This window comes from Toxorhynchites rutilus, chromosome 2 (genome assembly GCF_029784135.1).
Source record: "Toxorhynchites rutilus septentrionalis strain SRP chromosome 2, ASM2978413v1, whole genome shotgun sequence".
Classification (NCBI taxonomy): Eukaryota; Metazoa; Arthropoda; class Insecta; order Diptera; family Culicidae; genus Toxorhynchites; species Toxorhynchites rutilus.
Window position 1 is genome coordinate 225,930,489 of NC_073745.1, and position 136,111 is coordinate 226,066,599.

The 136,111-nt window shown below is 37.7% G+C and overlaps 5 protein-coding genes across 12 annotated transcripts; 1 reads left to right on the top strand and 4 right to left on the bottom strand.

Moving 5' to 3' along the window:
- Positions 1-1,322: 1,322 nt before the first annotated feature.
- On the bottom strand, positions 1,323-97,894 carry LOC129766535 (PTB domain-containing adapter protein ced-6). 5 transcript variants are annotated; one of them, XM_055767107.1, is made up of 12 exons: positions 97,738-97,894; positions 96,779-97,134; positions 47,747-47,841; positions 14,379-14,660; positions 14,154-14,318; positions 13,828-14,090; positions 11,334-11,581; positions 11,169-11,269; positions 10,812-11,109; positions 10,614-10,741; positions 2,796-3,488; positions 1,323-2,480 (listed from the first exon to the last, which is right to left on the bottom strand). In XM_055767107.1, the coding sequence occupies exons 4-12, from the start codon at positions 14,517-14,519 to the stop codon at positions 2,409-2,411; spliced, it is 2,109 nt and encodes a 702-aa protein (XP_055623082.1). In that variant the 5' UTR covers positions 14,520-14,660; positions 47,747-47,841; positions 96,779-97,134; positions 97,738-97,894; the 3' UTR covers positions 1,323-2,408. The 5 variants fall into 5 exon arrangements, with proteins under 5 accessions (XP_055623082.1, XP_055623081.1, XP_055623078.1 ...); XM_055767106.1 differs by lacking the exon at positions 47,747-47,841 and adding an exon at positions 97,347-97,492 and having other exon boundaries at positions 97,738-97,753; XM_055767103.1 differs by lacking the exon at positions 47,747-47,841.
- Positions 24,527-25,435, bottom strand: LOC129766706 (uncharacterized). The gene has a single exon (XM_055767296.1). The coding sequence runs from the start codon at positions 25,433-25,435 to the stop codon at positions 24,527-24,529; it is 909 nt and encodes a 302-aa protein (XP_055623271.1).
- Positions 56,892-58,447, bottom strand: LOC129766536 (spore coat protein SP65-like). Its single transcript, XM_055767109.1, has 2 exons — positions 57,906-58,447; positions 56,892-57,848 (listed from the first exon to the last, which is right to left on the bottom strand). Exons 1-2 carry the CDS (start codon positions 58,397-58,399, stop codon positions 56,981-56,983), a joined length of 1,362 nt encoding a protein of 453 aa, XP_055623084.1. The 5' UTR covers positions 58,400-58,447; the 3' UTR covers positions 56,892-56,980.
- Positions 97,895-109,044: 11,150 nt separating the features above from the next.
- LOC129766055 (NADH dehydrogenase [ubiquinone] 1 alpha subcomplex subunit 8) lies at positions 109,045-110,137 on the top strand. The gene is made up of 4 exons (XM_055766507.1): positions 109,045-109,132; positions 109,206-109,374; positions 109,565-109,740; positions 109,805-110,137. The coding sequence occupies exons 2-4, from the start codon at positions 109,246-109,248 to the stop codon at positions 110,025-110,027; spliced, it is 528 nt and encodes a 175-aa protein (XP_055622482.1). The 5' UTR covers positions 109,045-109,132; positions 109,206-109,245; the 3' UTR covers positions 110,028-110,137.
- Positions 110,138-117,360: 7,223 nt separating this feature from the next.
- Positions 117,361-119,386, bottom strand: LOC129766056 (uncharacterized). 4 transcript variants are annotated; one of them, XM_055766510.1, is made up of 5 exons: positions 119,239-119,386; positions 118,961-119,098; positions 118,717-118,813; positions 118,478-118,653; positions 117,361-118,235 (listed from the first exon to the last, which is right to left on the bottom strand). In XM_055766510.1, exons 3-5 carry the CDS (start codon positions 118,760-118,762, stop codon positions 117,957-117,959), a joined length of 501 nt encoding a protein of 166 aa, XP_055622485.1. In that variant the 5' UTR covers positions 118,763-118,813; positions 118,961-119,098; positions 119,239-119,386; the 3' UTR covers positions 117,361-117,956. The 4 variants fall into 4 exon arrangements, with proteins under 4 accessions (XP_055622485.1, XP_055622487.1, XP_055622483.1 ...); XM_055766512.1 differs by lacking the exon at positions 118,961-119,098 and having other exon boundaries at positions 119,239-119,383; XM_055766508.1 differs by lacking the exon at positions 119,239-119,386 and having other exon boundaries at positions 118,961-119,231.
- Between the last annotated feature and the right edge of the window lie 16,725 nt (positions 119,387-136,111).

Here is a 136,111-nt window from a genome sequence, read left to right on the forward strand (position 1 = left end):
GGCGGGTCCCTAACAGAGACATCAGAACCAAGCTGAAAAAATCGGCACTGCAAATACATGAAAGTAGGGGGAACTTTTGTTCCTACCGAAATGTATTCCAAGCTGCCTGGGGGAATTGCAAATATATGCAAGTCGGGAGCATTTTTGTATTGAAAGTAAGGTGAGTGATACGATTTATTTTAGCAAATAAAATTTAAATTTGGAACTTTAATGTTGGTTGTTTTGTGAAATTTCATACCAATAACCGATCGTGTATTGTGAATATAGCACAAGTGTAAGTGTAAAATTGTATATGGTAGCAGTTGTGTTACAACTGAAATGTATGAAACGATTTATTTGTGGAGGCGATCTGGCGTAGTGGTAACATCCATACCTCTCACGCAGAGATCACGAGTTCAATTCTCACTCCCGACATTCTTCCAAAAATGGAAATAAAAGTGACGAACCAGCCGAAATTTGTTGAAAGTCACTATAATAGAGAAAAAAAATTCAATTTTCATAATTGAGAACCAAGTTTTTTACCGCTCAAGGACGGGTTGTTCGGTTTAAACTGTCTGTTTTGTTGTGTTCATTTTCACCCAAGAGAGTTTATACGGCGAGAAAAATTCGAAAAGTGAAGAAATATTAGAAAAAGTAATTTCCCATATGCTTTACATATATCGAGTTTACAGAATTCCTTGAATTGTGAATGTCCTTCGAGTTATTATAATAAACTGTTCACTAATTTGCTAATAATTGAATTCAAACTATGGGAATTATTGAAAAGTATACTCTGATCTTAATTGTAATGCAATTGAAGCCTCATAGTTGATGCACTGATTCTAGACCAGGGGTTCTCGAAAACTGTTTTTGTGGGTCAACGAGGTCCATATTAATAAACTATTAGTATACCCAATAAACACAAGTTCTAATCTGAAACTTTCTAGAAACTGTATGAGGTGTGTTACGTGAACCAACTTGTAATAAGAATAGCTAATGTTTTAGCAGAAAGTATTATTATTGTAATTTGTTGTAATCAAGTCATTCGAAATATTTCGAATCGATCGAAATAATATTGTAATATTGTTCTTTTAATACGGTGAACATGTCAGAAAAACGGAGTGGTATCGCTTCTGATTTGTCCTGTGTTTCTTTTTTATAACCCCCATGAGTTAGGTAGTGTACAGCCTTCTCAACTTGCGAAATTGGTTTAGGGTAGTCGCTCACCTACGCCAGGAATTTATTAGAAGGAATTCAGATGACGTTTACGAGCAAAATGAATTCGAATAAATATTGTAGAAACTATGCACCTACTATTCCAGAAACTGTAACTATAATTAGCATTTTGTTATTTGATATTTCTTTTTATTGATCATAGTATGCACACTAATTGTAATTAAAACTAGTTTAACAATGATCTACATATAATTATTGTTTGATACAATTTATGTCTGTTTATTGCGCATCTATTAATGTTCAATGTATGTAAATATATATAGTATCCTCTATTATTTGTATATTCCATATCTAATTCTTCGTTTTGATCGGTAGAAAATAATAAACTACAACTTCTTTCTCTCAGTGAACCTCCAATGCAACACTTGATGAATAGATAAAAGCAAAACTAAACAAAAAGACGTTAGCGAATTATGTTTCTCATTATATATCCATTTCTACGTATTACATAAGAATTTACACATTTCGTTGCTCCCAAAACAATTCAAATTTTAGCTCCAATTTTCCAATTCCATAAACACCGATAAGAGACAGTGAATGGTACCGAACGTTTCGAAGATGTTTCGCTATGCGTCGGTAGAGAGCGCTCCATGTGTGCGAGATTCAGCCCAGTATACACAAACTTTTGCATGCAAGTTATGTATTCCATATATACGAAACAGGCATCGAAACATGCACGCATTCGGAATGGAATGTTTTCGTTATATTCTGATGATAATTTTTCTTCTATCACAATAGCGAATGGGATAAAACGCAAGATAACACGTCTCTCCTTGCAATTTTATTTTTCATTATAATAATACTTCTGTTTTTATTTAGATTGTTCTGTAACTCGCACTATCGATTTTTGCAAACAGATTGTTTTTCTCTTAATTACAAATATATCCATTATTACGTTATAGACCATGATTTATTTCTGCTTCAATCGCACGATTCAATAGTTTTCCCTACCAAAACAATCTTAAGCATCTCTATCATCTCGAGAGTAAAAAATATGGGTTAAATATGCATCGTCGCAGAGATTCGGTTGAAACATAAAGAAAATTATTATTCCAAATCACAATAATTACAAAATCGAGAATGCTTATTGAACCAGGATCGAGAAATAGCATGCCAAAACAGGATAAAAAATAAAGACAGCAAGCACTGTACGGCCAAGAGTTTTTTTTTGTTTCTTCTGATGATCACTTAGGTTAACATTTCTTTAATGGGTCAAATGTATCCAGCAGATCGTCGGAGCTAAACAAACCGTTTTTAGAGGTTGTCTGGAAAGAGAAACGAGAGTTGAATTAGAACAATTGAATATTATATATTGTAGAACATGTAGAATAAATCGACAATTTGGATTGAACATATACTACTACGCACATATGCGAGGACGAAACACTTCATGAAACTAGAGATAGAACGTGGCCACAACATAGAATGTGAAATCCCCAGAATAAACGAAAACATGATTGATCCAGTTGAAATTGAACGAACACACAGGAACAATTTATCGTGTTAAACATAAAACATTGATTATCAGTTGCCCATGTGCACGTTTTAGATTCCCAATGAGCAGTTAATACTGGTACTACCTTGTCGCGGAATTGTGGCCCGTTGGCGGTTATCAAACGTGCACTATTCATATCGTGAGCTCCCAGAGTGTTAGCAATGCCCTTGTCAACCCCGAATTCTTTCGTGCCCATCATCAACGGTCGCTTCAGACTTGCCGCAACATTTGTATTGCGTCTTTGGTTCGAATTACTCAAATCTCTTTTGAACTCGTTAAAAGCCGATTGTGCAAAATCTTGAAACAAAGCCTCTGATTCGGACAGTTCTGTCGCACTCGTCGTCGCTGGTGGCTTTGCTGGCTGCTGCTGATGATGACTTGTCGTAACGGTGTTAGACGACATCGACGAAGAAATGCTATCGGTAAGCGTACCCGCAGAATCGGTTGCATTCTGGAATATGTCGTAAGTGACATTGTGTTTAACTGTGGCCACCAATGGATTGCTCAGTAGCATATTCTTCGTCGGAGCCGTGAGTGACGAGAATGGATTAAGCTTGGTCAGTGTCGGGACCGTATTCGTGGCTGTTGCTGTATGTGGAGTCGATGTCTTTTGAGGGGCGGTGTAGACACTGTTATTTAAAGATAATACTGTGTCGAGCTTCGACGAGTTAATGGTCAACACTTTAATTTTTTCCGCAAAGTTCTCGTTGGACAGAATTGTTGAGTTTGCGCTCACAGTGAATGTTGAGTCTGCGAATGAGCTGTCGAATACTGTGTCCTGGGGTGTGGTGAGATATTAAATCTTTAGTCACTATTTGGATGGGATGTATAGTTTGATGTGGTACGTTGCATGACGAACAGAATTAATAACATACATAACATACATATACAGTGATTAGCAAAATAAAGTGCCCACTCAATTTTGTTTTCATTTCTATTTTTTTTTTGGTTATAATAAAAATTAAACACGTCGTAATCATCCTTAAAGTCTCATTCATTATGTTCTTTTTTATTTTAATTCATGTTGCACTGAGAGAATTATTTTTTTCCTATAGAAAAAAAAGTATTCCAGAAAAAAAACAGTGACAAAAAAGTGCCCAGATCAGAAAAGCTTCAAATGAACTTAACTGAAGGCAAACAAGAACATTTCAATAATTGATATGACCTCCTTTAGGCTCCAAGAACTCCTGCAAGCGCTTCGACATGCTCTCCACAAGGTTCGTGCTCCAGAGCTTCAGAATATTTTTTTATTGGTGACTCCGGTTTTCTCGAGCCTAGCCTAGAGGATGGCCCACAGGTTTTCAATAGGGTTAAGATCCGGGATTTGTAGGGGCCATTCAAGGGGTTTGATGCGACAGAAGAATGAGTTTGTTACCTTGGTCGTGTGCTTCGGATCGTTATCCTGTTGAAAAACAAACCGCTCCACAAGGATGTTGCAGTATGACTCTGCCGTCATGATTTTGTCAATCTTCATCAAACTGTCCACTTCAATAGATGAAAAGCAACCCCACATCATCACGTTGCCTCCTTCGTGCTTGATCGTTCCTTGGATGTAGCTCTCTTGCCGTTCTTCACCCGACTTGCGCCACACACGAAGCCATCTCTTTCGATTGAAAAGCTCGAATTTGGATTCGTCTATCCAAAGCACCGTTTTCCAGTACTCCAGCGGCTTATCGATGTGCTTCTGGGCGAATCTGAGCCGTTTGGCCTTGTCCGCCGTGCTAATGAAGTGCCGATTCATAGCCATCCTGCTGCTGAACCCATGCGCTCCGATGCGATGACGGACAGACCGATGCGAAACCGAAAGCTGAAGCTCTTCCTGGATCTGCCGGATGGTAACTTTCGGAGATGATCTTTCCCAGATGATCTACTCGTTTGTTCTGGCATCTGTTGTGGGTTTTCATTCCTCTGCCTACGAGATCCACCACCTATCCGAACGTCTGCAGCTCCTTAGGATTTTTTCCAACCGTTGCCTAGTTCATATCGTACTACTCGGCGACCGCACCGGTATGATTCGTCGTCGATATCTCGAACGACCAATTTTCGAATGCACAAGAGAATCGTTTTTGAAATAACTGCGTACTCCATTTTTCTCGACTTCACCAAGTGCGAACAAGTGTACAGATGCTCCAGAGCCATGCCATTTGTTTTTAAATAACGATCATAAACAATCGAGGGGTCTCATGATGGAAAATTATCGAAAACATATCGGTTATCACAGTGGACACCTTTTTTTATAATTCGTTAATTTTTTACAGGCTTGGTTCCATAAGTTTCAAGGAGCCGAACTCTTATCAATATTTTTATAACTATATATAAATAATTTTCTCGATTCTATGGTATATAAGGTAGAAACCCGATTACTCGCGGTCGACTCTAGTTTAGAAGGGTGACATTTTTTTTTCAGGAAAAAGAAGGGATACAAGGAGATTGTAACAATGTTGATGATCAAACTCAATTCTTAAATCTATTCGTATGTCGATCGTGTATTTACATTTGAACTTATTCTACTGTTTATTGCAAGGGGACCAATCAATCGCAACGGAAGAAAGGAGGTCTAACCGAGCCAACTAGGATTGGGTGATCTTGGATCGATTTTCAGAAGATGGATCTATTTCATTTCGATTTAAGATTTTTTGGATCGATTCATTGCATCTGAAAAAATTATGAAGATCGATCTTATTCCTTCGGTTTTCTCGATCTTAGAATTGTTTTTTTTCAGTGTACATCGATTTTAATCTCACCACCTGACAATTTTCATAAACCTAATGTCGAAATATGGATTACTTTCGAGAATGACAAATTAGTGACAGTGAATAGGATTGAGCGATCTTGGGTCGATATTTAGAAGATCGATCTTTCCTCTCGGATTTCCGGTTCTTTCTATTCCGAAAAAATAGCAAAAATCGATCTTTTCGATCTTTTTGATCGTAGAAAAAAATGTAAATTTGTTTCTCAGTGAACATTGATTTTAATCTCATTGAAAACCACATGACAAATCTCATAAACATTAGGTCCTTTTCAAGGTTTTCAAATTAGTGGTCATGTTAATGCTGCAAATCAGGGATCTAATCGTCAGAACAAACACACCGTTCTTTTAGCAGTTCTATATTCAAATTATAAACGACGCTTTTAAGCTGAAATTACAATAGTTTGTTTGTTTTAATTCACTGCTAATAAATCCAACATTCTTTAATATCTACCCACAAATTCAGTGTTGAGCTTTACTTCAGAACTCTGATTATTCAATAGCAATTAACCTAGAATCTAACAAATTTCAGCATATTAATTTCTAGATAATATCTCTTGATATTTTTTCTACTCACATGTTATTGATATTAAATGCTCTAAAAACAATTGTATGAATTTCAACTAACAACGATCTATTGAATTCTATTTTCGGGATATTCATTTGCACGCCCACTGGTTTCTGCCACAAATTTTTCCTAACTAAAATGTTCCTACGCACCGACTATGACCATAGACTCCTGTTGCAATTTGAAAATGCTTGCGTTAACAGGTCGTAAACCTGGGAGAAGCAGTTTTGTAAGTTTGGTCATCACAAAACAAGTGGGTACAAGTTATATGTACACTATCACAGCTTGCTTTTCTAGAACTTGGACTATTACCAAGATTTCGACTAAATGTCAGACGTATGACACGATTGGATTCAGCGGAATTATTGTTAACGAAGTTCTGGATGAATATAAGTTGTTGAATTTACAACGCACAAACGACCAAGCTGTAAAAAATATTTTTTCGATTATTGGCGGTACAGAAACCCCAATCTTCAAGAATTATTTTTTTCCGTTCTTCCGTTTTTCGGAAAATTACAAAAAATCGAAAAATCGTCAAACAAAAACATTGGGCAAAACCTATAGTTTTGTTCCTGAGGAGGTTCAATTCAAAGTTTTTTTTCTTCCATCACAATGTGTGACCTTTTATCAAAGTAATACTGTAGAAAAGTTTACATTTTTTTGAATTTCATAAGGTTTTGTTTTTGGTTAGGTTATATGAGTTATGTACTTTCCGTAAATAGTTGCTTTAAACCGAATGTATTGCTCAAAAAAGTTATACAAAACTGAATGAAATAGAAAGTAAGCGATAGCTAATTAGACTAATCTATCATTTAAAAAATGACTTGTTTTAAGAAAAAATTTAACCTTTGAACTTTAAGGAGGAATTTAAGCAGCTATTATATGTACAGTGGGGTAAAAATCGTGATTTTTGAAGATTGTGCTTGAATTTTCACCAAGATTTGTTCATATCGATATTACAGCGAAATTAAGAAAGATGGAAGTTGGTTGTCAAAGAACAAATTGTAGAGTAGTTTGAGAGCTTCAATTAATTTTTGGGATAAAATTAATTATTACAAATTAAAAATCACTAACTTTGAAATTTTCCCTTAGAAAAAGTTATTTAACTCCACTAATTTAGATGTTCCACTACTACATCCTGTACTAAATTTTCTCATATTTCAAATGGAAGCAACAGAATTGGCTTACGCAGCGTACTTTTTAATGTAGAGCCAGTTTGAGACAACAGAGTCCGAAACAAAACAAAATTTCTATAACTCTGTCATTGTTGAAATTCGAACATTCGATTTTTTCATCAAATATGATCATATATCACCTCCTAAGAGATTCTGGAAAAAAAATTTGTTCATATGAGAAGAGTATTTTCTACATTTTAGAAGATGAATCGAAAATTGAATTCTTCTTTTATTTTCAATAAACGAAAAATATATGCATAAAAAACGAAGAAAAAAAAATTGACTCGATTATATACAGTGAAAATAAATCGGAGGCTGTATATAATCGAGTTCGCGCTGTATATGTTTGCTTTCGTAAAGCATAAAACGGATTAATAATAATTTTCAATTAATTTATTTAATCATTAATTCCATGACGGTTCAAGTTGAATGCCCTGGAAAATACATTTTTTCTTGGCCTTCAAGTTTTGTTGTGACCTTCATGTTGAGAATCATAAATGCCTTTGATGTTTTAATAGAAATGTGAAATGTTTATTCTATGTTTAACCCATTAGCATATTATTTAATACGTTACACATCAAGTGATTTCACTTCTCTGCTGAGCGTTCTACACCACGAGTGAGACTCGATGTTGTACGCGAAGGGGTTAGAGAAAAGACAACGCTTATATAGAACAAGTATATAAATTGAAAAAAAGGCATTCGATTTTTCAGAGATCGATTGTTTGGTACCGATTTAATCAGTGAATCGAATTTAGAATCGTCGTTTAGAATCGATCTTTTTCTAAAGATCGCTCAATCCTAGAGACAACACATTTCTCACCGGCACATTGGGTTGTTTTCTTCTGGCTCAAAGGGAGCTTTCTACATTCGAACAGGCGACCAGATACCCCTCGCTCGACCAAACAACGTGCTCGATGTCGTGATAGCCTTGACCACAAACGCAGAGATTGTTGTTGGCAAGATTGAAATGGAAGAGTAGTGCATCTAACGAACAGTGATTGGACATGAGTCGGAAAAAGGTGCAAATAAAATCCCGACTCAACTTCAGACTTTTAAGCCACGGTTTGAGGCTAACCTTAGTGATAATCTAGTGAAGCCACCGGCCCAATTCATCTTCGTTCCACTTGCGTTGCTAGTCAGCGAAGGTTTTGTTTTACGGACTAAAAAATTAAATTCATGAAAGGCGATTTGACGCTGATATATGTCGTCTTCAATCGCACCCATGTTTGCTAATGAGTCAGCCCACTCATTATTTTGAATTGAGCAATGTGAAGGGACCCAGACAAAGGTCTGAATAAAGTACTGAAAATTTCTCGTATTCTCTCAAGGAAGTACGGCGAGTGGTTTTCCGGCATCACAGAACGGATAACTTCGACCGAACTTAGACTATCCGTTACAATGTAATAGTGTTCAACAGGTCGTGAGGCGACGCTGTCCACAGCGTCTAGTGAATCGCTGCCAATTGAGCAATATACAAGGATACTGAAGACTGTGGGAAAAAAATTAGTTGACCGATCCCCGATCGATGATAATCGGAAATTCCATGGATATCCTGCTTCATGGACAGATCAAAATGCACAGTGCAACATGCATGGAGATGAATTCATATTATGAAGTCATGAATCCAGAGTTAAAAAAAAAGCTCGATCAGTTGCTCAAAATTTCCGATCTCTAATGGATTCATAACCTTACACCCGGTGAGGAACTTAAGAGATAATAAATTGAAGCGATTTTTTAGTGGGAGGACGCCTGCCAAAACCTCAAAACTCATGGAGCGCGTTGTGGCCAAACATCCCAACGCAATACGGCGATAAAGATATTGAATTCGCTCGAGTATAATGAGGTTTGGCAGCTGAATGAAAACAGAAACTGCCATACTCCATCACTGAGAGAATGATGATGATGTTGGATTAAAGAGGCTTTAAACTTTTCAGTTCATTCGCCTCTAACCACTGAGAGAATAGTGGTTCGATACAATATTAAAAGATCTCCTGGATGGGCTCCCCACCAGGTGCCGGTAATTGTGCGGAGAAAGTTTTAGTCAGTGGGCACTTTATTTTGTCGCTATTTTATAAGAAAAACTTTTATTTCAACATAAAAAAATTAGATTTCAAGAACGGTTACGATGTGTTTACTTATTTAAAACTGAAAAATGAATTGTTTAAACCTGAAAAATAAAAGATATGAAAAAATTGAGTAGGCACTTTATTTTTCCAATCACTGTACTATGATTTGATTAAAAAACATGGAATCTGTGAGTTGAAAATTATTCCTTTGTCCTTTGCTATTACATGATAAGAATACTCAAATTTTTTTTAAATCTTTTTATGTAATGAACAATGCGTAGAATGATTTAAGTGATTTGAATCCTTGATTTGTTGAAAACTAATGCTAACGTCTGTTATTATTTTTTTTCCGAATGGTTGCGCATCCGCTTACTAAGCGAATGATCGTTGTTCGCGCCCGATTCGACCCGGCATGACGTCATCGATGCACACATTGAGCATGCGCGGGGCAGTTTTTACACCTACACCACCTGGTGTCACCCGTTCCCATGCACATAAAAAAGGGTGCCATTCGCGGATTAGATTCATCAGGGACGAATAACTATCGGGTTAAAGTCCCTTAAAACCAAAAACTGAACCGGATTAGATTCATTCTGTTTTTACGCGTTATACATTAAACATCGTTCGAATAAACAACCAGTAGGAGAAAAAGTACATACTAGTGTTTTGACTTTCATTCTGCACTCTTGCCTTCCGAGCAAACCTTCGCACCATCGATATCTGGCTAGTAGACTGCTGTGGAAACCATTGTCTGCCTTTCTCAAGGCGAAAGAAAGAGTATATTTCCACACAGTTGAAACGATTTTCCGTGTTTACAGTCCACTGCCTTGGCGCTGAGGAAGGCGCCAACAATCGTGATTTCGAATCTAGGACCCTCTATTGATTGATCTCCTAGCTGTCTCTTTTCAAGCCAAGAAGTGAATTAACTTTGAAGTTTAAATCCTCTTTAATATCAAAAATCAATCATCCATTCAAGCGAACTGAGTGATTGATCAATAACATAACATTACCGATCAAATAAAATCAGTCAATACAATAATCCGCGTAGGCTCATCTCGATGTTTTTATTCTGCACTTTAGCGCACAGCATCTGGATCGTATTGAAAGCACCACATTCCACATTGCAAGCAAATGCAGCAAACACGCTGACGCTCACGAATCACTAGATTTAATAACATTTGTTATTTATCAAATTCTAACAGCATGTTAATAGAAAACGTGCCTTCTCAACTCGGGCAGCCATCAATAGATGACACCACCATATTTCGCTCTTCCGAAAAAGATCAATTTATCTTGAAACGCTGCTTACACGATGATTTTGATTATTTTTAACAAATACTTACATCACATGCCTGTGGGTTGAATGGAGCCGATCCGAATAAATCTTGATAGCCATTCCCGTTTGTAGCGTTGTTGTTCTGGTGCGTTGATGTTGTCCTTCGGGGAGCCGATTTTTGTGGTGGAGGAGCCACTAAAAGAGACAATGAAACATGCATGGTAATTTTTCCACACTTAACTGTAAATGGCAATGTAACAATTACAAATTGGAGGAGGGCTTATGGGAGCACCGAATCCATTCGTCGTTGTTCCAACAGATCCGTTCGTAAAGCTATTATGGCTGTTATTGGTATTGTTGCTAACAGTAAACAGTTGCTGGCTTGCACTTTGCTTCGGTGGTTCAAATCCGAATAGATCGTTGCTGATCTTGTTGCCTCCGATCGACGGACTGTCGTTATCCGGAGCACGGGGATCGAAATCACTGTCCGAGTCGGAGTTCAGCAGTAGACCTTCGCTCTTTGTGCCGGAGGACGGTTTGAAGGCCTCAATCGTACTGCTGATCTGTGGAAATAATGGAACGTTTAAATTGAGATCAATTATATACATGCTGTTCATCTGACCTGGTTCTGAATATTCCGAGGCGGCACCATCGGAGCAAAATGTTTGGGTGATGTCTCGATCAGCAGCTGATCATCGTTGTTCGGTAAAGAAACATCAATGCCTACAATAGTGTAACCAATAGACAGTTAAAATCAGATCTAAGTATGATTAATGATGAAACACACCCAAATCTGGCGTTTTACTACCATTGACAGTGGCAGTATGGTTTTCAATGGAGTTCTCAAGCACTGGCACTTCACAGATATCACGTAAACCTAGCCTCAGCAGCAGTTTGTCCAGATCTGACTTAGGTACCAGCTCCGATAGATCCTTCAAACGCTGGCGGTACACATTGACTGTGTTCTCGAGCTGTTTATTCTGGGTTTGCAATTTAGAAGCTTCAACAGTTTTGCCGCTGTCACTGACGTAGCGCCTAAAAGAGAATGAATTTATCATTCTAATAGGGTTTGAGGGTTTATGAAATTAATACGGCGATAAAGGAAATCCAATAACAAGTAACATTACCTTGAAATTTTAATAATATATTGAACAATTACACGTCAAATCAGCCGGCCTCTGCCTCGAAATTGTGGCGGTAGCTGCCACCATATGCGCAATGTTTAAAAGAATCGGAGAGGGTCGCGTCAAAATCGACTGTTTTTCAGCAGGTTTGGGGTGGAATTGCTCTATTTCTATAATAGCTTACCCTCATGATCAAAACGTGTCTGATAAAAATCTCCAAAATTTCATTCTGATTTCTGGAGACTTTTGGGTGTAATTTTTGACAGTTGCTTCACTAGCACTATGCCAATTCAGCAATTCAATTGGGACGATTGAGCTTTGGTTTCCACGTCATAACCACAGACTCGTGATTCGTCAACAGTTATGACCCTTGGGGACAATTTTGGATCGTCGGATAGAGTCCGCGATGCAATGTTAGTTGGATGCTGTTTATGGTCGAAACTTAATAATTTTGATAATTTTGAATTTTGATTTCGCGGCGATCCTTCTCATGCCCAAATCCTTGGTAAAAATAGAATGACACGAGTCACTCAATATGTTTTGATTCTCAGCAACATCTCCAACACCGATTCGCGGTGAATGCTACCTTCTTCTTCACTGTATGAATGTTTTCGTCTGTTGTTGACGTGCTCGGGCGTCCGATACGCTCTTTATCGTTCACATCTTCTCGGCCCTATGAGAAAATTTTGTACCACTGATAAACGTTGCCTCGATCCAAGGTAGCTTCATCATATGCCGCAATCTACATTCAGAATGCTTCCGCGCACTTAAATTTGTTATACCGTTCTGAATCATATTTCGGACACTTTGTTCTAATATCTTGAAGTGCTTCATGCACTGATGCTATAACTATAAATCTATTATCACAATTACACCTTTACAGTAATGCCTTAGTTTCACCATCATTTGAGAATTACATTTGAATTATCACATAGTAGGAAAAAATCCAACAGCACTACTCATTATCGTTTGTTTTTGACGTTTGTTTAGCGTGAGCACGTAGAATTTACCCCTTCATCAATATTTAAATTTCTCTCGTGTTTCATCAGTTCTCATCATCGTTATCAGGTTACTGTGACTGGTTGGTAAATGTTTCGCAGTTGACTATAAACTATAATAAAGTGTAATGTAATTTTCGTTCAAAAAATTACGAAGTGTCCGGAATTTGACTTTTTTTATAATTAGTGTCCGAAGTTTGATTGTTATTCGCTTGATTTCAAACGCATTTTATTCGATTTTTTTATGTTTTCAATCAAATTGGTAACAAAGTAGAAAGCTTAGAAGCATATTGAACTAATTTATTAAAAATATCAACCAAAGAAAACCTGTGCATAAAGTTGAGATCAGTTTTCTGCATCACATGACTCAAGCGACCGAAATATGATTCATAACGGTACACAAAATTTGATACAGATTATTTGTTTTTTTTTTTGAATAGGTGAAAATCGAAGACGAGCCAAAACCCACGCAAGCAAAGCAGCTGTCAAAAATTCAATGAACATTCAAAATGTTCGCGAATGACCTCTTCGATTGGATTGGTCCGGAGAAGGAAAAACAGTAGCGAAATATACTGTGGTCGGATGAGACGAAGGTAAACCTCATCGGTTCGGACGGAAAAACTTGGGTCCATCGATCAATAAGCTGCGCTTACATGCCACGATATACCACGAAGACATGGTACGGGGTTGGCCCCTTGTACTGAGTGGATAAGATCATGGATCAGTACCTCTACGCCCAAATCTAAAAGGATGTTATTCTGAAACACGCCGAGTGAGAGATGCCCCTGAAATGGCAGTTTATGCAGGATAACGATCCGGAGCACACCTATAGCTATAGATCCGGTGACTGCGCTAGCCGCTCCATGAAGTCGATTTGTTATCCTGGAACCATTTTTTGACGGTCTTGGCGGTGTGCTCCGGATCGTTATCCTGCATGAACTGTCATTTCGGGGGCATCTCCCACTCGGCGTGTAGATTACGAAAATCACCTTGTTTTTTGTTCTAACTTTATTTTTCCGCGATTTCTGAGGCACTGAAACTTATTTTTTGAGCGACCCTCGTATATTGATGACAAGCCCTAAACTCAACCCAAAGATTACTTCTACATTGACGGATGTGCTATTATGATATTACTGACAGTATTTTCAATAGAACCAACCTGTAGGCCAAATCGAACGCCTGTCCGATAGTGAGGGTGATATCCGACGCTAGTTTGTTCGAAATGAAAACAAAACATTCGTGCTGTCCATCCTGATCGGTTGAGTTGGACGAGTGGGTATCGTCACTGTTAGCACTCAGTGATGGTGTCGTCGTTCCAGTTTTGGCTATAAAACTGAAGAATTTTTTAACCCCCTTCTCATCGGCACAGTATGAGATTTTGTGCAGTGGAAACTGATGCAGAATAGTTTGAGTTCGGGGCTCCTACAATTGAAGAATTGTTAACATTGTTAACAAATAACTTTGAATTTTTACAATCTGAAATACCTGTATCGCCACGCCATCCACACTGACAGTGATCTCAACTTTTTTCGTCTTAACGTTACTGCCACCTTCCGCTTTTTTCATCTGCTGCGTGAACTGCAGCCTCCGTATTGCCTCCTTCACTACCTCTATTCCTTTCGCTTGTTCGACCGGTGTGCTTCCGAGGAACTGGCACAAAAGTAAAAAGTCTCACAATTCGAACACTCGCAAGCAGCAGTACCTACTTACTTTGACTAGATATGCAACATGACCGTTGACCAGCACATCGGGCGCATGCAACCAGTTACGTCCGTTCTTTGTGTTCTTGGCATCGCTCCCGTTCTGGTTATTGGAGTTCTGCTTGTTCCAGAACATCAGTGTGGACGCCATTGTCGTGTCTGAATGTTTCCGGATGGATTGATAACTCGAAATACGTTCACCTTAGCGGCAAGCTCGTTCTAAATTTATTTTGATTCCAGTAAGGTCCAGCTCCAACTCAGCTTTGGAATCAACACACAAACGGCTCGGTGTCTGAAAGTAGAATGAAAGTGGGATGAGTATATATGTGATGAAACTGCTGATTGTTAGAGAACTATTCTCAATTGACCCAGACTGTAGGCGCTACTGTTACTCTTGTTTGACGTCCTGAAGAGACATTTCCGGTTGCTGATAGTGAGTATATGGTGGTTTATCGTATATAAACCGTTCCATTTACGTACGTAAGAACGCAAGTATTATGTTACTGTTGGGTAGCAATGGCGCCAGCGATAACTTGAACTAGTTCAACTCATGAATGAATTCTTGTGGTTTACGTATATATCTCTCTATCGGTAGTGCATTTATTTGGTTCAGTTCAAAAACGCCTCTCTTTCTCGAAGAGAACCGGAATTTTCGGAATGATTAATTAGAATAATCTCGGGGTATTCCCATATTAACGTCATTTTTCTGTCAACAATAGAAACGAACATCGCACCAATCTTGCCGCATGATAAGGGATAAATTCATGAGCAGTATGATAAGCTTGTGAGAATGCAAATGAAAAAATAATAATACAGCCACAAACCCAGCATCAGCCAGTCGAGCGTATTTTATAGATGTGATCGCCACAACAGGAAAACGCAAAATTCCACAACACGAGATGCTTATGTGCGAAGCCTCTGTTCCTCCCATTATTCCACGTTATAGCAACTCACAACCTCGATGTCACGTTGGATACCCGAGCAGGATGATATGCTCGAATCAGTCACGAGCTGTATACTCAATGTAAAAACTAATGAGCTTTGATTCTCGCGTCTAGGGATTAGAATTAGGAATTGATGGTTCAATGGTGTCATTACTTATCGCACAAATCGTGGTTGTAGTTGGGTGTTGAATTCCCGGAATTATGCCGTAGGCTATTTTTGTCAAAGAGAGCGCACTGGCTCAAGGCACGCTATTTGCAATTGCTACCAATTAATTCAACTGAACACATTAACCTGATAAACTGCTGCAGAGTAAGAGGCCCCAAGCAGTTCGGTAATATCTGATATTGACTCCATAGAAATACTGCCCACGGACTATAATAGATGCATTATAGTCCGGTGCACCAGTAAGAAAAGCTACAACGATTCTGTCTTGTTTTTGAGTAATTTTCCATCCATACGGAGGATCATTAAAGACTTGCATGTATCTTCCAGAGCCCAAGTAAAGTGCCAATAGAAACGAAGCATCTAGCTTCGTTCGAAACCCAAGTCAAACATCTTAATGATGACTTGTTGACGTCTGCCATACTGCCATACCACCATATTGGAGATCTTATTGGTATTTTGAAGACCCAAGTGTTTCGTTGGGAAAAGACCAGCTTTTCTTCTTATTAACACGTTGTTCTACAGCAGGATGGGGGACCTTGTAATACCTCAAATCAGACTCAACATTGGCTGACGAACGGAGTTTTGATCGGAAAATTCATGGCAGCCCGAATCTCAACACTATGGAATTTTCTATTTGGGTATATCTTTAAGCACATGGCTGTGAAAATTTCACTCCATTGTCAACGTTGTCGGTCAACGTTGACAATATAGCATTCATAGCATAGACTATCACGTTCGCAAAGCATGTTTTTAGTTCAGAAATCATCTTCTTTGGAAATCACACTTCTTTAGAGAAATCCAATAAACATTATTTAACAGTAAAACAAGGATAAAAATTAAATAAGCAAAAGAAAATGACGTTTGAAAGAAGCAAAACAAAAATTCGCAGAATTTATTAACACAGTCTGTAAATAATTATTTTAACCTGTTCTTAAAATAATTCTTTAGACGAAAGAAACTTTTCATTCCATTTCCGTTTGGCCAACAGAACCGTATAAGTTTTTTGAGAATTTCAAAAAATAAGTTTTTGATATTTTTTTTAAATTTAAAACAAAATCTTTTTTTTTAAATATTTTTTTGAGTGTCATTTTTTATTGTTTTTTTTTCCGTAAACTCAAATAATTTCCTGCATTTTATCCTTTGACCAGAATTTTGTAGGTATCATAGTTTTTGAATTTCAAATTGTTGTTAAAAAATATGATATTCTCAAAATATTCTGAAAAAGAAGTCTAATTATTTTTTGAATATTTCAAGTATGCAAAGTTGCTTAAATAATCAATGTTTTTACACCCACAACGTATCACTGCTATCTGAGATGGTGCTGCCAACACCTGAGACGAGTTGGCATAAAATTCGTCTATGTCTAGTCTTTAAAAGACCTTTGACAACTGTCTGATAGTTAATGAACGATTCTCGATTAACCCTTCCCGTATTATTTAATACGTCACACATCAAGTGATTTCACTACTCTGCTGAGCGTTCTAGCGCCCTATGTTATGCAAGTACACCACGAGTGAGACTCGATGTTGTACGGGAAAGGTTTAACTCGTTCTTATGCTCATCGAACTTACAAGCACTTGAGACTGGACAATTTGAATTGTTCCCGAAACAATTCTCCAACAACAATTAATATCAACGGGTTTGTAGTAGTTTTATAAACCACGCAAACAATGGTGAGTGTTGTAGAGAGTTGACCGTAAGATTGCAGAGGATTGATCCAATCTTAATTAGTTATTGGTGTAGGGAAAAAAATCCATTTATTTTGCGTAAACTCCAGGAATTTATTTAGCATAGTAAAAATGATTCCATTTAAATCAAATATTCTCCCTTTTTTTGATAACCTTTTTTTTATTTCGAAAGTAATTTATTATGTTGCTCTCTTGTGCAAACTCTTGTCCCTATCAAAAAACTGGGAAAGTCGATTATCACCAACGTTGCTTGGGTGGACAGAATAATCATTTGCCTTAGACAGGAACTAATGATAATCACTTGATACCAGTTCCGGACTATAAGGTGGATGCATAAAAACCTCTCAAGCATGATTTCAGAACTCTTGACTCAGTCACTATCCGTGTGTTTGGCCTTCTATCGAACAAAGCGAATCGCTTTTGGGTGATTGTTTTGGAAGTAGAGGTTGAAGGCAGGGGAGCTACTCTGTAGCTCTCTACTGGTTCTTCCGAACAGTCTCAGTAGCAAGAGACCTCTCGTACCGTGTTTCAGGATCGGCTTTTTACGGGGAAATTGGAGGGGTTTCACGATCAAGAATAAAATTATTATTATCAGCTTCAGTTTTTGAAAAACGTTCGAATTCATTTGCTGAAGGTTTCGGAGTCAACGACAGATCGGCTCATGGATAGTTGACCGTTGCACCACGTCTTCCCTCTTTGCCGTATATCGGCAGGGCCAGGACGATACTGAAGTGGCACTGCCAAGAGGTACACTGCTTTTATGACCAGCCTTTTCAGGAATCGATGGTTTTTTACGGTTAGATGTGGTGGTGGTCCACTAAACTGAATGGTATGTCAGGCATTCGGGAGGTCGTCGAAGAAACAGCATCCAAACTTTACGACCGATCTCTTGGAGAAACGTCCGTCATACACCACGCCTGAATCCAAAACGGGCGGAAAAACACAACCCCGGAAGATGTACACGACCGTATTGACGAAGTGCGATTGACGAGGAAACCTTCGTCAAGATAGATTTGCTAGGCAAGAGTTTTATACGGCAACCGAAGAGGGAAAAGTGCAGATATTTTCAAGCATGTGAAACTTTCGAAGTTCACTAAGAAATATCTGGTTTGGCAGTCTATCTGTTCCGGTGGCTTGAAAGCGACATTTTCCTCGGAACGGGGCCGTGAATAGCGAAAACTACGTGAATGAGTGCCTGGAAAAACTTCTGCTGCCAAAAAGAATAGCAAATCTTATCGCCAGATGCCAGTGAGTTAGTTTTATTTGCCAGGTTTAGTGAGCACGAGATAAATTTGTATCGCAAATGAATTCACGAATTCGAAAAATTGCCACAAAAATGATTCGGAAACCCCTTCATACTTCGCGGTCGTATTAAATTTTTATATGGGTGTCGTACTAGTCGGAATTAATTTCCCCTAAAAAAGCATGTATCATGTAAGATTATGATATTATGATCTGTATATTTCTTGTGAATTTTAAATATGCATTTACTGAACAATGTGTTTTTGTATAGCAAATAAATTTTATGATTCTCCTTCGTGTATATCACACGAGAATAAACTTAAGTCTTACGAACCAGCCTACGGCTGAAAGTCTCTCGAGTATAGGCAATGAACCTACAAGACATTCCACCAACTTTTGCACACTTTTTAGTACTCCTTTTCTATTTATATCGTAGTTTAAAATAAAATTTCAATTACTAACGTAGACGGTGCCGCCTCGTTTCATCCTTTTCACCAGGGCCCGAAATCTTTGAAGGTGAAAAATGAAGACCGACTTTACTTTCATTAGCTTTGCTTCTACTAGAAATGCTTCGGCAGTCGTCGTCAACAAAAAGTGACTTGACTAGAAAATGAATAGACTAGCGTTGACTAGCGAGGATGACTGGTGAACTAGTCTAGTCAGTGGTTATTCTAATTGACGCGACTAATGAATACATACCTGCCTCTTCATTCAACTGACTTCAATCCACACTTACATTTCCCTCTGACACTAATTTTATACCCGCGTACGCAATCTTATTTTGCGTCCATATAAAGAGGAACGAAAAATTGATTTCTAATGCAAAAAAGTAGTTACCCCATCAATGGACGGTTGTTGTCTACACATCGTGAACTCAAACCAACGAACTTAGACATTTATCAAGTATGCTATAAAGGCACTCGCGTTAGTATTAGTAAATAGTGTGCAAAATAGCGCACACACACTGCACGCTATTTTATATGTGTGAATAATTTTCTTGTACGATACAAAAAAAATCTAGCTCACCTGTTAAGGCGAATTTTGAATTCACGATGAACCGCAGTATGCGTTACGATTAGTTCTCCTTTACTACGCATAGAGAATGAAAGGGAAAATAGCTTAGCCTATAAATAGGGAACTGAGATCAGGCTCAGGCTCTCTTTTATCACCATCGGTGATCCACTACGTAGCAGCAGCAGAAATAAATTCCGTGTGAATTATCACAAGTGTTTGTGAAGTTAAACGCGTTCTTTTATTTCGTTCGGCATTCACGGGTCGCCGCGGGTTCTAGCACCCAGTTAACCTGGGAAAAGTCCGAAACATTTTTGGTCCTTCGAACCGGATCACTCAGATCCGTGGGACTGCGTTTTCGCCGTGTTCGAATCGTGTTCGCGTTACCTTCATCTAGGTGGAAAAATCGTTAAATTCCACAAACGAGTATAAAATATCGAACGTATTTCTCGATATCGCGTGTTTGTTGCGCAGCGAATATAAGACGCACTTCCGGTGTCCTTTGCGTCCACAAGAATATTTCAGGCGCGCCTATAGTGAAGTGAAATATATTGCTGATTCTGTCACGGGATCCCCAAAGAGGATTGTCCATCGACTGGAGCAACACGGAGGATGTCCATCACGAGAATTATACTCAGCTAAGTACAAAGAGCGATTGTATGCGTGTGAGATCGAGTGGTTGAGATGGCTTTGATGATACGCAAGCCATAGAAGAGCATCATTTCCATCATACTGAAAATAATTTAACGAAACAATAGATCCATACAAACGAATTGAGACTAGGCGACATTGGATCAAGTGAAGCTGTGCTGGAAGGTTTTGAGTTTCTCCGGTCGAATAGGGCTAGGTGCCGCACAATTTGATGATTGCATTTATCATCGATCAATTGCGATTCACATCAATTCGTTCGGAAGCTTGAGGTCTCGGGTGGGATAGTATATTATCATACACCAATTAAATTTGTGATCTATAGTTTTGTGGTGGAACGTGGAACAATGCCATCCACCGATTTGAGACAACTTGCAAAGCAAGAACGCCAGATAAGAGCATCATTGGAGAATTTAGAGGAATTCCTATCTAACTACCTGGAGGAAAGAGATAGAGGATCGGTTGAATTCAGATTAAAAAGGTTAGATGAAATATTTGAGAAGTTTTGTGATGTGAGGTTACAAATCGAACTTCTCACAGAGGACACCGTAGTCGAAAAGGCAATGGACGACGATGAACATTCGAGTCAATTGTTAGAAGAGACTGAATCGAATAATGCTATAGTTTATAAAGAGTTAGAAAATTATTATTTTCGATTGAAAGAATCACTTATGAAAAAATGTAATACGCGTAAATTGAAAGATTCTGTTCAGCGCTCGGCACCTACTGATATTATACAGCCGTCTCGGACGAAATATCCAGAGCTTACACTTCCCACGTTTTCTGGAAAGCTTTCAGAGTGGATTAACTTTCGAGATAATTTCAAATCATTGATACACGATAACAACCAATTGAATACGATGGATAAATTTAATTATTTGCGAGCATCGTTGAAAGATGAAGCGCTGTTCCAAATAAATCAAATTCAGGTTATAGCGGTAAATTATACACTCGCTTGGAGTATTCTCGAAGCGAAATACGAGAATCATAAATTGATTGCTCAGGAACATTTCAGGACATTATTTAATGTGCCTCCAATGAAGTGTGAGAATTTCCAAGGATTGAATACTCTTTTGGCCACATTCAAAGTTCAACTTCAGCAGCTAGAAAAGTTGGGTGAGAGAACGGAAAACTGGAGCACACTTTTAGCATTTATTCTGTCGCAAAAATTAGATGATGATACCCTCCGCCATTGGGAAACACACTACAGCTCGAAAAATATACCAAATTACAGTGCGATGATCGAATTTTTGGATAAACATTGTGCAATTTTACAATCAACGTCCACTCATAAGAGTATTGGTGTGAGAAAACATTACAATAGTCCTGCGATACACACCGCTGTATCATTAAGTGAAGGTTGTGTGGTTTGTGATGTAAGATCACATACGGTGGACCAATGTCGTCGGTTCGATAAAATGAGAATCATCGATAGGAAAGCGCTCGTGAGGAAACATGGACTGTGTTTCAATTGTTTAGTGCCTGGGCACTATGCGACAGAGTGTTCAGAAGAGATGTGTAGCAAGTGTGGACAGCGTCATCATTATTTACTTCATCCACATATGGTCATCTACGAATTCAACGGTGATTCTACTACAGATAATGCTCGTACCCAATGGAGTCCTCGACGACCTCAAGCCGCGAATTTGCATTTGCAGTCTCAGCTATCAAATGTTCAGACACAATCCCGGATGATCAATACTCAACCGTACCCACAATATACACCAGTTTCAAATAATACGTTGCCACAAGAACGCTTGTCACCTTCCACTACCACACCAACTGCTATCTACCACACCGCTACATTGTACAATACTCAAGAGGATCACACCACTGCGATATTATCAACTGCAATAGTTAGACTTAGTGATCGCAAAGGAAACACAATTCTTGCTCGCGCCTTGTTGGACAACGGATCTCAAATTTGTTTGATCTCCGAGAATATTTCACGAAAACTTGACTTCGAACGTTGTCGAGAAAATTGATCTGTTAAAGGAGTTGGAGAGTCGCTAACAATAGCTAAACAAGCTGTTATAGCAAAGGTTCATTCACAAGTGTCTGCATTTACTACAACGGAGATCAAATTCTTCGTACTACCGCGCATTACTATGAACTTACCACAACATAGTTTCAATATAAATTCGTGGAGTTTACCAAAAGGAGTGTGTCTCGCTGATCCTTGTTTCAATCACTCCAATACAGTCGATGTAATATTGGGAGTGACGGTTTTCTATCAATTGTTGTTGAATGAGCAGATGAAGCTTGACCAACACGGTCCTATTTTGAGGAATACACATTTAGGTTGGATCGTTGCAGGAGAGTTATCTCAAGACTCAGCGAACTGTTCCAGTCCTAGAGTAGCTACTGTTTTGACGGAGGAAAATCACAAGCAACCTGCATGGAGTACAGAACTTTCGGAGTTGTATTCCGGTTGTATGATGAGTTCATCGATTGATAAATCGACATAAAAACTCGATAAAGTGTTCGAGGAGAGCATCTCACAAGATCGAGGTGATAAATTCCGTGTAAGATTACCCAATGAAGAAGTTGCAATAATTGAAGGAGCAAGTACACATGTTCGAAAAGGGATGCCAGACATTTTTAAAGATGATGGAAAAATACATGACATCGATAAATTGAACTCTCCCATTGAATCATTAGATTCGAGCAGGACGCCAGCAATTAATAGATTTTGGTTCAATTTCGGGTCATCACAACCACATCGTAGCGCATCGTCGAAAGTTGCGTGTCATTTTTATTCGCTTATAACAATAATAGCGATGGTATTACTTCAAATCCTATTGGCGGTCGGTCACTCACACAAATTACAGGGCCAAGCGTCTGTGAAGCTTCGAAAAATAGATTCAGCAAATGGCAGAGAGTAATAATGTTCTTTCGCGTGATCTGGAAACGTTGGCTAACGGCGAATCGGTCACATCCACTCAAGCATGACACGTGTACCAAGCAGAAACATAGCGTTTCCATTGGAACAATGGATCCATTGAAGGATGATAAGGTTCCTCATCTTAGACGCTATTTCGGGTTCATCATGAAAATTCATCCAGACTCCGAAGGGAATATACGAGTCGTCTCAGCGATGTTGGGTAGCTGGTTCGATGCCAATACGCAGGACCCTATCCTGCGTTTCGTCGACCTGGGACTGTCGCGGTTTTCCTTCCTGGGTTTATAATTTGGGGGGTTTCCCGATTATTGCATTTATAAAATCTTCAAATTGCCCAATCCTGGTAATTCCTTTTTACCATTCTGATTTCATCCCAAGTTCCTTCTAAAATCTTGATCTCTTGGCAGCACAGGATTCTTCAAAATTTCTCAAATTCATCGTGGTGAATCTTCTCCATAAAGGCTTATCTGTTGATTTTAGGTTCAATAATTCTCTCCCATTGGTATAGTTAAATTTTGATGTGCGGATATTGCGTCGTTTGTTTGACCCATCCTTGATAAATCTTTTATCAAAGTTTAATCCTTTGGATGTTGTGGAAATATTACAACATTCTACGCGAGTAGTGCTTGGTATACTAAAAGTCCCTGCAATCACCCATCCGAATACCGAGTCTGTCAGCTCTGGTAATCCGTTCCCGATATAAAATTGACTTCCCGATTTGAAAAATTTGTTGAAATGTTGTATTCCGAGAATCAGGTCTATCGGTTTTGATCTCGAAAATGCTGGATCTGCCAATTTCAAGCCCCTTGGTATTTTCCAATTTCTTACAAATATGTTTGAAGTTGGTAGATTGCCTGTCACCTTATCAAGTAATCGGAATTCCATCTCACACGAAAATCCTTCTACTCTCGATCTAATATTTGCCTTAACCTTTTGTTTTACCCTTTTATTTGTTTTGCCAACGCCGATAACCGATGCTTCTGCTGGAACCCTTTGGAGTCTCATGAGGTGACAAAACTGTTCTGACATGAAGTTGTCCTCAGATCCCGAATCTAGCAATGCTCTTGCTGAATAAGTGATCCCTTTATCATCTTCCACAAGAATGACAGCCGTTGCTAGTATAACCGATGATTCCTTGGTTGATATTGTGTTTGATGAAACTATTGCAGAAATGTTCGAATGTTCACCATATGATTCCATTCCAGCTCCCCTAATTTCTGGTGAAATATTCCCTTGGTTTGATGACCTCTTCACTGCACAATATTGAGGTTTGAAGCATATCAATGTATGGTGTTTCTCCATGCAATTCCGGCATGCATATCGCGAGTTACAGTCGGTTGCTTGGTGTCCCCTCCGGAAGCAATTCCGACATAGCGAAAGGGTACGGATCAAATTATCACGAGCGGATATTGTCATCTGTTGGAACTTCGGACATTGGTAAAGGAGATGGAAACCTGGACAAACTACACATTGTTCCCTGGACGATATCAATGCGTTATGGCTAGTTTTGGCTAATGGTATTTTCCCCTTGAATTGTTGCGAATAATCCTGATTCGCCTAGACGGATTCTTCGGGAAGTGAACTAAGCACCCTTATTCTCCTCTGTAGGAATTCCGTTAAATCTCCGATCGTATTATGCTCCTTTGGAGTAGAATGCTCCTCCCAGCTTCTGCGTGTAGTTGGATCCATTCTCGAACACAACACATCCAGTAGCAATAAATCCTTGTAATCGGCTGGTTGTACTAGTTGATCCAAAGTTTTAACGATACGCTCAAAAGCTTCTAAAAGTGACTGCAGTTCGGCTACCGACTCTCTTGTAACGCTTGGTAAATTAAAAAGTGCCTGCACCTGCCTACGCTTGAGCATCTTGCTATCATTATAGCGTTTCATTAACTCATCCCACGCTATCTGGTAATTCGCTTTGGTGATTGCGAGCGAGTCTATCAAAGACCTAGCTTCTCCTACTAAGCACCCCTTTAAATAGTGGAGTTTTTCTACATCTGGTAAGTCTGTTTTGCAATGAATCAATGACAAATACAGATCCCTAAAGCTCAACCACTCATCAATGTTGCCATCGAAGGTCTGCAACTTGATTTGTGGGAGTCTAACGTGCTCATGGATTGGTTGTTGGTTGGTAATTGAAAGGTTCAACTTCTCCTCTGGCTCCTTGACCTTCTCAAGTAGCAAAGATTTCGCCCTGTAATAACGATCGCCAAATTCCGATCGTTTCCTGGAGTAGGTTTCGTCATCGTCATTGAAATCTTCGTGCATCTCGATCTCCATTGTTGTGTCGTTGATCTGATCCCATAATTCGTCCAATTTCTCTATACGAACTGTCGCTGCAGTCGCTGGAGTGTCATCATCCATCGAGTCGACAAAACGGCAAATATCGTCGAACATTCCCAATAGAGCCTTCAACCTCGTTTGAAGCGCCTTGAGTAAAGTATTCCGCGTGATTGGTGCCATAATTCCCAAAGTTGTTTCGTAGGATAGGAAATACAAATTATGTAGTACTCAAAAACACCAGCCACGGCTGGGCATATACTGTGAACTGACCTACGGAATAATTGTTGGTTCTAGTATACAAAAGCAGTGTGCCGGCTTATCATCGGAATCACATCTGCTGCTCCTCATTAGTAAAACGTGTAATTTTCAAATTCGAGTACCCCTCGGTTACACGTTCCACAAAAATTCAATCGAATGCCAAACCAATACCAGTGTGCAAGATGGAAAGCGTGGGTGTAGTAAACAATAACAAACTCCAGCTTCGGCTGGACATATACAGTTCATAAACTGACCTTAACAAGAATAAGGGATTCGATGTGCGGTGATTTCTACGGTAAGCGGTGCGATTAACCGGTGTTACGATGTGATTTCGTACTTTGGTCCTCAGTGATGACAAAATAGTGCGATGACATCTGTTGGCCATATGATTTTGCCTTCGGCTGTGTTTGTGTTGTTTCTCCGATGGTGATATATAAACAAACAGTTGGTGTAGATTTTGCCAAAATGTCTCAGCAGCGGCTGGACATATCTCGTGTATATATTTACCTGGACAAACCAGGAATTGAATGAAAGGGAAAATAGCTTAGCCTATAAATAGGGAACTGAGATCAGGCTCAGGCTCTCTTTTATCACCATCGGTGATCCACTACGTAGCAGCAGCAGAAATAAATTCCGTGTGAATTATCACAAGTGTTTGTGAAGTTAAACGCGTTCTTTTATTTCGTTCGGCATTCACGGGTCGCCGCGGGTTCTAAAGGGTGTGTCACATCAAATTGCATCACGGAAAAAACGCTGTAGAAATATAATTTTTAGGAATTATATTTTCAGCTTTGGTTTCATAATCAGATAAGAGTGTATAGATCACGTTGGCCATGCTTCACTGTCAATTTTTCGTAAATTTGGAAAAATGTCGTCGAACGAAAAAGAGCGTCGTGAATTAATCTTGTACACTCATTTCGAGAATCCGGAGTTGTCACATCGGGACATCGGTAAGATGCTGGGAATCGTCCAATCCACGGTCAGCAGAGTACTAAAACGATACTTCGAGAACCTAACCATCGACCGGAAGGTGAAAAACGGCAAAAATGGATGCTCCGTCAGTGAAAAAGATCACAAGCGCGTAGTTAAGCAGTTTAGACGTGATCCGAGAAGTTCGGTCCGGGATGTCGCCAATAAGCTGAATTTGTCAAGTTCATTCGTCCAGCGGACCAAGCAGCGGGAGGGCCTGCATACATACAAGGTTCAGAAGGCTCCTAACCGCGACGAAAGGCAAAACATGGTGGGGAAGACGCGAGCCCGGAAGCGGTACACCGAAATGCTGACGAAGCCGCATTGCCTGGTAATGGACGACGAAACCTACGTCAAAGCGGACTTTCGTCAGATGCCGGGCCTGTTGTTCTTCTACGCAGAGGACAAATTCAGCGTTCCGGAGGAGATTCGCAAGCAGAAACTATCCAAGTTTGCCAAAAAGTACATGGTGTGGCAAGCGATCTGCTCTTGCGGAAAGCGGAGCGCCCCCTTCGTGATGACCGGCACGGTAAACGGGCAGGTTTACCTTAAGGAGTGCCTACAGAAGCGCTTACTACCACTATTGAAGCAGCACGAGGGCCCGACCATCTTCTGGCCGGATCTCGCTTCGTGCCACTATTCAAAGGACGTGTTGGAGTTGTACGAAGCCAACGGGGTCACCTTCGTGCCAAAGGAAATGAACCCGCCCAACGCGCCGGAGCTTCGCCCAATAGAGAAATATTGGGCGATTATGAAGCAGGCCCTCCGGAAGAACCCAAAAGTTCGAAGGCGGACTTCAAGAGAAAATGGATTTCTGTTCAAAAAAAAACTACAAACTACAGAACCTTATGGACGGGGTAAAGAGGAAGGTGCGAGCATACGGGCTTGGGCTCGAAGTATGATTAAAAAGAAAATGCCAAAAGTTGTTTAATAGTTTTTATTTTACTGTCTAAAATTTTCAAAAGGATCGGTCTACTGGGCGAATTTCTACAGCGTTTTTTCCGTGATGCAATTTGATGTGACACACCCTTTAGCACCCAGTTAACCTGGGAAAAGTCCGAAACATCACCTATAGCGTATGTCAAACCAAGGCGCGTAGAAGTATATCCTAAGGTGGGCCAACTTGCTAAAACCACTCTTCAGCCATCTTGGAAATCTACTGTGTTTTGTTTGTAAACAAAACACAATACGCTTGTGCCGGAGCTCGCTCGTGATCAGTCTGTCTCTTTCACGCTTCAAGGAAATAATTCCCCTTCTGCTTTCTTCCGTACTGTTTTCATATACCGCTCTCCTAACCAACTTAGTGACAAAACGGCCTCACCTAGTACCATAGACCCGTCTTGTGTCAAACCACGTTGAACTCAAACATCGATGCATGCACATGTACATGGGAGAGAGAAAGAGAGGAACGAATTCGTTTTGGGGGAAGTCACTTCAAAATGCAATGAGGACAATTTGACTGGGAGGAATGAAACGATATAGTCGAGTCGGTAGAGGGAGATAGTGAATAAACGCCCGGAGAAACTGCGTGAAGAAGCCAAAAGTCATTTCCGACTGAATACGGATATAGTCAGTCAGATAGTCAGCTGACTATCCTCAGTTGACTATGACTATGCCGAGCCCTACTTTTCACTAAAACTATTGTGTCCGATGTATCGTAGCTATTCAGTATCGTGACTATTCTCTTATGTTTCCTCGTTAAATATACTGAGTTTCGTTATCCATTATTCATAGAAGCACCATAATAACTCGTGAACAGGTTCACCTAACATTAAGGCTGATGTCACATTAGGCGGATTCGCCGCCGCGGATTCCACGAGTAAAACCGCAGCGGAGGATCTACAGTTTATTGTGAATGAGCCATGTCACACAGAGCGGGGCGGTTTTGGAAGCGATTTCAAATCCGCGACGGAGGCTCGATGAAATGAAGCTCCGCGGCGGTTTTCATTGCGGAGTGTGTTTGAGTGCTCGTGTATTATGCATCAATATTGTCAAACGCACACACTTGAACTCTACAGTCATTTTTCAACAACCGCGAGTAGTGCGCGAATCTACCACAAACGTTGCAAAGGGCCACATCAAATCCTTCAGAAGATATCAAAATAAGTGATAAGTGTCCATTAAACTTTATCAAACTGTTCGCCAAAATTATCACTCACGTAATGTGAAACCACGCGGTAATACTTTATGAGACCATTGTGGTTGATTGATTTCGGGATTCCTATTGGTAGAGTAAACGTTTTCCCTGGTTCCGGATGAGGATTCCCAATTCCAATTACAGCTAATAATTATTTAGTGCCTCCTCAAACCTTTTCGACGATTTAAGTGTGGATTGTAATATTCGATAACTCAAACATGAATGGCAATAATCACAAGCCCATGAAATATTGACTGTGGTTTTCTTTCTCTTCTCAATCATCTTCCAATCCCCTTTCAAAATATTAAGCATTCGAACCACCATTTGTTTAATATTCGAGATTTGTTTACAATCTATATCATTCATCAAAGAATTGCGTTCAATTACGTTTATTCCGACACTACATCAAATGATCCTTCTTCAGTGCTCGTATAAAATTGTTCCCAATCATTCGCACGCATATCTCATTCATCGGTATCAGTTCCGACTCAAAAACAAAACAAATGGAACTGACAGTTCTCTGTAGAATAATGAAACCGCCTGTGGAACCGCAGTGTGTGCCAGCTGAGAAAAAAAAACCGCCGCGATATTCGCGGCGGCGAATCCGCCTAATGTGACATCAGCCTAAGATTCGTTAAGAAAAAGCCTAAAATGACACATGGCTGAATAAAGTATAAGATTAGCATGATTCCTTGCTGTGGTGGCTGAAGGCAGACAAACGATCAGAACGGTGAAAAGGAATGGTGGCTGAGAGCAGATAAGCCACCGCAAAGAGTTAAATGTAGGGGAAAGGCGAGAAAGACGGACACCTATGTATGATTGATAAATTACACTTACACATAGCTGGCCTTCTGTTAAAATTGTAAATAAAAACAAAAAAGTAATCTATAAAGAGCAGCCTGATGTAAATTTTCGTCTACATAAAACATATCTCTCATGGTTATCGAGTAATTTTCTGGGTTATTTTCCGTTACTTGAGTGTTTTACCATCACTTCTCTTCCAGTTTATCGAATCAGCGGTGAAATTTTCTCTTTTTGCTTTAGAAATGTTGATGGAAAAAAAATACTAATCAAGTCGGGTAAGACGGATACTCCATCCAAAGAGAAGGAATTTTGTTTTGAATACAATTTGGTTATCTCCTCCTTTTTTAACTGATACCCACTAACTACGTTTGCAAGTGCAACCAGATATCATGGACGTATCAGCAGAGCGGTTTTTAAAACGTAATTCGAATTTGTCATCCCGAATGCCGCAATCTATTTTAAACATGGAAAAATGATAAAAACTACAAGCCCTTCTAGGTGATTTTGTCCTAGCTTTTTTGTTTGATTATTCTTAAGGCCCTTTTTGAAGTCCCGCAAAACTTATTGAATTTTCAGTTAGTGTCCATCTTTCCCGCCAAGTGTCCGTCTTTCCCGACTCAATCTTATTTTTTCAAAGATCCCGGACATATTCATTTTGCTAAATTTCTGCTTCCAAGACAATTTTTTTTATAAAAAGAGACCTAGACTATCAATTTGTGGTGAGATAGCTACATATTTTATGTGAAATTCACGAAAAAAATAAACGTTTACTTGAGGTGTTCGTCTTTACCACCCTTCCCCTATATCTTGAGTGCATGTGTCGCATACATATTTGGTTGAGCGGCTTCCACCTTTTATCTTTCTATTTGAACATATATAGAAAACATCTACATCTACAGAGTGCCATAATACATGAAGTTTTTCATTAAGGGAGTATTCTTGTGTAGATGCATGAATTTCGGACGTTTTTAGGAGCTCCGAAAACAATAAAACAAAGAGTATTATCACTATCCGTTATATAATTATTTGTTTATCTATCTTTTAACAATGAAACAGAAGTTGAACGGGAAAGATATATTCATAATTATAACAGTTACAAGCTAATGAAGTGAAGGGGTTAAAAAAAGTTGTGCCAGGGCGTACACTATTCAAGCTTTTCTGGTTATCTAAACCAAAAAAATTGAACAGATTCTGAATCAGTAGATATGCCGCTATCGCATGAACTTCGGTCAAGTCAAAAATATGTTCATTGACAAAATATATAAATATGAGTATAATGTGGCAGGGGATGTTTTGAGAAGCATGTCACTTTTATTCTCCCACCTTCATAAAAACAAACACACTTTCATTATTTTAGCGATACCAAGTTGATACTTTTAAAGCTCTCAGTGTCGATGTGTGTGTGATATGGGATTATCTTCAATTGAGCATCATTTCACTGAAAATGCTACTGCATTCAGGAGCTGAGAAAACGGCTGTTCTTTGGACCTTTTTACTATTAGAATAATGGAAATAAGTTACAATACTATTGTCATTTGTTAAAAATAAATAGTTCCAGGATTTGATGAGTATTTTGGCTAAAACATCATGATTTCGTAGGTATTTCTAACATTCTTTTTGTGTCTCTATATACATTTCATATTGAATGCTAATAATTACAACACCAGAATCTGTTTACCAATCCATATATACAACAGCATATTCCGGCGAGAACTGTGTTTGCTATATAGATGGCGCATGGTGTATGATGGTGGGATGAGTGAGTAAGAAACCCATTAATACAAAAAAATACAAAATACAAACATGTCATGCTGATTTGCTGGTAGACAATTTGTTCACAGACAGCGTGGTTTACTAAACCCGCAGCCATAATGCAACCAAGTCTTGTGGTTTTAATTTGAATTCACTTGTTCTGAACTATATATCAACAGTGATAGCTAGTCGTCTTTGCGATCTGACATTGATACTCATAAATCACATTTTGGTGCAGTAATCCGCATATCCTGGATAAGAAAGTCCCAATACAGGCAAAGAAGGGTGGAACACGTCAAGGTTTACTTCTATTTTCTTGCATTGAACCACTGCGACCATTAGTTTGATCTATTGTGGTGATATTGATTTGAATTTTGGAATCCAATGAATTTGCCCAATTTTCCAGGCTTTGCATAATCTTAGCCGAACAAATATTAATGGGAATACAGTTTTGGCCAATATATAAGGCGAATAAAGACTGTCTGCGAGACCATTACACGGTGTAAAACTACATTTTTGCAGGAACAACATCGTAAAAATTTTGCCAGATTCCACTGTATAGTTTTCAAAATACAAGCAAAGTGAAAATTGCGATAAAATGTTACACGCGTATCTTGGCGGTTCTACATTTATTTTTCTTATTACAACATGCCTTTACGTTTGTGCCTTAATGTTATCTAAATCTAAATAGAGTTTTTGTTAATGTTCAAAACGACAAGGAGCGTCTTATTGAGCGAGACAGGTAAAAATCGGTAACGAGTAATAACCCATTCTCATTGCTCAAGTTAGGGTAATTCGAACTTCAGAAAGTCAATAAGGACAGGATACGTTATTACATCATCGAATATAATACGCGAATATTTTGAGAATGCTTAAAATAGTACATCAATAATTTAACCTTAAGATTAGAACTTCTAAGTGAGAGATGCAAAAATTTTGAACTTAACAGGGAAACAAGAGCGCACTATAATTCCACTAATCTAATTGTCGAATGGCTACAATTATCAATTTTTGATCACAAATCAACTGCAATCAAAGTATTACAAAAAACAATTGTAGCTTTACACATTACTGCAACTGTCATTTGGGAACCGGCTCTTGGCCAGAGGTGGATACATGATAACCACACTTATTTTTAGCACGTGCTTTCCATGCTTACCAATGCCCAACGTTGCCTCGGCACAAAGAAAGTAACCGGTTAACAACAGACAACTACGACAGCAGCTTCAAGGTGAGCGAAAAAGTGACCCAGGAAAAGGAAGTAGATAGATGATTCCACGGTACTTACTCCGCCTTGCGACGATTAATCCGATCAACGATCGGAATCATCTCATACACGACAAATTTATTTAAAGTCCACTGAACACAGCGAAGGGTAAATGTGAAACTTTACGCCGTTTTGCAGAATCGGCATTGAAGTGAAGTTGTGTGCACCCTCAGCGTTCAACAAGCACCATCTATTTTGCCGTTTGCCACCTGAATTAAACTGAGACAACCTCCACAGCAGCTCGATTGACTTGCGCTCAATACAGACTTTCTTTAGGCACATGCTCGCTCTGCTGCCATATCCGTTCTCTTGCATCTATCACCAATCACTCACTGCGACATAAATTCACTCAGCCACATGATAGCGCTTCCTCAAACTCAATCTAATAAAAATACAGTTTATTAAATCATATCACTTGCTACTAAATATATTTATAAATCTCCTTGCGGAGCAGCAGCTGCTGAAGTTATTTATATCCAGTCTTGAAGAGGTTCATTGTGTACAAAGCGGTTCCATCCGATATACATATGGAGCATGAATGCTGAATTATTAGATTAGACGTTTTTGATTTAGGTTGCGTCAATTTAAATTGATTGATGTTCTATTTGGACAAAGTTGGACACCATAGAAAGGTTGATTTCAAATGCTTTATGTGATGACATTTAGTCATATTCCAATTTGCTGCAGTTTGAATGTGACCTTGATAAAATTCTCGCTGTTTTCTAAAAAAAATATGATTTCCAAAAAACATATTACGAGAGCTTCGTGCGTAAAGTTTAAGATGGTGGCGTATTCGTAAAGAAGTACTATAAGAAAGTAAATCAATATCCACTATAACGTAGAAATACAGAAAAATCCGTAGTTATCCAACCCTGCCGTTTGCGCGCTAATCACGTCTGGCGGTTTTATGTTGATCTCCAGATGCTCCTGTACATTGTCAAGGAAACACTGACGCAATTCTTCCTTATCCAACGTACTAGCTAGACATAAAAATGCGAGAATTAGTTGTTTCCATCGTGATATAATCAAACAAAAATTGTAGGAGGTAATTGAAATCACTTCCATTGAAAAAAGTATTTCTAACAAACTAATACTGAGTGGAACTTGGGTTTACTTTTCCCACTTAAATGGTAAAATGACATCAATGAATAGGTATATACAGATGTATTGGAAATACCATCAGCGAGCTATGCTATTTTACATTTCATACTTATACAGGAATAATACTTTCAGCGATAATCTCAAGAAAACGATATTGAAGTGAAACCACTACCGCTTGCATTCTCAAAGCATTGCCCATTCTGCACAAAGTTTAACGTTAAGGTCCACTATGAATTATTAATCTCAGTTTGTGCAGCTGAGAATGAGAAGTTGTTCGGACTATGTACAACGAACAACTGTGATCTAAGGGGGTATGCGTGTTCGCTTAGTAAGCGATCGATGGTGAGTTCAAAACTCAGGGTCCTTAATTGACCATCTTTGTGTTGTTATAGAATAACTACGTCCGCGCAACAATCATCAGTGATGGTGATCGATCCACGGTGGAAATAAGATCGATTCATTCATACAACTGCTCTGCTCTGCCAAAAACATCGGGCTTGTTGTTCTATTAATAACACATCAATGATCATATCAACTGTCTCCGCTGTTCGGTGGTTTTAACTGAACAATGGAAGAACAGAAGAAATACTCTTACGCCCAAATGGCTACTGTGTAATGTGCTATTTATAGATACGACAGAACATGTGAAATGTATACGATTAAAGTCCGGCTCTGTTACAGCTAAAATGCAGATTACCTAAATAAATAAACAAAAAGGATTAAAAAATATGATTTAACATCGTCACTCTATATTTTGAATTTTGGATTGTTTCTGGATTGACCGAAGCGAGTGGTTGATTCACTGTCTTGCAATAAAATTGTGTTAGTGAATGAAACAATAGTTTCCCGTCTCGCCTGCTAAGAATAACTCGATGTGTCAAATTTAATGTTCGGACTGGCTAAACTGAGCGGAGAGGGCAAGAGTATCCAAATCGTGTACCATAGACACTTACCCTCGTAGAAAAAATCACTATCGGAATCCATACACAAACCGAGTGAAAAAAATTAGTTACTTTTCCGATCTAGATTCAGTCTTGCGATGAATCGATCAACTCAGAGCTACTAAGAGAAGATCATTTTGTTAACAAGGAAGATGATTCAAGATTAATCGTGAATAAAATTCATGTTCACTTAGTTTTCATCATATCGTTCAGTGTTGTAATTCTGTAAAATGATCGCGCATAGTACTTTTTTGTAACTGAGAGGAATACTTTAGAAACCTAGAAAACTTCTCTACAACAAATCGGATCGATGTTAAAATTCGCAGCTCAACGCACATAAATTACCCCTAACGGCACGCTAACATATATAAAAATATATTCAAAGAAACATTTTATTCACATACACTCTTCTACAACTGAAGACAAACACAGTATATTATTTAGGCTATAACATAAAAGGGCCAACATTTTACAAAAAGTCATAATTTAAAAACTATAATATCTCCAAAACTATTGTCAAAAGATGAATTATAAGAAATTGTTCAAATTTTCATTTAAAATACAAAAAAAAATTGAAGAAAAATTATACTGAAAAAAAATAATAAAAAAAATTAAATTCATTTCTCTCAATTTTTTTTTAATTCTCAAAAAAAATATTTTTAATTTTTTCAGAAATTCCCATACAAAAATGCCATGTATTCCATAAACTATAAAAGATAGGAAGTTAATATCTTCGACAAAAATTAATATTTTAATAAGATCTAAAACTTTGTCCAGCACAATACATCGCTATCTTGCCTTTGAACAAAATTAGGATTGGTAGATTTATTTTCAAAGAAAACATGAAAAAATTGTTGTTAGAAAACTTTTAACCTGTAAAAATGCCCATCTTTTGATGTACGGGTACTTGTTGGAAATTCTAACGGCTATTTCCATAATTTTGGGAATTTAAAAAAACACGTTTTTGGGGAAAATGAATTTCAGTTTTTAAAATAATTTTTTTCAGTTTAATTTTTCTAGAAATTTTTTTCGATATTTTTTTTATGAAAATTTAAACAATTTCCTATTTCATCCTTTGACCAAAGTTTTGTAGATATTACAGTTTTTAAGTTATATGTATTTGTGAAATATAAAGAAAAAAAATTGACCCTTTTCAAGAAGTAGTCTAATTCTTTTTCAGAGATTTCAAGCATGAAAGTGGCTTAAATGACCAATGTCTTTACAGCTATATCGTTTCACTGCAATCATAGATGTTGCTGCCAATTGCCATTCGAGTTGGCGTGAAATTTGTCTTCACTGGATTTCAAAATATCTTTTTCATGATATAGAAGAAAAAGACGGGTTGGTAATGTCAGGGACATAACCGGAGAGACATAGGACTAAATAATTCATCATGTTACCTTTTATTCATATGTACCACCACCACCGTTACTGTATGTGTTGGATCGATAACAGAAGAGAGGTGGGTCACGGGTTTCATCTGGATGCCTGGAAAATTGGAACTCGTTTGCTGCTACTACTACTGCTGCTGACTATTTAGATGCTTATGCCTATGTTTTTGCTCCTTTGCCACCGCTACTGTTGCTTATGTACATTATAAATTTTGCAGTTCATTCTCGTCTCTAGTCTCAAAAAAGGTCAATTTAGTAAACTTATTCTAAACTCATGGCCTTGAAAAAAAGCCATTTTGGATACCCTCGCTGCTAACGTCGTCTGGTTGCTAGCTAGACGACTGCCGCGATTGTAATGATGTGTTATTTTTTACAGGAGTGAAGCAGATGATTCAGATTTTGTAGGGAAGCTGAAACTATTCGCTGCGGCTGAAATTGTGTCTGTTGATTTTGCTGCTTTGTTACAGCGCCTTCTAAACTGCTTCTAGTTTAGGAATTGAATTATCAGATTGGAGCAGTGTAATTTATCCGTATTGACTGGCGGAAGATTCACACAGAGGTGGGGCTTCTGACGCAATGCTTCACTCCTCTTTAACCTTCCGTTGTATCGAGCAAAACCGTTGTATGTGCCACCAGCATTAAGAAAGAAAAGACAGAAAACAGACAACAGTGAAGTTTAAGTGGCTATTACATGTGCAGTGGGGTAAAAAGCGTGATTTTTGAAGATTTTGCTTGAATTTTCACCAGGAGTTGTGTATATCGATATTGCAGCCAACTTAAGAAAGAGAGAACTTGTGCGTCAAAGAACAAATTGTGGAGCGGTTAAAGAACTTCGTTTTAATTGATAGAAACAATCTAGTTTAATATAAATTTTTAGAATAAAATTAATAATAACACATTAAAAATTATTAACTTTTAAGTGTTTCACTTCCAAAATGTTATTAAAATTAACTAATTTAGTTGTTCCACTACTATATCCTGTACTAAATTTTCTCATCTTTCAAATGAAATCATCAGAATCGTCTTCCGTAGCGTACTTTTTAATGTAGAGCCAGTTTGAAGCAACAGAGTCCGAAACAAAAAAAAAGTTCTGTAACTCTGTCATTGTTGAAATTCGAACATATACGTAGGAGGTTTTTTTCAATAAATATGATCGTCTATCACCTCCTGAGAGAATCTGGATAAGTTATTTTTTTTCATATGAGAAAGGTGTTTTCTGGCTTTAAGGGGATGAAAAAAAATCAAATTCCTCTTTTATTTTCAAAAAACGAAAAATATAAGCAAAAAAACAAATAATGAAAAAAAATTGTTTTGACTCGATTATTCGGAGTATTCGATTATCCGGAGTGAAAGAACAAATCAATACTCCGAATAATCGAGTCCGACCTGTACTAGGAATTTTATAGTGAAAGAAAAATTCAGCGGAGTCGAATAGTAGATCAATCAATGAACAGTTCTGCGATTGGACCCATGAACTTGCTCATAGTAGGAAAACGTGAATGTTTGAAGGTATTGATAACAAAAAACAAATTTTAGGCGGAACGAAGTCGGGTCAGTTAGTACATTATAATGAGAGAATGAGAGAAACACGTGGAGGCTACTCATAGATCCCAAATGAACGGGTTTATAAAGGAGTCAAAAGTAAACAATTTCAGTAACAAACAGTTCATTCTCCAATGAGAGCTCAGTGTATGCCATTGTTTTGTTGCAAATGTAGTTTACTAAAATGAATCATGGAATTTCCAGTTTTCACACGAAAGTCTCTACCACCCCCGCTTGTCCGATTCCTGTCGGTGACAATGAAAACTCTCACCGAATACGCGGCTACTGACCGCTGTTATCAATCACGGCTGATATTTATGCAGAGGTCTGATGCGGTCGTGTTTACACCAAATTGCAGCAGTGCAGTCATTCTGCTTATCATGCACAAATTTGAATAAATGTGTGGAGTGGATAATGGGCGTACGTATTCGGGAGCTTCCGTGGCCGAGTGGTTAGCGTCATAACTAACATGCCGGGTGTTCGGGTTCGATTCCCGTTCTGGTCGGGGGAATTTTTCGTCAAAGAAATTTCCTCCGACTTGCACTGTGATCACGCGTATTCTAGAGCTTGCCACTCAGAATGCATTCAAGGCGTGTTATTTGGCATAGAAATCTCAACTTAAGTACTAATAAAAATGACGCAAGTAATACTACGTTGAGACGGCGAAGTTCCTCTAGGAACGTTAGTGCCATTGAAGAAGAAGAATAATTCGGGAGCTTATGAGTTTTTTTCTGTTAGTAAATTGAAGGATAGCATCATATTTGTGGAATTCTGAAAGATATCTAAATTTTGAGTAAAACTATTCGAACAGCCACAACACCATAATTACTGAAGCGCTATATAAACCTGTAAATGATGTTCCCCACCAATAATATGGTGTAGTACATTTGGAATGCCCAGCTTTCACCCGTTAACAATTTTTTTATGATTGACCAATAAAACGATTGCAAAAGATGCTACAACTAAACACCGCCGCCTTCGCGTGCTGGCGTTGAAAAAAAAACTACGATTAGTGCGGTCCGTAGGATAACAGCAACTCCATAAAACCATTTTACAGACAATTAACAGTCCATATACATCGGCTCGAGGCCTAGACTAACGTAACGACCATCTCCGATATTTTATTACATGCCAATTTTCGAGCTCTACTGTTAACGTATCGGACATTTAGCAACCCGAAAGGACTGTCTTGAAGATCTCACTGAATATGCACACTTTTATCAAGTAACACGCGCATCTCGATTATCGGCAGGAAAAATTACACTCAACGGGTAGTAGTTAGTAGTATTCGTCACTCAGTCTCAACTGCCTTGCCTTGAATCCGTACAATGACTGTTTGCTCACCTCCCGCTGTTTCGCCGATCACTGAGTGAATTTTCCCATCGAATTGCGTTGTCTCGAGTATTTCCCAACCCCATTGAGTCTCGACTGAATCGAGATGAATGGTTTGATGTTTTCGTTACTTTTGTTCCGTTTAATCTTGGAAAATTGCAGCCGAACGCATACACACACACACACACACACACCTGCCGTTCACCGGTATTGTGGTACGGAATGTGCAATTTATGGTTTGACTGAAAAAAAAAGAATCCGTGGCGATTTAGCAATTTCGTAAAGACAAATCAGTGTTAATAGGGCCTAGCATGAGACGTTGAAGGTTATATAGTTGGAATTAGGATTGGGCGATCTTTATAAAAAGATCGATTTTATCGAATCGAATTTTATCGAAAACGGCGTAGGGATCGATCCACTGATTAAATCGGTACCAAAGAATCGATCTTTGCCGAATCGATTTTTGAAAAATTATTGAATGCTGTCGTTTCTTTGAACAGGGAATACAAATTTCATATTTCTATTCAAATATCAAAAGTATTTTGTTTTGTATCTCTGCATGAAAGACACAGCCACAGGGCATTCATCTTTTTCCGTCAGGTAGTATTATTATAAATTCAACAAGCGCTCAGAACTCAGCTGACAATGATCCCATAAAAGCCAATTGTATTTTTTATTTTTTTTTTCTCTAGTACAGTGACTTTCAACACATTTCAGCTGGTTCGTCACTTTTACTTCCATTTTTGGAAGAATGTCGGGAATGAGAATTGAACTCGTGATCTCTGCATGAGAGGTATGGATGTTATCACTACGCCAGATCGCCACCACGATTGTGTCATACATATGTCATTTACTCGGAGCCGATTATTGATTTTGTCGCCAGATCATGAAATCACCCTTTCACCTGTAATTGATATCAACATCAGGTTCAATGATCCTATGCGCAAACGGTTACAGTTCATCCCCTCAGTAGCTGCCGCTAGCTCTGTCTCTATCAACATTTGTACTGAAGTAAATCGTAGAAGAAGCAATCCAAATGTTGACATTATGTTTAAAAAAATGTGGGGTGGCCTTTGCTGAGATAAAAAATCGATGAATACTGAAAAACAAATCTACAAAACGATCGAAAAGATCGAAAGCAAAAAAATCGATTTTCTCGATTTTCTCGAGTACAAAAGATCGATCCAAAAAATCGAAAATCGAAATGGAAAAGGTCGATCTTCTAAGAATCGATCCGAGATCGCCCAATCCTAATTGGAATAAGAAGCCGAATATCTTGTATGACAACAATTCAGTGTAATATGGCGTGATGACGATTGGTTTAAAATTCAGGGATCTGTAATTGTATAGTACAATTTATGAAAAACTTTAATTGAAATTTTAAGAACTATAATATTTTCCTTCTACAATCATTTGTTTTTCGATTGCAGAAATCTAAAGAACATCGTTTGAGTTTGATTCATTCGCGTTAGAAAAAATCCGATATCGTCTTCATTTTATCGCTGCCCTTCAACTATCGCCGCCAAGAACATTTGAATAAAACATTACGGATTCTAACGTCACTAGCAGTAAACCGCACGTAACAAGCGTATCATCCTCGTCTAAACGGATTTAATCTTGATTTCTTGTTTTTGTTTTCCTGTTCTAACTCGTTTCACAAGTGAATGCATAAGAAGAGGATGACTTGCACCGAGCAGAAAACCCCTCAATAATCGATGATAAATTGATGCACTGACAGAGGATGATCGTGTGCCTGGTACACAATAAGAAGATATCACAGCAATGAAAAACAGCAGTTTCCAACTAGTCAATAGGTAAAGCTGCTGAGGCTGCTGCTGCTGAATCGACCCAAAATCGTGTTTGCTAAAAGTGAAGCCGTCTGGTAGGGTACTTACTCGAAAAATGCTAACAAACGACTTGAACGATTGGAACATAAAAAAAATCATGACTATCGATATTCAACCTGTGCGGACACACATATACAGCTCCCAATGATGAAGTTCTATCCAAATCTAAACCAGTGATTGATTCATGGCCTCTCAGCTCACATCTACTCTCGAGAGCATGCAGCTAATTCTTGCGGTCAATCTATCATCACACATATCTCTCTCATTCTAGGTTGGTAGTTAATTCTTTGGAATCAACAGCTATCTGGGAAATTGATCGTGGCAGAACTGCAGTGTATCTTAGCCTGTTTGATTTTGCGGGTGCTTCAATGATAACCATAAACACCTTGGAATAATAAATTGAGAATAAATTCAAATTCAATGAGTCAGCCAACCTCACTGCCTGCACTCTCAAGCCGCAGAACACAGGTGACCTTGTAAAGCGTTCTTTGTTGTTTTAATTATATCGTGCCAATATGCGTGTGCAGAAACGAAATGATTTACAAGAAATTACTCTGAATGACAATTTATGTCAAAGCTTATCATCCATACCGATGAAGGAATTCCCCACTCAAAAGTGATACAGAAGTTGGAATTTCCCAAGAAAGCTCGGCATTTAAGAAGAGGATCAACATTCACATAGAAATAATTTTAATGGAATATTCTTTTCCCTACGTTTTCGAAAGTTTTGTATGGGAACTGCTTGAACAGCAGACATTGGGCCTTATTCCCGTTTCGTCTTCATGATGGAAACCAAATGAAGTGTACCAGCGATGACAACGTCAAGGTGTCGACACCTGGATACGAAATTAGTTTTCCAGTAAAACTTATCATCTATATATATGAAAACCTCGTGTCACGGTGTTTGTAGTCGAACTCCCCCGAAACGGTTAGACCGACTTTGACGAAATTATGCACACAAAAATTGATAGTTATAAAAATAGGATGTAAACTATGTACGATACTACAAGGGAACCAATTACTATATATTGAATACCGATTAGGGTGGCCCTACGCAGAAAAAAATTGTTTCCTGAATTTGGATTCAATTCATACATATAACCCCAATTTGAACCTCCATCTCCTATTTTAAACACAATTTTAGTATTTTTGTATGAACAATATCCAAATAATTCAACCCTCGTTCGTTTTTTAAACAGAACGGATTTATTTACGTTGTTAAATGACAGATGGCAAGCTGGAAGCCTTGAGTGAGCACAATAAATTATTGAAATACCGTCGATGGAAGTGAGAATGGGTCATAGGGGTGAGATTGGGTCAAAACGGAGGTAGTAACTATTAGTAGAATTTTGACAAATATTGCGAATATTTTTGAAGGCTGTGAACCGTTAAGTGGGAGACATATTTTCACTACTTTCAATGCATAGTACTTATATTTATCAAAGTTTGACATGTGTAAATACATCAAATTTTGATAAATTATTAAACAATAACTATTTGTACTACAGTTAGTTATTATGCATTGATAGTAGTGAAAATATGTCTCCCACAAAACGGATCGCAGCTTTCGAAAATATTCGCAATATTTGTCAAGATATTACTAATAGTAACTTCCTCCGTTTTGACCCAATCTCACCCCCATCGACGGTACTTCAAATCACACTTGGTCGAATTATAAAATCACAATCACGCTATTGTCATCACATAACAGCGATGTGTTCAAACAAAAAAAAAAAAGTCTGGTCGGATTCGGTCCCGCCTATTACTGGATGTATTCGGTTGAGTGAAAAAAAAATGTATCGGAGCAGACCTCTTCTTCTCTCAGACTGTTATTTACACTGTATTGAAAAAAAAACCAAACGATGCCAACCACGGATCGAACCAAGGCCAGCTCGAAGGCAAGGTTGTTTTACACGACTACGCCATCCACATAGCAACTGATGCTGTTGTACAAGCGCGTGAGAATATTACAAACATTTTAAGATGAAATTGGATCTTCAAAGTATGCATGGAAAGGATTTCATGAGAGTAAAAATGAAAGCATATACGTTGATCTGTATCCTTTTCGGTTGTGGGCCGTGTATGTGTCAAAGTATACGGAAAGGGTTAATGCGTGCTTATTTGCAATGTGTCTCTTGTTTCACTCTCTCATTGCTCTTATATTGCTATGGCGTATATATTATACTAATGCTTTACTAGTATTGAAGGGCAGCACATTTTCTGTTGTTCTTAGGCTCGTTGAACCCTTTATAAGGCCGTGGAAACTAGGCAAAGAGTCTACTCCAACTTAAGAGAACATAATCCTTACATGAGGAATAACACATATTTACCATTGATAAAAAAAATTAACAATTGAAACAGCTGAAAAACTGGTGGCAATATAGTAGCCACTGTCCGTTAACCTTAGAAACACTGTTCGCTGCTGCCTTGTAAATCTACTTTATTGCGCCTTGGTTATGCAAAAATCAAAACAATATTTCTAGTGCAGCGAAAAAACTGTGTTTTTATTTTTTTTTAATTTAATAAAATTTGAATTTTTCATCAAATACACCATTTATTTTACTAAAAAAAACTGCATGATCTTACACAGTAAATCTTAAACAGTACGTTTACAGTGAAAAACTTATCAACTAGTTGCATTTTCAACGAATTTAAACAGCCGGCGCTCTAAAATCGTGTTTTTGTTAATATCGTACATTTTTATCAGCCCAAAAAAATGGAGTATTGCCAGATACCTTTAGAAGTTTTTGGTTAAGTAAAATATTGAAATAATATTCCAAGTACAGCGAAGAATATAATTTTCGTGGGTGACAATATAATTGCCACGGCCTTACAAAAGATTGGTGTGAAAAAAAGGATGTTTTGATGAGGAATAACACATATTTGTGTTTCTAAGGTTAACGGACAGTGGCTACTATATTGCCACCAGTTTTTCAGCTGTTTCAATTGTTAATTTTTTTTATCAATGGTAAATATGTGTTATTCCTCATGTAAGGATTATGTTCTCTTAAGTTGGAGTAGACTCTTTGCCTAGTTTCCACGGCCTTATAAAGGGTTCAACGAGCCTAAGAACAACAGAAAATGTGCTGCCCTTCAATACTAGTAAAGCATTAGTATAATATATACGCCATAGCAATATAAGAGCAATGAGAGAGTGAAACAAGAGACACATTGCAAATAAGCACGCATTAACCCTTTCCGTATACTTTGACACATACACGGCCCACAACCGAAAAGGATACAGATCAACGTATATGCTTTCATTTTTACTCTCATGAAATCCTTTCCATGCATACTTTTAAGATCCAATTTCATCTTAAAATGTGCTAAAAATTTATTTCGGCTGTATGGTCCTGAACCTATATTCTATTTGTGCAGCGAGTTTGCTCCCAATTGGCAGAAAATGATACACTCCCTCAATTATATAGGTGACTAACTGACCCGACAGACTTCGTCCCGCCCAAAATTTGTTTTTTGTTATCAATACCTTCAAACATTCACGTTTTCCTACTAAGAGCAAGTTCATGGGTCCAATCGCAGAACTGTTCATTGATTGTTCTTCTAATCGACCACGTTGATTTTAGTATGGCAGCTCCTCCGTAGAGAGGGGGGTGGTGGAGTGTCTAACCATCGTAAAAATATTTATTGCATCCTAAAACCTCCACATGCCAAAAATTTGGTTTCATATTCTTGGTTAATTCTCGAGTTATGCAGAAATTTGTGTTTCATTTGTATGGCAGCCCCACCTAAGAGAGGGGGAGGAGTATCTAACCACCATAGAATCATTTATTGCACCCTTAAACCTCCACATGCAAAATTCGGTTCCATTTGCTTGATTAATTTTCGAGTAATGCAGATTTTTTGTTTCATTTGCATGGAAGCCCCCCCCCCACCTTCAGAGAGAGGGGAGGAGTGTCCATTCACCATGGAAACGTTTCGTGTCCCCTAAAACATTCGCATGACAAATTTGGCTCCATTTGCTTGATTAGTTTTCGAATTATGCTGAAATTTGTCTTTAATTTGTATGGCAGCTTCCCCTTAGAGAGGGGGGGTAGAGTGTTTAACCACCGTAAAAACATTTGTTGCACCCTAAAACCTCCACATGTCAAAAATTTGGTTTCATTTTCTTGATTTATTCTCGAATTATGCAGAAATTTGTGTTTCATTTGTATGGCAGCCCCACCTAAGAGAGAGGAAGGAGTATCTAACAACCATAGAATCATTTATTGCATCCTAAAACCTCAACATGCAACAAACACAAATTTCAGTATAGCTCGAGAGCTTATAAAGCACAATTTGGGATGTGAGGGTTTTTGGGTATGATAAATGTTTCTATGATGGTATGACACCCCTCCAAACATGACAATTGAATTTTTTTTGAAAACTCTGAAGGAAAAAGGGAAAATTCGTAAAATTATTAATTAATTCCCATATGTTCTACAATTACATAATGACAAGTGCTGTTAGTCCATTTGATGTTTGCGCTAGCGAATTTGATCTTTGTTCGAAACTGGAAATGGATTTTAATGTGAAGAAACACACTCCTATATCTTCCTCTATCTATACCAAAAAAAGGATCGCAGGATGTGTTGATAAGAGCAGAACTCGAGGAAGGAATTGTCCAATTTAGGGCTGTCTTCATTCTATCATATTTTCTGTAGAAAACATTTATACCATGTAACGGAGAAACATGTTATTTGCAAGTGGTTGAAAAATCTTGAACGAGAATTGTGTCAGAAAATAATCTGATATTATAATGATGGTAAATTCAATGGGGTCGATTAACATATCAATCAATGAACAGTTCTGCGATTGGACCCATGAATTTGCTCATAGTAGGAAAACGTGAATGTTTGAAGGTATTGATAACTAAAAACAAATTTTGGGCGGGACGAAGTTCGCCGGGTCAGCTAGTGACGACATAAAAGAGCACATGCACAAGCGATAAAAGGAAACGGAAATGAAAACAGACACGGAAATTGGAAAATAAAGCTGAAAATGAAACTGAAGCTGAAACTGAAAACGAAACTGAAATTGAAACCAAAATTGAAACTGAAATTGAAACTGAAATTGAAAATGAAATTGAAACTGACATTGAAACTGGAATTGAAACTGAAATTGAAATTGAAACTAAAACTGAAACTGAAATTGAAATTGAAATTGAAATTGAAACTAAAACTGAAATTGAAACTCAACGTTCAACGCTCAGTGCCAAACGATCAACGGTCAACACGCAAACACACACACAGAGCATAAATATAATGTTGGTTTAGAACCATCCCGAATAACGGCATGCCGTGTACTATAGGAAACAAGTACAAGCAATCGAAATTGCCTAGTTTTGAATATTTTCAACATCTACAAGAACATTTAACTCATTTTCGCAGATCAAAAATCTTTCTTTTCCTTTTTTAAGCATTCAAAACGCAAGCGGCGCCAAAACGCTAAAATTAATGAAGCAGGAAAAAAAGCCTCCATACAATCAAATTGTCAGTGCTTATTTATTAAGGTTTATTGGCATTTTAGCTGAAATAGAGCCGGATTCAATCGTGTCCATGTTACATGTTTATGGTATCTTCATATTGTAAATAACACTGTAGTCATTTAGTCGCAAGAAGGCAACCTTTCTCTATATCAAAATGGGATATAATAATGGAATGAATGTTTCTTCAATGAACACGTCTACAGATTTGATATTATCTTTGGATTCCAATTGGGCGACTGGTCAACGAGACAATTTTTCATGCAAATATATGCTCCCGTGGCCGAGTGGATAGCGTTACACATTATCATGTCGGGAGTTCGGGTTCGATTGACCTTCGGGTCGGGGAATTTTCGGTCAAATGTTGTTTTCCGACTTGCACTGTGATCACGGTTACTCTAGTGAGTTTGACACTCCTGAATACATTCTAGGCGTGTTATTTGGCAGTAGATATCTCAACTAAGTACTACTAATAAAAATGAGGCATAAGATGTTACCATTAGACGCCACAAGAATATGGGTTTGGTATGGTATGGTATGAAAAAGACATTGAAACGGTATTTGCAACAGGAGAGGCAGGTTCAAAAAACAAAGCCGATTTTTCAAATTTCCGCTATCTAAAATAATGGGTGAATAAAATTTACATCAAAAACAATTTACAACAACAGTTGAAAATGCTAAAGCACTGAAGAAAATTGTTTTCAAAAATCAAAAAGAAAACATCACTATTAAAGATGTTACTGAGGATGTTAGTAAGCTCGTACCATGCCTTTTTTCGGAAGTTATGGTCATGAGACTTGTATACTCAGAAACTGATTGATTTTGAATATCATGAGTTTCGCCCAGAAGCTATTGGATGACCACAACGATGATCCTAATCAAAGGAGCATAACTGGTGACGAATCACAACAGATATCGGAGTAAAGAAATTGCAACTAAGTACTAATTGAAAACAACGTAGGTAATACCAAGCAGAGACTGCAAAGCTCCTCCAGGAACGTTAAAGCCATCTTAGAAGAAGACATTTAATTACCTAGCCTATATGGTTTATTGTCAAACAACGTACTCGATAATTGACTATCTCCGTGAGAGAAAATTCTGCTGAGTAATATTTCCTCTAGATTATAACACTGTCCGGTCTGTCAACGTTAATTTATACAAAGCGGTAGAATTATAAAAAAGCAATTCGTGACACAACGGCGGGATGAAGCGTATAAAACAAATATTCAATTGATACCGTGTAAATAACTGGTAGAATGGTTGAAAATCTGATTCTGCTTATTCCTTGCGGCAAAGTTGTTGCAATTGAATGAATTGAATGTCTTAACGTATGACACGATCTTGTCTGTGTGGATATTGCTAAGTGGAGCCCCACTCTCCTACCCCTTCGCAATTGTTATAAATTCAATGTGTTTGTCGCAACTTGAACTATACACGCAACAGAGTAAAGTCGTCTTAGAGGCTTTGGTTGTATCCACTATATTTGATTGAAAAAGAAAAGGTCCTATTTGCTCATTGAGTACGTCGATAAAACATTGAATGAGCCACAACTCTCATCTTTCACGACACAACATATCCACTTATTTAGGTTGGTAGAATTCTATTAACATAACAATATCGTTTGTTGGATTTCATTCGCCGCCCGGGCGAAGCATAACGAAGACTCACGCGCACAGTCCACACTTCGAATAGATACGATAATCCCAGGTCACTGCCGGAGCTCGGAGCACGGACAGAGCATCACCAGATTAGCTGGAACTCACCTGTGAATACGAAAGAGAAAATAAAACAAAAATATTAAAGACCACAAACAATTGCTATTATGCAAAAATGTAATTGCCGGAGAAGTATGGCATTCGTGGTGGAGCATTGTATGTAGCCCCCCAAAGTGAAACGACGCGATTAATACTTATACACATTACATTGTTATACATTGTCTTTCGAAGCCCGTTTCGCACAGTGTATGTTGGTTGGTGGTAAAATAGAAACTTCTTATTTCTAATTATGGAGAACATGCAAGCATGGAAGGAACAAGTATACTGTTTACCGAAAAACTATTTTTTTCTGCATCCAATCTTTTACTAGCAGAGTGATGAAGACCGTTGAAATCGATCCACTCAAAATCTTAAACTGGAAATATTAGGTTGGGGAAAAAGAATAATGGTTTTTTGAATGTCGATAAAAACCCAGAAATAATCGAAGCTAATCTGTAGGTCAAATATTACCTACAGATTAAGCCAAAGAGGACCACGACGCAAAATTGAAAATGTCATAGTATGCAGTCAGAGTGATCCATGTACTATTAACCATGTCGATATGGCTTTATATCATGTGCAGGGAGCAATCAATCATGTGTCAATAAGTTGTATATTGAATTTAAGTAATTTTTAAGCACCAAATGCAAACCAATAAAAAAATTTCTCGAAGCTACTAGGGTGCTTGAACCCGTTTGCGTAGAAGGTACACATTATGATTACATTAAAAAATAAACTTGGCTCACGCTGACTGAATGGATCAGTGAAAAATGGTGATCTTCACCTTCATGGTGATCGAAAAATGTACTATTTCAGAGTGCAATTTAGACTGTAACGATGACAATGAATTCGAATTTTATCAACCTATTCAGGAATACAACCTAAGATGATTGAAAATGGGAAGTGTATTCTTCAACATGTAAGCCGTGTAATCATATGCATGAAAATGGTTAGTGCCAAATGTCTTAAAATTGCATGGATCTACTTCCATTTCGAAAAAAAAATTGTCATAAATTATTGTTAATGGATAGTTATGGTATTGTAAGTCATCGAGAGTAGTAGCTTTTTGGGTGAAATAATGTTCATTTGAAAACTGGGCTTTATTCACGTACACACTTCACGGTGAAAACGAAATTGAGCTATGTTTTACGAGTTAGCTAGGCGTCAAAAATAATAATGAGTTTTCAGGCAGAATGCACATCTTTAAAATTGAAATTATGGATGAAAGTTAGCTTCTCCGTACCAAATTAGTTTTCAGTGTGAATGGAAAACTGTTTTCTTTATGTGGTAAAATAATCTCCTACAAGAATTGTATCTGAAGATAATCTTATATTAAAGGGTGTGTCACATCAAATTGCATCACGGAAAAAACGCTGTAGAAATTTAATTTTTAGGAATTATATCTTCAGCTTTGGTTTTATAATCAGATAAGAGTGTATAGATCACGTTGGCCATGCTTCACTGTCAATTTTTTGTAAATTTGGAAAAATGTCGTCGAACGAAAAAGAGCGTCGTGAATTAATCCTGTGCACTCATTTCGAGAATCCGGAGTTGTCACATCGGGACATCGGTAAGATGCTGGGAATCGTCCAATCCACGGTCAGCAGAGTACTAAAACGATACTTCGAGAACCTAGCCATCGACCAGAAGGTGAAGAACGGCAAAAATGGATGCTCCGTCAGTGAAAAAGATCACAAGCGCGTAGTTAAGCAGTTTAGACGTGATCCGAGAAGTTCGGTCCGGGATGTCGCCAATAAGCAGAATTTGTCAAGTTCATTCGTCCAGCGGACCAAGCAGCGGGAGGGCCTGCGTACATACAAGGTTCAGAAGGCTCCTAACCGCGACGAAAGGCAAAACATGGTGGGGAAGACGCGAGCCCGGAAGCTGTACACCGAAATGCTGACGAAGCCGCATTGCCTGGTAATGGACGACGAAACCTACGTCAAAGTGGACTTTCGTCAGCTGCCGGGCCTGTTGTTCTTCTCCGCAGAGGACAAATTCAGCGTTCCGGAGGAGATTCGCAAGCAGAAACTATCCAAGTTTGCCAAAAAGTACATGGTGTGGCAAGCGATCTGCTCTTGCGGAAAGCGGAGCGCCCCCTTCGTGATGACCGGCACGGTAAACGGGCAGGTTTACCTTAAGGAGTGCCTACAAAAGCGCTTACTACCACTATTGGGCCCGACCATCTTCTAGCCGGATCTCGCTTCGTGCCACTATTCAAAGGACGTGTTGGAGTGGTACGAAGCCAACGGGGTCACCTTCGTGCCAAAGGAAATGAACCCGCCCATCGCGCCGGAGCTTCGCCCAATAGAGAAATATTGAGCGATTATGAAGCAGGCCCTCCGGAAGAACCTAAAAGTTGTCAAATCGGAGGCGGACTTCAAGAGAAAATGGATTTCTGTTCAAAAAAACTACAACCTGACGTTGTACAGAACCTTATGGACGGGGTAAAGAGGAAGGTGCGAGCATACGGGCTTGGGCTCGAAGTATGAATAAAAAGAAAATGCCAAAAGTTGTTTAATAGTTTTTATTTTACTGTCTAAAATTTTCAAAAGGATCGGTCTACTGGGCGAATTTCTACAGCGTTTTTTCCGTGATGCAATTTGATGTGACACACCCTTTATAATGATAAGTTTTAGAGGAAAACTAATTTCGTGTCCAGATCTCGACACCGTACCGTTGTCGTCTTGGATACACTTAATTTCCACCATGTATTCGGAAACAAGGCCCAATGTATTTCTATGGAATTGTGGCCATCTTACTAACCCATTCCACTATCTACATCACCCTTATTCCTACACATTGACTGGATGTCCAATTCGTTTGATGGAACGAATTATTATACACAATCTTGTGTTGCATACAACATTCACAAGAACCAAGTTGAAAAATAGAATGCATAATACACGATCTACCTTTACATTCGCTTGCTAAACATACTTCTTTTATTCGTTAACTACAGTGGAACCCCGATTATCCGCGAGGGGATGAACCGCGGTGCGGATTATCAGCACAAGCGAGTTCCATAGTAATCCTATAGAGCTTTTCAAAATTTGACAGTGAGACGATGGCGCTTGCTTTTTTGTTTTGGTCACAGTTTTCACATTATCTGACCACTGGTGCATACGACATTACAGATGGAAAGTTGATTGATTTCTGCATTGATAAAACATAGTTTGCATGCTGAAATATCTTTATTTCGCGTTTACACCTCATTTTTAATCGCATATCGCGTTATCCGCGATTTTCGTTATCCGCGATTTTCGTTATTCGCGATGACCTAGCCAGACTATTTCGCGGATAATCGGGGCTCTATTGTATTCCCAATGTGGATGTCTTAGGCGAAAAAATTGCTGGATAAATTGGACAAATTTCTGCATTACTCGAGAATTAATTAAGCAAATTAAACCAAATTTGGCTTGTGGAGGTTTTAGGGTGCAATAAATGTTTTTACGGTGGTTAGATACTCCCACTAGATACTCTCTCTTCTCTAAGGGGGGCTGGCATACAAATGAAACACAAATTTCTGCATTACTCGAGAATTAATCAAGCAAATGAAACCAAATTGAGCATATTGAGGTTTTAGGGTGCAATAAATGTTTCTATATGGTTAGACTCTTCACCCCCCTCTCTAAGGTGAGGCTGCCATACAAATGAAACACACATTTGTGAATTACTCGAGAATTAATCAAGCAAACGAAACCAAATTTGGCATGTGAAGATTTTAGGATGCAATAAATATTTCTATTGTGGTTAGACACTCCTCCCGCTCTCTAAAGGTGGGCTATCGTACAAATGAAACACAAATTTCTGCATAACTCGAAAACTATCAAACAAATGGAGCCACATTTTGGCATGTGAAGGTTTTACGGGGCACCAAACGTTTATATGGTGAATACACTACTCCCCTCCTCTCCAAAGGGGACTGCCATACAAACGAAACACAAACTTCTGCATGACTCGAGAACTAATCAAGCACAATTTGGGATGTGTGGGTTTTTGGGTATGAGAAATTTTTCTATAATGGCTCTCTCCTCTTGAATGGAAAGGAGGTCCCATAAAAATATTACACATATTTCAACCAAAAATATTCCAACCAAACATGACAATTGAAAATTTTCGGAAAACTCTGAAGGAAAAAAGGAAAATTCGGAAAAATAAATTCCCATATGTTCTAGTGACATAGTGACATAGTGACAAGTGCTGTTAGTCAATTTGATGTTTGCGCTAGTGAAATTGATCTTTGTTCGAAACTGGAAATGGATTTTAATGTGATGAAACGCACTCCTATACCTTCTTCTATCTATACCAAAAAAAGAAACGCCAGATGTGTTGATAGGAGCAGAATTCGAGTAAGGAATTGTCCGATTTAGGTCTTTCTTTATTCTATCATATTTTCTGTATAAAACATTTATTCCATGTAACGGAGAAACATGTTATTTGCAAGTGGTTGAAAAATCTTGAACGAGAATTGTGTCTGAAAATAATCTGATATTATAAAGAAGAGTTTTGGTAAAAATACTTGGAAACGAACGTAAAAATACTTGGAAAGAAAACGTGAATGTTTGATGGTATTGATAACAAAAAACAAATTTTGGGCGGGACGAAGTTTGCCGGGTCAGCTAGTTTTTAAATAAAACTATGCCTCTAAATCTTATTCCTAGTATGTAATACTATGTCGTTAATTCTACACTCGACAAAAAATATGAGAACAGAGCGCGAAGTCGAAATTTTCAAGTGATTTTAGAAATGCTGATACTTTGAGAAACACCAACGCATGAAGATGGGTGTTCGCGCGCAACCGGTTTTAATTTCGGATAATTAACAGATTTGAATTTAAACACAAAACATTCAAATACAACGCAAGCACATACATTCCACATATTCTATTTCTGAAGACGATCTCTTTTCTCAGTCTGTTCTGTTCTACTGTCAGCTGTAATCACGAATTATCGACCAATGCAATTCCCAAAAAAACTGTTCTCCCGAATTGATATTCAGAGTTATTGCTCAATATGAAACAGGTCAAGCGATACTGTGTGAGTAAACAGGTACACAATATCACTTGACTGTTGTTGATCATGTTCACTCGTGATGTTCAAATTCCCTTTTGGCAATAACAATGGGATAAACATCATTTTAAAACTTCATTCAAAGCTACATGTTTTGAGATGTAATACTTGAATGCTTCTATCTTTTTGTGTGTAGGTGTAGTGGATATCAATGTTGGATAGAAAATGAAAATATTTTCTCTGTTTTTTTAAATATTTTGTAGATTAACACAGTGTTTTAAGCACCAAGTCAATAGTAAATCAATCCAATTAACTTTAGCAATCAGCATTCATTTGATTTCAAGAATGCTCCTGTAGGTCATTTTACTACAGGAAAAAGTTTTTATAGAATTGAAAAGTTCCCTTTTTCTAATGAATACTTTTTCAATAAAGCAAATAATCTCAAATCAAAGGGCAGTTTTGAAAATTCCAATAAATTCTGTACAAGACTCATTATTTATTATTCATTATTCGGCTATTTTTGCCTAATTTTTGCTTTTGCTTTGATCGATTCTCTTAATTGGCTTTCTCTTACGATAACCATGGCCTTCCAGACAGATTTTGTGCCACATAAATTCAATATGAAAAGAAACCAACCAATTATGAGTAGTCAAAATTGACAAAACTAAGAACTTCAGGGATGATAATCTGAGAGAGGGTACATTTAATTAACTACAAATCAAAAAAAAACTAACAAGCATTACAAGTTCCGGTTATGATTTATCTTCTGTTAATGAGAAATTTATGTTTTTTTTAAATATCCGGTATCCGGCTGGATACCAAATACAGACCGGATAAGCAGGATTCCGAATATCCGTTTCATCACTAGATTAGACTGTTGTTTTGTACTTCCCGATGGAAAAATAACTGCCTGCTCCTCGCTGCTAGGCCTCTCTGCTAGCTCACAGGAGAATCACAAAGGCGTGAGGGTTGTGATGCAGTTTTCGCTTCTCTTCAGGAGCTGAACAAAGGATATTAACTAGTGATGAAACTGATAGTAGTTTGGCCGGATACCGGATGTCCGACAAGATTCGAGGATTTTCTATCAGAGTGATAAGATTCTTGTAGAATGTGTTTTCAGGGATGATAATCTGAGACATTCACTACAAAACATGCTTTATGGCTTTATGGAGCAATGCGTATGGCTTTTGATATCGTTTGAAGAAACAACAAGATTTATAAGTTGTAGCCTCTCCTGTATATACGAGACAATGTCACACTTTGCTGCATAAAAATGCATTTGACTAAGACGAGACTGCATATAGAACACCGAACTAACCTCGCATGAAAGCATATTTAGCATTATATTAGAAAACCATTTCCACTACTTGGGGAAAGATCCAAATTACTTAATGCAAGCTTTTTGGACCCGAGAATTATTCCAGACTATTTAGAAGTTCTTGAAACTAAGTAAAAGAGACGAAACCTTACACGAGAAGTTTATGACATCTTTTTAGACTGTTTCAACGGAATGGCAAACAAAAATCATAGTCTATCGCGTTCTGGAATAATATACCATTGCAAACGAAATCGACTGTTATGTGAAAACATTTCGAATCGATCGCAATCAAGATCCATACATTCGGTAGCAATTCTAAGGAGTATATTCAATTGACAAGATTTGTTAGAAATAATATTAATTCAATTTTGGGAAAAATTGTAGCATTTCAGTGGTCAAACATTATATATAATAACGTATGAATGATGTTAATGAGCTATTTTGTTAAGGTTTATCTTGTGTTAATGAGAAATTATTTATATTTTTTAATATTCGGTATCCGGCCGGATAGCAAATATTTGCCGGATAAGCCGGATACCGGATAGTTACCGGATTTCCGTTTCATCCTAATATTAACCCATTCACATTCAGATTTAATTTTCAACAGAGTGGATCAAACAAATATGGTTCGATCAGACATGCATAGTGCTATTTCACTACACTACTGAGCGTTCGGAAGCGCACAATGATATGCAATTGCACAGCTTGAAAATGTGAGGTACAAGCATAATAGCATAACAACCATAACATAACAACGTACAACCATAATAGGAACATAGCAGCTCTGCTTTTCAGCTTTGCAGCGATTTCGTACAACCATAATAGGAATAAGGCAGCTTTCGATATAGCAATAATTGGCACGTAAATGTCAAATTATACCAATTATGGTAATACAAAAATACATGTTTATTTCGACAAAATCGTATAAATTGATCGAATCACATCATCAAGAAGGTTGTGATGTATGCGTCTACACTGTGTCTGTATCAAAATCGCCACTTCACAGTATAAAAATCTAATTTTTTGACCGCATATTCCTTAGCAAAATGCTACGAAATGGAACATACTATTCTCAAACTAAATTTTGACTACGTCTTTCAGGAAGGGTGACAATTCAGAAAACAGGTCACGTTTTTATGAAATAAAGTTAACGTTAATAACTATTTTCACAGCGAACGGATTCTGACGATTCGCATACCAATCAAATTGTAAACTGTATAAGATTTGTTTGATATGCTATACATTACAATTCCCTAATCCCTAAACGTTTTAAATTAATGAAAACTGGGAGCATTCCGATTTTCCCATACTTTTGTTCTGCCGATTTGTGTGCTTCCCGTACCCGTACCGTCAATAACGAGCAACTAATACATTCGTTTCTGCCCGGTTCCAACTATGGTATAAATAAGCAATCCACGATTTGAACCTACACCACTTCTCATTTGGTGGTCTTCGGAGCAACATAGTTGGTAGTGAACATCGAGCAAGAATGGCCCTCCGTATCGAAATGTGCTTCGACAAAGAAGGTGTCAGCAGCATACGGAAAATTTTTGTGCTAGTGCGGATATGGAAGAATATCCAGAATTTCGGAAACGGACATACACTGCATTCATTTAAATAGAACGTATCTTTCATGGAAATAAGCTTTCAAATCTCAGTAGTAAACCTTAAACTTTTTCCACCCGAAACTTTGAAATAGACCCCTATATTGAAAGGTTAGACGTAGTCCCACGTCAAAACAAGCGGATTGAATAATATAATTCCGTGGTTCTACGTCGAAGATTCGGTCGTGTCCTAGATACACCCCCTTACATTTTTTTCAACAAAAGAACAAAATCGATGAAGAAGAGATTTCTGATGATTTAAAATCATATTAGAGCCTTCAAAAATAAGAAATATTTCCCAAACTAATAAAAAAAACTCACTCGTATTGCCATAATATGTACTATTGCGAGGATAGGTACCTTATTATTATATGTATCGTAAGAACGATTCAGCGTAATTTGCATTTGTAAACTCTTAATTTTTCGTTACATTTTTCGTAGAGTGAATTCCCTATACAAAAATCAAAGACGTAGTCCTACGTCAAAAGGATATGATCATCTGCCTTTCTACCAAAATACGATGATGGACCATATGTTTACCATGCGACAGGTCCTCTAGAAGTGGTGTGAATGCAGAATCCCTACGTACCACATTTTCATCAATTTTGAAGCCACATGCAATCAACCAACGACATAACTGGATCATAGAGAAAAAAATCCTCTCTTCTGCTCATCGAGTTTTAATACAAACCAAAATTATTATTTTTTTATTAAATCGTTTATTTTTACAGGCTCAGTTACATAAGTTTAAAGGAGCCAACAAACCAAAATTGATTCATATTAAATTTTACTACTTGGGATGCTCCCTTTTGTGATTGTGCTTCGAACACTTCCGTCATAATTAAATTAATGCAAAATTTCCAAAGAACATTCGAGTTTTCGTGTACACAGAGTTTGCTCAAACAGACCGAAACAATGAAAATCAGAAACGAAGTTCTGCTGTAATGTTGGAGTCTTTATTGGATGTGTTTTTTTTTTTTTTTTTTGAATGGTAAAGTAACTTAATTTTCCAGATTTACAGACTTCCCTAGACTGCATACACAATATTTTTAACCTTTTCTGGCTATAGATTAGCATTTTATCTCAATAAGGGAAGCTAGTCATCAGTGGATAAATTAGTCAACATTCTAGATAAATGAACGATGCTCGACTGAATAAACTTAATCCAAACAGACAAACGACTGTTTGCGATATACACTTCGATTCCACCAATTTTATCTGCAAGTGGCTCGATCACCCATCACGCATGCTGAAGACTGCGGATCAAAGATTTCACTATCGTGACAGGTAGCCTCTTTTCCGGATCCGAAGATGCACACGAAATACTGATAACAATTATGTGGATGCGGGAAAATACCAATAGTCACATCACGACAAACTTCCGCTGCATCGATTGGTGGCAGAACAGTTGTCGTAGTAGTTGGAGCGAGAGTCGTCGATGTGGTTGCAACTGTTGTGGTGGTTGTCGATGAAGTTGTCGATGTAGTGGTTGAGGGTTCTACTGTTGAAGTGGTTGTTGGTCCCACCGTCGTTGAGGTAGTTATAGGTTCCACCGTTGTTGGAGTTGTTGGTTCGACGGATGTTGTCGATATCGGAGTTTCCATAGTTGTTAATTCTGCAGTTGTAGTGGTTGAATCAGCAGTGATGGTAGGTTGTGTAGTAGTGGTAGTCGGTTCAATAGTAGTCGTTGTAGTAGACGGTTCGCTTGTTGTTGTGGTTGGCACAGATGTTGGAACGGACGTGGATATTGTAGTTGTAGTAGTTGATTCCAGCGTTGTACTAGCGGGTGTTGTCGTTGTCGTCGCTTCAGTAGTGGTGTCACAAGGCCCGTGTATACACATTCCTTCGCTGAAATGTTCGTCTTGACCACACTGCTTGAAATGTGGAAATCCAGCCGAACATTTGTAATAACTGGTACAACTTTTAGAATTTTCCAAAAGCTCATCTTGCTCCAAACAAACAACGTCTGGTATTCTGCAGGATGCTTCCTGTGCCAACTTACACGTGCCGGATACCATATCAAAATAAAGCGAGTTTGAACACTCCATTGGGCGTGGAGTGCCTTGTAAACAGACATAATACCTAGAATAACGTTCTTAAGAAAACTTTGCCCTCGAAAATGTGCTATTTTAAACTAACCTGGCACAATTTTGGCGACTAGAATCTGGTAAAAATACTATCGAAGTATCCACAGCCGGGCAGGTCAAGTTACAGAACACATTCTGTGCTTGGTCACAAGCACCAGTCTCTGAGTTGAAAAGTAGTCCAGTGGCACATTCCTGTGGGAAGGCTGCATTTCCCACACATAACGTATACTTCGCACAATTGTGAGGGTCAGGATGTGATGTTATTTCATCCGGGTCATTGCATAACTCATCGGAAGCCATGAAATCACTTTCCACACATTCAATTTCTTCTGCCCTCTTACAAACGAGCGTCTCGATGTCAAAGTAATATTCTTCGGGACAGTTCAATTCTACAATGTGCCCAGCTACGCATGCTAGAAATTTTTGGCACGACCCTGGTAATGGAAATACTATCCCATGTTGTGCCACGAAGCCATCCGAACAACGGATGTCTGCACTGACTACGAACACAATTACTTCCAACGTTATGATGAGATAACTCCACATATTTCTCGTAATGACCTTTTCTCTGGAGAAATCACTACAGAACTGAAGAATGACTTTTCATGGAAGACTATATTGAAACCATTCATACAGTTATCCAACCCTGAATTGGCTATTGAGATTAGCGTTAGATAATCATAGACGATAGCGGCTATCGTTTTCGACTATTCCAAATAGTTCAAATATACTCGTCTTTCAGGGATTGAACCACGCCGAAAATACAGCGAACCGATAAGCTAATCGTAGGATGTTACGGAACTGGGTAGCCTATCTTATCTGCATAGGGTTAGAATAATTTTTGACGTCATAAAAATGCAAAGCACATGATTTTCGCCACATTATTTTTTTCAAACATTCTTTGGAAATATACATGCTGAGTGTTATATTATTAGTAATTCAAACGAAAAAGCGTAGTCTTTTTTATATTGACATTTATAAATTGCGATTTCCCAAGTGTAAACTATTTTTTGAATTAGGAATAACGCTAGTCCTAACTTCTTAGTTACTCATTTATTTAGTCAAAAATTAACAAAAGCAACAACAACAAAAATCATCGCTGAATACCCTATCTTTCACGTAAATGAATCTATGCATTCAACAAGAGTACGACAAAAATTCTTTACTGATTGTGCATATATATTTTAAATCCCATGCATCATATTCATACGTATTCCCAACAAGTCGTATGGATCGGGGAGAAACGATTTGTTTTGTATTTAGACGGGGTATATCTGGACTCAAGTAATCAATACCAAGATGTGTGCGTTTAGTGAGGAATTTGAAAATATTCCCCCGACGTGTGTGCAAATGAGATTTGCGTACGAAGCGAAACGCCAGCACTGAAACACGGGCCAGTACCCATCAAACTGATGCAAGTACTTTGTACGAGCGATAGTCGCTCAGATTTCTCACTTTATGAAAATGCAATTGCATGATGCATTTTATTGCTGCCGACAGCTACCGACGTTTGTTCTCATAATGTAACCCCAATGGGGGAAGATTGCGGTTTGCTATATGGAATTTGAACCGAAACAACTTTTTTTGTCGAATACAAGCGGATCAGTATTATTTACGGATGAAGCAATTTACCGATATGATGCCTTCACAATTAGCCAATTTTATGCCGAGGGCGACAACGTTGATAATTTAAATCTGCGTCGAGGGTAAATATTTATGGTAATTTCCAAGTGAATCTACTAGTGTCAACGGGAAGTGCAAACAAAGAATCGTATATAAAAACAACCATATTGAATCCTCCGTACGTAACAAGAATCGTGACATGACTTGAAAGATGCTGGTAACACACAAAGGTTGATTATGCCGATGGCAGTAGAATGCATGCAAGTAGCTGTTTTGAGGTCGAGCCGCGCATTTTATTTCGTTGAATGATTTTTTGTGCATTTTTCTTTTACTTATTTTTGAGCCTCTTTTCACACGTTTCGACAGACGGTGCTAGCTTATCCTCGTGAAGTGATCTTATCGTGTGAGCGCCGGATACGTGTTTATTTACGATTACGTGGGTGAAGGTTTGTTTGGAATTTACGAGCCGGATGACTAGCTAACCGGCAATCTGAAAATATGTTTAAACAACTCGAAACTCATATTATTCCAGCATAAAGATTTTTTTTCTTCAATATCTTATTTGGTGTAACAATCATAAACAAGCTTAAGTATACAACATTTTCAACAGGATTCAAGTCTGGAGAGCGAGCCAGCCAGTCCAAAAATTAAGTTTGTGGTCCTTAACCCATTGCTTAGTTTCCTTGCTGATATGAATAGTAGCATTGTTTTGATAATGTGAGAATGTGAGAATGTGAGATTTTTTTGACGATATCCACACAAAAACGGTAGGAGAGAGGATTTCAGAACATGTATGTAATCCTTGAATGATGTTAAAGCTATCTTGAGCTTTCCAGTTGCACAGAATCCCACCCAAACCATACACGAGCCTCCACCAAAATTGCTGGTTGAAAAATACTGTTCCTCCTTCCGTAAATCACGCGTAAATCACCCGTTGAAACCATCAGGACCGTCCAAATTGAACTTTTTTTCGTCAGTGAAGATAACCTATACATTGAAGAACTTTTCGTTATGGTATATAGCAAAATGTATTCTTTTGGAAGCATTCATTGTCACATCATACCATATCCCACTGTCGGTTCATGGTAAAACTAAGACGTCTTCCGATTTGAGATGGTGTAAGATGAGGAGCTTTAACCTTTTAAGCCCTTTTTATGTGATGATTTTTTACCAAAACATGACGAATTGTCACCCGAGTAACATTTGAATTGAATTATTGCTTTATTTGCATAGGGGTAGTGGGGGCAAATTGGTCATGGGGGGCAAAGTGGTCACCTTCTTGTATGATAGTATAACTATTGACTAAGGATGCCGTATTGATAATAACTTTAAGTTTGAAGAATTTAGTGACTTTTGAGTCACCCTATACTTCAGTAGAGCTGTCGCATGTCAAAATATAAATAAAAACAGACATTGCTCTCTCGATAGCCATTCGGCCATAGTTCTGTGCGCATGGTACCTAAGGAATTTCTCGTGAAATTTAATTTGTTTGATCTGATTTGTTGGACAAATCATCAATTTGAACGACTGTTCACATATTTTAGGAGAGCTGAACAGATATTTTGTTTAATCTCAGCGATTATTCAGCATAGAAATTACTTTGATGTTTAGGGGCAAAGTGGTCATAGGTGAATAACAACTTACAATATTCTGTTTACTAAAGCTGATATACCTCATCACATTCTGCTCTTGAAGAGGTTCCTTTTGTAGCTTTGACCCTGGAAAAATATGCCACTCCAACTAAACCAAGCCTCATTATGCGGAACGTTATGTGTTTCTTACTACGTTTTTGTATGCATTAGAAAATTTGAATTGAGACTCTAGGTGAATAGGCCAAACTTATTTTATACATGCCTACTATATCAAGTATGATTTGAACAAATTTGGACGAAAAAACCGCATAAATCTATCCCATTTAGCTTGCCAATTTACCCCCACTGGGTGACTACTTACCTCCAAGCAAAAAAAATATATTCGAATTTTCACCTTTTTTATAATGATTAAAAATGTACTATTTTGAATTTTTATAGTAACAATGAATTGAACTATAATATTCTTAGAAAAACGTGAATTGAAGCGGTATGTGGACGCTGGAAATGGGCATATACCTTAGGGTGACTACTATGCCCCCACTTCCCCTAAGCCCCCACTTCCCCTAACCACTAAATTTTAAGGTATTCGAAGCTGTTATAGCTATTTCCCGCTTATCGCGGTCAGAAAGCTTCGAGGTCTCTTCTTCTTACCGTATCCTTGAGGATTCGCCAAATAATTTAGTACTACTTGATGGGACCGTCATTTTCCTGATGCAATGCATCGATTTGTCTTTCTTCTCTCTCCGTGAGCACTTTTCCCTTCGGCATTTTCCAGATTTATTGATCAAAACAACTAAAACAACGGAAAATGTAAGTGGTCGTATAGAAACTTGACACTTGAAAAATACAAAAACATTTGTTTACGCTCAGCACACACACATATGAAAATCATGCAATGAATGGGAGCCACCATTCAATCTTTCCGGGAGATCACTTCGAGTGAAGCTAGAAAGCTATCTTTCAACACCGTTCACCGCCGCTTCCGGAGTTCCTCAAGGCAGTAAGTTGGGACCTCTATTGTTTTCCATTTTTTACAATGACATTACCACATTTTTGAAACCAGGTTGTGTTCTCATCTACGCAGATGACTTGAAAATTTTTCTCACCGTAAAATACATTGAGGATTGCCGTCAGTTACAAAGCCAAACAAAATGATAGGAAGCATTGCCAAACGTGTTATCATGACATTTCATCGCAAGAAGGAACCAATATTTTTTGACTATTCTCTGGAAAACCATGTGCTAGCCCGTGTCAATCAGGTGAACGACCTCGGAGGGCTACTGGATCCGAAACTTACTTTCAGCATACATCGCTCGACGTTAGCTACCAAGGCCTACCGTCAACTTGGATTTATCTTGAGGATCTCCCGAGAATTCACGGATCCTTATTGTTTGAAGGCGCTATATTGTTCATTAGTGCGCCCTATTTTGGAAAACGCTTCTGTAGTGTGGATGCCCTATCAACTATCGTGGATCCTACGTATTGAACGAGTACAGAAAATGTTTATTCGTCGTACTCTCAGCTCCCTGCCATGGCGCTGTCCTCAGAATCTTCCGCCGTATCCTGACAGATGTCTCTTGCTAGGTTTGGATACTCTTGAGCAAAGACGGAAACTTCAACAATGTACGCTCGTCGCCAAGTTACTCAACGATGAAATTGACTCGCCCCTGCTGCTTTCCCGCATCAATATGCGTGCGCCATCCAGAGTTCTTCGTTCGACAAGCCTTTTACAGTCCGCGACACACCGTCCTATTTTTGGTCATCATGAATCCGTAAAGGGAATGATTCGTGCTTTCTCGATAGTAGAAGATCTGTTCGAGTTTTGGGAGTCATCTGCCAGATTTCGTCGAAGGACGCATTCGTGTTTTTAATGTGTTTGCATTTTTAATTTTTTTTTACGTTTATATTCCTTAAAACATATGTCAAATGAACAAAGAAATAAAAAATAAATAAAAACCTAGAATATAAATTGAAGCATTGTTTGTTAAAATGACACAAAGCAGCAAGATTATTAAGTTTTCAACAAAACGACATTTCCTCGTTACCGTATCATCAACTTCGAATCTTGTTTACGAAGACTTCCTTTCTTCCGGCATTCCGTGTTTCATAGATAAACAGAATAAAAATTTCTTACTGGTTGAATGAACTTGTTCGAAATTTGTATTGATACTATCCTTCCAAACACAAAATCCTGCTCCGAACACAGGATTATATATTCGTCTCTACCACAACTACCACACATTCCGCGATTATGAAAGAGCCCTATGACGTTGCCATGCGAGAGACAGCAGTTCATTTTAACCGATAGTAAAAAGTTCCGAGAACATATCTTTCCATTGCAATCCCTTCCAAAAGTGGTCCGTCATCGTCAGTCGTTCATTTTTCCGATCATAATGACCAAACTTATTGCGTTTGTTTCTAGCAACTAATTCGGAATATTATTTAAGTGCCGAGTCTACGAAAGGTCCACTGATGCGCCCAAAACCATCAATACAGTCAAAAGTCTCTCAAATAATTTTCCAGTCAATTTTTTATTGGAATCAATAACGGAAGGGTCACAAATAAAATAAAAACGAAACGAAATGTTGTTTTTCAAGGCTTTCCTGGTGTCCCAACGCAATGTCTTTCGTTAGTAAATAATTCTTGGAATGATTAACATTATCCGTTGTGGTTCAACAGAGTGGAAGAACGCATTCCGCATCCTAAAAGGGAAATGAATTTCCGGTAAAAAAACGTCATTGTTACAGAAACCGAACATAAGCAAGATCAATAGACAAAAAACGGACGCCTGAAAAGAGATGACAAAAGTTTCAGCAACGACACGTTGGCCGCAATCTTAAAATCTAAAATTCGATTAAATAGTTTAGGTGCAGCTCGAAATACTAGTAAACTGATATTACGCAGTCTAGTTAAAAGTTTAACCAGAGTATGTAAGAACATCATCAAACAAATGATTAATGGTTTGTGTAATATTTTTCTATGCAACACATATTTTCAATGGCACAGATTTTGTGTATTTTTGGAAGAAAAGTTACAGATGAAAGAGATTTTTTCCTTCCAGAACAGATAAATATGTGGCAACACTAACCACAGGATCTCAGTATTGGTAGTATCGTTTTTCAATACGAACTAATTGGATGAATTTGCATAGAATATACTGATACACGTAAGTGATCACCATTGGATGCAACTTTCCTACCACTCTGACTCTGAGTCAAAAAGTACGCTACTTAGAACGATTCTATTCCTTGCATTCCTTTCATTTGAAAATGACAAAATTTGGTATAGAATAAAATTATGAAACATTACGATTAGTGGAATTAAGTACCATTTGAGGAGTCAAAAATAGAGATAAAAAGGATATCCGATAACTATCCGGTATCCGACCGGATAATAAATATTGGCCGGATAAGCCGGATACCGGATAATTACCGGATATCCTTTTCACCGGACATTAAAAATTATTCCTTATTAACCCTCTACAGCCCAAGCTCGCCTTTAGACGGGCTTCGCGGATTCTCTTTTCAAATTATTCAGACGTTATTTTCAATGTTCACCCCCCACTAGAACGTCTTTAGAATATTTTCATCTATCACACATACACATTGTTTTTATGCTGGCAGCTTTCTGCTAGGAGTATTTTATGTTGAAATTCGGAAATTCGAGACAAAAGTGGAGTAGGTTTTTTTAGATAAATAAAAAAACTTGGGCGGTAGAGGCCTAACTTAAGATAAATCATAATACAATAAGCATATAAATATCATTCACATGTACATACGGTTAGATTACTGAAATGTCAGGAATGGTATTATGTTTATCAAATTATAGCTGACCCGGCAAACTTCGTCCCGCCCAAAATTGTTTTTTGTTATCAATACCTTCAAACATTCACGTTTCCTTACTATGAGCAAGTTCATGGGTCCAATCGCAGAACTGTTCATTGATTGATCTTCTATTCGACCCCGTTGAATTTACCTTTTACTATAAAATTCCTAATATTTCTAACAAAACTCGTCATTATAATATCAGATTATTTTCAGACACAATTCTCGTTCAAGATTTTTCAACCACTTGCAATAACATGTTCCTCTGTACAAGGAATAAATGTTTTATACAGAAAATTTGATACACCAAAGACAACCCTAAATCGGACAATTCCTTCTTCAAGTTCTGCTCTTATCAACACATTTGGCGATTCTTTTTTTTCGTATAGATAAAAGAAGATATAGGAGTGCGTTTCATCACATTAAAATCCATTTCCAGTTTCGAACAAAAATCAATTTCGCTAGCGCAAACATCAAATGGACTAACAGCACTTGTCACTATGTAATTTTTTTTTTTTTATCTGTATTATAGTGACTTTCAACTCATTTGGCTGGTTCGTCACTTCTACTTCCATTTTTGGAAGAATGTCGGGAGTGAGAATTGAACTCGTGACCTTGAGCGTGAGAGGCATGGATGTTACCACTACGCCAGATCGCCTTCATCACTATGTAATTGTAGAACATAAGGGAATTTAATATTCCGAATTTTCCCTTTTTCCTTCAGAGTTTTCCGAAAATTTTTAATTGTCATGTTTGGTTGGAATATTTTTGGTTGAAACATTTGTAATATTTTTTATGGGACCCCTCTCCATTCCAGAGAAGGGAGGTGTATCATACCATTATAGAAACAGTTCTCATACCCAACATGCCAAATTTGGTTTCGTTTGCTTGATAAATTTTCGAATAATGCATAAATTTGTGTTTCATTTGTATGGGAGCCCCCCCTTAGAGAAGAGGGAGGACTATCTAACCACCGTTAAAACATTGATTGCACCCAAAAACCTCCACATGCCAAATTTGATTTCATTTGCTCGATTAATTCTCGGGTAATGCAGAAATTTGTGTTTCATTTGTATGGCAGCCTCCCCTTGGAGAGTGGGGTGGAGAGTCTAACCACCATAGAATCATTTATTGCACCCTAAAACCTCAATATGCCTAATTTGGTTTTATGTGCTTGATTAGTTCCCGAGTAATGTAGAAATTTGTGTTTAATTTGTATGGCAGCACCCCCTTGGAGAGGGAGGAGGGGTCTCAAACTATCACGAAAACCTTCCCCGGCCCCAAAAACCCCTACATACCAATTTTCATGTTGATCGGTTCAGTAGTTTCCGAGTCCATAAGAATCAGACAGACAGACAGACAGAAATCCATTTATATATATATATATATATATATATATATATATATATATATATATATATATATATATATATATATATATATATATATATATATATATATATATATATATATATATATATATATATACCAGTATTAACTTTCTATTAGTACTCAGAATTCATCAGTGGTAAATTCTGATGAATTTCCAGCAGAACACCAAAGTGATTTCGGTGTTTTTGTGTGGTCTCATCTTTGACCAAATTTTTGATCTGACTTCTCAGGTGACCATCCTTGAAGACAGTTATAAGTTTTTTTAATCTCAATAAAAATGATTGATTACTGTTCGTAGAACACGTGATTCTTACTTATATTCTACCAGTAATAGAATTATTTCACTCACAAAAATATCAATGTTATGATATAAAACCATTATCATTATTATTATAAAAATGTTCCAGATTCTTTGTAGAAAACTTGATACACTATATTAAATATTCATTCTGAACGAAAAATTTAATATTCGTTCATAATTCTTAATTAAAAATGTGTTTATTTCTTTCTAAAATTTAACGCTTTATTTGCTTGTATTAACTTATAAGGAGCTTCGAAGCTGGCCGGATATCCGTCATCCGGTATCCGGCCAAACCACCAATCATTTCATCGCTAGTGGAAAAACTCGAAAGTTAGTTTTTTTTACAAGATTTTTTATTAATTTTCTCCCACAAATGCATGATAAACTTGATTGTTCCTATCAACCAAATTAATGTTCCCGAAACGCTGTACAATCCTTTCTTTGACTCTATTTGACAGTGTTATATCTTTTACTTTTGACGCAATTTTATTTCAAACATGCCAACAGAGGAATTTGGGAGAAAAAATGGGTTCTACGGTGATACCGAGAGGCGCCGAGTCTGACTAATCGATAAGTTATCGCATTGAAAATTATGTTTCCGAAGCAAAAAAAAAAACATTTGAATTTCCTCTTCCGAAGACTAAACTATAAAACGGACATTTTGAAATTTGAAAAAACAACTGTTTCTCAAGTTTCAAAAAAATTATCAAAACCTAATAAAATGTTCGCATCTCCATGTATTTATGTATGTATGAAGGATGAAATCTTGCGCAACTTTTGAAATGGATCGATCTGCATTTATCGATTATTTTCATCAACATTCAATTAACATTCAATCAGCAGTAAAAACACTTTCTGATGTGTTTCACGATCAGGAGTGTAGTCAACGAAAGGAATCGACCAAAGCAGATAGGTCCTTTTCAAAAGTTACGCGAGAAATATTGCATTAAAAAACAGGTATTTGCAATCGAACATTTCAAAATTTTGTGTTTGTTTGGCTTCAGAAAAATAATGTTTTATGTAATTTTCCAAATAATAACATGGAAGTTTCGAAAGAAGAAAAAATCAATCGGAAATTTGAAGAGAATGTCTTGTAATTCATTTACTCTAGAAATCACAAAATACATTTGATATGATGTGAAAAATTGAAACTGTACACCGTATCCAATATATTTTTGTAATTCATTTACTCTAGAAATCACAAAATACATTTGATATGATGTGAAAAATTGGAACTGTACACCGTATCCAATATATTATCATATCCTTTTTTGCCGTGAAGTTGCCGGCCTAGAATAGCATCTTACCGGATTCTTACAACGCGAGTAAAGCCTATGGAGATTGCACGGGGGAAATGCCGTGAACAATAGCAACGGAAATAGTGCCATGGGCATCAGGTTCGACGCCAGTATTCTGGTTATATCATGGAAAACGGACATTTTCTTATCCCATCTGTTTATTTTATTAGGCTGTAACAGAGCCAAATTTATTCGTGTACATTTTTATCAAACGATAATTTAGTTGTAATATACAACTTTTTTTTTGGCGTAAGGATATTCCTATATTATCGATACATTTTTCTCTATTACACAGTAGCTTTTAAAGCGTTAGACTATTCTATCGATACACATGTGGCAGCTTTTTTCGGCGAGAGAATGAACACGGTCCCCGTGAGAGTCGTGTCAATCCTAGCATGGCATCACTGCTAGCAAAGATAACCATGGGATCACGAGAACGCGACTATGTACAACGAGTAAAGCGGCCTGGAGTGGGGTCCCAAAAACATGGAAACTTTCGAACTTTTTTTTTAAGAATGCAGAGGTCACTTTTGTATAAACGAATGACCACAACGTGCAATCCCAAACCGTAGGGAGAGTAGCAAACACTCCAGGAAGATCTTCGAAGGTTCAATTTGTATGAAAATTTTGTTCACGGTGTTTCTGTGATTGCGTTTCTATTTATTAGGCTGTCAAAAAAGTCCTGCGGTATTTTTTTGAATTTTCATTTGTTCATAAAATTAGTTACAATCATCTGTTTTAAGTCAAATATGCGCCGTTTTGTTCGATGACTTGTTCCCAACGAGAAGCCAACTTCATAATACCCCTGTTATAGAAAGCTCGCTTCCTTATTGGCAAAAAAAACTCGGATAGACAATTTTCACAGGCCTCTTTTGTGGCTAACTTCTGACTACCTAGCTCGTCCGCCATGGACAAAAACAGGTGGTAGTCACTTGGTGCAAGGTCCGGACTATACGGCGGATGCAAAAGAACCTCTCATCCGAGCTACCGGAGCTTCTGGCGCGTCACCAAAGAAGTGTGTGGCCTGGCGTTATCCTGATGGAAGACAATGCGGCCTCTGTTTATCAAAGATGGCCTCTTCTTCATGAGTGCTACCTTCAAGCGGTCCAGTTGTTGGCAGTACAGTTCCGAATTGAGCGTTTGGCCATAGGGAAGCAGCTCATAATAAATTATTCCTTGACAATCCCACCAAACACACAGCAGAACCTTCCTGGCCGTTAATGAGGGCTTGGCCATCGTCTGAGCCGCTTCAGCGGGCTTCGACCACGACCGTTTGCGCTTCACGTTGTCGTAAGTGACCCACTTTTCATCGCCAGTCACCATCCGCTTCAGAAACGGGTCGATTTTGTTGCGATTCAGCAGCGATTCACATGCGTCGATACGGTCAAAGATGTTTTTTTTTGCGTCAACGTGTGTGGCACCCATACATCGAGCTTCTTTGTGAATCCAAGCTTCTTCAAATGGTTAATAACGGTTTGATGACTTATCCCCAGCTCTTGGGCGATGCTACGGCTGCTACTATGCCGGTCTTTCTCGGCTAATTCAGCGATTTTGTCGCATTTTTCCACGACAGGCCTTCCGGAGCGTGGCACATCTTCGACGACCTCTACACCAGAACGAAAACGTTGAAACCTTCGTTGTGCGGTGAAAATGGAAACTGTATCGGGTCCATAAACTGCACAAATTTTATTGGCAGCTTGAGATGCATTTTTGCCTTTGTCATAGTAGTACTGAAAAATATGTCGGATTTTCTCTTTATTTTGCTCCATATTTGCGACACTATAACTCACGAACGACTTAACCAAACAAAACACTGTCAAGGACTATAAAATACCTTTCCAACAAGCTATAGTATGACTCGATACAATGAATACAACTAGAACTACGCGCTTACAACGAACGACACCTCGCGGAAATACCGCAGGACTTTTTTTGACAGCCTAATACTTCAATGTCAATGTCACATAATTCATCAAACTTCTTTTAAAAAAGTGCTAAATAATTCACATACAAACTATAGATCCCGAAGGGTAAAGTAACAGGGTAACAAAAGTTAAAAGACACATTTGCAAAAGATTGTGTAGAACAGAAACATCCCATGCGCAGAAATCAAATCATGAACCTTGGGCACAATTTGGCTCTCAGAATACATTGACGGTTGCATGTCCGATGCACGAATAATAATAATGATACATACATGGGTACATTACTGTGAACCTGCTGAATGATGTGATTTGACTCAGGGCTACGCCGGCATAGAATTGACAATGAGCCATACTTGGAAACTTGTTCGCTGATGGGTTATCACATATATCTTATTTTAACTATCCTCTGTAGAGGAAATGCGTGCGGCTGTGTACGTACATATATTCGAAACGCAGGGGGTTCAAAAAGCCATTCAGGTATTCAGCGGATAAGTGAAGGAACAATTAAAGCAACAAGTTTGCACATTGTGCCTTCGCATCTCTTCCACTATTCATAGCACCTTTGACAGGGATCAGATCTCTGTACCACGTTAAATAAATGCTTTGAAGCTTATCTTTAAGAATCTAAATTAAAGTCCCAGTGATGAATGTATCCACGAATGCATTGTATCACTCTTCCCATTGGCGAGTTTTCATTTCAAGGTTATCCTGACGTCAATAATGTAGCCAAACAAGTTTCGATAAAACAATTATTATGATTCGCTGTTTACAAACACAATCATCATGAACTTGAAAGCGAATGAAAAATGCCAAAAATAGTGAGTTAGACAGTCGACACGTTTTAAGAACATCAGTTTAATCCGTTAGCCGTTTGTTTCATCCTGTGTGAAATTAGTTTATGGTGAAAATCACCACGAAACAAACATGCAACGATGGATGGACCGAATGTATGTAGCGTACGTAAATGCGTAAATCCCGCTACGTGTTCCTCAAAGATGCCTCATCGAAATCCTGTGTTAAAAGAGTCTCCGTTGATGGTACGAAGCCGGTGTGTTTACTAAGCGAATTATCATGCGATCAACTTCAGGGCTTTCTATATGTCCCCGCAATAACCCTCCGTGATGAAAATTGATTCACAGCTGATTTTATGGCTTCTCTCCACCCATGCTTCTGCTGCTCCGTAACAAGTAACAACAAACTATTTATGCTATAACTACAGCTGTTACACAAAAATAGCACATCTCCTTTTCTATGTACCAATAAAAACTGTTCAGAGGAGAAATCAACAAAATCAGATCGGCAAATGTACGTCTAGAAGGCGTTAATGTATTACAACTGTTGTAAAAAAAACGTACGAAGAGGATTACTGCCGTTATACGTATAGTTGTCCCATGTTACTTTTTGACAATTTTCACTTTTCTTCATAAAACGATGTATTCATGCATAATCTTTCGTAAAACACCAAAAAAAACATATTGTTTGTTCCCTATATTTCAAAAAACAACATCAAGTTCAATTGTCCCATGTTGATATTCTAGGCATAGCTGTCCCACTATGAATTTTTAAACTTATATTCAAGCTTGATTGATTTATATGAGGGGAACTTATCACATTTCATTAGACAATAGCTTACTGCTCATAAAAAACTCGGTGTATTGCTAAACTGAAATGCCTCAAGCTTCTGGTGGATAAATATGCTAGAAAACTTCGATTGCGTTTTTCTAAGTTGCTGATTTTGGAACATGGGACAACTATGCGTAGAACGGCATATTAGTAAGGATCTCACACCGCTCAATGCTAGCGTACATGAATAAATAAACGAAACACGAAAAATGTGCGTTTTCTAGTTGTGTCGAACTAAGTCTTAATCTTAAACCGGAAAACTGTTATTTATACATCCAGACGCTAGGACACTTCGAAATTACCACACAAAACATCCTTAGCACAGTAAGATAGAGAAAGAGACTGAGTACAGGAAGAAGGAAAAAAACCTCTTATAGAAACTTCCCAGCCTATTACCCAGCCGAGCTATGGTTTCCACAAGGTTATGAAGCTTTTGCACCCTGATGATTATTGTAAGAATATTGCTTGTAAAATTTTCGCTTATAATGTGATAAACCGCTCATTCCATAAACTGATGTGGTTTAATGATTGATGTGGAAATATTTTGTCATATTTGAGTTGGAACCACCAATCCGATTTACTTATTTGAATCGAAGAATCAGTTGTCAAACGACCAACCAACATGAGACATTAATTGGATTAATCAGTCAATCAATATTTTCGGTACAGCTTCCGTACGTTCAATTACAATTAAAATTTCGATAATTTTTAATAGCCGTCTTCAAAAAGCCGCTAATTATTTATGTTGGTTCCATGTTTGAATATGTCGTTTTGAATGCTGAATGGTGAATGAATTTCATTTATTGCTCTAAATGGATTCCGGTATCAAATCAAATATCAATTCGGAAGTTCAATGTCAACCATCCCCACAAAAGAGTGAATTGGTCTGTATGAATCGGGTTTGTGATTGAAGTCGCTCTCCGGCCACGAACCTATCAGTGAAACGGTGAAAACGCGGACATTGGCTTGCAGCCAATAAATAGCATTAACTCTTTGTGGTAGTTTGGCTGCTCTCAGCCACCATACCTTTTTTACCGTTCTGGTCATTTGTCTGCTCTCAGCCACCACAGCATGCTTATCTTATATTTTACTCAACCAAGTATCAGTTTATGCTTTTCCTAAACGAAGCTTGATGTCTTGTGATTCTGTTCACGAATCAATACGGTGCTCCTATGAGTAATAGATAACGGTACTCAGTATCAAACATAGAAACAAACGAAGTTTAATTATTTTGGCGTTATGAAGTTGATGTTTTGTAAGATGATAATCGCCAATTAATCAAAATTTCACGGAAAATGTTATTGCTTTCGAGAACTAAGCATACGACTGCTCTCTGGACCTTTTGAACCACATGAATAATCGAAATAAGCCACGATATAAATGTCATCTGTTAAAACACAACCAGTTGAATGATTTCATGAGAATTTTGGCTCAAATTATCATGCAACCGTAAGTACTTTCAACATTGTTTTGTTTCTTCCATATACATTCCCTATTGAATGCAAATAATTACGACACGATATTTGGCTTGCCAATACAGATACACTTCGCCTACTGCTCCACCTCGATATGTATATCATTGAGTGTGATGGAAAAGATTTTCATAAGTATCAGAACTACTGTTTACATAAATGTCTCATGTTAGTTGAATAATCGCATAAGTGTCTCAAACGACAAAACCTATGTTCATCTGAATTGAAAATTTCTGATCATTTCGGATTCGCATAAGTAACTCAGTAACTGTCGGTTCAAATTATGTTGAAGTAGTTAATCTATATATATATATATATATATATATATATATATATATATATATATATATATATATATATATATATAACTTACGTTTTTAAATTAAAGGAGAGCGTTTTTAAAAAAGAACTACACTTGTTCACTGTAAGATTAAGACTAACTTTATTATCGCTTCCAGTTTACATGACTTATGATTTATGCCTACTCAATGAGCCGAAGGGAATTTGATACCTACATTCTCGAGTTGCGTACCGTTGCCTGTTATGCTGATTCGTGTTGTGGTGTCTACGTTGAATATGTTATTTCAGTGAAGATGGGACGTTTGGCCAAAAGTGATGATGCCGCTGTTTAGGTTGTTCGAGCTGGTGCATGGCTGGTGTTGCCGTTTGGAGTTGACGGTAACTGCTCCCTCATGAAGTTCGAACCGTCCCGGTTCGATTTTAGCGGATGTTGGTTTCTCTGAATTTTCCTTCTTCTCTGGTAATGTTCTGCGGGGTTCTGGGAATGGATGCTGGCCAATTTTAAATACGTTACTAGTGCGTTTGTTGATTTTCGTTATGGCTATTACTATTCCAGAAATTATAATTATCGAAAATATTCCGATATTTGTTGAGATATGGATTGCAAATGATTCTTCTATTGAATCCATTCGTTCACGGTTGCGGATGTTTAATTCTTGTAGTTTTTCTATAGTTATATTCTCCTCGAGAGCGCCTTTTTCTATTTGTAGACCATCTAGCGATATTGCCAGTGGTGTTTGTTTGTTGTGTCTTTCTCGATTGTCAGACTTTGTGCCATTGATGATTACTGCACAGTTTGAGAAGTATATTAGAAAACTACCTGATAGTGTTCTGTTTGTCAGTTTGCAATCCGTTTGTATGAATACTTTTTGAACGTCCTTCAGCACGATATGGAAATCAGTTAGCCGCTTGACGCCTGAATTGGCATCGTGATCCACGAAGCTGCACTTTCCGGAAAATCCTCGTAGGATTTTGGAATAACATGCGTCGTTGGAAACGTCTATCAGATTGTTCTGATCGCACATGGTATTTTGTCCCACAGGTTGGCATCGCCCGTTGAGAAGATAAGTTGATTGGCTTCCTACTATTGCTGTCCTTGATGGTAGTTTTAGAGATGTTCCGTTGATTGGTAATGGTTCCAGCAGCAACTCGTTAAATATTTCCGTTTTAACAAATGGCACTGAGATAACAAAATATAATTTGCTGTTCTTAAAGACTATTTTTATACTTATAAATTCATAAGCCTGTTCTGAATTAAGCAATGTAATGTTCTGTTTTTCTAACTGATGCACTATGACTTTTAATTCCTCCGGTTCTAGGAAGTTCCTCGAAATCACATTTACGCGAGCTAATTGAATGGTTTCGAATACGGTGTCTAGGTGGTTTCGTATTTGGTCTAGGTGAAATGAAACTCTGATTACTTTGCTGAGGGCCGTGAAATTTTGGTTTACATTGTTGGGATCTAATATAGCTTGTCTATTTGAAATAATTTGTTTTACCAACTTACTTTGTTGGTCATTAATGGATTGGATTATTTTATTTATTCTATTTTGTAGTTTTTCATTGATTGTTGCTTGTAAATTGTTTTCATTAATTAACTGTCGATTTCCTGCCTTGAGATGTTCAATCTCCGTGTTAATTCTGTCTAAATCTTCTTGGTCTAGGTTTCCTGTAATTAATTTTATTGTAGACCCTAAAAAATTGAAGGCTCCTCTTCTGTGTCTCTCCTTAGGGGAAAGGATTCTGTATAAGTTTGTAATTTCATGCATTTTACTACGCAACATTCTTGTGATTTCTCTGATGTTAGGAAAGGTTTCTAATCCGGTGATTATGGTGTTGAGTTGGTTAAGTATAGGTTGGTATAGGTCGAGGTCTACTTCGTGATAAACGTGAATATGTCCGTTTTTGATGAATGTTGATTCCATTCGTATGGTCAATAGTCCGGGGTTTGTTGAAATGTCTTGAATTTGAATGATTTGTCCAAAATAAAGTTGCATTTGCAGAACAAGAAGGATCAACAGACAAAGTGCCATCTGAAAGAAAAAATATTATTAGTTATTATTTATTCTTTTTATATTATTTTTGTGTAATCTACGATTCGAGTCGTCAATAAAGCTTTTCAATCTGTCTTCGACAACTTGAACCGTTGAATATCGTTTTCTCGTTTTATTCCGAATTCCCTGCACTTTATGTAACACTTGCTGATCTGGGACCAATTTTGGTTCGTCTTCCAGATGCCGGTTGTGTTGTTTATGTGTGTTCCTTTGTGTTTTGGTCAGTGTTAATACGACTTCGTCATATAATTTATCTCTTTTTGCCAATATTTCTTCGGCGTCCAGAGGTCTTTCATCTTGGTCCTTGATACCTAAAAAGATTTCTCGGGGTTTCATGTTAGTTGCAGAATGTATGGTTTCATTATATAAAGTGCAAGAAATTCTGTATAATTCTTTGTTGGATAGTGATTCATACTTATGCCTATTACAACGATAAATCTCGGCGAGTGTACTGTGGAATCTTTCCACTATTCCGTTGGTCTCGCTATGATTTGTCGGTGTAAAATATATTTGTATGCCTAGGTCATCGAGGAGTCCTCGAACCTCAATAGATCTCATGGATGGCTCGTTATCGCATACAATAAGTTGAGGTTTCCCATGAGTGCTAAAGAACTTCAGAAGGGCTCTTCTTATATCTTGTATTGTTCTGGACTTGATACTTACTAAAACTCCGAACCTAGAGAATTTATCTACAATGGATAAGAACATATCCGGTTGAGATATGAATATGTCCACATGGATAATCTCTAGTGGCCGTTTTGGGATGGGGGTCTGTCCTAGTTTGATTTTGTAAGGTGCTCTATCATATTTGGCTTTATTGCATTGATCGCATAATCTTATGTACGTTCTGATTTTTCTTTTCATGCTAGGGAAATAGTATGTTCGAGAGATTTGCTGAAGATTTTCCTGAATACCTCTGTGGGCGAAATCGTGTTGTCCTCGTATGATTTCGTTCTGGCGTTCTTCGGTAGTGACGTCTTCTAAGGTGATTTGGGATATTCTCATTCTAAAAGTTTTATTTCGGCTAAAATAGTTTTTGTAGACTATTTGAAGAGAAGGTAGGACGGTCTCTGGACAATTGATGCAATTTAATTTTTTTGGATTTGTGTAATCACGTAGTATTCTTAGAAGGGTCGGAACTCCGAAATGTAATTTTGTTATCGTTTTTCTGAACACGCGTGGAAAAATCTCTTCGACTTCTTCACTGTCTGTCTGTCCAATTTTTAAAACTATTTGATTTGAAAATGCATTCAGTGGTTTTAGTGTCATAGGTATGAATTCCGAGTCATCCGTGTCTGCCGAATGAACGGTTGCGTCGTCGGTATCGTTTTCGTCTTCGTTATTATCTGTGTCTTCGTTGAGATTGATCTCTAGGGGAATCCGAGATAGGGAGTCGGCAACAGTGTTTTGTTTGCCTGGTCGGTATTTAATGTCATAGTCGTATTCTTCAAGATCTAATCTCCAGCGGATCAATTTACTGTTGGGGGTTTTCAAATTTAAACCGTAAGTCAAGGGCTGGTGGTCAGTGTATAGTGTGAATTTGCGGCCAAATAAATATGGTCGAAAGTATTTACAGCCCCACCAAATGGCTAGTAATTCCTTTTCGATCGTTGAGAGATTTTCTTCGGATTTGGTTAGAGTTCTCGAGGCGAACGCTACTGGTTTGTCTCGACCTATTATGCCTTGGGATAATACGGCTCCAATCGCGTGGTTAGAGGCGTCTGTGGTTAAGATGAAGTCTCGTGTAAAGTCGGGGTATTGCAGTATGTCGCTACTTGTTAATATATTTTTACATTTGTGAAAAGCTTCAATAAATTCCTCTGAATGATGGACTTCCTCACCTTTCCTCAAACAGTTTGTTAGGGGCTTTGCGATTTTCGCAAAGTCTCTAATGAACTTCCTATAATATCCTAACACGCCGAGGAACCCACGGAGTTGTTTCTCATTCTTAGGTAAAGGCCACTCTTTTATTGTTTGTATTTTATTGGGATTAGGCTTAACGCCCTCTGGAGTCACAATATGACCCAGGAAAGCAACTTCTTTTTTCAAGAATTCGCTTTTGTCCAACTGAAGTTTCATGTTAAATCTTTTAAGTCTATCGAAAATTTTACAAAGGCTTTCAATGTGTTCTTGAAGACTGGTGGAGAAAATTATAATGTCATCCATATACACAAGGCATATGGTGCCAATATAATCTCTAAGGACATTATCCATCACGCGTTGAAACGTGGATGGAGCATTCCGAAGACCAAATGGCATCCTAAGGAATTCATAGTGCCCATGCTCCACGCTGAAGGCGGTTTTTGGTATGTCCCGATCTTGAATTTCAATTTGGTGAAACCCACTAGCTAAGTCCAATGTAGAGAAATAGTGACAACGTCCCAGTTTGTCCAATATTTCATTTATATTGGGTATAGGGTACTTGTCTTCGATAGTCTTTTGGTTCAATTTTCTATAGTCTATCACTAGACGCCATTTTCGCTTCCCTGATGCGTCCTCTTTCTTGGGGACAATCCACACCGGGGAAGACCAAGGGCTGCTCGAGTGACGAATAATACCCTGATCGAGCATTTTGCTTATTTGCTGTTGCACTTCAGCTTTATGGCAATAAGGGTATCTATAGGATTTCGAGTGTACCGGTATTTCATCTTTGGTGTTAATTTCGTGTTTAATAGCACTTGTGAAGGTCAAGTTTAGTCCTTCTTGATGAAATATATCGCTGTATTTCTTTATTATTTTGAACAGATTTTGGCGTTCTTCTGAGTTTAGGTGGTCTGAGCGGATTTGTTTCAGCAGTTCTTGAGGGTTATTATTCATTGAATCAGGAGGTGAGACTTCGTCAAAATTGTTTAATTCGGAAAAAATAGGTCTGTTTGAATTAACTTTCACCGGACAATGGCTAGTATTTCTAATCATGACAGTAGCTTTATTATCGGTTGATCGATAGAGTCCTGGAAGGATATTCACGTCGTTTGTTAAGGAGTAAAGTTCTGGAATATAGAAGTCACCGTTCTGTATGTCTATTGGAAGTTTTATAGGAACCTCTTCATTTGCATTCAAGTTGATGTCGTAGGAATTAGGATATTTCCTACTCATCTGGATGGTATAGTCTGGAAATTTAAGTGTGTTAGAAGAAGTGATTATGTCGGCTTCAAGTTCAGTCAATGTTTGATAGCCAATAAGTCCGTCAAAGTAGGGATGAAATTTGAACAAAAAGAATGTGATGGGAGGTTTTCCATCGAAGGGAGAAAATTCAACGGATTCGCTAATGGAATGGGTGCCGTTGATATTTCTGACGAAAGAATGATTTAGTTTGGAAATTTTTAGATTTGCAATTTTCGCAGGATTGATGTAATTTTTGTTAGCGCCACTGTCTATCAAAAATTTCATCTCTCCTATTTTCGTGTTTAATTTTACATATGGGATAAAATTTGTTATCTCCCGTTTGAACTGTCTGAATCCGGTTGAAAATTTAAATCATCTACATTTCCTTCTGTGTTCTCAGATGTCTCATTGGTTTCGATGTTTCCTCCGAAAATGTTTGGATCATTTTCTGAATAGATGTTGTTATGGGGGTCATAGTCTGGGTAATTTCCCTCAACCTTCGCTAAGGCATAATTGTCATTTTCAGCATGTCCATAATCGGGCAAATATGTTTCTTCACAATGTTCGAAATGATAGTTGGGACTTGGGTGAAAAGGATTTAAATTCTGGCGTGGTTTAAAATGGTTATTGTTGTTTCTATTCATGTAATTTACGTTCCTACTTCGGATCGAGTGATCCACCTCCATAGGGACTGGTTTGGGAAAATTATTTTGATGGTTTTGTCCAAACTGATTGCGGGGAAAATTAGGATTTGGTTGCTGGGTGAAATTATTTCTGAAAATTGGGGGTCTCTGAATTGGGTTTGGAGAGAAATTAGGTTGCCAATTGATTGGTTTGGGGTTCGGTGGAAAACGGGGTACGTTCACAGGACCATTGTATGGTGCTGAAAATTTAAAAGGATTCACTGGCCGGGTAGGTATGTTTGGAGGAATAGGAGCTCTTGGATGATTAAATGGTTTCGGTGGTAGCATTGGTTTATATGATTTTACATAATTATAGTTTTGCTCCTCCATACAAAGTCGGAGAGCGTCTTTCATTGTAGTGGGGCATTGGGCTCTAATGATTGGTCCTAGCGGCTCTCTTAAGCCAGCGAGGAAAACTTTTAGCCCTATGTCCTGGAAAAATTCTTTCTTTGCTTGTTTCACGGCTGCATTTTGTTCTGTTATGCTCAGATTATTTGTGAGCAGTGAAACGATGTGCGATACCTTGGAGTAAAATTCTTCCACGTTTCCGATTTGGTTCAATTTGAAGAGGTCTCTGGTGAGGGAGACCTCGTCACGCCTGTCGCTGTAATGTGTGATTAGGGTTTGTTTTATCTCGGCCCACGTTAGGTTGGTGCCGTATAGTTCGAGTACGTTGTCAGCGTCCCCAATTACTTTTGTGCGGATCGCTTGAATCCACACTCTATAGACGTTAGTATTCTGTGCCTCATTCAGCAGAGGGATTATATTATCAATCCCCTTTAAAAATGAGTTTAATTTTAACGGGTTTCCGTCGAAACACGGAAGATCCCGAATAATTTGGGGCGTCTGTAACGATTTTAGTATCGATTCCGTTCTTTGCTCCGGCACTTGAATCACCTGCACGGGGTTCGCTTGCCTGTTGGCAGCCAGTTGGGCGGCAAGTGATTGAGCATTTCGCTCACCTTGCGCTGCTTGGATTTGTAATTGAGCGATCTGCTCATCCTTCTCGGCCAGACGGCTGGCCAGTTGTTCCAAACTCGCTTGGAGAAGTTCGAGCTGGTTCTCTGCCATGTCTCGGCCTCGATTGAAATTCCTAAATCGCTTAATTTTGGAAATTAAAATTTCCTTGTTTAAAAAAGTATTTTACTTGGTACCGGTTATAAAAATTCACCTTTTTATTCGTTATTAAATCACTAAATATTAAATCACTACACCTAGTCTCTAGGAAATTAAAATATCTTTTTATAAAGTTTTTCACTTGGTACCGGTTATAAAAAAAATCACCTTTTTATTCGTTATTAAATCACTAAATATTAAATCACTATACCTAGTCTCTTTTTGCTTACCTTAATTTTTGCGATATTCCTTCGCTGGTTCTGATCGCTTGGTTTTGTTAGTTGTCCTTGGGGTGCCACTACAATCGATAAGCCGTCGATTCGGTCACACACGCGAACTTCTAACTAAAACCGCAATCCGCACGACTGCGCCACTTACGTTTTTAAATTAAAGGAGAGCGTTTTTAAAAAAGAACTACACTTGTTCACTGTAAGATTAAGACTAACTTTATTATCGCTTCCAGTTTACATGACTTATGATTTATGCCTACTCAATGAGCCGAAGGGAATTTGATACCTACATTCTCGAGTTGCGTACCGTTGCCTGTTATGCTGATTCGTGTTGTGGTGTCTACGTTGAATATGTTATTTCAGTGAAGATGGGACGTTTGGCCAAAAGTGATGATGCCGCTGTTTAGGTTGTTCGAGCTGGTGCATGGCTGGTGTTGCCGTTTGGAGTTGACGGTAACTTATATATATATAAATGGAGTGATATCTGTCTGTCTGATTCTTATGGACTCGGAAACTATTGAACCGATCGACAAACTTTATGTTTATGTTTGCCCCAGAAAGAATGACAAACAATTGCAGAGAGCGTATTTTTCGGGAAGAAATATCAATAACTTTGAGTTAAGTTGAGATATTGACGAGTTCTGCGTCGCAAAATGTTTGTATTAGTAAGCTCTAAAAGTCTTTCCAAGACAGTTTGTATGTAGAATTTGATATATAAATGTCAGGACAAAAAAACTGTTTTTTTTATGGTGACCCTAACGCAACATAGAAAATAGGTCTATATCGGTTATTTCAAGAGATAGAAAAAAAAACTTTGTTCTACAAAGATGTCTCAAATAACTGGGACTACAACATTGTCGAACTATGTTCACCTCTATCTATAAATATGAGAAAGTTATATTTTTTATTTCAACGACAATTTTGGTCACCCTATTTTTGATAACTTGAAAATGAGGGCTCTATTATATGTAACAACCTTGTCGAAGACAGTTTTTGTCCAGAGAATAACTGTCGAGCTCTAAATGCTAATTTTCACAATGGTTATTGTTTCCGAATATTTTCATATAAAAATTCAATCGTGATCAAAATCGGTGTGATAGTGAAAATTGTGATTTTGAGTAACACTCACCATATGCACAAAGTTTCAAAAAAATTCAAAAAAGTGGGTTATAATGTGATATAACCGCAATGTGGACGTAGGACTATCATTGGCTTAGCAATCAATAAATAACCAGCATATAGCTCTTAGACATTTCATCTTTCGAATAAAATGATCATCATATCGTTTAGCTGGAAAACAATTATTAACGCTCAAAGAAGGAATCGATACCGGCATTCGTGAGCATTCCATAATAGAACGTTAAAGTGTTATTTTTCCTCACTAGGTTATTGATTTTCCAACAACTTTTCTTTACATCAATGGTTATTGTTTCCGAATATTCCCTTATAAAAATCAGTCGTAACCAAAATCGGCCATGTTATGGTGAAAATTGTGATTTTGAGTAACTCTCTCCAAAATCACAATTTCACAATTTCACTGACGGCAGAAAAGAAAAGGGATTGGGAGAGAAGAGCATAGTGTTTGACGAGCTAGCGAGACTACTCTCATATGACTTCACAATCACAACTAAATGTATTTCAAACAACTACAGAACCATTTCATTCACCCTTCAGGTATCTATACAATCCATATTTATTATCATATCTACAGTGACTCTTAATAGATACCTAAATCTACAACAATTATTCGAAACCTGACCGACCGATCAAGAGACCGATTCGATATTATTGGCAGATGGCTATTGTTGTCGAAACATATTGTATTTCACTACAAAAACAAGCTGAAAATTGTACCTTTACATCCAAGGGCCACCATGAATCCATTTCTACCTGTTATTGCTTTTTTCTAAAACTGTGCACTCAAAAAAAAAATTTTGAGAAAAAATCTTGAAAAAGTTTTTGTTAGATAAACTTTTTTGCCTTAAATATGCACAATTTGCGATGTATGGAAGAATTGTAAGGCACATATTTATTATCTATTTATCTATCATTTCATCAAAATCTGAGATGACCATTTTGAGGAAGTCGACTTTTAGTTTTTGAAATTTTTTTTTCTGAAAACCTAATTATTCTTCTAAAACTTTTCCATGGATCACTTTTTCGTAGGACTTATCATTTTCGTGTAAAAAAATTATTAAGAAATTGTCAAAAATATTTGGCCCTTTCCATTTGTGAGTCTAGATGAATTTTCGGAAAACTAAGTATGCCAAGTTACTTAATTAGGTAAGGTCTTTACGCCCAGGATGTTTCATTATTTTCTGAGAGGGTTATGCCAATCTCATAGACGAGTTGGCGCGTAAGCCGTCTACAGTTTCGTTACGCCCTCCGATATACTATCTATTTCAAAAACAAAACGAAAAAAGCTATCGCCAGGAAACACATAAAATGCTGGGTAAAGATTTTGAATAAATAACAGTGCTCCTAAACGTTCCCATGCAAACGATTCACCACGTCGTGGCAGGTCAAGGATCATTACAAGAAAAGATCGCTCGGCATCAAAGACAACACAAACCGAAGCTCTACTTCAACTACCAGTGTAGGCGTTATACCACACAGTACAGCACGCCCGTTTCTGTAGTTGTCAGCAATGTTTATTGTTCCAGCCAGTGAGGAAAGCACAAAAAAGTGAATCGGAGCGATCCAACCGATCCAGCGAGAGCATTAAACAAAAAACGAATCAACAGCTTCGATGTTTTATAGTCTAACTATGACTAGTCTAGAATAAACAAAATAAACCACAGATTGTGCGAGAAGGCTTCAATGATGAATTCAGTTCAACTATCATTTTTGAAACATTCAAGTTCGCTGAATCAATTGCTTATGAAAAGTATAATCTCTGCCAGCAGCTTGCAGGGAACTATAAATAAACATTGAGCTACACCAATGCGAATTTTATATTGTTCCCTTCACTTCTCTGAGTCAGCAACAAACGAAAACCTTCTGATTGAAATTAAATGCCACATTCTCGCACCGCACAGTGATGGCTGAAGATTTAGAATGAATCGCAGAAGGAACGATTCGGGAAGGTTCTTGTATGCTTCAAGATTAACAACTCAAATGACGACGAATATTATCCCATTATTACCAGCAATATTGGTAACATAATGAACTTGGAGACAGGTGTAATTTTAGTAATTTCAGTAATTTTGAGTAAACTAGTGTGAAGTACAGCACAACCTCGATTATCCGCGGTGCGGATTATCAGTGTTCCATAGCGCGTTCCATAGTACCAACTACAACTCACTGACAAATTTCGGAAAGGCCCATGCCCTTTTGTTTTGGCCATGGGTTTCAAATTATCTCACCATTGATGTACATGATCTCACAGGTGGATAATTGAATGATTTCTGTGTTGATAAAACATAGTTTTCATACTGGAATATCTTTTCTTTCGTATCTGCACCTCATTTTAAGTCCTTCATTGCGTTATCCGTGATTTTCGTTCGGCGTGGTGACCTCAATTCCGTGAATGATTCGAGTTCTACTGTATATTGATGCGCAGGATGATCACCCAATTTGAAAATATTTTCAATTCACAAACTTGCCTAATTTCAGAAAAACAAATCTATGATCTATGAGATATCAAAGAAACAGAACAATAATACTCTGCTACTGCATATGAACATAATATGAAGTTTCTGTTAGTCCTCTCTAATACAGGAGGATATCTGGCAGAACAGAGATATGTAACCTATTGATATTTTTTTTAAATCCTATTTTGTTTTCATACAAACACAGGTTACGTACTCAAACAAATAAGGTCTTAGGGTTTAACAAAATCATTACAGTATTACAGGGGGGAGACTAAAAGAATCATATTTTGTCAATGTCCTATAGTTGAAACTATTCAAAAAATTGGCTTATTCAGATACCCCAGGTTTCACTTGTGTATGTAAAATCATCTAGTTAAAGTCATTTTTTGGATATGGGGAACTGGCGGACACCGGAAATGTGAGAGATTTTTATAAAAGTTAGTGCCAGCTGAATTCTTTCATCACTTATATGTTTCCTAATATAATATTTTATTATGGACTATACATTGTCATTGTTTGAAAAATGAGAATTATTTAGAAGTTTAATGCTAATCGGAGAGATAAGATCCTTTGAGAAAGAACCGATATATGTATATTTATTTCTGTAGAATCAGTCCCAAAAAACTACATTCGCTTCGAACAAGAGGGATGCGGCGCTCGCTTATAGTCGTACAATCGTAGAAATTGATTTCAAGTACAAGAAAATTATGAAAATATTAGGTTGGAGAAAAAGAAATGTCGTATATTGTCAATATATGGCAACACTTAAACATATCTTGTGTTGTACTTATCACATCGGGTCATACTGTACGGCTATTTAAAGACATCAATCTATTCTACAAGTGTCGATTTGACAGTGCTGTGATTGTCCTTTTCAGTCTCAAGTTATAGCGCGTTAAAGATGGAGTCCACCAAGCAAGAAATTCGCCATATTTTACGTTTTTACTACCTGCGAGGTAAAACTGCAACGAAGGCGGCCGAAAAAATTCGTGTAGTTTATGGACCAGAATTTCCTCCGACTTGCACTGTGATCACGCGTATTCTAGAGCTTGCCACTCAGAATGCATTCAAGGCGTGTTATTTGGCATAGAAATCTCAACTAAGTACTAATAAAAATGTCGCAAGTAATACTACGTTGAGACGGCGAAGTTCCTCTAGGAACGTTAGTGCCATTAAAGAAGAAGAAGACTGTAACGTTTCCCACAGCACAGCGTTGGTTTGATCGATTTCGTTCAGGTGAAGTGGCTGTCGAAGATACACCCCGTACTGGTAGGCCAATCGTCGTGGAAACCGATAAAATCGTTGAAATCATCCAAGAGACCGGCATATTTGGAACCATACACGAGTGCCACACGAGTTGACGCAAAAAAGTCTATTAGACCGAATCAACGCCTGCGATGCACTGCTGAAACGGAACGAACTCGACCCATTTTTGAAGAAGATGGTGACTGGTGATAAAAAGTGGATCACGTACGACAACCTAAAGTGAAAAAAGTCGTGGTCGAAGCGCGGTGAGCCGGCCCACACCATCGCCAAGCGCGGATTGACGGCCAGGAAGGTATTGCTGTGTGTTTGGTGGATTGGAAGGGAATCATCCACTATGAGCTGCTCAACTATGGCCAGACCGTCTACTCGGTTCTTTACTGTGAGCATCTTGACCGTTTGGAGCAGACGATTGACCAGAAGCGGCCAGAAATGATCAATTGGAATGGTGTTGTTTCCCACCAGGACAACGCTCGGCCTCACACATCTTTGATGACCCGCCAGAAGCTATGGGAGCTCGGATGCGATGTCCTATTGCACCCACCGTATAGTCCGGACCTGGCTCCAAGTGATTATCATCTCTTCCGGTCCATGCAAAACGCTCTTGGTGATACTAAGTTGGCCTCAAAAGAGGCTTGCGAAAACTGGCTGTCTGAGTTTTTTGCGAATAAGGAGGGGTGGGGGGTGTATTTGAGAGAAAGGATTTAAAAAAATGCTTTAAAAGTTGTGTTTTATTGCCAACTATTCCGACAACACCGTCTGACAGCCTATTGATCCCAACAAACACAGAATATTGCCTGGCCGTGCCGGCGATGTTAATGGTTAGCCTAGAAATACCCATTAACATTGAGCTGTTAGATTCTCGAAACAATAAAAATCGACAAGCATTCGATTTTGCGACACTGCAGCAGTATTTCTCAAAAGGAAGCAAAAAAAAACAATACTAAACGTAAACCCTTCTTTCCAGGCATAATGGACGACACGCCTAACGTCCTTTAGAACTATATAACTGTGTAAAATTTTCAATCCCAATCGACAAAGATCCTAGTAACTGAACATCATACCTACTAATCTTAAGAGATTTTTTGCATGAAGGCCTTGTAAGTGTAATTCACTTACAAGGTCCATTTTTTTTGGAACTCACACAAAAGGTCCATCTGCTTCCTTGCAACATTACTATTTAGACTTTAGAGCTGTTCTAAATTGACAACTGGTTAAAAAATCATCTTTCCAGGTGATATTGCATTAATTTAGGGTTGGAATGCCCGCACGTGCCCATGAAGGATCCAATGCACAATGTTTTCGTGTGTTTGTACGTTTGTATACCAGGTGTACGAGTTGAAATTGCCTGTACGATGTTTTCGATGTTGCTAGCGGGGTTTTTTAACTCTTTCGATTTTACATGTATGTATTTTTTTTTCATTTTGTCCCCGGTCTGGAAAGTCTAAAAAATTGAATTTCTGTTTTCTGCATTTTTGGGAAGCTTATGCCTTCAAAAAAGTTGTCCTAGAAGGACTTTTCGATATTTGATTTCGTTGGTAAGTTACAGCCAAAAGTATGAGATCACCTCAAGGGATATCTATTTTCTCGAATCCATGTTTTTCAACTGTTGGTATCGATATGTCAGGATCTACTCGACCGATTTGGCTGAAATTTTTTATCAGTATCTAAAAATGAATTACCCAGCAAACATTAAATCGCATAACAAGCGTATATATAACATCATATGCCCTAAAATTTGGTTGGCATATAATATGCATGCTGAAGTGGAGGCCATATACATACATGGCAAATGCTTACCGAATTTGTTTGGATGAATATGCAACTTTGACTAGCTATAATAGCGATTATGTTGGAATTGAATTGCGATCTAATATGAATATATTCATGAATTGTCAAAGCACCAAATACGACTTTTGCCATACTCATATATGATTTATTACCTACATAGAAAAAAAAACAAATGGCGCAAAATATTTTCGTGAAATGTTCATTATAACCTCACGAATCGCCATTTTTATATATGAGTATATATGTTCGTAGAAATAATAATTGAATGATTGACTTATGTTGGGAGTGGAATATGAATGTTTAAAATGACACAGATTGATGTTTGGTGGAAACTGCTCCGATGTGGGTTCGACTCCGGTCGTCTGGATTATCATCCACCAGCTATCTCGCGCGGCTATCTGAAATTTGATTCAACAGCGGTTAAAACTTTCGAGTGCATCAGCATTTCATTGACATTTCAATATGATGTAATATGTTCTTTATTAGGATCTAATATGATTTACTGTTTCATGATTTTCTTCAGCATGCAACACGATTTACTACAGTACTGAATCGATTTAAATTATACGCTTATACGACACATAAACTGCATCAGCGTAATATACGCATATGATGCGGATTAATTATATTTTACGACAATATACATCATAAAATTGATGTTTATTATACCGAATTGCGACTTAATTTGATAATGGTCGAGTTTTTACATTTTATGCGATTTCAAATATACACGATACATACTTTGATTGATATTATATGCGATTCTGATTTATTCGTATTTCTTGTAAGACTTGGCACGTGCAAAATTATACGATTTAATATTTGCTGGGTATTTAAAGCGTTACATAGCCGTTTTTTGATACCTAATTTTTTCGATTTTTTATGAGCCTCTAAACAGCGATTTTTCATGAAAAATAACCCATTATTAACAGAAGTGGCCGACATTTTGGAAATTTTTCGAACTTTCAAAAACCCCTATGTAACACTTTAGGTATTGTCCTATAGTTTCAAAATATTCATTGGAATTCGTTCTGCGACACCCCGTTGATTCAGAACCGATACCACCAGCAAGGTACCGATTTTCAGACAGCATCTACGCATCCAGCTGTCAACAGTGTAATAATCATTATTCGTGCACTCAAAAAATGGAAATACATCTTCGAATATACCACAAACAATAACCAAAATACCCGAACACTTCACTTTATACATAAGTCAAGTTTTTTTTCATTTTTCGACCTTCCAGACAGGGGTCCTCCCTTAAACTTCAAAAATATGCTAGTGTTAGTCTTCAAAAAAAAATGTAAGGGGTTGTATCTAGGACACGACCGCATTTTCGACTAGAACCACGGAATTACATTATTCAATCCGCTTGTTTCGACGTGAGACTACGTCTAGCCTTCCAATATAGGGGCCTATTTCGAAGTTTCGGGTGGAAAAAGTGTAAGGTTTTCCTACTAGGATTTGAAAGCATACTTCCATGAAAGATATGTTGTATTTGAATAAATGCAGTGTATGCCCGTATTCCAAAATTCTGGATACTCTTCCATATCCGCACTAGCACAAAAAATTTCCGTATGCTGCTGACACCTTCTTTGTCGAAGCACACTTTGATACGGAGGGTTTCCTCTTCTTCGAGGGTGTGTAGTGAATGTGGATGAAATTGCAATTGCCGTTTCGCAATATCTTCCATTCTTGCATCGAGCTGTATGTGTGTCAATGTGTGTGAAATCAACATTAGGTATCACTCACTCCTCGCTCGTAACTGTGGTTTCAATCCATTCCATCAGTGGAAAGTAACTATACTACATACTCCTCCTTCCCTTGCCTTTCCCGGCAGGGAAAGAGTCCATTCTCGCTCGATGTTCGTCAACAATGATGTTGCTCCGATGACCACCAAACGAGAAATGGTGTGGGTTCAAATCATGGATGGTATGCAAATCATCAGAAACCGTTCGCTGTGAAAATAGTTATTAACGTTAACTTTATTTCATGAAAACGTGACCTGTTTTCGATTTGGCACTCTTCCTGAAAGACGTAGTTCTACGTCAAAAAACAAAGTAACTTGATTGTTCAATGTATTAAAGTGTCGAGTTGCGTTCCGAATAAAGAGCTTTCGCGGTATTCACTCCTAATACTTTTTCATTTGAAGGATAAAGTGCGCTACACATACAACGTCCCGTCAAGTATTTTCTTGGACTTATATTGCCGACATCGAAGTTGCCGTTGCTGGTGTATGTGAATGCGACCATATGATTTCCATGAGAGAATATTTGACATTTGACATTGAATGCATCATATCAACTGTCACGCTGCGTATGGTCCAACTGTGAACAATCAAACAATAGCAATACATAGCGACATTGTGTAATTTACAACATGTGAATCGATAAGATAGGGATACTCTTACACCTAATTGGCTACTGTGTAATATACAGCAAAATTATCGTAAGGAAAAAAAAGGACACGAATAAATTCGGCTCTGTTACAGTTGAAGTGTTAAATGAGCCTAATAAAACATAAACAGATATGATAAAAAAAACGAACAACTTCTGGCTTCGGTATTCGATGACTCGCGGTATACAGTTGACTAATATTCGTTGTAACCATAATACACTGCATTGATTTTCAAATTTCGTTTCATTCTGAAATAATATTCGACACTACCTTCTATATTCTTTTCCCATTCACCTGATCCAAAAGGTTATATTCCTGTTATTTTTTTTTTTTTTTATAAATCGTTTATTTTTACAGGCTCAGTTACATTAGTTTAAAGGAGCCGAATTCTTAAATGTATTTTTTAAACTATACATATACAATTTTCCTAACACTATGGTTAGTAAGGTGGAAAACCGATTACTCGCGGTTTACTCGAGTTTAGAAGGGTGACATATTCTTTCAGGAAGGGGATGGGATATAAGGGAATTGTTACAATGTTGATGATCACACTCAATTCTTAAATCTATTCGTATATCTATTGTATATTTACATTTCAACTTATTTTATTGTTTATACCAAGGGGGGCAATCGCTCGCAATGGATGAAAAGGAGGGTATGAAGACATAGGGACAATCACACACGAAGATCGATAGTTTTAAGGAAAACATATATTTGGGTCATGTAATCAAGGTCTAACCGAGCCAACACATCTCTCACCGGCACATTGGGCTGTCTTCCTCGGGCCCGAAGGGAGTTTTCTAAATTCGATCTGGCGACAAGATACACCTCGCACGACCAAACAACGATGTCGTGATAACCTTGACCACAGACGCAGAGATTGTTGCTGGCAAGATTGAAACGAAAGAGTAGCGCATCTAACGAACAGTGATTGGACATGAGTCGGGAGAAGGTGCGAATAAAGTCCCGACTCAAGTCCAGACTTTTGAACCACGGTTTGAGGCTAACCTTAGGGATAATCGAGTGAAACCACCGGCCCAATTCATCTTCATTCCACTTTCGTTGCCAGTTAGCGATGGTATTTTTGCGGACTAAAAAATAAAATTCATTGAAGGCGATTTGACGCTGATAAATATCGCCTTCAATTGCACCTACCTTTGCTAATGAGTCAGCCCTCTCATTACCCGGAATGGAGCAATGTGAAGGGACCCAGATAAAGGTAATGACATAACAGCGTCTGGATAAAGCACTCAAAATTTCTCGTATTCTCTCAAGGAAGTACGGCGAATGCTTTTCCGGCCTCACTGAACGGATAGCTTCGACAGAGCTAAGACTATCCGTTACAATGTAATAGTGTTCAACAGGTCGTGAGGCGACGCTGTCCAACGCCCAATGAATTGTTGCCAATTCAGCAATATACACTGAGCAAGGATTCTGAAGACTGTGTGAGATGCTAAAAAATTCGTTGAACACTCCAAATCCTGTGGACTCATTTATAGTGGACCCATCAGTAAAGTACATATTATCACAATTGATACCCCCATACTTTTCATCGAAGATCGTTGGAGCGATCCTCGATCGTTGGTAATCTGTATATCCATGGATATCTTGCTTCATGGACAGATCAAATTGCACAGAGGAATTGATGTAGTCAGGGAAACAAACACGGTTGGGAATATACGAAGAAGGATCAACCTGCATGGAGATGAATTCATTATATGAACTCATGAATCCGGAGTGAAAATTTAACTCGATCAGCTGCTCAAAATTTCCGATCACCATTTCCTGTTATTGTTTTACCGATTTTATTACCTCCATTTACTTGGATGATTACGGAATCCAACAACCGGTTTCAGTTCGTACTACAGATTTTTATTGAAGTTCGGAATCGCAGTGGTAAATCAAATCGTATCCATTGTTACAAGATAGTAATGCGTTTTTAATCCAAATTAAACGAATGCCACCATTTAAAAAAAACTTTAAAATAAAAAAAATGTAACAATTACGGATTACAAATTTCATACATTTGTAGTTTTTTTTAAATAATTTCTCGATATAAGTTATGGTCAACTTTAAGAACAAAACATAAAGAATAAAGAGAAACGGCATGCATACATGAAGCGAATGAAACGTTAAATTTTAGAAAGAAATGAACACATTTTTAGATAAAAATTATGAACACATATTGAATTTTTCGATTAGAATAAATATTCTATTTAATAGCATATTAACAGTTTTTCTCTGATAATGGTTTTATATTATGGTAATGAGAATTTTGTAAGAGTATTGAAATGATTCTGATATTGATCGAGTAATAATATCGTGTGTTTTAAAAACAGCGGTCAATTATTTTCATTACTACTTAGGAGAAGATCAGAATTATCTAACTGCAACCTTCTTAGACCCGAGGTTCAAGTCAGACAATTTAGGAGTTCTCGAGACGTTTCCTTTTCCGTTCCGTCAAACAAATAACTCTATTGAATCATACAAAAACATCTTGAAACGAAACTTCTACGAATAACAGCTCATTGCCGTCTTCAACACCTGTTAAATGGATCAAAAGCAAAGAATCTGAAAACCCTTAAACTCTCAGCAGTACTCCTAATTAACAAGGTTTACTACAGTTTATATTTTAGATACTTGCAGTATTGTTTACAGTACAAGACTATTCTATGAAGCTGGCCTGGCGTAACAAGCAAAGCCTAACAGGTTGTCATTATCAATTGTTGAAAATTTATTATCTACTAGCTGCCTCGAAGAACTTCGTCCAGCCCAGAATGGATTTTTGTTATCAATCTATTCAAACATTCTCACATACTAAGCGAACATTAATGGATCCAATGGCAGAACTATTCATTGATTGATCTTCTAATTCACCCTTTACAATTTCCTTTTACAATGAATTTCCTAGTACTTGTCATCAAACACTATTCTCGTTCAAGATTATTCATTTACATGCAAATAACATGTTTCTCTGTTACATGGAATACATGTTTAATATAATTAATATAATTTATTATAATTAAATGAAGACAGCTCAAATCGAACTATTCCTTTCTCGATTTTTGCGCTTACCAACACATTTGGCAATTCCTTTTTATTTATATAATTAGAAGATATAGAAGTGCGTTTTCTCACCTGAGAATCCATTTCTAATTTCTAACAAAGATCAATTGCGTCAGCGCAAACATCAAATGGACTAAAAACGCTTATCAAGATGCAATTGTAGAACATTTGGAAATTAAATTTTCCGAATTTTCCTATTTTCCTTCAGAATTTTCTAAAAATTTTCAATTGTCATGTTTAGTTGTTAATATGGTTAGTTCAAATCTGCTTAATATTTTTCTAGCACCCACCTTCTCATTCCAGAGGATTTACATTACATTTCTTGTACTCTTGAATCCTCACATTCCAATTTTGCTTCCGTTTGCTCTATTAAGTTATGCAGAAATTTGTGTTTTAATCATATGGGAGACCCCTCCCCCTTTCAGAGAGGGATCAAACCATCAAAGAAACATTTCTCGTACTCAAAAACCCTCACATGCCAAGTTTGGTTCCTTTTGCTTGATTAGTTCTCGAGTTTAGCAGAATTTTTTTTTCGTTTCGTTTGTATGGCAACCACCCTCTTAGAGAGGGGGTGAGGAATGTCGAACGATTATAGAAATATTTATTTCCCCTCGAAATCTCCATATGCCAAATTTGGTTCCATTTGCTTGATTAATTATTCTCGAGTTATGCAGAAATTTGTGTTTTAATTGTATGGGAGGCCCCTCCCCTTTTCAGAGAAGAGTCAAACCATCAAAGAAACATTTCTCGTACCCAAAACCATCGCATGCCAAGTTTGGTTCCATTTGCTTGATTAGTTCTCGAGTTATGCAGAAATTTGTGTTTCGTTTGTATGGCAAACGAGTGGCTACTCACCATATAAACGTTTCGTGCCCCCTAAAACCTCCACATGATAAATTTGGTTCCGTTTGCTTGATTAGCTCTCGAATTATGTTGAAATTCGTGTTTCATTTGGAATACAGCCCCCTCTTAGAGAGAGAGAGGGAGGAGTGTCATACCACAATTAAAACATTTCTTGCACCCTTATACCTTTACACGCCAAATTTGGTTCCGTTCGCTTGCTTAGTTTTCGAGTTATGCAGTAATTTGTGTTTCATTTGTACGGTTGTCCCCCCTTATAGATGGGGTAGGGGTCACGAATTATCATATGAATTTTCCCCGGCTCCTAAAACCCCTCGTACAAATTTTCACGCTGATCGGTTCAATTATTTCCAAGTCAATAAGAATCAGCCCGAACAGACAGACAGACAGACAGAAATCCATTTTTATTTATGCAGGGTAACTTCGATATAACATACATTTCAAATCAGAGAGGTGTTTGTTTTCGTTTTGAAGTAATGATTTTCCCTTTTTTTCAAAAATGCCTTTATTCAAAAATTCATAACTTTTTTACTACTAGACTGATTCAGATGATCGACATATCAAACGTACCCTCCTTATAACGCACCCTCTATATAACGTCACTGAATATAACGTACATTTTAGCTCGATATAACGTATACATTTTAAGAGTGTAAAGGAATATTTTTTTGAATAATTTATTTTTCTTAAAGAACAACAAATTATCTGTATTTTGATACTAAAACATGTTTTGTACCTTTAACCAATCCAGGAATACAGCTGGCTTTGTGATTCCGGACTCTAAATGAATCAAGCTTTAATCAACAGTGCGATGGCAAACATCATGAGAAAAGCTGGCTTCGTTCGCTAGTTGAATTTATTCATTAACCTAACCCAAACAGCAACACAATAAAGTAAGATAAGCTACGTTTCGGAGTTCTTTGTTATGCTTCGGTATAACGTACGATTCGATACAACGTACAATTTTGAAAGTGAAATGTTCGTTATATCGAAGTGACCATGTACAATCAATTATCATGTAAACAAAACCCATTTTATTGTAAGTGTGATATTTTTATTTCAATAAAAATTATCTTATTGGCTTCAATTTTATATGGCTGTAAATAGACACAAAATTTACTAAAAAATAACTGTTCAATTTTCCAACTTTCATACAAAGTATGCTAAAAAAATGGCATTCCAATTCTTCAACTTTATGAATGGTCTTCTAAACGTTTTTGGCATATAAACCTGACGCAGACTAAGACGCATAAAACTTGATACTGACTTTTAATATCCGGTGACCTACTATCCGGCCGAATAGTGAATATTGGCCGGATAGACCGGATACCGAATAGCTACCGCTGCGTTTCATCTCTAATTTTTACACAAGAAACTACACAAAAATAATTCTACATTAGTTGCAAACATGTCTGCATCCTTACCCCAACGCAAAACGAACGTCAGAAAAATCAGAAGACGAACAGATTGCGAGTAGCAAAATTGCATCTTGTTTAGATGATTGTGATCCGATTGTATTCCAGAATAAGGGTGTATACAGTAAAAACTGTTTTTGTGCGATTTTCTGTTCTTGTGCGGTTTTTTTGTGCGATTTTTTTTTGTGCGATGTATGAAATGAAGCATATTTGACGAAGTTATCGTCGATTTAGTTTTTTTCGATGGTTTATGTGCTTTTCAGCGCCAAAAAAGCATATTTGCGTCTCAATTATCCACTTCTGAAATTATTCCCCTCCTCTCATCAAATGCTCTAAGTTTTTGTATGACGTGATTTCTAACAGCAACACGTTTCGACATGCAACTAAAAGCTCAAAACAGCTACGCGCAACCGAAGAGGCGAAGTGTCCATCGCAAAGCAGGGAAACAAAAGGATATTGTACGGTGAATGGTTTAGATTTGAGTTATTTTTTTGGGGGAAACTATTTTTATGCGGTCCCTACCTACCGCACAAAAAAAGTTTTTTTCAAAATGTGTACCGAACACAATTTTGTAAAGCTGCTGGTGAAGTTTTACACGATTTTTTTATGCGACTTTTTTCGTGCAGTCCCTATCCCCCGCACAAAAAAAAAAGGTTTGCCTGTATATTGCTTTAGTTTACAAAAATTTTCAAAAACAGGAAAACCGATGCTTTTCCCCCGATATATTGGTCCTTGGCGCGTACGCGATTTGTAGGAGTTTCCAAAGCTGTAAACTTGTGATTCCAAATGTTGATTTATTTTCAGTTTTTTTTTCATTACGATGGTACGGTATTTTTAAATTTACAAAAATGTTTTGTTTATGCGTATCACGATAAGGGTATTCATGCGGAAACTCGAATATCCTGATAGCTGCTCTCACCTCTGCACCTCAATCCAGCTAAGTATTCTATGGCACCACGTAATGACCATCAAAGTTACCGAATAATTATCGAGAGGTAAAATTTTCGGTCCATGTTGCGCAAAAATACTGTCCTGGAAACTATTGAACAGCTGTTATGATAAAAACTGGCATTATTATCTACCAACAATGCGTGCTATCGTTAAGTCCGATAAGCCCGCGAAAAAAACAGGTTTTTTTTGGTGATCATGGTATTATCCCGTTTTGTATCAACATTTTGTTAACATATTAAGGACCGCACGTTTTGAGGCAAACTTGAACGCTTCATTCGTTCGGATTCCACGGTGTGGATGAGCCGAAGGCGAGCCATCGGTAGGACTAGTTAGATTCTTGACAAACCAAGGATTTAACCATCAAGTGTAGAAAACACGGATTATTTCATGATACATCCGTAACAAACGGAACGCGAAACACGAGAAAACTCGTGAGCGGTCCGCAATATGTTAAGATGTCGATAAAATGATACACGCAGGCTCCTCAATATACGTACTCAGATTTGAGTGAGATCATGTTACCTAGCAATAAAATCCCTTGCCCTGAACAGGATTCTCAAGCTCGAAGTTCCCACGTTCCCTTGATTTACTGTTAATACGCACTCAAATTCATGCATCAAAAAAGTAATTGAACAACTGATTTGAGCCTGATGTAATCAAATTAGTATCTACCTATGAATCATTACATAATGGTCTCGTAGAAAACCACTAGAATAGTCTTGAGTTGGTCTTTGAGTAGCATGCCGGGAAAGGGTACACTGACTTCAATTGTTTGGCAAAGTCGCACAATTCGTTTGGTCTTATGGCAAGCAGACATGGAAAAGAGAAACAACTTCCATTTACACATTTCAGTTCACGCACACGTTGCTCAGAGGTGTGCATATGGATGGAAGAAATTCCTTTAAACCTTTCCCAGCTTGGATAAAATAAAATCACGCAAAAAGAGCCCCGCGAGTGTTTGGACTTCGCGATGACAAATTTTCTAAAGTGAAGAAATAGTCAGTTCAACCAATACTAACGCTAAATGCAGGTAGAGCCGAGATACGTTACCTAACTTCGCCGAACTTTCAAACACACAACACGTCACTGCCGTCCCAACTGCTACTGAGTACGCTGTAGGTATGTGTTTTTTTAGCTTCACTTGACCAGTGAGTTGACGATCTTGCGAGCTAGTGAGACAGACAGCTCGCAAGTTCTTTCCCTGTAGGTGTGATCTGTATGTGTGCAGTAGGGTCCAACACTTGTTTTTCTCTTCTCTCTGCTGTGCGCTAATTTTCGAAGCTTATTTCACTGAAATTCGCACCAATTTAAGCACTTTGGACAGAAATTTTGCGCGACTTTTACACTGATCTTTTATCGATATTCATGCACCGCAGCTACACTCAAACGCACTTTCCCGTGGGATACTGCAAGTTACGGAAACGGAAATTTTATTTACTGCTCGGAATCGCGGTTCACTGTTGATGGGTATAAGCGATAAACTAGATTGAATACGAGAAGGCTCTCGATCTTTTTTCTCCTGTGGTGCCCTACACTGAATACTTGTTTTAATGCAGCGATCTTTTGTGGTTTGTATCTCTGGGAGGTGTTTTACTCTCTTTCTATACAATACACGTACCTTTCTGGCTCTTTCAAATTGCTTTTGTGCCCAGATATACCTATACACCAATGCATGAACTATTATAATATTTTAGGATTGGAATGATGATTTAATCGAGAAGAATATCAGCTCAAATAAATCCGTAATATAAATGAAGAAGCCATCTATAATTTAAATATGAATTTGAGTGTTTAAAACAATAATTCGAGAACCCCTATATCGAGAAAAATAAGTTATTTCCACACTAAAATAGATCGCAATATTGCAGATCGCCACAACAGAGTAAAACGAACAAAATCCAAAAAGTTAAAACCCTATCCTAACTGGTAATAGTACACAAGACTAGGCAACATAACAACACCAATTTCGAAAAACACTACACTATAATAGTAACACATAAATATCTCACAATATACGTTGCGCGAGATGCACACTCGTTCAGCTGTACATTGGCACTAACCAGACCGAGCACTGCTGGAAATGATCGAAGGTACCTCTTCTCACTACAGATGATCGCTGCTACTCGCTCGCGCAACCGACCAGCAACCTTCTCGCTCGATCTACCACTGTCTGTTTGCGTTGGAACTGAGTTGAAATCACATATAATACAATAGAAAAAATGGCGCTACAGGTGATAACGGCAGGTAAGAAGGAAATGTTCAAGACACCGTAGTTTGAGCATCCTATCTATAAGGATGCCAATCATTCATTATGCAGTGGTTCAGAGAAATTTGAATGCTGATATTCATACGCCTCGTTATTGGTACTGATTCAAGACGCAACAATTCTTCGAAATCTTCGATTGAACTTTTAGTTCACCTTGTTTCTACCGAACTGTTCGACGCGAATTCGATCGGGACAACGTATTGATGGTATTATTTGAAACGCAACATATTAACGATGCAATGATCATATTTATATGAGCAATGCAGCCGAAAGCTTGATTGTATTGTGAATGCTGTACAGTAAGAGAAACAGAACAAATTTGGCCAAAACGAATACACGAAAATTCTTATTAGGAATCGCACGATGGTATGTAGAGATTTTTCCACGAATATCTATCATTCTCATTTAAATACCATAAAAGACTAGTGATATATTCATGTGAAGAAATATGATGAGATCTATAGAAATCGCATCAACCGTTTCTACTAGCGCGAACCTATGTAATGAATATATTCATATTTTCGGTGAATTTAGTCACCTGAAGTAGAACTGCATCCAACTTTAATGATTTCTCACCAGTGCGAAATTCACCAGCTTTTACATATGCCTGAATTTTTTCTATTCATAGCAGTTAAATATACCTCTAAGAAGTGTGTCATATACGAGGGCAGTCCGATAAGCCTACGAAAAAAAACAAAAATTTTGGAAAAGTGGTGATTTATTTCTCAACATAGTCTCCTTTTAGCTCGATACACTTGACCCAGCGTACTCCAACTTCTTAAATCCATCTGAAAAATACTTTTTCTCGAGGTCTGCAAAGAAGGCCTTCGTGGCGGAAAAAAAGTCGCATGGAGCGAAATCTGGAGAATACGGTGAATGGGGCAACAGTTCGTAGTGCAATTCGACCAACGAAACGGATTTTCCATTTTTTACATTTTTCTAAAATTCGCGGACAGGCCCACTTCCACACACGGTTAAAACAAAACTACGAGTCATATTCGGCTGAAATTTTGACAGAAGCCGTTTACGAGAATGTACTACACGATAAGTAATCTCTCTTGCAATACTGACACCATCGGGCTATGAGGCTAAGTACTTATTGAACCGCCCTCTTATATTATCTCCCGTTTACATCTATTCGGATGAATAAATCCATCTATAGCTATAGATCTTCTAAATGTAAACGTGTCATAAGAATACCAATACATAGTACATATCTTTTCAAAGCCTTTTACATGAGTATTCGCAAGCTGAAAAATATATATAAAGGGTGTGTAACATCAAATTGCATCACGGAAAAAACGCTGTAGAAATTTAATTTTTAGGAATTATATCTCCAGCTTTCGCTTATAATCAGATAAGAGTGTATAGATCACGTTGGCCATGCTTCACTGTCAATTTTTCGTAAATTTGGAAAAATGTCGTCGAACGAAAAAGAGCGTCGTGAATTAATCCTGCGCACTCATTTCGAGAATCCGGAGTTGTCACATCGGGACATCGGTAAGATGCTGGAAATCGTCTAATCCACGGTCAGCAGAGTACTAGAACGATACTTCGAGAACCTAACCATCGACCGGAAGGTGAAGAACGGCAAAAATGGATGCTCCGTCAGTGAAAAAGATCACAAGCGCGTAGTTAAGCAGTTTAGACGTGATCCGAGAAGTTCGGTCCGGGATGTCGCCAATAAGCTGAATTTGTCAAGTTCATTCGTCCAGCGGACCAAGCAGCGGGAGGGCCTGCGTACATACAAGGTTCAGAAGGCTCCTAACCGCGACGAAAGGCAAAACATGGTGGGGAAGACGCGAGTCCGGAAGCTGTACACCGAAATGCTGACGAAGCCGCATTGCCTGGTAATGGACGACGAAACCTACGTCAAAGCGGACTTTCGTCAGCTACCGGGCCTGTTGTTCTTCTCCGCAGAGGATAAATTCAGCGTTCCGGAGGAGATTCGCAAGCAGAAACTATCCAAGTTTGCCAAAAAGTACATGGTGTGGCAAGCGATCTGCTCTTGCGGAAAGCGGAGCGCCCCCTTCGTGATGACCGGCACGGTAAACGGGCAGGTTTACCTTAAGGAGTGCCTACAGAAGCGCTTACTACCACTATTGAAGCAGCACGAGGGCCCGACCATCTTCTGGCCGGATATCGCTTCGTGCCACTATTCAAAGGACGTGTTGGAGTGGTACGAAGCCAACGGGGTCACCTTCGTGCCAAAGGAAATGAACCCGCCCAACGCGCCGGAGCTTCGCCCAATAGAGAAATATTGGGCGATTATGAAGCAGGCCCTCCGGAAGAACCCAAAAGTTGTCAAATCGGAGGCGGACTTCAAGAGAAAATGGATTTCTGTTCAAAAAAACTACAACCTGACGTTGTACAGAACCTTATGGACGGGGTAAAGAGGAAGGTGCGAGCATACGGGCTTGGGCTCAAAGTATGAATAAAAAGAAAATGCCAAAAGTTGTTTAATAGTTTTTATTTTACTGTCTAAAATTTTCAAAAGGATCGGTCTACTGGGTGAATTTCTACAGCGTTTTTTCCGTGATGCAATTTGATGTGACACACCCTTTATATTGTATAATATGTTGCTCAGTGACTATTTTCGTCCCCAAAATGCCATTCAACAATCGTTCATTCCTCTAATCTGAAACATGTTGAATTCTTCCATTGCTACACCCAAACTAGCGTTGGCAGAAAACATGTCATCTTTGGCAGAAATGATGCCATTTAGTATGCTGTTGAGTCAAATGCGCAAATAATGAGCTGTTTTCAAAGCTTGAAAATGGTTTGTAAGCGTGCAGACATCTCTTTCTGTTTTCTTTTCTCATTTCATTTGGGATTGTGCCAAAACAAAAGTCCATACGACGTCAAAGGGGATCAAACCTAGGCCGGTTGGAATGCAAAGCTAATTTACACGACCACGCTATCCACATGGCTTAAAAAGTTGTTCAGCAAATACGTGATGATATTGCACCTGATTATAAAATGAAGTTGGGAAGTGTTTTCTAAGAATACAAAAGGAGCGCATGAAGGAGAACAATATATATCTCGGTCTGGGCCGTGTATGTGGTAAAGCATGCGGAAAGCTTATTTGTCTTTTGTTCCGCTCGCTCGTATTAATCTTATATTGCTGTACCATATATATATTACAAATGCTTACCAGTATTTGTGAGCCATGATATTTTCTGTTATGTTATGTCTCATTTAATGTCATAAATTGGGATGACAAAACATGAGCTAAAAATCAATTTTGGGTGTAGGAATCAGATTTGAAAGAATAAAAGCACAGGAATCATTCGAGGCGCCTAACTGATAAACAGAAGTCGTTCGGTGACTGGGCTTTCTTCAACTGGACTTATCATTAACAGGGCGTGAGTTAACTGCTCTGCAAAGCTGTTAAGTATCAATAATAGACGTCACCTTCAATTTGCAGTTTGGATTTCCTTGTTTTGCAGCCCAGTTAGTGAGAAAAAAAAACTCAATATTTGGGTTGATTTTCCAGCCCAGTTCACGGACGATTGCTGTACTTACTTTCATTTTTATGGCTACAGGCCGTTACCGACCCTGCGCCGTATCTAGTATGCGTCTCCAAAACACACATTCGTAAGCTGCAACTCTCCAATCGTCCCTAACACCCGCAGGTCGTGCAGCACACACACACATCCAACACTTGCGGGGTCTACCTCGAAGTCAACGGCCTCTGTTCGAGTCACTGCTCAATATCCGCTTAGCTGGTCCGCCATTCGGGCAACGTGGCCATCCCACCGCAGTCTGCCGTGTTTTGTCCAATTCATGATATCAGCATGTTTGAATACTTGGTTAAAATTCGTGATTCATGTCAATATCCAACACGCCGCCGAGTATCAATCGCAAGATCACACGATCAAAGACTTCAAGCACCCGGTTATTTTCAGCGTCCACGCTTCGTAGCCGTTGACACCACCGGGAGGATTAGGATTAGTTTTTATACAACATGAGTTTTGTGCGGAGTTGCTCTGGTGTTTTTCAATGGGGAGCGGATCTACCACATTTCGCCTGAGAAACTTTGTATCGGTTTAACATAGAGGTGTTTCTCGGTGATAACCATAGATAACCTCCGTCGTCGAAAGTTAAAGTATTAAAAATTTGAAAATATGCGACGAATAGCTCACGAAATGTATAGTAGTATTGCTTCATCGTAGAGCTGTCCCGGTGACCTTCTCAGGTTTCTAGTAGATATCCACCGTCGTCGGTTGTTAAAATATTCCATAAATCAAAAAAATTATAGGAGGTTGTGTCCAAGATACGACCGCATTGTTAACGTAGAACTACGCTGTTATTTTATATAAGTCGCTTGTTTATACCTTCGGATGTTATTCTATAATGCTTTGGCGCACCTTAACGCTCCTGACAATGCGTTCGTTTTTTGCAGGGCTCGAGCCTGCCTTCCTTATCTTCTTGCTCATCACAAACTACGCGAAGCGTCCAATTTATGACGCGGAAAGTAAAACACACGATACGAATAACGCGAAAAACGAACAGAAAAACCAAACGACGATATCCAAGTTGGATTACCACTGGTGGGGTCCAATCTTAGATCGAAGCGCAGCGAAAGCAAAGTGAACTGGATTGCTCAACAGTCCGATGCCGAATGGAAGTTTGCCTCAGCAAGATCCACTGTTTATACTCTAGGTAAGTATTCCCCTTCATTCTTCTATTTTTCCTTTGTTCACGGAGACTTTAAATCCTACGATTTCCCCTCCGTTGGTCGTCGATAAGTTGCTCGCTATTGACAGCTCTGTTCGGGAAAGCATACAAATGGACAGAACAAATGTATGGGAAAATGGAAACGCTTAAAGTTTTCATGAATTTTAACCATTTACAAACCAAGGGATTCTAATGTATAGCATATTAAACAAATCTTACGGAATTTCCAATTCGTTTAGTATGTAAATCGCCAAAATCCGTTCGCGGCAAAACTAGTTATTAATGTTAACTTTATTTCATAAAAACGTGACCTGTTTTCTGATTTGGCACCCTTAATGAAAGACGTAGTTCTACGTCAAAATATGCGACGTTATAGGCCACGAAATTTCACGTAAGTCCACTTTATTGTAAGTGTGTTTTCCAGTGACCTTCTCATGTTTTAATGGATATCCTCCGTTTTCGGGTGTTTTAACATATTAAGGACCACGAGTTTTCTCTTGTTTCGCATTTCATTTGTTGTCGCCGCGAATGGAGTTTTATAAAGAGTATGCGCGATAAATAACAGAATATTTGAACACATTCTCTTCCCCTTTGCCTAAATATTATTTCTGCATTTCTACGTGTTGTGGTACGTGGGATTCTCGGATTTTCGTTCCGTTGAATGGTCGATAGTTCGCGTTTAAATAATCACATCACTTACTTCAGTGAATCCTGATTCTCACCTCTTCTTACTAACAACTACCCGTTCCACGATAAACGCTAGGGAACCACGCTATAGAGGCGACTCTTCTGGCCTTCGGGCGATGAATATCATACTAACATTCCTTCCCTTCTCCTGGTGACAGTAAGTTCGTGGTCCAACACTGTCGGTACGCGATCTCGCCAAAAAGCTAAAACTGCCGAAGAGTTTTGAATGCTCATGCACCATAATAGACGATGAAACCTATGTTCTCGAAGACTTTAAACAGCGTCCTGGTCACGCTTTTTATACTGCAATGCGAAGGAATGCCGTAGCCGAGTGTTTCCGGACCAAGAAGCAATCTAAATTCCCCAAAAACTACTTGGTTTGACAGGCCATATGCAGTTGTGGTCGAAAATCCAAGTCTTTAGTCACTATCGGCACTATCAACGAAGATGTCTACTAGAAGGAATGTCTCCAGAAGTGATTGCTATCATTCATAAAAAAGCCACGACTCTTCAGCGTTGTTTTGGTCAGATTTGGCCTCTTGTCACTATGCAAAATCCATCCTGGAATGGTATAATGCATATAAGATCAAATATGTGCGAAAAACAGCAAATCCACCGAACAGTCCAGAACTTCGCCCAGTGGAAAAGTACTGATTAAGCGAAAACTATTCGAAACTAAGAGGCATGCGAATGGCATTATTAATTTCAAGAGGAGAAGGAAAAGCGCCGCCGCCAGCATATCTGAGGATACTGTACGGAACCTAATGGCAGATGTTCCCAAGAAAGTTCGTGAATTTTACAGACAACGTAATTAACATCGAAGTAAGCTTTCCTTGTTTGAGATATAAGTCTGTTTTACTGAAATAAACAATCGGTTTTGTTGTATTACGTGAATTTTTGTTTTACTGGCATCATCTTGGTGTCCGAAATTTAACGTGGACAGGCTTTAATCTGCCACAACACGTTGCGCTTAACTGATTCATACACTGCCTTTGAGCCTATAAACAGATCATGTGTCTGCAAGTTGTATTCTCTGAGTTTATTGTAGCTTGCAGATTGAGCATATGAGTCCTTCCCACCGGTTCGAAGGCAATCCTTTCTCTGTCCATACCCTCGAAAGATCCGATGAATAGCAGGAAAAGTGGGGATTAGACTGACATGTTAAGAAGATCTTTAATTGAATATATTTTATAATTTTATTCAGCCAAGGTCGGAACTTATCACGAGTGTCCGTTGAATGATGAAAAAATCATGTTAATCCATCTAGGAGTGATATTATGATTTTCAGTAGTAGAAACGGACTTATTTTATTATACAACTATTTTGCTTTTGGTTCCAGTCAGCTTCTAGGCAGTCCCACTGTCCGTCTTACTCGCGCCTCCTCTACTGTTCAGTTGCAAGCGCACTGAAAGGACAATGAATTGCATAAAGTACACTAAAGTGCTCTCCTGCAAACAGGATCAAACTTACTTCAACAACAAATCGGTATGATAGGTTACTGTACAAGGACAGCATACAGTTCGATTCAAAACAGCAGAGCGTAAGCAAGCAGCAACGAATTGAAGCAAAACGGCAGAAGGTAATTCAAGTTGTATTATTTTGTACATTATTGTAAAGCGAAGATAAATGTTATGTACCCAGTATAATTGAATTATGTGTGGTTTAGTGGGTAGTGCAACGAGTCCTTCAATCCGCTACACGGCCCTTTCAGAGCCATGGAAGTGCTAATAATGTTTTCACTAATGAATGGGAAATCACTGCAATGAAGGCAGTTTGCGCCCACGGGAAATTGATTTCTGGGAAAGTTGCATAAGGGCAGCTTTGAATTCGCATGCGGGATTTAAGTCAGTAACTCTTAAGGCGCATCCACATTATACCGAATGATGCCGATCGGCCTGTACCAGGCTGCATGTTCGCTTCGTTATGTATTGTGAACGCCCCATCGGATGTACGAAGCCCAAGCCCCATCGGGTGCACGAAGCCGTCACGAACACACGAAACACAATGCCGTCAACGCGAATTTACTTCGTTTTGTTTTGGTTCGACTTTCTTTGATACGGACCGACTTCAGTGGAGCTGTCGCATGTCAAAATATAAATAAAAACAAAAATCGCTCTCTCAGGAGCCATTCGGCCGTAGTTTTGTGCGCTTCGAATTTAAAGAATCCCAGTGAAATTTAGTTCATTTGACCTGACATTTTCGACAAATCAACAGTTTGGACGACTGTTAACATATTCTAGGAGAGGTGAACAGATATTTTGTCCAATTTCAGCGAATATTTCGCTTTGTTGTTTGGTGGCAAAGTGGTCAGAGGAGGACTACTACTGACAATGTTCTGTTTTCAAAAGCTGATATATCTTATCACCTTCTGCTCTTAAAGGGGTCCCTTTTGAGGTTTTGATCCAGGAACAATATCCCACCCAAACAAAAACCAAGCCTAATTATGAAAAATGTTATGTGTTCCCTACTACGTTTTTGTACGTATGAGAAGTCTAGGTGGATAGTCCTAGCTCATTCCATACATGCACTTACTATTTTAATAATGATTTAAACAAATTTGGACAATGAAACACGTATAAATCTATCCCTTCTAGCATGATGGGTGCGAGTGACCACTTTGCCCCCCACAGGTGACCACTTTTCCTCCTCACTAAAAAAAATGTTCGAATTTTCAGAATTTTTTCTACTAATGTAAAATAAACTATTTTTAATTTTCATAATAACAACCGCTTGCAATCTTGAAGAACAATAAGTTGAGCTACAATATGCTTCGGAAAACGAAAATTGTAGTGGTATGTGGACACAGGAAATTGGCATGTTCCTTAAGGTGACCACTTTGCCTCCAATTCCCCTACTGTTTTTCGAGTTATTTGGCCTAATGTTTTACAGAAAAAAGTGTTTAGTGTTTTTCAAAGTTTTCAATAAAATAAAACAAGCCGAAAAGTGAGACATTTTATTCGATGCGGGTGATAAGGACCGCGATCAGAACAAATCGCTCCGGAAAACAACTACAACAGAAACAGCCGTTCAGAAAAATGTAATGTCACAAAGAGGCTGGAAATATCTTGGCGCGGGAAAAACATCATGGGTATAAAAGCGTAATTTCTATTATATTTTTTTTTGTTTTCATTTTTCGAAGACTATTCGAAGGTCAATGTAATGGGGGTGAAGTCCCCATGCGACGAGAATAAGGAATCGAGGCGGCCCAAGCCGCCAAGATGACGCGATTCGAGTCGACCGCAGACCCACCGTCGGAAGCGATGGTGTCTCGCACGCAAACCTGTGTTCCACTGATTGCCCGGTTAGTTTGAAACATAGGATACGGTCCTTTAGCAAGGTCCGACTGAGCTTTAGTGAGCGTTGGATGGCATACGTTTGTCTGGTGCATTACGTTTTCCCGATTAATTATTGTATTTTTTTTTCCTTTATTGATTTAATTAGGCTCAAGTGGATAAAGAGCCACCATCAAGCAATACATTTTAAAACTATTTGAATATATTATAACTACATAATTATTAACTTAAGTCTAATTAGCTAAAACTACAGTGCAATATAAAAAAAATATAATTTATTCCTTCGTTGCCTCGTCGGTATTATCCTTGTCTGGAACAGTGCCTGTGGTGGGTCGTAACAACTACATCGCCAGTTGATATAGCAACGGTATCCTTTGGTAGTGAGTGCCTCCTTGTTATGTTAATAGCTCCTGTAATGATCTTATCTCAACGGGTATTAAGTTCTGCTTGTGTAATAGGAAAGGAAGGGAGAATGGACAGTGGGAGTAGGAGATGCGACCTAAATAATAACATTAGTGCTTCTTGGGAAGACATATATGGGGTACATAAGATTAGGGTCACGAGTAGCTAGGATATCGCGAACTGGCATGCGTGAGTGTACTCCTTGAGCCTCTAAATCGGCAACCAGTTTAATTCTTTCATTGCAAAATTCATTACATGACCAAACAACGTGCTCGATGTCATGATATCCTTGACCACAATTGCATAAATTGTTAGTAGCAAGACCTATGCGGAAGAGATGCGCATTTAGCGCGGAATGATTGGACATCAATCTGGACATAGTTCTAATAAAATTTCTGTCAAGATCTAACCCTTTAAACCAGGCCCTCGTTGAAACTTTGGGGATAATAGAGTATAGCCATCTCCCAAGCTCATCTCTGTTCCATTGGTTTTACCAACTGGTGAGTGACTGCTGTCAGGAAATGGAGAAGAATTCACGATACGCTATTTGTCTTTCAAAAACTGTGCCCTGCATACTACCCATCTTTGCGAGTGTATCCGCAATAGAGCAATGGGAAGGAATCCAAATGAAAGTGATTCGAATACTTTTATCAACAAGAGAATTCAATGCATTTCTAATTTCGATAAGAAAATATGATGCTCTCGTCTGTTGTTTCAAGGATTGAATAGCTTGTATACTGCTAAGACTATCTGAGAAAATAAAATAGTGATCAGGTGGTAAGGACTCAATGGTCTTAACTGCATGATATATTGCAGCCAGTTCGGCAACATACACTGAACAAGGGTCTTCAAGTTTATGAAAGCTAGTGTAATGTTCATAAAGGAAACCAAAACCAGTGGATCCGTTTATTCTTGAACCATCAGTGAAAAACATTCTTGAAGAATTGATATGATTATATTTTGAAGCTAAAATATTAGGGATTAACGATGATCGAAGATGATCTAAAATGTCTCGAGTTTCGTCCTTCATAGAAAGAAATTATTGTATTGAAATATATCATTTAGTGCAATCCAAAACAATTGCACCTAGATCTGAAGAAATCTCTACAATTTTTCGGTATTTTAGTTTGGACATTTAGCGCGCAAAATCATAACCTAGATTAATTTCAATTCATTAATTTTAAAAACGCGTTCATTCCGCCAGAAAATCAATTATTATTTTTTAAGCTCCCGCAACACGTAACACGAAGCTCAATGGCGTCAACACGAAAATGGACAGGTTTGTAATATACGATGCCTAGAAGTTTGTCGCCCATGAGAAGAATAAATTCGCTCTCTCTTAACGTTTGTCTGACCTGCAACTGAAATAGAACAAACAAAAAAGTAATAGAAAAAAAGTTGAATAGTCCTTCCATCACTTTCCATCATGCATCATGGGGGTCCCAACATTTCACTGTTCATTTTCCCAACTGGTATAATTATTTCAATAATTTAAATTTTCCACTCACAAATGAATTTACTTTTCCGCAAATGCCCTATATCGCTTCTATGTAACTTAACATACCGGAATATAACCATCAGTGACATAAATTTCGAAAATGAACCACTCAAAATGCATAATATCAAAGCCACAAAAATTAGATCCACAAGCGGAATAATTTATGATTCTTTCGCTTTTCCATTTTTTTATCTGTATTCAATCTCATAGGGTGTTATATATATTATAAAATAACATGTAAAAGACGTTCTAATAAACAGAACATTGAAATTCGAAATGTACAAAACTCTACAAATCAACTATATACCCATATTACTCCCACTGTCCGCCTTACCCGTACCTCCCCTACTCTTACATCATCGCTAGTCTCTCAAATCAAAACATGCGTTCTGCAGCGTAAATAGAATAATATTTACAAATGATCATTTTCCAATTGTCGTATATAGTATGACCTGATGCTACTCGAAAAACCTTGCATCGAATTTCAGCACAAAAAGAAATAACAATAACAACTTTTGTTCACATACAACTGTCAATGGTTGCTGAGCGATAGTTGTAAAATTTGTGTTTCTTATCTGGTAAATTTTATTTATTTCTGTACCTAGCAAAATACGTACCAATTTATATTACACGTAAAAATGTCTGCTTTAGGTTTTCCAATTACCTATCATCCGGGTGCTTTGTATAGAAAATGGTTGTAACGAAGGACACATATTTACCAACTGATGAAGAGCTCACCATCCCGGAAGTCAATCTTTCTGGGCCAGCCCTTCGAGCTGGTGCATTTCATCTAGGCAAGCACTGTGAGTCGGAAAACAATGTAAGTAATAATGGGACTGAGCCTTACGAGGAATTCCTACATGCAAAACAATAGCAAGAAATGGTTATATAATTTTTCCAAACATAACCTTCTGTACGACAATTGTAAACAAGTTGTAATTAGGATTTCTATACGGATAAATGAAGTGACCATTTAAAATATATGCAATATAATTCAATGTTGATTTTAGGAATTTATGCTGTGTCGTCAGGAGTTGAACGATCCACGAGCTTGTCTAAATGAAGGAAAAGCAGTCACAAATTGTGCCCTGGATTTCTTCCGAAAAATCAAGAAAACTTGCGCGCAGGAGTTTACTCAATATGCGAACTGTTTGGACAAAAGCAGTGGTGATTTAAACTTTTCACAGTTAGTATATAGTGTACAAATATTAGAGGTAAAATTGAATCCTGAAAATTCTTGATCATTCCAGCTGCCGAAAAACACAAGGCGTATACGACAAATGCGTTCTAGAAAATCTTCAAATCGAACGACCTGAATACGGTTACTTTACTAGAGCCAAGGTTCATGCCACTGATCGTCCGGCGCCACCGAAAAAAGAGAAAACTATTTATCCGGATGCAACGCCAGGTCTGCCCGACGATTATCCGCGACAAGCGGCAAAATACGGCTCTCGTTTCCACTGGCTGGATTGAACAGCTAGCCATCAGTAACGCAATTGTAGAAACATTTCAATTCGATGCGTCTCACACGGCCGTTGTGTAGAATTTGTCAATGTAATTAAAAAACAGTTTGAAAAAATGTGTGAGTATGTAGTTTCTATTTAAACCGGGGAGCTTATGGTCGGTAATTTTCAGTGATTGCAATTCTTCTTATTCCACCTTTTGTCAATACAGTAATCGTTCGCTCACTGGTTCGGGTTTAACTGGGCGAACGTTAACTGGTCCCTGGACCAGTTGAAAAGCAGAATTTCGTAAACAATCGACGCCATATTCAAATGGAAGATTTGCTATGAGGAGCATTCGAATGTAATTTGAAATTTTATGAAAATTGACATTATTTTCGCATAACAAAAACATTGATTAAATTACAGAAAAATAATTTCCTCAAATTATATTTCATACCTGTTGTCGCACTCAATGCGAAACTTCCATTGGAAACCTTTTGTTTATCCAATTTACTGATCAACGGGAATCAAACATTTCATTCAAGTTCCGCATGATATCGCTTTCACAAGGTTGAGCCGCCCCGGTTTCCTTCGTGGATCGGATAGAGTCGTACCTTTTGTTCAGCAGAAGCTATGTTATATTAACAAAAGATTCACGATGCTACATCCAAAGCGTTTATTCTGGTGTCCGGAGTTCCTTTGGGGCAATTACCTCGACTCTCATCTTTATTCAGTTCATAAACGATGTGTGCGATCATCTATGCTTTTGCAAGTTCTTGTATGCAGACTCGGATTTAATTTGACGTTTAACATGCCGGACCAGTTAAAACGCGAATGTCGACAACTGGCCTTCCCTTTTCGCCCAGATCGCGAATGTTTACTGTATTAGGCTTCTCTTCAATTTGAGAATAACAAGTAAATTTTTTTTAAATTAAATGGTTTCTTTGGGATTAAACATAATAATAATGCAGATAATGTACTAAAAGCTAGAAAATAATTAGACATGCAGCAGTAGCAGTTATCATACCCCTTTTTTCATTAATCAAGGACATTGATGAGACTAAAATAAAACCGCGGGGCATATGATGAAATCATTAAATGCGGGTAATTGAAATCCAACGTGCCCCACGATTTTATTTTAGTCTCATCATGTTTAATCACAAAGAAATGTATTGGGGAGTCATCATGATGAAGAGTGGGAGATTCGTTAAAAGTACTACTTCAGATACTGGTAAAATCACTCGATGAAGTTGTCCAATTGACGAATTTACGTTGGATTTACAACCAGATGGCGCAGCGAGTAAAATGAGGATGTTTTGTTTTTTATTATGAACTTCGTTCAAATTTTTTAGAAAAATCAGAATTTATCTTCAAATTTTCCGGTTTCATGTATACTTTCCACGCTGAAAAGGTTAGAAAATCATCATTTACATATGCTACGTATATTACGAGGAATGGCTTGTTATAAGTATTGTAACTTTAATTTTTTTCAACTAAGTAAACGACGAATAGGATGTTTTGTGCTAAAAATACTGCAAATCCTTCTCATATCGACCCCTACATAATCAATGATATCAGCCAATCTGATATGATATCGATTTCATCGCAATTATCCATAGTATCAATCAAGGCGTTGTACTATAGGTGGACCGCAATGTCAAAATTGCTGTTCGGCCATTGCTCGTGAAAAAACAAATTTGTTTACAAAACAAGTCGTATCTTTTGGTGACAAAGTCATTTGTTGGCAAAATAGCTGGTCGCGCTTTATTGTCGAATCATAACAGTGCAGAAGGATGTTTTAGTATATCTTTTCGCCTTTATTTCCAAGCAAAATGTACTTCTGTTTGGCTCCCATCGGCGGGGAAAAGAGTACTATCAGCTTACGGCGATGGTGACAAAAATAACGCTGATTGTGGCTCCACTGATTTCGCTCAGGTAGGAGGAGAATGCTGTGCATATACCGGGAAGGAGATCCGGAAAGGGCCATTACAAGTAACTGGCTAGAGCAAAAGGAGGTTGTACATTATATTCCACGAATATATATTTGCTTATTTTTTCCTTCAATTATTTTCCTTAGCGAGTTGACATTGAAATCATAATCACACACCCAAACAAAAAGTAAATAATTCTGAAAGTTACGTCTCGCTACTCGTCTCACGTCATGTCCTGAAAGTGTCAAGAACGAAACACCTATAGTTCAGCATCTTGGTATCAATAACCGGTATGCATAATCAAACCTAAAATTTCCGAAGATTATCTATGACTTTGGTAAAATCGCTTGTTGAAACCATCGGCAATATACAAAACAATAATTTTCTAACCATATACTGACGACATTTAGTGGCTGAAATGAATCTAAATAAAAATAAAATTAATAATTACGACCGAATCGCGCTTTTCAGTGCGTAAAATAAACAAACACCCTCACTTTTGTAGTTCTGAGCTCTAATGTAGGTGTCGCATGAGCTGATTCAGCTTTGCGTAAATTCGTCAATTGGCGATCTAACGTACAAATTTACACCTAGGCGGCGCTGCGGTGAAAGTGATGATGGTTTTAAATTTTGCCATGTGAGCTTATGGAAGGTTGGTAGTTCTTTCCATAAATTACAATGTTATAATCATAAGAGATTATTTGATTGCGATGAGTTTGTAAAAAATTTAATTCTGCCCATTTTTGTATATAACATGTTATTTATTAAACTCTTTCAGTAGTGAAAACCAAGATGCTGAACTATAGGTGTTTCGTTCTTGACACTTTCAGGACATGACGTGAGACGAGTAGCGAGACGTAACTTTCAGAATTATTTACTTTTTGTTTGGGTGTGTGGTTATGATTTCAATGTCAACTCGCTAAGGAAAATAATTGAAGGAAAAAATAAACAAATATATATTCGTGGAATATAGTGCACAACCTCCTTTTGCCCTAGCCAATTACTTGTAACGGCCCTTTCCGGATCTCCTTCCCGGTATATGCACAGCATTCTCCTCCTCCCTGAACGAAATCAGTGGAGCCACAATCAGCGTTATTTTTTGTCACCAACGCCGTAAGCTGATAGTACTCTTTTCCCCGCCGATGGGAGCCAAACAGAAGTACATTTTGCTTAGAAAGAAAAGCGAAAAGATATACTAAAACATCCTTCTGCACTGTTATGATTCGACAATAAAGCGCGAGCAGCTATTTTGCCAACGAATGCATTTGTCACCAAAAGTTACGACTTGTTTTGTAAACAAATTTGTTTTTTTCACGAGCAATGGCCGAACAGCAATTTTGACATTGCGGTCCACCTATAGTACAACGCCTTGGTGAAAACTATAAAAATGTTGACAATGGTTGAATTAAAGAAGGAAATTCGAGAGCACAATCAAACACAAGTAGAAATATGTACGATTCCTGCATGCGACATCTACATTAGAGCTCAGAACCACAAAAGTGAGGGTGTTTGTTTATTTTACGCACTGAAAAGCAGTATTCGGTGGTGATTATTCATTTTATTTTAATTTAGATTCATTTCAGCCATTGAATGTCGTCAGTATATGGTAAGAAAGTTGGAGTTTTGTATATTTACGATGGTTTCAACACGCGATTTGACCAAAGTTATAGATAATCTTCGAAAATTTTATGTTTGATAATGCATACCGGTTATTGATACTTTGGATAATTGCGATGAAATCGATATCATATCAAATTGGCTGATATGTAGGGGTCGATACGAGAAGGATTTGCAGTATTTTTAGCGCAAAACATCCTATTCATCGTTTACTTAGTTGAAAAAAATTAAAGTTACAATACTTATAACAAGCCATTCCTCGTCATACACATAGCACATTGTAAAATGATTATTTTCTAACCTTTTCAGCGTGGAAAGAATACATGAAACCGGGAAGTTTGAAGATAAATTCTGATTTTTCTAAAAAATTTGAACGAATTTCATACCAAAAAAACAAAACATCCTCATTTTACTCGTTGCGCCATCTGGTTGTAAATTCAACGTAAATTCGTCAATCTCGGATGTTCCAGCACAGGTTTATGAAGGGTTACGGGTCACGGTTTCGCCATCATCAATCTGATGACCTTCACTGACACGCTGATTGGTACCATCGACAGGCATCACCAAGTTGATCCCGCCTACATCGACGTCTCCAAGGCGCTTGAAAAAGTTCTGCATGCTATCACAAGGTTGAGCCGCCTCGGTTTTCCTTCGTGGATCGGATAGAGTCGTACCTTTTGTTCAGCAGAAGCTATGTTATATCAACAAAAGATTCACGGTGCTACATCCAAAGCGTTTATTCGTTTTTATATTATTAGTTTTTATATTAAATACCCAGTCTAATGCCAGTTGTTGCTGTCAAGCAGAAATCAATATGGCCAGGACGTCGTGCTTCACCGGAAAGATGTTTTTTACCAGCTCAATTATCGCCTACCTTCTTGGTGGGAGACGTGGAGTACCCGGTCTCCGACGCTCTCATCTTTCTCAAAAAAGGAGACGATCTTGTTAATATCGGATCGGCTATATCCAGCGAACACGAAGCACCTAACTATATTCAATTTCTTCGCTCCGGATTGAGCTGGATCAACAAAGCATCGAGCGTAGTTGCTTGACTGTTTTCGCTATGGCTGCTGTAAATCAACTGATAACGCTATCATTTTTTTCGATACACAACCGAGCTGCCAGTATTGATGATGGATAGGTAGATCCACCGCCAGTTGGTAAAGTAATCGTTGTTAAGTCGTTGGTTGATTGCGAAACTGATGTTGAACGCATGTAATCGTGGTCAAACCTGAATGGAATGCTGGTAAAACTCTACGAAATACAAACCCCTGATAACCTTCAGCCGAAGCCAAACACCGGACACATTGCTTGTAAGAGCAAGCTGTGTCGAGGCACGTGGGCTGCTTTAATAAGGGAAATTGAGGTTTAAAGACCACTTATCGAAGACAGTCGCTAAAGAAAACTCCATACCTTGGAAATGACTTTGGGCCTGAAGTTGAGACTATGACTATGTCAATGTCAATATGGATAGGAACATTGTTTGTTTTTTCGCAGTTTATGCCTATTTTTAATGTTCTATTGATAGATATTATTTATGCCTGCAACAGAGCCAGTTCGCTTTGTTTTTATTTATAATGCTGGCTTCTTGATATGTTTGAAAATAAATGTTATCTATAAGATAAATCGTCCTGCTCAAACCTTTGTAGGGGTATGAGGTAGGCCATCATCATCATCATCATATTTATACTTGGCTTACTAGAAAGAAACACAGCTCGAGAGCACTGTACCGTTCTCTGGTTTGTAGTATGCTAGAATATGGAGTACGAATCTGGGCTCCGTATCTTGCTGAACACGTAACATGAATTGAAAGAATTCAAAAACGTTTTGACAGAAACGGACAGAAAATCGGACATAAGACCCTGTTGAATCGTAAACATTCTCGTTCCGAACCGCCAAGGTGATTACACTTACTTCCAAAGAACCCCAGAACATCGCACTACATTCGGATATAACAATCGTCTAGATCAGGGATTCTCAAAGTGGTTGATATTGACCCCTTTGGGTCGATATAAGTTTCCCAGGGCTCGACATAAACGAAAACAGGTTTTGGAAAAGATGATGTTCAAAAATCGACCACTATTATGAACGAAAGTTCTCATTTGAAGCTATCAAGATACTGTATAAGTTGTGTTAAAAAATTTTAGTAGAAAATTTTAATGTTGTAACTTATATTAACAATTATTAATTACTCTTGATATTAATGGATTTCATGTCGATTTATAGATGAGAGAATGATTACAAATTTACTCATTTAACCAACCGCAAAGTTTTTGAATTAGTAAGTATTGTGTATGAACAAGATAAAGATAAAATTTGTAAAGAATTTTAGCTACAGGGGTCGATGATATCACTTAATTCTGGAAAAGGAATCCCAAGCCCAAAATAGTTCGAGAATCCCTGCTTCATATAGATGTTGTAGGCTGTTTAATGATATCTCCGATATATTAGATTCAAATTTAAAGATTTGTTTTTGAAGATAGGATTAAAATTCCTTAAACAATTTGTGTGTTCACTCGGTCAAAGATGGTGAATACCGACAGATAAATTTAAAGTGGTTAATACTAAACTTTAATAGCTATTTTAGATTTATTATAGATTTACCGATTACAACCGGTCTTTAACCAGAAAACCAAAAACGAAAAGATGAAATCATTTTCTTTTTTTTTTTAAACAGGAAGTGGGTTATATCTATGGTATAACCGCAAGGGTGACGTAGGACTATCGTTGATTTAGAGATCATTTGTATGAAGTTGAATCTGAATTCATTCTGAATGAATGAATATTTGGAGAACTTCGAAAACGAGAGCGTTACGTTGGAGGCACAAGGTTTTATGCATCCAATATTGGATACGGAAATATCCTACTGATGGGGAAGAATAATCTTCAGAAGCTATCCTGTTGATTGCGATTGATTGAAAAATCACAAAACCTAATGTATTTGGTCACAGTGTTACATGGATAGAAAACATTCAATTAAACTCTTTCACATGAATATATTTTGAAAATTCCCAAAGGAACTGGCAGATTATTTTCAGTAACGATTAGATATTTCCAAATTTTCCTCGATACTGGAAGCCCACCAGTGGTTAATGCCAACTCGATAACCACCTGTTAATAGCCGCGTGTGTATGTGTGTGTAGCGATGTCTTCCCAGGGAACCGTTTGTGGCATTACTCTCCTCCTGATAGATTCCCTTCTGGCCTAGGGTGCACAAACAGGCTCTTGGTGACACCGTTCATCCGCGCTTTCATTATAAATAAAGAGCTTCACCGCAACAGCGACAACATGCTCCAATCGCTGTTCAATTAGAACTGAGTGGATTTCCGAGCGCCGCTCGCTTATATACCGATTGGTGATTTCAATAGCCTGTTTTGAAAGCAATTTTAAGACTATTGAAACAAGTTTTTGGATCAAAAAGTAACAAGTATATAACGCGTAGACATTTTATCTTTCGAATGAAGTGTTTATCATACCATTTCGTTCAGTTGTTTAGGAGCTATTAACACTCAAAATCTCGGTCTCCGGCGTAACGCTTTCGTTTTCGAAACTTTGATTTTACACCCCGTTATAGAAATGAAAGACGTAGTCCTACGTCAAAAAAAAAACTGCGCCATCACAACGCGAAACCAGCTTGCGACACTTTGAATCAAATAACTGAGAAGTTATCTTCGATGAATCACGCATTTGTAAAATTCACGCACAATTCATTTGTCAAAAACGGCAGTAATTCATCTAGCTAGCAAAACAGACTAACGTTCTTACCTACACCCAATACTTGAGTAAGGCATCGACACCACTTAACAGCTCCCATTTGATTTTTAATAAAATTTTATTCATTGCGATAGACTACATAAAAGTAATGACAGCAAAAACCTACATATCTCGCTTAAAATCAGATGTATGGCAAACTATTCTGCTCAAGAATATTTCTGCTCGTTTATTCTCTCACTTATGTTATATTTGGCCCTCAATTTATTTCTCCTTTGGCTCAATCTTTGTCCGATTGTACACTGTGGTTTTCCTATTAGGCGGCCTTCCAACTTGCTTATGTTTCTCTAAATTGTAGAAAATATGAAGAAATTTTCGAATTCTTATTATGTTGAAGTGGACGAGGAAATTATTTGAATTTAAAAATTTGGATTCAAACACGGATGGACATTATTTGAAACGAAGAATTTCTTAAGCTACAAAACTTTATGCCGAGTTTTATTTGAGAGGTGCAAGAAGACTTAATAATTCGTTTTTTTTTGTCCGCATTCTATATGTTTCGATTTCAGTTCTAGCTTGTTTCCATTTGATTGAAACGTCTATTTTGTTCATATGCTTTTTACGCAACATTTGGCAATTCTATAGTCAAAGTTAGAACGGATCTCGTTCATTGATCCTCTGTACAGTGCGCTTATCATCTATCGGAAATTCCGTAGTAAGGGAAGATATTGTGTGATGACTCCCATCAAGCTCAAGGTCCACCAACTTGTTTGGGCGAAATTATTTGTCGATTGAGCCTTCCCAACATTGCACAGAGATTGGTCACAGCAGCTTGTGCAGGCGTAAAGTTTGGTCCGTTCGCCTATGATTATGCAACCCGGTTCACATGTATTGATACATTTGCGTTCCAAGGACCAAAGCTTGGGCTCCGACACATTCGAGTTGCTAGTGTGCGTTGTATAAGAAAATTGTTTAACCTGTGGAATACAGCATGCTATAAATAAATATATTCCAGCTCAAAATATTTGCATGTTTGACGAAAAAGCTTAGGAAGTTCAGCTATTATATTACCTTACGCATCAACCTACATATGGGTATAGTCCCCAATTAGGTCACCCAAACTCCATTCGAAAAGTTGGTGGGAGATGCGTCTAAATATAGCACTAACACTAAACTTCCACACCTATCGTTTTCCGTAAACCAACCTAGCATTACTTACCATACAGATGAATTCATCAGCAAAGCACTTTTTACCAAAAGAGGAATTATTTGCAGACAGCTCAACACATGCCTCGCCATCCTCGGTTGCATTACAAGAGTAGCACCAAAGATGGTTCACTTTTTCCGCCGCGGCTGGGGTTTTATGAACGGTATTGGTCAGATATTGTGAGGAGCCTGCAAATATATTTACGAAAATGCTTATCTTGCTAGCCATCGCAGGATTGATTATCCTCTCACCAATTTCAAAGAATCCCACAAGAACAATTGCAATTATAATTGACATTTTTTCATCATTATGTTAATTTGGCCTAAGAATGTGCTCGTTGTTCGTCCGCTGAAAGGATTAATAGATTTTTTGTAACACTGATTCATGAATCTTAACCTTAAGAAAGCAATCACATATGACATTAATTCAAGATTATTGGCGAATTTTTTCCATTACTTCGGATTGTTTTATGTCAGCTTGGTCAAAATTACATACTTTTTACGTTTTTCCTGCCAAAACAAACTGGAAAGTTCATAAAATATTCACTTGCAGTCGATTGGCACTAACTTCCTTATACTACCGAAAGGCTTTATGCCAAAAAGTCCTCTCTTATGATAGGAAGTACACTCATCCCTATAAAATGACAGCAGTGACAATGAAAGGATGAAAGGATACGTGTTGTTGACAAATGATATTCTTCAATTCTACGCGCAGAACACAAACGTCCGTCAAAAGGATAACATCAACAAGATAAGAAGCATAACAGTGCTAACTTCTAGTTTCCTTTCGAATGCTTCACAAGTTTACTGATACACTAAGAAGACTAACAGAAAAAATACTGTTTGCACTGTCAATATGGCACAACACATCCTTTGTAGTATCGTTTCTGTTTGTTTAATGTCCCGATCCAAATTGAAATTTTATATACATGTTATCATGTTTTTGGTCCTTCTCTTACACCTACACCGTGGTATGTGAAACAAAACAGCGCGTGCGCACCTGCAGGGTTGTAGTGTGATTTTCTTCTGTATATTATTCTATTTAAAAGTTCAAATCATTATACGTTGTGTTTGAAATAATGCTGTTCAGATTTTATACTTTTTGATAATAGAAGCCTCATGTTTCAAAAGGACATCCAGCCTTGGTGTGGCCAGAATTGGCCTACAAAATAGTTATTGTATTCTATCAGGGCAACGCAAGGCTACACACGTTTGTAATGACTCGCCAGAAACTCAAGAAACTTGGTTGGGAAGTTTCAATATGTCCATCATATAAGGAGCTGTCCACATACCACGTGAACAACTTTAGAGTGGGTAGGGGAAACTGTCCACGCTTGTCCATGGTAGGGAAGAGGGGATAGAGATAATTTCCACGTGGACACTTAAATTTATTTTTTTTAAATACATTATTCGACCAATCCAGCAGTTGCTGGTGCTGTGTAAAGAGGCTTCCCTCCCCTTCCCTCAGATCGTTGATCTTCTTCGTTGAAATCTATATTATGTGAGTGAGGCACATGCATTGTGAGCGATCGATTTTTTTTTATATTTTTATTAGAGATTAGAGAAGATATCACTACATACTGTTAGTATTGTAATAATAAAAATGCTCGACATTGTTTTCTTAGTTGCGGATTTCTATCCAGCTTCCGTTTGCCGTTCTTGTTGCAAATCGTGACAACAATTTTGAATGGAGAAATCTTGGGAAAATTGACAGAAACCGGTCTCGAGAAACAGCTACTTTTGAGACCGGTTTTTTCTCGACGAAAGTTATGCTCTGTGTCTGGTGAAATTGGAACGAAAATTTGTGTTATAAACTTCCATAAAAAAAAACAGTCGATAAATTACAATAAATAAAACTTGCAACTGGACGAATCGAGGCCAGGGATCCGTTCAGTACTAATCAATATGATGGGTGTCGTGTACTGTACGGCCTCATGTCTCTTTGACACTCCGGTAAACAATTTTGGAGTTTGCTGGAATGATCGCTATCGCACTCACCGTGGTCACCGAATATAGATCCTTCAAATTATTAATTATTCAGACCACTGCCCAATTCTGTAAGACGTAAGAACTGTGACTCGTTGGATAGTATAAAAACACAATGGGCCCTATTATAGAAATCACGGCGATAAGAATTTTGACCGTTAGCCTCATTTTGCTATTATAGATACCGAAAGAGTCGATAGCATCGACCGAGTGAATGCTCTCGGTACAACTGTCATAGTTTTTCGAGCAGTTTGTTTTGGTTTGATTGTTGTTTTTGTTGTATGTTTTGATTCGTTCATTTGTTTTGATCAGTATTTATTTTACGGTGTTGCCAAAATAGTCATTACAAGGTAAGTGTTCAATCCAGAATCATTTATATTAGGTTAAGGAAAAGTGGGAGGAATTCAGTGAGGAGCTTAATGCACTGAGACCACCAATGCGTCTTGGTTCAGAATGTTTTACTTTTGTCAGCAATGTTTTTTATTGCTATACTATACCAAACTTTCTATACCATATTCTTAAGCTGAAATTTCCTGCAAAGCCATAATGATTTTTTTTTCAAATTACAGATTTGGATTGACATGAGGGGAAGTGTAAAGACAACACTAACACACAACAAGCGAGAATTTAGGGCCACAGGTGGTGGCCCCAATACGCTACAATCAACAATCGACGCTAAAAGAGAATTACATGCCAAAAAATTGTTTCGCTGAAAAAAGTGGAATTAATGCGTGACTCCTTACGGAGTTCTACGGATTGCAGTTGTGAAAATACATGAAAAAGTTCATTTTCTAATAATTATATTTTTTTAAAGCAATTTTTTTTAAAGTTCTATGTTGTCGTTTTTATTACACACTAGCTGGCCCGGCAAACTTCGTCCCGCCGAAAATTTGTTTTTGTTATCAATACCTTCAAATATTCACTTTTTCTTACTAAGCGCAAGTTCATGAGTCCAATCGCAGAACTGTTCATTGATTGATATTCTAATCGACCCCGTACCTTTTACTAAAAAAATCCTAGTACTTCTACCAAAACTCATCATTATAATATCAGATTATTCTCAGACACAATTCTCGTTCAAGATTTTCAACCACTTGCAAATAACACGTTTCTCCGTTACATTGAATAAATGTTTGATACAGAAAATATGATAGAATAAAGACAGACCCCTCCCCTCTCCTACCTTAGAGAGAGGGGAGGAGTGTCTAACCACCATAGAAACGTTTCGTGCCCCCTTAAAATCTTCACATGCCAATTTTGGTTCCATTTGCTTGATTAGTTTTCGAGTTATGCAGAAATATGTTTAGTTGTTCATTTGCATGGCAGACCCCCCCCCCCCCCACCTTAAAGAGAAGGGGACGAGTATCTAACCACCATAGAATCATTTATTGCACCCTAAAATCTACAAATGCCAAATTTCATTTCATTGACTTGATTAAGTCTCTAGTAATGCAGAAATTTGTGTTTCATTTGTATGGCAGCGCCACTACCCCCCCTCCCCTTAGAGAGCGGGGTGGAATGTCTAGCCACCATAGAAACATTTATTGTACCCTAAAACCTCCAGATGTCTAATTTGGTTGCATTTGCTTGATTAATTCTCGAGTAATGTAGGAATTTGTGTTTTATTTCTATGGCTGCCTCTCCCCCTTAAGAGAGGGGGGAGAAGTATCTTACCACCATAGAAACATTTCTTGCAAACCAAAACCTCCATATGCCTAATTTGGTTTCATTTGCTTGATTAATTCTCGATTAATGCAGATATTTGTGTTTCATTTGTATGGCAGCCCTCCCTAAGAGAGGGGGGAGGAGTATCTAACCAACATAGAATCATTTACTGCACCCTAAAACCTCCGTATGTCAAATTTGGTTTCATTAACAAGATTAATTCTCGAGTAAAGCAGAAATTTGTGTTTCATTTGTATGGCACAGGAAGATAGTTTCGTGTTCTGTAGAGGCGGGGTGTATCATTGTTGTTAAGACGATACCAATCCCAAACTTATTTCAATGCAATGATGAATCTACGGATTAGTTAAGTGAATGGCCTTTGAAATTGGCCACTGATTGACGACTTTGAGTTTTAGCGACGACTTGAGTGTTGAACGATCCGAAATTATATCACACTACGAAACCTTTTCAAAACTTGAACAGCGTGATGCCAATATTACTATTGCGAAGCTATCGAATACACTTACTGTAGCATTCTTAGTAACATCGACTAGCGTGAGTTAAAAGAATTTTTTTTTCGAGATGAAACCAGATCTCGACATTTCATGCATTTTTAAGTCGTTTGGCTTCAAAAAAAAAAGTCGATTTTCCAAATTTCCCCCCTTGGAAGATTTTCGAGGATCAAAAAATCAAAACTTTGAGCGCTTTGAGGCACCCCTAAATCATGTTCAATTGAGCTGAAACTTTGCATAGTTCATTGTTTTGGGGCCAATAAACAAAATGTACATGGTCGGTTTTTGAGATTTGACATGACCATTTTCGCTGCCACCCTAATGTTTTATTTATCATCTAAATCCATATTATCGCCTTTGAAATAGGCCCCTTCTGAAGTAATACACTTCTTCCAAAGAACAATCCAGTCATCGAAACTTTTTATAGCTGTATTCAAGAATTGCCTTCAGTTCACGCAGCGAATTCGTTTTTATGTCTTAAATGCTGTCAAAACGGCTCCTACTAATTTGAGTTTCGGAAATAAGAAAAAGTCGCACTTATGGCGCATAATTACTGGCAACTAGACACGCTAGTAATCATGCGTTTGGATGAACGTGGGATCAGAATTTGATCCTTCAAGCATGTCTTCAGCCACTTGATTGCGATGAACGGTCTCGTGAGAGATATTTGGTTCACGGGCTAGCTCTCTCAAACTTAAACGACGCTTTTCGAACACAATTCCTTTTATTTTGTCGATGGTTTCATCAGTTAAGAGGGGAATGGTCGTCCTTGACGTGGCAAATCGTTCATCTCTTCTCGGCGATCTTTGAATGCCTTATACCATTCATACACCCGTGTACACTAGAGTGCCAATGAAAATAGCCATCTCGAATTTTCAAAGCGAACTCCATTAGAAATGTTGATTCCTACAAAAAACTACCCTATGCAAAATATCAGCTCAATCGGACTTCATTTACAAGTGTCACACAGCGGTTAAAATTTGAGTTTTTTGAAAACCGAAAAATCATCTCGACGTTTCATGCGATTTTAAGACATCTAGCATCAGTTTTTTTTTCGAAAACCCCGATTTCCTTTCCTTCCTTACTGGGTAATCTTTCGATTTTCAGAAAACTTAAATTTTGAGATCTGCGACAATAGTAAATGAAGTCCGTATGAGCTAATATTTTCCAGAGGGTATTTTATCGTGAAATCAACATTTCGTAGGAAGTCCCGTATGAAAAATCGATATGACGATTTTCATTGGCACCCTAATCCATACGTTTTGCCTCGTATTCCGAAAAAACGACCCAGAGTGTCGATTTTTGACAAACAAAGTTTTTCGAGATGACAATAGGTCTCGACGCTTCATGCATAAGGCATTTGGCATCAACCATTTTTTTTCGAAAACCCCGATTTCCTTTACTCCCCCCTTGGGTGATTTTTCGGTTTTCAAAAAACTCAAACTTTCACCGCCGTGCGACACTAGTAAATAAAGTCCGATTGAACTGATATTCCGCAATTTTGGGAATCAACATTTTTAATTAAGTTCGCTTTGAAAATTCGAGGGTCACTTTTCTCCCATACATCCATTGGCACTCTAATGTACACACATAGTTGAGTCACCAAATGTATTCTGCAACATTTTCTACTTTTGGGTATAAAAAATTTTGTTTGCAACACAAAATTTTACACAATATCTTTGACCAATAGAATTATCCATACTAAAAATCGCTGAGCAAAAAAGTTAGCTTGTTTTTAATGACGTAAGCGAACGAAATGACAGATCATGCTCAAAATTGACATTAAGATCACTGACTGTAATACCAACTTTAAAAAAAATTAAAAATGTTCTGCGGGAAGATTCAAAATTACAAATTCCCGGTAGATATATATAGTTGACAGAATATACCGTTTTGCCTCGAATTCAGAACACTCCATTTTTTAATGTTAATTTACTAAACTTTTATGTTATAGATAATTGAATAATTAAAACGCTGACATTCTTTGGGGTAGAGGCTTCATTTTAACGTCATTTACAGGTATCGATACATCCTATAATTTATAATATTCAACATTTGCAGTGACAGTCAAAACCAATGATAAAATGTTTGCGTTATCAAATTGCAAAAAAACACGCATCATAATTTTTTCAGTTTTTGTTGTTGTTTCAACTATTTTGTTTGCTGTTTTCATGTTAAGTGTTAGAAAAGGTAAGAACCTACAATAAATGGATAATAAAATAAGTATTGCAGTAGTATTCGGAATTTGAATCAAGTTTCTACGCATGATTCAAATTCAAATTCCGAACACTTCATTTTTAAATATAAATTTACTGAACATGGATGTTATAAATAATTGAATACTGAAAACTCTGACATTCTTTGGGTTATTGGCTTCTGTCGCGTACAACGCGAGTGACGTTAGAGTAGCCCGAGATAACACTCAACAGACGAAATAACGCAAACGAAATATTGTGCACAATAGACATCACACTTGCAACACATCACTAGCAGTATAAATACCGGTCACCAACACAGCATCTCATCTCACTTCTTTGTAAACCGTCACCAATAAACAAACGAAAGGAAGCAGCGAGTTTTCTAACCACCGAAATCAATAGTCTTTTTCAAGACTCAAAGGGAGTTAACAGAGTTTTCCGATCAGTCCGCTCCCCCTGTTCAGGCGTGGGAGCTTTTCGAGGAGTCCGCGGCGCGGACAGCTTCATTTAAACATAAGCGATACAGCCTAAAATTTATAGCACATATACTGCCGTTCTACGCATAGTTGTCCCATGTTACTTTTTTTTTATTTATTTAAGAGGCTTTCAACCTCCTGGGCTGGTTCGCCTCTGGATGTTACTTTTTGACAATATTCACTTTTCTTCATAAAACGACATTTTTATGCCTATGCTACTGGAAAAACACAAATAAAGTTATAGTTTGTTCCCAGCTTTTAAAAAACAACATCAAATTGAATTGTCCCACGTTGATATTCTATTCATAACCGTCCCACCATGTATTTTTTGTAGATCCATAGCAAATAAATCGGTTCAAGTACAATAATTTTATGTCACGCTTTCAGCAGGGCTAATGCACTCATTTCTGGTTTGGAAGAACGAACTAATTCTCAAACAAAAAAACAAAAAAGTTTAACAGAACAAGTGTACACCTTGTTAGCGAATGCCTAAAAACAATGAGATTTATATTCTACAAAAAATTTAAGATCAATTCCTTCTTAATAAAATCACGTTTTTATGCATAATCTTTCGAAAAAGCACAAAAAAAACTTATTGTTTGTTCCCAGTATTTCAAAAAACATCAAGTTCAATTGTCCCTTGTTGATATTCTAGGCATAACTATCCCACCATGAATTTTTAAGCACTAAACCAAGGGTGAGTCAAATGAGAGAATCTTTTCACATTCCATTAAACAATAGTTTATGCTTATAAAAAACCCAGTGTCTTGCTAAACCGAAATGGTTAAAGCTTCTGGTAGACAAATATGCTAAAAAACTTTGAATGCGTTTTTCTCAGTTGCTGATTTGGAACATGGGACAACTATGCGTAGAATTGCAGTATAGCATTTTCAAAAAAAGGGAATTTTAAAACTAATGATAAAATGTCTGCATTAGCAAATTCCATAAAAAAACAAGCATCGTAAATTTTTCAGTTTTTGTAGTTGTTTTAACTACTTTGTTTGCTGTTTCATGTTAAGTGCTAGAAAAGCTAATAATCATCTATAAATGATTAAAAAAGAAGATCTTCTATGCAGTATTTCTCGTCAAAATTAGTATTCAAGCAGTGTTCGGAATTTGATTCATGTTTCGACGCATGATTCAAATTCCGAACAGAAGACGTTTGAACACACTATTTTCAGGCAAGTGCAGCATAAGCTCACAAACTGGGGTACGAGAACAATTCTATTCCGGAACAACAATATGCAAAGACCACTTTTTAACAAATGTTTGTAAGCTCGTTCTTTGCAAAACGTAGGTCTAAAGCGCGAACCAACAAGAGTGAAATTGGTTTTCTTAGTCACGTTTTCAACTAAAACCCTAATAACAAAACCGGGTTTCTGAGCAGGTCAGACTCGATTACATATGATTCGATTATATACAATATTGGACTCTTTATATACAGTTTGAAAAAAAGTTTTATATTTCAAATATGACTTATTTCAATAAAAAAAAACTTTCAACGTTGAGGTGAAAGTTAATTGGCTATTTAAAGTACAATGGGGTAAAAATAGTGATTTTCAAAGATTCTTATTAAAGGGACACCAGGAATTGTTAAAAATGATATTGCAGCGGAGTTAGAAAATATAGGATGTCGAAGAACAAATTTAAAGAAATCCATCATGTCTTAGTCTGATTGGAACAGCAATTCCAAGCCAAACCTATATAGTGGTTCTCGGATTGTCGTGAACATTGGTAATTTTGTTCCTTATCGCAAAATATTAGAACCATACTGCTTAATTCTTTCATGAGGGTGCCCATTTTATTTTTTTTCAAAAATTCTTAACTTTGAAATACTAGACCGATTCAGATGATCGACATATCAAAATGAAGCCAATTGGGCTTCTTTGAAAAATTGCACTCGCAGAAAAATTGGATTTCCATGTTTCTATTTTCTGTCCAATGAACTACCGCAACCAAAACATCTTAAATTTGGAAAATCATAACTTAAAAACAAAAACAAAATCACATCTTTGATTTTTAAATATTTTATTTAAAAATATCTCAGCTCTCAAGAAAAAATATAAAAAATATAGGTCTCACGGTCCTGAAACCATGTAAACTAAAAAAACAAATTCAATCAATAATTATTATGACAAAATCCTATTTTTATGCAAGCATAATATTTTTCCATAAAAGTCTAGACTGAATAAAAGACTAGACTGAATTTGAGACAAAAGTGTTCGGAATATGCGTTCGTGACAAAAATGGTGTTCGGAATTTGAGACAAATGTGAAGAAACATATTTTTAGTTTTTCATCAAAAATGTGTTTTTGGAAATCAAATGTATTATAGTGAAGTGAAAAAGAAGACCCTATTGTATCCAAAAATCAAATTGATTTCGCGAAACAGTACCATTCTGAGTAATGAAACACTTTAACAATTTGCGGTCTGATTTCATTTCCCTTAAAAGAGATTCTCTTATCTTTCCACGCTAATAATATTTTGTTTATACCGAGTACCGATACCTATTATTAATAGAAACTCCGTATACATTCGTGAGAAAGTTCACTAGACATGAAAATTCGTTTAGAAAAAATGTAAACTATTACATCGTAGAATGAAGTATTTAGTATGATTCCTTGCTGAGACAAACGACCGCAAAGGGTTAACGGCCATCAAAGCTTAAGTGTTCGGAATTTGGAACAAAACGATACCAGGTGTGCGAATTTAAATTGTCTGGTTTTTTCGACAAAGAAAACACCAAATTTTCAGGAGAACCTCAACATATTTTTATTCGAAGTAATTCTCGTTTGATTCTATTATCTCTCAGACAAATTGTGGATTCCTTCACGTTTTCATGTTGTAATATCACTTCATCCTGTCTTAGGCCTCATTCTGATATTTTTCCAATCGATGCAAAGTTTAAATTTATCATCTGTTGTCGGTGGCGATCTGTATTCACCGTTTCACTCGGTTTAAGTAGCTTTTTGTACACCATATCCTCCTGATCCTCCTGAACATCGAACTCTCAAGTTTTGGAATATTTTACGAAAAAAAATTTATCTTGGGGTGTAGATTTAGTGGACGAAAATATAGGGATGGAATATAAAAAACGATCTCTTTCTGTTTTTTTCCAAAAATAAAAACTTTTTTGAAATCGATATCTCTGTATTAAAAAGTCCTACAGGAACGTTATAGGAATCAAATGAAAGCTGGTTGATGAGGCTAATTGTAGTTGCTATTGAGTTAGTTGGTGAAAAATTGTGTTAATCTACAGAATCTGAAAGAAATCGTTTTTTTTTAATCTTCCCGATATTTTTTCCTTCACATCAACACACAAACTTGTTAAAACTTAAAAATGATGTACATCCCATCTGTTGATTTCGATAGTCTCGAGAGCGTAGGCTCTGGTCGGATGATGCACGTTTCACCGGTGGAAATATGCCTCTGGACGCTTGAACCGAAAGTCCACAGCGGAAACTCTCACAGGAAATCTCTTTGAAAGGTTCTGTTCAATCACTACTTATAAAACGGTAGAAAAAACACAAAAATCAAGCATAAAACACTTTTATTTGACTTCTTGACCGGATCCTTCAACTTTCACTCCTCGTTATTCTGGTGGAAGAAAAACGTTCTGCACACGTTCACGATTTTTCGAAAATTGTCCCTCGCTCTGCTGTGGTTGCTGCTCAACTTCTTCTTGTTGTTGATTTTACTCCTGCTGGTGATGTTGTTCTGCTTCTCTCTTCTCTCTTGGTTCTTACTAGATTCTACTTGGTTTCTGCTTTCGGTTGGAAAATACTCATGTGATCCTTGCTGCTAGACTGCTATGCTACCTCGCTAGAGAATCGCAAAGAGTAGAGGGGTGGAACTTCTTATGCAATGTCTCATTCTTCGTCAGGGACTGAACACCATCTTTACGCCTTCATTCCGTGTATAAAAAAATATTTTATTTGAAATGAACAAAATTGGCAATAACTTTTCGGGCAACCCAATAGAATGATAGAATGATTGAAAATATCGAAAAAATCGATTACCCATATGCAAAGCTATTCTACATTGGCTAGAGGTGGGTTAGATTTTTTGTATATCTCATATTATCTTTAATGTTCGTTTCTTCACCGAGTTCAATTTTGCAAGAAAGCACAGACGGGAAAACGTATCCAAGATTGTACATGGAATTTCCATGTTCATTCATTTTCACGACTTTCTATTTATGTGTTACTTTTTCACCTGATGAAACAAGTTTACAGTGATGAGATTGAATAACAGTCATCAAAAACAGATATGAATACATCACTGATTCGATGAATTTGGAGTAATGGAAATGATGACCTATAAAACTTCAATTAATCGATTGAATAATCATCAAATATTTTTGTCCTCATAAATTAGTTGGTGACAAAAACCAGCAAAATTGAACATTCAAATGTCATTATCAAGAAGATAAAAATAGGCTCAAACTTCTTGTTGGCGATGAAAGCTTTCGCGCTTTGTAAAATTCAAACACCAGAATTCAGATCGAATACACTCAAATAAGCCTAAACGCGAAAGAACAGAGTTGGCGCGAACTCAAGTCGAATTGGTTTTAGTATTATGTATTTTTTCAAGTTAATATATTCAGTGTACTAGATTCGTAGAGAAATGTCAAATTTTTGGGTTCGTAAACAAAGCTAAGTCAAAGTGGTCGAAACAAACAAAAATCACTCGTTTCGAAATGCGCAATGTCACCCCAGTTTCCACCCATACTGTGTTTTGTAAAAGCGATAACTCAGCCTCGAATCATAATCTGCTTTACATGAAATTTCAAATTCCTTTTATTATCATCAACTATAGATATTAAGAATTTGACTTAGATTCCACCGCAAATGGTGATGTGTAATGTGTGACTTATGGCGATCAAGTTACATCTTATACAATATTGGTATAGGCAAACCACGCATAGAACAACAGAAAAAAATAAGGAAGATGAATTTCAAAAACCTAAAGACGAGCTAGGCGTCACTGAAGCTGTTGTTTGTAAATGTTTATATGCCATGGAAAAAAAAATCGAAAGCAAGGAAAATGGGCACCACACAAATTGTTTGAATGTGCCATTCATAACCGTTTCGATATCAAAGTTCTCACAGTTCGCCAGGCAAAAAAGAAAAGTTTTCGCTGGCGTATTGTAACTGGCGATAAAAAGTGGATTTATTGCGACAATCTTGAACGCAAGAAATAGAGGTAGAGTCAGTACATCCATCAACGTCACGGCCAAAACGGAAGATCTACGATTATGAAATAATACTTTGCGTTCAGCAGAATGTTGTATTATGAGCTGCTGAAACAGATCGAAACTGTAATATGCAATAATGTTTTCAAAAGTCAATTGAACAAAATGAATGCTATGAAAACAACTCAAATGAGAAACTTTTCCTCACCCATCGTAAAGCCCAGGTATAGCGCCTCCTCATAACCACTTTTTGTGATCAACGCAGCCCGGCTTCCGATTTCCGAATTGTTGAAAAATTGCGAGAATAGGTGGGCGATATTATCGTTATCATTCTATTTAGATCCAGCATCCAGTAAGATAAAAAGAAAGTTGCAGAAAGCTACAGAAAATACATTCATCGAAACTTTCAACCTTTTTCGGGCGGAAACTAAGGTATGGTACAAATACGAGAACGAAAGAATCATGTTTCCATTGGAAAGGAAGCGCCATAATTCATAACATGCAAATCCTTTATGATGCGTGAAAAGACTTCCCCGACAACCAACAGTATGCGCGGAGCTCCGTAGCCCTTATGCTAAATGTTGTATTGTGCACCATGTCCAGTCAATGTACACCAAGCAACAATATAAGACTTTACAAATTAGCACAATGACCTCATGGTGCATTCTGATTTCTTGGGGGATTGAAAAGGGAACGACATAACCCCTTCTAGTCCAACAAGCATACACATAGTATACTTCTAACACCGCTCGTCTACGTTGAAGAAAATCAACATAAGCTAAAAGTGACCGGCGCCTTTCTGATTTATGGTAACGTTACTACACATGACGCGAGCTTTTATGAAAATCATTCCATTATTGAAGCGAAAACAATTAAAATTATTAAATGATTCTGATTACTAAGGTATCAAAACCATGCCACATAAGTTTATCATATATCCACGCAATGATAAACGGTGGAGAGTAAGAAACGGGGGAATGCCTCCTTGGGTGGTCGTCTTAACGTCACCAACGCTGTCCGTTTTGATTTTATTTATATTTACCTTACATATACATCACTTCAGGTGCAGTTGTGGATTCGATATGTCCCCTCAGTTGGAGTGTGTACCTATTTATTTTACTCTCGCTTTTCCCCTTTGTTCGAAAGTGATCCTATCGCGAATATGCTAATTTCGGGGCTAGTTTCATTGCTGGTTGTTCTAACGCACGGCACGCGAAAGGGCTCCTCCGAGGATGGCGAAAAAATCCAAGCAATGCCGCGCTCAGCGAAACAGCGAAGACGATGAGACATTATGTACATACAGTGAGAGTTCGAGTTGATACCACCTAGGGTACTTGTAGATTAGGAATTTTTCGTCTCAGGCAGGTTTTTGTGTGAACCATTCTTACTATCCTTCCAGCCAGTTGGTCGGTTTTCATGATGTTCCGATTTTTTTACCATCAAGCAATAAAAAACCGTTCATGAACAATATACAGGAATTTCTTCAAATATAAGACGCACCTCTACACAATTTTTTTTCCGAAATAACACATTCTGCGCATCTGAAACCTCCATTGACCTTTTTCTGATTGGCCCTTTTCAAGGCTAGATGCGGGTGAACTTTGTAGTTTAGAGTGTAGGTACTCTTTATAAAAAATCAATCAATCAATCACAAACGTGATTTCAGTGCATTGGACCTAAGACACGACCAGACAATAACGGGTCGATTTCGGACCAGTTTTCGGACCAGCTGCTGATTAGTTAATTTTAAAGGGTTGCCAATTATATTTTAACATACACTTCGACGAAATCTACTCATGGTATGTAATATATGATACGAAAACATATGTTAGGGACGTGAAAAAATAGTCTTCAGAAACTTTATCTCATTCGGAAACATGACATCTCGAGTGGTTCGGCATCCCTGTTGCTCGCACTGGGTAGAAGAGTAAGAGTAAGAAGCCAGTTGTCACGTCTTGGCTTGATACTCTCTCTTGATACAAATGGTGTGCAAGTATGACGTTTACAATATTTGATGAGCGGTATCTACAGTAAAGTGATAGAATTAACTTTACTGTAGATACCGCTCATCAACCGATGCGTACCTTCTTCAGTCACGGTCTTGGTTAGACGGAGCTCTAAACATTTTGGTGGATCCAGCTCTTTTGGGATGAACTAGACTCAATTTCTGTTGTACCATTGTGACAGTTCACGCTGGCCCATCATGGGGCTTAATTAGAGGTAAAATCAATTCATTGATCCACCTTTTGTATACAGTAGAACCCCGATTATGCGCGAGCGGATGATACACGATGCGGATTATTCGCGACAGTGAGTTCCATAGTAAATCAGGCCTTCCCGGAATTTGTCAGTGAGTGGTAGGCTCACGCTCTTTTGTTTTGGTCATAACTTTTTTTGGCCACTGGTGTACACGAGCTCATAAATGAATAGTTTAATGATTCCTGTTCTGTATTGATAAAACATAGTATTCATGCTGAAATATCTTTTTTTCGTGCTTGCCCCTCATTTTTAGTCCCTTATTGGGTTAACCGTGAAGCGACCCTAATTCCTCCATATATGTATGTAGAGACGCTTGGAGAATGCTTCGCTCCATTTTTTCATATTTCATTGAAGCACACTTGCGCTTTGTCGTCAAGATCCAAAAGTGCATCACCCTTGTCGAAAATCGAACACTTCTCTAATTACATTATGTTGTTACCGAGTCTACATTTTTTTACGTACATCAATTTTGTTATTTTTGTGCGAGTGAAACAAATCTCAAGTTTCCACTTGGTTCGTGGCAGTTCAACACACACGGGACATTTTTTGATTACTCGGCGCGTAATTATTTATCGGCAGATATAGCGGGGTAACTTCAAGCGCCTCCCCAGAAATTCGAAGGTAGAAGAATTAGTTTGTAGAATTAATGTCGGAAAAATAAAAGAGTCGAGAGTTGCACGCCGAAACGATTGGTCGAGTTTTAGTTGTATGAAAGAAAGCCAAGACCGTTCAGGCTTACGCTACAAGTGGTGACAGCGGTGGGATGCTGTCCAAGTGGGGACAGCAGCGCACCCATCGTGGTGTTTACAAAGCGTTGCTTTCCTTGAAGATAATCTGGGAATCGGAAAGGATCCCTAGTTCAGAAAATGTGCGAGGACAGATATTGTAGTGAAAGAAGAAAAAAATCGAAAAAAATATGAATCAGCATAATGCGGTACAAGAAGTGACGTTCGAAAATGAACATATCGTAGTGAAAAAAAAATGTGGGAAGTTATTAGTATAGTTGAGCCAAGTAAAACCATCCCCCTGTGGTAGTGATCTCCAAAGAAGAAAATTCCTGTAATGAAACGATTGTTTCGGATCGATCGAACAATAAGGATATGCTGTCGAGCATATACAGCAAAGTGAAAAGCATGTTGAAGAAAAATGATTCCCGCACGGAGTCGGTTGGAGAAGCTCATTTGGTTGAGCCATCGTTGTCTGCTGAGAAGTTTGATTCACGATTCATGTTTTCGCTGGACTGTGGTCCCGAGATGTCTATCTACATCGGATCAAATGTGGTAAACTATCCGTTGGTCAAAGGAGGAAGACAGGAACAAACGTCAGTTCTCGGAGGAGCAAATGTGAGTCGGAGAGACAGTAATCTCACTGCGATACGGATCTAACAAGGTGACAATCTAGATATTCCATCAACTTTCCCATAAAGCATTAAAGTTAAAAAAATTATCAAAATAAAATTAAAAGCCAATTAATTCATCAAGGGAAATAATCGTATTAGATGCGAGGCAGTTATTTTTGTGTCAATATTTAGACGATTGTCATATTTGGAAAATATTCAAAGTTAACATGAAGTATCTAAATCGGATTCCGCGTTCCATGATCTTTTATTATGTACTGAGAATCCAACACTAAAATAAATAGAATAGCAACCATGTGTGGAAACCAGATAAAGAATTCTAGTAAATTATGTAAAACAAATAATGTGAGACCGATTTAAACCTTGCAAATCGTTGGTTCAAAGTGTAAAAAAACAGATGTAATATATGAAAAATTTATATAAAAGCTAGACTACTATAAATGAAAAACAATTGTTGGCGACTGCAAACTTTCATTGTAACAAATTAGGACAGCAGTGAGAAAGTGAAAAGGACCAATTATTTTTTTTTCCTCTCAAAACAACCAAATTTTAAAAAAGTGAAAAGAAAAAGCTTTTTCCTAATCAATTCAAATCAACTGTTGGAAACTGTTGGATAATCAATTTTTAAATAAATTAGGAGATTTTTAGAATAAGAGCGATAAAATGTATGTGAAAGGAAACTATGCACCTAGAAGAAAGCTGTACGATCTAATTCTTCTAATGCTTCAAGAATGTAATACACAGACTGAATTAATTTAGCAGAGAAATTTGAACCCGGCATCAAAATATGAACCAAAGAAGGGATAATTATTATTTAACAATATTCCGTCAATTCTGGGAAGACTGCTTATTCTGTTTAGAAAGACACAATCATATCTCCCGTACTTTAATTGTATGGACAGGGAAAAATGGGGAAATGTACTTATCGATAATTTGAATAGGTGTGATTCTAAACTTTACATACACACTTTGAAGTGGGATTTTAACAAAATGTAAAATGTTGAGACATATTTGTCTACAGCCAATTTATAACAAAAATGTGTCCATCAATCGCAATAATAGCTTTTGAATGAACCGAAGGGCTGGAAAACCAGGAATGAATTCCTGTAAGGACATGTATGCCCCAATACTTACTTAACAGTTCATGAGTAACTGAAATGTGGGATTATCGAGAATAAAAATGTAAACAAAGTAGCGCTATAAAAGCGAAGAAGAATCATGGGAGATGAATTTACCTCCAACAATAAAAGATTGAAATAAAGAAAACTAAATATTGAAGAAGATGAAAGATTAAAGATTAAAAGAATATGAAAGATTAAAGAATTAATGAGAGGGAGATATATTCAGCAAGAATGATGAAAATAAACATATTGCACCAAGAAATTTTTAAATGAAGCTGTACAAGCTCATCAACAATGATCGATAAGACTTTCGGGGAAGCTTTAAGGAGATATGACCATTTTTGTTTCCATTTAGAATTGGGGAATTACAGAGTTGAGGGAGTATGTTTTATTTTAATTACAACCGAAAAAAAAATCATTTAAGTTCCTATGACTGAAAAGTAAAAATCAAAAATCAAATACATTTATCTAATTATTACATTATTGTATAATCTGCTTGCAATAACCTCTTCAAGATTATTACAAGCTCTGTAAGTAAGGGGGGATGAAGCGACCCTAATTCCTCCATATATGTATGTAGAGACGCTTGGAGTATGCTTCGCTCCATTTTTTCATATTTCATTGAAGCACACTTGCGCTTTGTCGTCAAGATCCAAAAGTGCATCATCCTTGTCGAAAATCGAACACTTCTCTAATTACATTATGTTGTTACCGAGTCTACATTTTTTTTACGTACATCAATTTTGTTATTTTTGTGCGAGTGAAACAAATCTCAAGTTTCCACTCGGTTCGTGGCAGTTCAACACACACGGGACATTTTTTGATTACTCGGCGCGTAATTATTTATCGGCAGATATAGCGGGGTAACTTCAAGCGCCT

What these genes read in the sequence shown, in the direction of transcription:
- LOC129766706 (XM_055767296.1), bottom strand. Translation starts at nt 25,435, where the DNA reads ATGGCACCAATCACGCGGAATACTTTACTCAAGGCGCTTCAAACGAGG.
- LOC129766535 (XM_055767103.1), bottom strand. Translation starts at nt 14,519, where the DNA reads ATGGCGTCCACACTGATGTTCTGGAACAAGCAGAACTCCAATAACCAG. An exon ending in CATAAGCCCTCCTCCAATTT is followed by an intron (nt 10,742 to 10,811) that starts GTAATTGTTACA and finishes TGTCTCTTTTAG; the next exon opens with TGGCTCCTCCACCACAAAAA. An exon ending in TCAACCCACAGGCATGTGAT is followed by an intron (nt 3,489 to 10,613) that starts GTAAGTATTTGT and finishes ACCACACCCCAG; the next exon opens with GACACAGTATTCGACAGCTC.
- LOC129766056 (XM_055766510.1), bottom strand. Translation starts at nt 118,762, where the DNA reads ATGTCAATTATAATTGCAATTGTTCTTGTGGGATTCTTTGAAATTG. An exon ending in TGTGGGATTCTTTGAAATTG is followed by an intron (nt 118,654 to 118,716) that starts GTGAGAGGATAA and finishes ATATATTTGCAG; the next exon opens with GCTCCTCACAATATCTGACC. An exon ending in CTGATGAATTCATCTGTATG is followed by an intron (nt 118,236 to 118,477) that starts GTAAGTAATGCT and finishes TGTATTCCACAG; the next exon opens with GTTAAACAATTTTCTTATAC.
- LOC129766536 (XM_055767109.1), bottom strand. Translation starts at nt 58,399, where the DNA reads ATGTGGAGTTATCTCATCATAACGTTGGAAGTAATTGTGTTCGTAGTC. An exon ending in AGTCGCCAAAATTGTGCCAG is followed by an intron (nt 57,849 to 57,905) that starts GTTAGTTTAAAA and finishes ACGTTATTCTAG; the next exon opens with GTATTATGTCTGTTTACAAG.
- LOC129766055 (XM_055766507.1), top strand. Translation starts at nt 109,246, where the DNA reads ATGGTTGTAACGAAGGACACATATTTACCAACTGATGAAGAGCTCACC. An exon ending in ACTGTGAGTCGGAAAACAAT is followed by an intron (nt 109,375 to 109,564) that starts GTAAGTAATAAT and finishes TGTTGATTTTAG; the next exon opens with GAATTTATGCTGTGTCGTCA. An exon ending in GGTGATTTAAACTTTTCACA is followed by an intron (nt 109,741 to 109,804) that starts GTTAGTATATAG and finishes TGATCATTCCAG; the next exon opens with CTGCCGAAAAACACAAGGCG.